This window comes from Haliotis cracherodii, unplaced genomic scaffold (assembly GCF_022045235.1).
Source record: "Haliotis cracherodii isolate W230 unplaced genomic scaffold, xgHalCrac1.p SCAF_6, whole genome shotgun sequence".
Classification (NCBI taxonomy): Eukaryota; Metazoa; Mollusca; class Gastropoda; order Lepetellida; family Haliotidae; genus Haliotis; species Haliotis cracherodii.
The window spans coordinates 12,369,098-12,490,246 of NW_027266319.1; the positions used below are offsets into that span (position 1 = coordinate 12,369,098).

The 121,149-nt window shown below is 41.0% G+C and overlaps 5 protein-coding genes across 7 annotated transcripts; 2 read left to right on the top strand and 3 right to left on the bottom strand.

The window, feature by feature from the left end:
* Positions 1–30,720: 30,720 nt before the first annotated feature.
* LOC139446004 (uncharacterized) lies at positions 30,721–32,417 on the bottom strand. Its single transcript, XM_071227273.1, has 3 exons — positions 31,511–32,417; positions 31,180–31,412; positions 30,721–30,831 (listed from the first exon to the last, which is right to left on the bottom strand). The coding sequence occupies exons 1-3, from the start codon at positions 31,978–31,980 to the stop codon at positions 30,821–30,823; spliced, it is 714 nt and encodes a 237-aa protein (XP_071083374.1). The 5' UTR covers positions 31,981–32,417; the 3' UTR covers positions 30,721–30,820.
* Positions 32,418–37,145: 4,728 nt separating this feature from the next.
* LOC139446253 (baculoviral IAP repeat-containing protein 7-like) lies at positions 37,146–37,607 on the top strand. The gene has a single exon (XM_071227605.1). The coding sequence runs from the start codon at positions 37,146–37,148 to the stop codon at positions 37,605–37,607; it is 462 nt and encodes a 153-aa protein (XP_071083706.1).
* A 7,589-nt stretch (positions 37,608–45,196) lies between these two features.
* On the bottom strand, positions 45,197–76,506 carry LOC139445562 (histone deacetylase 11-like). 3 transcript variants are annotated; one of them, XM_071226719.1, is made up of 12 exons: positions 76,423–76,506; positions 72,273–72,574; positions 67,763–67,863; positions 67,145–67,174; positions 61,866–61,982; positions 60,359–60,541; positions 60,062–60,158; positions 58,999–59,068; positions 56,565–56,673; positions 53,478–53,664; positions 51,319–51,390; positions 49,323–49,410 (listed from the first exon to the last, which is right to left on the bottom strand). In XM_071226719.1, the coding sequence occupies exons 1-11, from the start codon at positions 76,449–76,451 to the stop codon at positions 51,338–51,340; spliced, it is 1,278 nt and encodes a 425-aa protein (XP_071082820.1). In that variant the 5' UTR covers positions 76,452–76,506; the 3' UTR covers positions 49,323–49,410; positions 51,319–51,337. The 3 variants fall into 3 exon arrangements, with proteins under 3 accessions (XP_071082818.1, XP_071082819.1, XP_071082820.1); XM_071226717.1 differs by lacking the exon at positions 51,319–51,390 and having other exon boundaries at positions 45,197–49,410; XM_071226718.1 differs by lacking the exons at positions 51,319–51,390; positions 67,145–67,174 and having other exon boundaries at positions 45,197–49,410.
* A 102-nt stretch (positions 76,507–76,608) lies between these two features.
* On the top strand, positions 76,609–84,675 carry LOC139445572 (protein lin-37 homolog). The gene is made up of 8 exons (XM_071226730.1): positions 76,609–76,741; positions 77,756–77,825; positions 78,630–78,680; positions 79,171–79,271; positions 81,639–81,820; positions 82,553–82,678; positions 83,477–83,550; positions 84,042–84,675. The coding sequence occupies exons 1-8, from the start codon at positions 76,723–76,725 to the stop codon at positions 84,133–84,135; spliced, it is 717 nt and encodes a 238-aa protein (XP_071082831.1). The 5' UTR covers positions 76,609–76,722; the 3' UTR covers positions 84,136–84,675.
* Positions 84,676–88,189: 3,514 nt separating this feature from the next.
* LOC139445570 (pre-rRNA-processing protein TSR1 homolog) lies at positions 88,190–116,933 on the bottom strand. Its single transcript, XM_071226728.1, has 20 exons — positions 116,815–116,933; positions 114,455–114,525; positions 112,756–112,842; positions 111,121–111,233; positions 109,445–109,640; positions 108,679–108,749; positions 107,124–107,280; positions 105,038–105,208; positions 103,032–103,182; positions 101,689–101,780; positions 101,048–101,173; positions 100,323–100,390; positions 99,732–99,824; positions 97,791–97,935; positions 96,846–96,897; positions 95,177–95,382; positions 94,417–94,519; positions 92,566–92,706; positions 90,905–90,979; positions 88,190–89,165 (listed from the first exon to the last, which is right to left on the bottom strand). The coding sequence occupies exons 1-20, from the start codon at positions 116,924–116,926 to the stop codon at positions 88,960–88,962; spliced, it is 2,436 nt and encodes an 811-aa protein (XP_071082829.1). The 5' UTR covers positions 116,927–116,933; the 3' UTR covers positions 88,190–88,959.
* Between the last annotated feature and the right edge of the window lie 4,216 nt (positions 116,934–121,149).

Genomic DNA, 121,149 nt, shown 5'->3' on the forward strand with positions numbered 1-121,149 from the left:
ACTATGGGGCAGTTTTTAACTGCGATAGTTGGATAGTTTGATTTATCGTATACAACAGGGGGGGTAATAGCCAGTCCAGTTTTCCACCTCTTGCCAGGCTGATATGTATCGTCAATGCATTTTCAATGGACGATTGATATCAGCACGGGTGGTAAGAAATTAGAGTTACGTCCCTTAGTGTGTCGCCTGCTCATCTGCTCAGCTAGCTTTCCCATGACAATGACTTCCAAACAAGGTGAAAATTGTTTACATTCACTTGCAAATAGATACATTTTACAATGTGATGTTATGGTATGTGATAAAAAGATTACATCACAGTTTTTATATCAACCCTTGGGCTGGTATTGGGGTCTTGGGTTGATATGGGGTATGGTATGAAATCTGCTACATAAGAACTTCTTGATATTGTTACACACCTATTCACAGCATGTAGGCAAGATCAAAATCCAAGGCCCAAAAGATCGGGGGTAGAATAGGTCTTCAACAACCTGTGCTTGCCGTAAAAGGTGACTATGCTTGTCGTAAAAGGCGACTAACGGGATCAGGTGGTCAGGCTCGCTGACTTGGTTGATGATACATGTCATCGTATCCCAGTTGCATGAATCGATGCTCATGATGTCAATCACTGGGTTGTCTTGTCCAGACTCGATTATTTACAGATCGCCGTCATATAGCTGGATTATTGCTGATTGCAACAAATAAACAAACAAGGCCCCAGAAGGGGAATTTGGCCAATACCCCAAAACAAGCTTCTTAGAATGTATTTTGCATGGTGACACTTCTACAGCATGTAAGAATAGAAACCATTTTTTAACATATTATATATATGTAATTTTGAGTCATGAATTTAGCATATGATATTAAAAATACATCAATTATGGTAAGTGTTTATGAATCGTGAAGCTGTGGTAGTTTTTGCAATGGGTTTGTTTCCTAGTATGATCAAGTCATTATCATGCATCATTCAAACCTGTATATAGTGAACACCTCTGTGTCAACCTCTGTCATGGTGTGGTCTAGGAGACCGTAATAACTGACTAGTACATTTTGGTAACTTGATCCGTCCTCAGTCATCAAGACCCATTGTTTGCTTCTGAAATATACCGTGTGGATACAGAAAGATGACATTGTTTCCCTGGATTATGGTGAAATCATAAGTCAGTTGATTATGGTCTTGTAAGACACACATCATTACATAGTACATCCATTGTTTTTGAAAGATAATCATGACAGGTGAAATTCAATATTGTGAAAATCCTTATTGTGTACATCATTTCTTGAATTTCTATTATTACATACATATTAAAGCATTACATGAGAAAGACTACTATTTGTACTCACAGTTACCCATGAATTAAGCCATGTGGATCATTCATTGATGGGCATGTGTGTAGTCCCTACAGTTGACTTGGAAGAGTTGTGTCCCTTGTTTGTGCCAGGATCTGTTTGTCAATGGATCGAATCCCAGATCCCAGAATTTGACCCTTCATGTCATTCAGCAATCCCATGCTCATGGATTTTAGCATAGATATGATATCCATGACCTGTTACAGGGGCAGCCGAGGAGCCTTGTGGTTAAAGCGTTCGGTCATCACGATTTGATTCCCGACATGGGTATAATGTGTGAAGCCTTTTTCGGGTGTCACCTGTCGTGATATTGCTGGAATATTGCTAAAAGCGGTTTAAAACCATACTCATTCACTACCCTGTTAAACAGACACACTGTCATACAACTGAAATACTGTTCAAACTGGCGTTGACAACTAACTCACTCTCATAGTCATTGCCTTTTCTAACATATTTGAATCAAGGGCAAAAGAAAAGGATATGATACCCAGTTTTTTGGGGTTTTTTTGTGTGGTTTAACGCAGCACTCGGCAATATTCCAGCTAAATGCGTTTTTGACTAGACAATCCAGTGATTGTCATCATGAGCATCCATCTACGCAATTTCGATACAGTGACATCCATCAAACAAGTTGGTAAGCCTCCCATTAGTTGCCTCTTACGTCAGGCATGGGTTGCTGAAGATCCATGGAATCTACCTGGAATCTACACAGGATGCCAGGGCATTGGAAAGATAGCTTATTATAAAGATAAGTCACAATGTTTCTTGCAAAAGGAGAAGGCAAAAGGCCCATCTAATGATAGACTTGAATAGGAGTACTATAGACCAAGTTACTTCCTCTAGGAATGTTACAGGTATTTTTCATGATTTGTAAACAGCATTGTAATATGGTCACTAGGATGGAATTCATAACATGAATTATTTGGTGCTGGTTCCTAGCTCATAGTACTATAACTGGTATGTCTACTATATAGTTTATTACTGGTATGAATTTCTGTCATTTTTTCATGTATACATTTAAAGTTATACTACTCCACATTTGATAAGGATATTCTGAGTGGGACCTGAATGTGTGATTGGCTGCTTGGAGATGGTGTCATACAAATAGTATCTCATGTTGCCAGGCAACTGACGCATTATTGGCTTCATCTAAAGTTAATAAAAGTTCAAGTAAACCAGTTGCTGTCCTCTCAGAATAGTAGGAAATAGCACAGTATCCATCTCACCTGTTGAATAGTATACATCCCCCATAGATCATTTGCATATATATATACTGTGTTGTATGAGCTGTGCGATTAATACTTGTTTGCCATATACAATCATTTAGATGTTGGCTTTTGTTGGTGCATTGTCATTCTGAAAGTTTGCTTGAATTTCACTTAATCATTTGTTGTTTACATCAGTACAGATCATTAACCCATCATTTTTCTGATCATATCTGCATCAAATCGATCTGATTGATCTTCACAATTATTTCCTCGAAAACTGATCCATCACATTATCCAACAGGTATTTTGAAATGGTGACTAGGTGTTAAAGATGCTGTGTATTTGGAGATATTCTCTCGTTCTTAAGCTCCATAAGAGCATGTACTCTACTTCCTGTGGCAGCTAGCGTTTACCTTGACAGGGTCCTCTGTTTCTGTCTCAACAGGCTTGGTGTATAGTGGTAAAGCACCGCTATAATATAACCTTTTGATTCTTTAGGCTATAAAATGTGGAAAAATGTTTCTCCTCACTGCAGGTCATTAAACAAAAAATTTCTATCAATGTGAACAATTTGGGGTTTTGCTTTGTTAAATAATCTGGTTTCGATATTGGTTTGTGTACATTTTGAGGGAAGAGTTATGCTTCCTTGTCCTATGCAACTGTAGTTGCTGCGGAGAAAGAAAGGATTTAAAAATCTGGTCATTTTGGAAATTACCATCTGATGAGAAACATTTTTTCTTTAAGTAATCTGAGCATTGTTGTTTTACATATCTTCTTCGCCATTTGTCTAATACCATAGATTTTGAGAGAAGCATATTTTGGGGCACATATCAGATCATGAAAATCCAAGTGACTTGATTTTTTGTAAGAAATGCGTTTGATTGTGAATTCCTGTATCTCAATTATCTCGATACTTAATCGAAGTATCTCGATTTTGTAGGGCAACACTTGCTATGTATTTTCACAGATTTCCATTTTGATTCAAGTTTTGAAAGTGTAAGACTGGGATCATGTATAGCTGTTTTGCCTCAATCTAGGTTAACATTATATCCACACCCACTAGTTGTTAGAATGACAGAATGGTAGATGTGACAAAAGACATTACTGTTATGAAATGCATTGTTTTTATAATTGAACTTGTAACATTTTTAACACTCATTTCGTTGAAAGCCTATACCAAAGGAAAAGACTTAACATCCGGTGTCCAAGATTATTTTTTCCAATGTGATTTTAGCCTCACTAATTATAGAAATGTTCTGCTTCATGACGTTTTATTGTCTTAGAATCCATTTGCTTTGTGCTCAAATGAATTCAGTGGTATCTCTGCCTTTATTTGAATTTAAAAGTTTCCATGTTATGGCTTTTCTGAACTCAAAATGTTGGGATTGCTGCATTTTACTGTGTAATTTGAAAGTTGCAGAGAATGTACATGGCACTGATATTCTCGGTTGAGAGCATTTTTTAAAAAGCATGGATTAATTTGTATGCTTCCCACAATGAAATGACTTACTTTGTTGATTACTTGTAATATAACACCAAACCTGTACACATCTCATATTCATCATTAGTTTGTCATTGTCATGTCTTCAGAAGTAAAATATTGGAAAAGTCAAAGTTTTATTCTTCGTTTGTGATCCATGAAGATCTTGGGTAGAAATGGTTTCAAGCCACCCATGCTTGTTGTACAATCAACAGGATCAGGCTTGCTGACTTGGTTGATGCATGTCATTGTATACCCCAATTCCACAGATCAGTAATCAAGATGTCAATCCCTGTATTGTCTGGTCCAGACTCTACGTCATATAGCTTGAATATTTCTGAGTGACGGGTGGCCCAGTCGTCTAAGGCGCCGCGATTCACTGTGCAGAGTTGCGTCCCTTGGGCACGCCAGAAACCTATGATTGTGGGTTCGAGTCCCGGTTCGCCCGGATTATGTTTCTAGGTTCGTCAGCACCATACCCGTGCTCGTGGGTTTCACCGAAGTGGTAAACGTCTGAGACTTGCATCACTTCAGGCTTTCCTCCAACATTAAGCTGACACGCCGTGATATAACTGGAATACTGTTAAAAGCGGCGTTATACCCAACTCACTCACAAACACCGGGGTTGGTTCAGGACACAAAGAAACTGAGCTACCTGAGTGAGTGAGTTGGGTTTAATGCCGCTTTTAAAGAGTTCACACGAAAATAAACCTATTTTTCTTGTACTTTGTCATCATGAAAAGTATTTACTGAGTAGTTCAGAGGCAAAACAATAGAAATATCACAACTATCTAATTTATTTGATTTATTAAATCGGTTCATTTTTTTCACATTTACCTAGAGTTCTATTTCCTGAGAAGATCCGGGGAAGAATAGCTCTACAGCAACCCATGCTTGCCGTAAAAGGCGCATATGCTTGCCGTAAAAGGCGACTATGCTTGCCGTAAAAGGCGACTATGCTTGTCGTAAAAGGCCACTAAAGTGATCGGGTGGTCAGACTCGCTGACTTGCTTGTTGCATGTCATCGATCCCAACTGTGTGGATCGATGCTCATGATATTAATCACTGGATTGTCTGGTCCAGACTCGATTATTTATGGACCGCCGTCATATAGCTGGATTACCCCTGCTGAGTGCGGGGTAAAACAACAAACTAACCTTAATAAACACGCCATGGCTCATGCCCCTTGCAATATGACGTCATTGGTGCCAATTGATTAAAGAGTACGTCATAAGAATTTATTAAACCCCTTTCAGCCCCTCCATTTGTTCAATTTTGAATCCTCACCACCGGAGGATAATATGGTTGATATGCATCATCCAAGTCAGGGGGCCTTGAAAAACAAACAAAAATGTTTCAATGGCCTTAAATATCGACGTCACCCTATTGGGAGTCTGAAGTAGGCGTTGCCTCAAGTAACCTGTGCTTGTCGTAATAGGCGACTTACTTGGATTGGGTGGTCGGACTCGGTGACTTGGTTGATTGCGCGTCACAGAACCCCGAGTGTGTTAATATTTGCTCGTGTCGTGACTACTTGAAACAGGTGTACCCAAAACACCTTTTTAATTACAATGGATATATTATATGTGTTTATTCTTCTGTTATCAAATAAATCTCTTTGTTATTATGTACCCAAAGTTTGAGTTCTGTGTGTGCACTAAATGCAATGGTATGGTGTTATACGCTTCTCGGCGGAGGACTGTAGGAGTGGGCTTCATACGAAACATTAGCCATGCGGATATAAGGAATCGAACTAGGCCGTTTCGGCGTGACGTGCCAAAAATTGATTGAGACACTGGGGTACCTTACTGCTATAATGGATATATTTCCTTCACACATAATATATTACTGTGCACAGTGGAATCTGTAGAGACAGGACTTTGACTAATCAGCATTTGCAGATGTCAAAACAATGACGCAATGAAGTCCAAAGCAGATATTCCACTGTACTACATTGTACACATTGGATGTCAAAAGCCCCTTGCGTGAATGCGTAATACGGATGCGACGGGGTAATTCTATCAAATGTTGGAGGTATTTCAAAGCTTTGTACACATGTGTTGTGGTGTTCTCAGTATCCCAGTTAATCAGACGGGCTAGCGACGACACCAAATGCATGGCGACAAATGATGATTAATGATCAATAGTTGTTTGTTGTTTAACGTCGCACTCACCAGTATTCCACCTATACCAGACTTGCCGCCAATCTAAGTAACGCAACTATCCCCTGGGTTCACGCTGACAGGCACTTTCTTGTGACTCCCGGCACACATAGGATCCTTCCCCTACCCCTCTCCAACAGCCCCTTTTGACTAGGACTTCTTGAGTGTAACAAGTTGCAGAGAATATCCCCCTTAAATATAAATGCTGTACAGAATGATAAGTCTATGGATGTATAGCAATTCTATCCTTATTAGAGAGATTTTGTTTTTTCAATGATCCTTTGGAAGTGATACACAGATCGTTATAAGCCTCTTAAAAAGTTACTTGCCGGAACGGGCATTATTTTCATGTCGCATTAAATTCCTGTTTTACAGTATACACCACAGAGTGAAGTGTTTGCTTTTTGGTGCATCGTCGTTGTTGTTGTTATTGTTGTTGTTTAACGCCACACTCAGAAATATTCTACCTATACGACGGCGGTCGGTAAATAATAAAGTCTGACCAGACAACCAAGTGATTGACACCATGAACATCGATCCACGCAATTTGGATCGATGACATTCATCCCGTTAGTCGCCTCTTACGACAAGCATAGTGTGGACAGCACCCGCAACTCATTCTTACACTTCACCATGAATGCGGAAGGTTATACTTTCTCCACTACTCGGAACATTCGGACCAGCAAAATACACCCCTATATCTACTGACCACATTCTTCACAGAGAAAGTCCAGCATATCATGGCTTTCTCAGAATGGAGCCCACATGACCACGGACAGTTGCAATGTGTAACCCATGTCCAGGCACCTTGGTCGTCTAGGTATGACGTACAATTGTAGAAGGACATGCTTACATTCAGTCAAAGTCACCGTGACGACAGAAACCATATGGAGTTAAAATAGCACCCAAATTACACCATAATATTGACAAAAATTATTCTGTCAGGAAAAACAATCTGCTTCATCTAAGCGATGCGTCTCAACATGACATTAATCATAAAGAAAACAAGCTCGTACTAGTAGGAAGTGGCGCATCACAACTGGAGCTGAAACATATGAGAACAAGTCTATATATAAAGTGGCGTGTCACAACTGGAGCTGAAACATTACAGACCAACTCATAATATGAAGTGGTGCATCGCAACTGGAGCTAAAACAGATGAGACCAACTCATGATATGAAGTGGCGCGTCACAGCTGGAGCTGAAACATTAGAGACCAACTAATTAAATGAAGTGGTGCATCACAACCGGAGCTGAAACATATGAGACCAACTCATTATACCAGGAAGTGGCGCTTCTCAAATTCATCCAAAACATTGAAAGACCACCTCATTAAAACAGGATTTTGCACGTCTGAACTGGATCTAAAACATTAAAAGACTAAATCGTACCTCTTCATTTTAACCTGAAGCTTAGAGCTTTTTAATATCTATCAGTATATGTGCTCTAGAGATCAGACTTCCAGACGACCTCAGCTGACACTACAACTGCCTTTCTACGGTAACTGGGGTATCATTGGGTGTGGACAGCACCCGCAACTCATTCTTACACTTCACCATGAATGCGGAAGGTTATACTTTCTCCACTACTCGGAACATTCGGACCAGCAAAATACACCCCTATATCTACAGACCACATTCTTCACAGAGAAAGTCCAGCATAGCATGGCTTTCTCAGAATGGAGCCCACATGACCACGGACAGTTGCAATGTGTAACCCATGTCCAGGCACCTTGGTCGTCTAGGTATAACGTACAATTGTAGAAGGACATGCTTACATTCAGTCAAAGTCACCGTGACGACAGAAACTATATGGAGTTAAAATAGCACCCAAATTACACCATAATATTGACAAAAATTATTCTGTCAGGAAAAACAATCTGCTTCATCTAAGCGATGCGTCTCAACATGACATTAATCATAAAGAAAACAAGCTCGTACTAGTAGGAAGTGGCGCATCACAACTGGAGCTGAAACATATGAGAACAAGTCTATATATGAAATGGCGTGTCACAGCTGGAGCTGAAACATTCGAGACCAACTAATTAAATGAAGTGGCGCATCACAACTGGAGCTGAAACATATGAGAACAAGTCTATATATGAAGTGGCGTGTCACAACTGGAGCTGAAACATTAGAGACCAACTAATTATATGAAGTGGTGCATTACAACTGGAGCTGAAACAGATGAGACCAACTCATAATATGAAGTGGTGCATCGCAACTGGAGCTAAAACAGATGAGACCAACTGTTAATATGAAGTGGCGCGTCACAACTGGAGCTGAAATATTAGAGACCAACTAATTAAATGGAGTTGTGCATCACAACCGGAGCTGAAATATATGAGACCAACTCATTATACCAGGAAGTGGCGCTTCTCAAATTCATCCAAAACATTGAAAGACCACCTCATTAAAACAGGATTTTGCACGTCTGAACTGGATCTAAAACATTAAAAGACTAAATCGTACCTCTTCATTTTAACCTGAAGCTTAGAGCTTTTTAATATCTATCAGTATATGTGCTCTAGAGATCAGACTTCCAGACGACCTCAGCTGACACTACAACTGCCTTTCTACGGTAACTGGGGTATCATTGGGTGTGGACAGCACCCGCAACTCATTCTTACACTTCACCATGAATGCGGAAGGTTATACTTTCTCCACTACTCGGAACATTCGGACCAGCAAAATACACCCCTATATCTACTGACCACATTCTTCACAGAGAAAGTCCAGCATATCATGGCTTTCTCAGAATGGAGCCCACATGACCACGGACAGTTGCAATGTGTAACCCATGTCCAGGCACCTTGGTCGTCTAGGTATGACGTACAATTGTAGAAGGACATGCTTACATTCAGTCAAAGTCACCGTGACGACAGAAACCATATGGAGTTAAAATAGCACCCAAATTACACCATAATATTGACAAAAATTATTCTGTCAGGAAAAACAATCTGCTTCATCTAAGCGATGCGTCTCAACATGACATTAATCATAAAGAAAACAAGCTCGTACTAGTAGGAAGTGGCGCATCACAACTGGAGCTGAAACATATGAGAACAAGTCTATATATAAAGTGGCGTGTCACAACTGGAGCTGAAACATTACAGACCAACTCATAATATGAAGTGGTGCATCGCAACTGGAGCTAAAACAGATGAGACCAACTCATGATATGAAGTGGCGCGTCACAGCTGGAGCTGAAACATTAGAGACCAACTAATTAAATGAAGTGGTGCATCACAACCGGAGCTGAAACATATGAGACCAACTCATTATACCAGGAAGTGGCGCTTCTCAAATTCATCCAAAACATTGAAAGACCACCTCATTAAAACAGGATTTTGCACGTCTGAACTGGATCTAAAACATTAAAAGACTAAATCGTACCTCTTCATTTTAACCTGAAGCTTAGAGCTTTTTAATATCTATCAGTATATGTGCTCTAGAGATCAGACTTCCAGACGACCTCAGCTGACACTACAACTGCCTTTCTACGGTAACTGGGGTATCATTGGGTGTGGACAGCACCCGCAACTCATTCTTACACTTCACCATGAATGCGGAAGGTTATACTTTCTCCACTACTCGGAACATTCGGACCAGCAAAATACACCCCTATATCTACAGACCACATTCTTCACAGAGAAAGTCCAGCATAGCATGGCTTTCTCAGAATGGAGCCCACATGACCACGGACAGTTGCAATGTGTAACCCATGTCCAGGCACCTTGGTCGTCTAGGTATAACGTACAATTGTAGAAGGACATGCTTACATTCAGTCAAAGTCACCGTGACGACAGAAACTATATGGAGTTAAAATAGCACCCAAATTACACCATAATATTGACAAAAATTATTCTGTCAGGAAAAACAATCTGCTTCATCTAAGCGATGCGTCTCAACATGACATTAATCATAAAGAAAACAAGCTCGTACTAGTAGGAAGTGGCGCATCACAACTGGAGCTGAAACATATGAGAACAAGTCTATATATGAAATGGCGTGTCACAGCTGGAGCTGAAACATTCGAGACCAACTAATTAAATGAAGTGGCGCATCACAACTTGAGCTGAAACATATGAGAACAAGTCTATATATGAAGTGGCGTGTCACAACTGGAGCTGAAACATTAGAGACCAACTAATTATATGAAGTGGTGCATTACAACTGGAGCTGAAACAGATGAGACCAACTCATAATATGAAGTGGTGCATCGCAACTGGAGCTAAAACAGATGAGACCAACTGTTAATATGAAGTGGCGCGTCACAACTGGAGCTGAAATATTAGAGACCAACTAATTAAATAGAGTTGTGCATCACAACCGGAGCTGAAACATATGAGACCAACTCATTATACCAGGAAGTGGCGCTTCTCAAATTCATCCAAAACATTGAAAGACCACCTCATTAAAACAGGATTTTGCACGTCTGAACTGGATCTAAAACATTAAAAGACTAAATCGTACCTCTTCATTTTAACCTGAAGCTTAGAGCTTTTTAATATCTATCAGTATATGTGCTCTAGAGATCAGACTTCCAGACGACCTCAGCTGACACTACAACTGCCTTTCTACGGTAACTGGGGTATCATTGGGTGTGGACAGCACCCGCAACTCATTCTTACACTTCACCATGAATGCGGAAGGTTATACTTTCTCCACTACTCGGAACATTCGGACCAGCAAAATACACCCCTATATCTACTGACCACATTCTTCACAGAGAAAGTCCAGCATATCATGGCTTTCTCAGAATGGAGCCCACATGACCACGGACAGTTGCAATGTGTAACCCATGTCCAGGCACCTTGGTCGTCTAGGTATAACGTACAATTGTAGAAGGACATGCTTACATTCAGTCAAAGTCACCGTGACGACAGAAACTATATGGAGTTAAAATAGCACCCAAATTACACCATAATATTGACAAAAATTATTCTGTCAGGAAAAACAATCTGCTTCATCTAAGCGATGCGTCTCAACATGACATTAATCATAAAGAAAACAAGCTCGTACTAGTAGGAAGTGGCGCATCACAACTGGAGCTGAAACATATGAGAACAAGTCTATATATGAAATGGCGTGTCACAGCTGGAGCTGAAACATTCGAGACCAACTAATTAAATGAAGTGGCGCATCACAACTGGAGCTGAAACATATGAGAACAAGTCTATATATGAAGTGGCGTGTCACAACTGGAGCTGAAACATTAGAGACCAACTAATTATATGAAGTGGTGCATTACAACTGGAGCTGAAACAGATGAGACCAACTCATAATATGAAGTGGTGCATCGCAACTGGAGCTAAAACAGATGAGACCAACTCATAATATGAAGTGGCGCGTCACAACTGGAGCTGAAATATTAGAGACCAACTAATTAAATGGAGTTGTGCATCACAACCGGAGCTGAAACATATGAGACCAACTCATTATACCAGGAAGTGGCGCTTCTCAAATTCATCCAAAACATTGAAAGACCACCTCATTAAAACAGGATTTTGCACGTCTGAACTGGATCTAAAACATTAAAAGACTAAATCGTACCTCTTCATTTTAACCTGAAGCTTAGAGCTTTTTAATAACTATCAGTATATGTGCTCTAGAGATCAGACTTCCAGACGACCTCAGCTGACACTACAACTGCCTTTCTACGGTAACTGGGGTATCATTGGGTGTGGACAGCACCCGCAACTCATTCTTACACTTCACCATGAATGCGGAAGGTTATACTTTCTCCACTACTCGGAACATTCGGACCAGCAAAATACACCCCTATATCTACTGACCACATTCTTCACAGAGAAAGTCCAGCATATCATGGCTTTCTCAGAATGGAGCCCACATGACCACGGACAGTTGCAATGTGTAACCCATGTCCAGGCACCTTGGTCGTCTAGGTATGACGTACAATTGTAGAAGGACATGCTTACATTCAGTCAAAGTCACCGTGACGACAGAAACCATATGGAGTTAAAATAGCACCCAAATTACACAATAATATTGACAAAAATTATGCTGTCAGGAAAAACAATCTGCTTCATCTAAGTGATGCGTCTCAACATGACATTAATCATAAAGAAAACAAGCTCGTACTAGTAGGAAGTGGCGCATCACAACTGGAGCTGAAACATATGAGAACAAGTCTATATATGAAATGGCGTGTCACCGCTGGAGCTGAAACATTAGAGACCAACTAATTAAATGAAGTGGTGCATCACAACTGGAGCTGAAACATTACAGACCAACTCATGATATGAAGTGGTGCATCGCAACTGGAGCTAAAACAGATGAGACCAACTCATAATATAAAGTGGCGCGTCACAACTGGAGCTGAAACATTAGAGACAAACTAATTAAATGAAGTGGTGCATCACATCCGGAGCTGAAACATTAGAGACCAACCCATTATACCAGGAAGTGGCGCTTCTCAAATTGATCTGAAACATTGAAAGATCAACTCATTAAAAGGGGATTTTTGCACGTCTGAACTGGATCTAAAACATTAAAAGACCTAATCGTCGTAACTGAAGTTGGTACATTTCAATATAGACTATAGAGTCTTGATTTTGTTTTCACAATTATCCTTTGGTAGTGATACGCAAATCGTTATAAACCTCTACAGTGTTACTTGCCGGAACGGGTACACACCACAGAGGTCCATAACTCCAAATCTGTGCATGCACTGACTTTTGTGCTAAATCAATTGTCAAACGGAGACTGCCTATCTCTTCATTTAACCTGAAGCTTAGAGCTTTTTAATATCATTTCAATTTTCCCGCTATATGACGGGGGTCTGTAAATAATCGAGCCTGGACCAGACAATCCAGTGATTGACATCATGAGCATCCACACGTGGAGCATAGATCCATACAATTGGGATACGATGACATGCATCAATGGAGTCGGCGAGCCTTACATCCCAGTCCCGTCAGTCGCCTCTTACGACAAGCATAGTTCCCGTTTACGGCAAGCATGGGTTGCTGAAGACCTATTCTACCCCGGATCTTCACGGGCTCCAAAATGACTGCAATACATTTTTATTGCATTTGGGCTGCCCCCTTACGGATACGATGTGCTGTAAAGTTCGATTTCGACTTATTTTTTCTTTCATTGAACCTGTGATAATGGCTCTATGGTTGATTTTCCGTGAGTCCAAGTTGATTGATAATCAATTATGTATGTATATACATCATCAAATACACATTGTGGTTCTTTTTTTCACAATTTTAAATTGTGTCTGTTCCCTCCAAGCTGTAGTTTAGCTAGGCCAAAAGACAAAAAGGAAAGACATAATAACTAAAAACCATTAATAATAAAGATTGTGTATGTTATATTTTCGGAGTTCAATTCGAAGAATATATGGTAAATAATTCCATTACTTTCACTCACCAACGGTCATTATCTATGTCAAACTATGTGAAATGTGTTTTTGGTTTGGTTGGGTTGGGTTTGTTGTTTAACGCCGCACTCAGCAATTTACAACTATATGACGGCGGTCTGTAAGAGAGACCGGTAGAATATGGAGGCCATCCGTACCGCTGCAAAATAGAGTCTGTAAATTCTGTCACCATTCATGTGTCGATGACGAAATTAACTTCCTTTTAAAATGCCCCTTTTATTTTGATTTTAGAATCTTACCGCTTGAAAAAGCAAATATGGCCAACGCGATCGTACATGATGTAGATAAACTTAAGCTCTTGATGAATAACCCACATATACAACGTGTTTTAGCTACAACAATTCTAAAAATGTTTCGCAGGAGGACGCAGACTAAAGACGTGCTTGTCTGAGATGTAAAATCACTTTCCCTGAAAAGTTACGGTCTTCATATTATTTGATCAATAATTTCATTGGAAAAGAGTTTACAGAAGTAAAGGTTTGAGTTATCACTTGTTATATTTGCTCACATTATTTTCTAAATTGAGAATTTAAAGACTAATAAGGTTACATAATGGCAACAGTCTAAACTATGTCTGCTGAAAGCATAATTTGTTATGCTTAATAGAAGATACTCTCTAATATTAACAGCTTGCAATTATGTGCTCATCAAAGGGTTAAACAATGTCGGTGTTAACTTGCAGGTAAAGAAGTGTTTGTCTGTTACACTACTTGTTATATTGTATCACAAAATCTAGTCAACTGTCACCCCACATGAAATAGTTTGAAGAGGAATTTGGCGGAGTTATCACTTGTTATTCTTGCTTACAGTATTTTCTCAGATGAGAAATTAAAGACAAATGAGGTTACACATCGACAGCAGTCTAAAACTATGTCTTTCCTTGGCTGCTGGAATAAGAAAAGATGATGGTACAATGTAAGTAAAAAGCTCACAATGTTTTACTTGGATACTTTTTAACATGTTTTAATGTACATACGATGTCTCATAAGCCTGTAAATGTTGGGTGCAATACCGAGGATAATAGGTTTTTATGTATTTATGCAGTATGTATATGTTATTTGCACGTGACATCTTAATAAAAGGGGGCACGGGTGGCCCAGTCGTCTAAGGCGCTGCGATTCGCTGTGCAGAGTTGCGTCCCTTGGGCACGCCAGAAACTTATGATTGTGGGTTCGAATCCCGGTTTGCCCCAACTATGTTTCTAGGTTTGTCAGCGCCATACCCGTGCTCGTGGGTTTCACCGAAGTGGTAAACGTCTGAGACCTGCATCACTTCGGGCTTTCCTCCCACATCAAGCTGACACGCCGTGATATAACTGGAATACTGTTAAGAGCGGCGTTAAACCCAAATATTCTCTCTCTCTCTCTCTCTCTCTCTCTCTCTCTCTCTGTGTAAGTAATCGAGTCTGGACCAGACAATCCAGTGATCAACATCATAAGCATCGATCCACGCAATTGGGATACGATGGGGATGAAATGGAAATGGATATACATGCTGAGACGAGGATGTATGTTTCTAGTGGTAATTGATATTTACTGTTGCATCTACAGCTCCTAGCGACAACATACCCGTACTGAAAAGCTCCGCGATTTGTCCCCCTCGCGCGCCAAAAAACACCCTCGCTGTTTTCTTGCCTGCAGACTGCTGTCTAACTAACTTGTGAGCTAACGCTGCTTTCCTTTTTGGTGGCATTGCTAGATCTGGTACCGATCTACTACTAACTACCGGGCCTAATTGTTATGAAAATATAATCGCGTACCGTAGCAGTTACAAGATGGCCAAGTCAGTGTTTTTGAAATGACGTAATGTATATGACGTCACTTGAGAAACAAAACAAAGACCATAACAAGCAGAAGAATTTGTTTGACAACAAGGCCATGCGTTATTGTTGTGTTGTTGCGTATCATAAAGTGAAGGGTGTTTGTTATATTATTACAGAGTCACAGAGTGTTTGATTAATATTATGATTGTAACTATGTAAAGTTGAATGCGGGTGTGTGTATGAATGGATGAAAGTGAACACACGATGTACATAGGATACTTTGATATGCTTGGAATTAGAATTAAGATTATAAGTTAAGGTAGATTAGTCAGGCGGGCCAATAACATCATTTAGCTAAATATTGCTGAATTATATTATATGAAGTGTCTACCTTGTCACAGTGACTATATCGAAACTATATGGAACTAAAGTAGCGCCGAGATTAACCATACTATTGAAACATTCGAAACTTACTTATGTAGTGGTGCATCACAATCGGAGCTGAAACATTAGAGACCAAGTCATTATATGAAGCGGCATGTCACAACAGGAGCTACAACACTTAGAGACCAACTAATATTGAAGAAAATGATTCTGTCTGGAAAAATAATCTGCTTCGTCTTAGTGATGTGTCTCAACAGGTCATAATGGTTGGAGGTGGCGCGTCGTAACTGAAGCTCAAACATTAAATGACCAACACATAATGATAATGATAATGATAGGATTTGGCCCATCTCAACTGGATCTGAAACATTACCGGGCATAACATTAAACTAGGAAGTGGCGCTTCTCAACTGGAGATAAAACATTAGCCACTATCACGTTATACTATGAAGTGGCGCATCTCAACTGGAGCTCAGGTATTAGAGACCAGCCCATTATATGAACTAGTGCCACACACCTGGAGCTAAAGTATAAGAGACCAGCCCATTATATGAACTAGTGCCACATACCTGGAGCTAAAGTATTAGAGACCAGACCATTATATGAACCAGTGCCACACACCTGGAGCTAAAGTATTAGAGACCAGCCCATTATATGAACTAGTGCCACACACCTGGAGCTAAAGTATAAGAGACCAGCCCATTATATGAACTAGTGCCACACACATGGATCTAAAGTATTTGAGACCAGCCCATTATATGAACTAGTGCCACATACCTGGAGCTAAAGTATTAGAGACCAGACCATTATATGAACCAGTGCCACACACCTGGAGCTAAAGTATTAGAGACCAGCCCATTATATGAACTAGTGCCACACACCTGGAGCTAAAGTATAAGAGACCAGCCCATTATATGAACTAGTGTCACACACCTGGAGCTAAAGTATAAGAGACCAGCCCATTATATGAACTAGTGACACACACCTGGAGCTAAAGTATTAGAGACCAGCCCATTATATGAACTTGTGCCACACACCTTGATCTAAAGTATAAGAGACCAGCGCATTATATGAACTAGTGTCAGACACCTGGAGCTAAAGTATTTGAGACCAGCCCATTATATGAACTAGTGTCACACACCTGGAGCTAAAGTATAAGAGACCAGCCCATTATATGAACTAGTGCCACACACATGGATCTAAAGTATTTGAGACCAGCCCATTATATGAACTAGTGCCACACACCAGGAGCTCAGGTATTAGAGACCAGCGCATTATGACAGGAGACATCTTGAGCTAAAACATGAGAGAACATCACATAATAACAGATGTCTCAACTGGAGCTGAAATATCAAAGACCAACTCATTATAGGAAGTCACACCTGTGCACGTAGTTGAAACGTTAAGAGATGAACTCATTATATGAAGTGAGGCGTCACAACAGGAGCTGAAACATGAGAGACTAAATCATAATATGAATTGGCGAGCCACAACTGGGGCTGAAACATTAGAGATCACGGTCTAGATTTTCGAAGCGATCTTAGATACGATTAGTCTTAACAACTTACGTTCAAAGATAAGATTTATTCGAAAATATCTTAAATATGTCACAGATCTTATAAAGTCTCGATCCCTATCAGAGCACTCATTTGTGTTTGAGATTGAAAAAGCGGGGTGTTTTCCAGTGATGTCACGGGTATGTCCAAGCTGCTGACAATAACAACATGGAGAAGTGACAGGGAATTCATAATCACATTGTCAGGTCACACTGTTTAACACGCAACTTTTTGAGTGACAGTCCGTTCAATGCCACATATGTCAAATATGTAGACGTTTTGTTCTTATGATAAATGCTACCATGCTAATCGAATACAAATAGCATTCGTGTGCCATGCAAAGTTAGTGAGTAAATGAACATGGTTTTACGCCGCTTTTAGCAATATTCCAGCAATATCACAGAGGGGCCACCAGAAATGGGCTTCACACATTGTACCCATGTCGGGAATCGAACGCGTGTCTTCGGCGTGACGAGCGAACGTTGTGGTATGCAAAGGCATTTTTCAAACCTGATGAATATTATAAACAATAAGTGTAGTGTTACCACATTATAGTTGTTAGAATTGATCAGAGCATTATGTAAACACCTCGCGTGCTAAGTCAAGGACGAAAGCAATTAAGGGGCGTTATTCTAAATGACAATGACGAGACCTGTGATCGAACAGCTGGCGTTCAGCATTTAAGATGCGTGTTCAGGTCTGATGCAATACTGCTTGTTTTTTGTGTTTATGTCAAAAGTCAAGTTTATAGAGAAATCACTAACATTATACCTGGAAACACTCAAAACAATAACTGTTCAGGAAGCAGCGCACCCACTAGCGAGTTATAATGACAATGTAAGTTTCTTTGGTTATTTACATATCCAATATATTTCACGAATAAAAAAAGGACTCAAATACAATATCAAGCTATTTGTATCTGGATGATTTATTTTTTTAACCTATCTAGATCCATAATTCTTTTCAAAAATTTTCGTTCACAAAGGGAGATAATTTAGAAATTTCAAGTTATGTTGTCACATGGAACAGGCTACAAGTTAACGTGAACATACATATGATGTAGTCCTTTTCTATCCTTTCAAATGAAGTAGAGCTAATAAACGGATTTTTTTCTGATTTGATTTAAATCTGGCTGAGGAGCGAAATATCTACATTGTCAATGTGTAAAATCTATTCCAGAACGTAGTTCGATGACGCTTAGCTTATCTGACAGCTTTGCTGAGGGTCAATTAATAGTATTTGTCCGGTGACCCTATACTTTACAATGATATTATTGTTCATTTTGTTAATATAGTTGGTTGGTTGTTGTTTAACGCCGCAATAAGCAATAAAATAAAATCCCCGCAATTGGGATCGATGACATGCATCAACCAAGTCAGCGAGCCTGACCACCCGATTCCGTTAGTCGCCTTTTACGGCAAGTATGGGTTGCTGAAGACCTATTCTACCCCGGATCTTCACGGGTCTTGTTAATATAAAACGGGTAAATGTACACTTAAATTCTAAAAAGACCAACTTCAATGATTATTTTAAAATCGGTCCATTGAATGCAAAATTTGTGGTAAAAATGTCTATTTTATATTGATCAGTAAATTTCATTCAATAAACATGTTCTGCGAAAATATATTGGAAAGTAGATTTTGGATAATGTTCAAAATATGTTACTTCTTTACCACACTTTAAACCAAATGAGCATGGGAACCCATTTGTGCTTGATTTTTCAAATCGCCATTCTCGAAAATACGATACGAAATATGTGCTTAACATTTGCTCTCAAAATATCAGTGAATTGCTATAGTTAATGGAATCCATCCATGTCACCTGATTTTAAAGAATGCAATTATTCAATAGACAATATTTAATCACTTGTCAAATATTTGTCTTTCAGTAATATACATAACCTAGGTGTTGTTTTGAAAATGAAATTAAACACGATTCCTTTTGCTAGAAAAAACTTTAAATATACTCTTTATATACTATACGCATGTATTCCCTTGTTAAACAGCTGCCCCTGAGTTATCAATAATAAGGTCACGTTCATTACTATAGAGCCTGCCGACACCTTCCGTTTTAATCATTCCCAAATTATCGAAAAGGTATGTTGTTTCACTCTTCTTCAGCATGGACTCGGATAGAAATATATTGTAAGCTATAGACTCCATAGTTATGTGGATCGCTGTCGCGATTCAGAACATTTCTGACGTGAAATGTTCTATGCGTTTTTCGTGTATTTTTCCAAGTGTCAATTCGAATCAAACAGTTTAACAAAATGAAATGTCAATCTTTGAACGTAAAGCAAATTATTTGTTTGAAAGATATCTATGGCAAAGTATGCCGCCATTTTTGATGAAGATAACATAAACTTACGACAGGTATGGGGCTATCTTAGATTTATGACAATCTTACGATATCTTAGGGCTACGATAGTTTCGAAAGTAGGCAACGATAGCCTACGATTTCCTTACGATAACTTTACGATAATTTTAGGGCTACAAATCTAGCTCATTATTATTATGGACCCGTGAAGATCCGGGGTAGAATAGGTCTTCAGCAACCCACTCTTGCCGTAAACGGCGACTATGCTTGTCGAAAGAGGCCACTTACGCGATCGGGTGGCCAGACTCGCTGACTTGGTTGATGCATGTCATTGTATCCCAATTGCGTAGAACGATGCTCATGGTGTCAATCACTGGATTGTCTGGTCCAGACTCGATTATGTACATACCGCCATCATATAACTTCTTTGAGTGGCATTTAGAAGTGGGTGTGATGAAGAAAGACAAGTTCTATGGATGAACAACTTCATAGAACTTGTCTTTCGCCATCATATAGCTGGAATATTGCTGAGTGCGTCTTTAAACAACAAACAAACGAATCTAAATTCGTTAATCTAAATCTATTTTTTTAAATCTTTGTATGCATCTAGATGTCGGTCAATGTGTGCACGGGCTTAGCAAAGCCTCGCTTTGTGAAGATTTGTTGATAAAAATTCCGAAGGAAAAAGTGACACCGAACCTCACCCCTCCCTATTTAGACACTGGTACTAATGTTGCGGTTGCTTTCAGGACCAAACAACTACCCTGGTCGGAGTAAGACTGTTGAATCGACGGAGCTAAGCTCGTTTTTATTGATATTAAACAAACAGTTTGCAGTTTCACAAAGAAAACAGCATGTGTTGACGTTACTTCACCTTTCATAGCGGAGATAAAGCTGCAGTGAATGGTTAAAACGGTCATTTATGTTCTTGCACCTATGTCGTTGGTGTTTTCAACTTAACCAATAACACAATTATAATTATATTTCAACCGCATTACGACGGGAAGACCAAGGGTGGGTTTCACACATTTTACCCAATTTCGGTACAGGACCCTGATTTTCGCCACAGGAGCGAACGTTTTAACATGGTTTCTCCATACAACACCAGTCATGTAAGCAAAAGAAAACAGTTTCGTTGCCGTCATAACGGCTTCCTCAACACAATTAGGCAAAGTGTTAATATACCATTTCTAAACTCCAACCGTACGAACAAGTGATATATCATCTATCAGTTTTTGTAAGATAATGAATGAATGAATGAATGAGTATGGTTTTTACGCCGCTTTTAGCAATATTCCAGCAATATCACGGCGGGGGCCACAAGAAATGGGCTTCACACATTGTACCCATGTCGGGATTCGAACCTGCGCGTGCACACAATACGCACACCGAATTATTTTTTTCAATAAAATTTCACAATGAGAATTTTGTCCAACATATGCATACATACAGAGTATTTGGTGCGAAACAGAATTTAGAATCAATATTTATTATGTTTATGCTGTATTCTTACATTAAATAATATGCTTCATTCATTGACGACATGGGACAATTTCTCTCACACACACACAGAGTGACAGAGAAACGCTCTTATCGGCATGGTGCTCTAGTGCTGTTTTGTATGGAATATAATAACATCACATCATCCGCGAATCGTTACAGCCACAGCGATTTTTCGTTTACATAATTATATGTTCACCAACAGATTGTTTTACTACATGTTGCTGCACTTACCATGTCGTTTTGTTCAACGTCCTCTCCAGAGTGAAAACATACGGCAGGGCAGGAAATCACGTTGAAAAATGTTTCTTGTGAAAAGTCTTCATAATGCACATGACATACCAAAGTTTTAAACGCGCCGTTCAAAGTAGCGCGTGAATAATATAAACATGAGAAATAGGTGTCTAAGCCCATTGTAATCTCGATTTTAAATGAATTCTAAACAGCTTGTTGAAATTAATTTAACATGCACCGGTGCATTTGATAAAGTAAGCGTCGTCTGCTTCGATCCATTGAGTCTGGATTACGCGCAGGAAAAACTCGTGCAACGGAAGTGTTTCCCGATTGGCTAAACTCGTAACCATGACATCACGTGACTATTCTGGTGAACACCTGCATGAAATGAACAACACTTCTAACCTGATTTGACATTTGTTTATATAAATAATCTTAACCGACACATCCATTGGCGGTGGGGTTTGTTAAGCAAGGTTAAAGCGTCGACTCAGTCACACCAATTCACCACATGGGTACACCACGTAGAGCCGATTTTGACGCCCCTCTCCGTAATATGGCTTGGATTTTGTTCCAAATTTCACAAATGATTTTGTAATAATAAATAATTTTCACCGGTATTCATCATAATAGAATGGAGATGTAATACAGTGGATGGACGACCATGAGTTATCAAGCGCCGTAACATTATAATGCATTTTAATCATAATGATGATTATGAAAAAGAAATTATCAAAGAAATATGAACAATATGTATAAAGTACGACACGGGCAAAAACGTATTAACTGAGTGTCAAAGTAGAGTATCCCGTGTTTGTCTTTTCATGTAATGGAAATTTTTTGAAAGAATTGTTGTTAAATTTGATTATGTCTATTTAACCATCACTCATTCCTGCAACAGTTTCTGAAAAGTAATCTGTGGCTGGATAATTTTGTGTAAAAAATATATTGGTTCGTTGAAGGGTAGGAAATGAACTTGCAACCACATGACCCCTACATGACCCTCAACATGTTCGAAATGTTATTCATTTATGCCGAAAAAAAGCAAATTTGTTGATTTTCAAGATAAGATATCGAAGATACCCATCAAAGAAATTCATATAGTCGGTCCCTTAGAATGTACAAATTCAGTTTCAAGTATCCAATGTTTCAGAGAATAATGGGGTAGGAGGGGGTAGCTTTGTGGTGGTTAAAGCGTTTGGTCGTCGTCACGCCGAATGCCCGGGTTCGATTCCCCACATGGGTACAGTCGGTGAAAGGCGACTATGCTTGTCGTAAGAGGCGACAAACGGGATCAGGTGGTCAGGCTTGCTGACTTGGTTGATGCATGTCATCGTATCCTAATTGGGTGGACCCGTGAAGATCCGGGGTAGAATAGGTCTTCAGCAACCCATGTTTGCCGTAAAAGGCGACTGTGCTTGTCGTAAGAGGCGATAAACGCGATCGGTCGTTCAGGCTCGCTGACTTGGCTGATGCATGTCATCGTATCCCAATTGCGTAGATCGATGTTCATGATGTCATTCACTGGAGTGTCTGGTCCAGACTCCGATAATTTACAGACCGCCGTTATATTCCTGGAATATTCCAGACAAGACAATCCAGTGATCGATGTTGTGAGCACGCCGTCGGAGTACGATGACACGCAATGAACCAAGTATTCGAGTCGGACCACCCAATCCACTAAGTCGACTGTACGACCACCATAGGTACCTGGGGACCTATTCTAACCCGGAAGGAGGCGGTCGGGTAGCCTAGTGGTTAAAGCGTTCGCTCGTCACGCCGAAGACCCGGGTTCGATTCCCGACATGGGTACAATGTGTGAAGCCCATTTCTGGTGACCCCCGCCGTGATATTGCTGGAATATTGCTAAAAGCGGCATAAAATCAGACTCACTCACTCTAACCCGGAAGCCCACGGGGCGTTGAGAGTGGTAGGGTGAAAGGGGGCGAAACAGCTTCAGGTGTATGACGGTATATGTATGAATACTGTTGACGTCATTTGTATGTTTGGTGCCGGAGTAAAAGTCTTCACTGGAGGTTTTCGCAAAGAGTTCACGCAGACGCAACATCTGTGCATGGGGATTATTTTTAGGTAAGGGTGTATGGATAACAGGGTATGTTTGGTGACTGATTGCTGATGCAGATCACAAATTCACCATGGCTGTCATTACGACCATGTTTGAATCAGATTGGAATTCTCTTTGAGTTTGTTAGAGACAGGATATTTTTCTCAGAATGCTTCAAAACATAAAATGTCCTACTTTCAAAAGGATAACTAAACACTATACACGACAAATTTTATATAGGACATCCCTTAAAATATTTACTAATGGAGTTTTCCAAGGTTTTCTGGGGAAAATATTAGAATATTTTAAGGGGTCGGATTCATCAGTACACCAAGGAAGGCAGCTCGACAAAAGCCTAATATTGTTCCTCTACAAGACCCGACAACGACGTGGGACACGAGGGGCCCAGGCGTCTTAGGCGCCGCGACCCGAGAAGATCTGGAGTAGAATAGGTCTTCAGAAACCCATGCTTGCCGTAAGAGACAACTATATGCTTGTCGTAAAAGGCGACTAACGGGATCGGGTGGCCAGGCTCGCTGACTTGGTTGACGCATGTCATCGATCCCAACTGCGTGGATCGATGCTCATTATGTCAATCACTGGATTGTCTTGTCCAGACTCGATTATTTACAGACCGCGGTCATATGGCTGGAATATTGCTGAGTGCGGCGTTAAACAAAAAAACAAACAAACAAACAAACAAATCGTAGGCGCCGCAATTCGCTGTGCAGAGTTGCGTCCAATGGGCACGCCAGCTATGAGCACCTATGATAGTGGGTTCAAATCTGGGTTCGCCCTGATTATGTTTCTTGGTTTGTCAGATCCATACTCGAGGGTTTCACCAAAGCGAGTGAGTCCTGCAACGCTGGCGTGCCAAAGGGACGCTACTCTGTCCAGCGAATTGCGGCGTCTTTGACGACTGGGCTACGTGTGTACAGCCCTCTCATGAAATAGAAGAAGAAAATATATATGATGTGAATGATATACAATATATAGCAGCATATGGCAACAGTTTCTTCTATAAAGGCGTTACAAGATATTCTTGAAGACTTGTCCAAAATGCACGAGGTGGTGATATCTCCTCGACATCCAGCGCTCGCATTTCGGTACACATACTCCTACGCTCACCGACATACGATCTTTGAGGATGTAATATGTGTAAATAATATTGAAACTTTTCTCTTAAAAATAGCAATCTTGGCCACTTCTGGACACAGAGGTATATGTAATGATATAGTAAATCTTCTTTAAAGAAGCGAGAAATAAAGGAAATCAAATTATTTTCTAATTAATATTTCTTAAAAATGTTATGCCACTTCTGGATGGTTGGTTGGTTGTTTAAACGCCGCTCAATATTCCAGCACAATATTCCAGCTATATGACGGCGGTCTGTAAATAATCGAGTCTGGACCACACAATCCAGTGATTAATATCATGAGCATCGATCCAGGCAATTGGGATCGATGACATAGTTATATAGTGTATTAGTTCGTAAAGATTCGTATAGTGTATATAGGAGGAGTGTTCCATAAGTTTTCCAACTTCAGTATAAGACTAAGTCGCAGAATATCTTTTGTACTTGAATTTTTCAATATAATCTTCATTCACCTCAATACACTTATTCCATTTGCTTTTAATACCACTTTTATAGAAATCCGCAGATGGCCCTCTAAAACACGCCTCTGTGACAGCCTTTACGTCCTCGTCATCCTGGAAGCGTCTTCCACGTAGGACAGATTTCATTGGCCGGAACAGGAAATAGTCACTGGGGGCTTAGTCTGGGCTGTAGGGTGGGTGATTTAACCCAGTGAGGCCGAAAGTAAGCATGACGTGCCTTACACAGCTGATGACTGTTACCACCTGCTTTTACAATCACTAAGTCAGTGTGCATATTATTTTGACAAATTTTTCTTTAAAACATGTTTTATTTTTCAGGTCCCTCAATGATAATATGGAAGACAATATAAGCTACACAACCCTTTCCATATTCATAAGAAATCTCTGTCAAAAACATCGCTATCAAATAGTGATGATACCAGGTGTTTGAGAAAGGTTAGAGTATCCTGCCCCACCGGTGTCAGAAGAAATTCCTGGTTTTGAGATCCATTTTCATTGTGTGCAAATTGTGTTTATTCTCATGCAGAGCTACAAGACATAAAATATTAGTGTGTCTTGTGAGGTACAGTGCTTCAGACAACAAGAGAACTGTGCTTTTGAAATAGTCAACCAGTGCACTAACAAGTTGCCACAAAGCATTTCGCCAGTGCTTGTGCTGTTTTCTTCAGTCTTTTACCCTGGTCTTTGCCCCTTGCCCAAACCTCCCTCATCCAGCATCAGCCACCCTGTATTACAAAAAAAGAAACAGCAAAGGCCGATTGTTGTCAGAGACCATAAAACTAGATTTCAATGAAAAAAGTTTATTTTAGTGAGCACAGAGAAAAACAGTACATACATCAGATGGAAATCGCTAACGAATCACCTCGACAACACAAGATTGAATAACTCTGATTCTTCAACTATTTCTGCAAATCCCCAAAGTGAACCTCTTGTTTATGAGGTGTAGATAGATTCTAAAATGAAAAGGTGTCTTTTGTTAGTAGCACAGTACGAAATATTACAAAAATATCATACCATTCAAATATATATATTTGTCATACAATCTGGAGGGAAGGCTATAGAAGAAGCAACTTTATATTGATGATGTATGCATAATAGTTAAAACAGTTTATAGTTTTCTATCATGTTGACATGTGTTTATTACTATTGGTTTGAATACTTCTTGAAATATTGTGACATGTTTCAATATCACTGATGTAATTTAAAACACTTACAAGTTACATGTGTTTTCATAACTGTATCGTAAATAAACATTTATGGTACTTGAGATTTATTTAAATTGTCAGATTTGTTTGTTTTGCATGATAGATCTTCAGATGCATAATAAAACAAATTGATGAAAGCAAATTATATTTTCTCTAAACTTTATTTCGAGTGTTCATATAAAATAGGGTGGTGGGGTAGTCTTGTGGTTAAAGCGTTGGATCATCACACTGAAGACCCAATTTCGATTTCCCACATGGGTACAATGTGTGAAGCCCATTTCTGGTGTCCCTGCTCTGATATTGCTGGAATATTGCTAGAAGTGGCATAAAACCATACTCACTCTATCCATTTTGAACCTCAAATGCGAAACATACCTGACAGTCACTTGGAAGCAAAATCTGGCATTTCACTGGACGTCAGAGCCGGATGTTGTGCTCCCTCACTGATGTACGGTTCTGCCTCTAATGAGCCTCAATCCTGGAATTGTCTGAGCTGCAAATGTGGCAGTTTGGTATCGATTACATAGAGGCACCAACCGAATGTGGTTGTCTTGTCGCAAGATGTGGACGACCAGCCGTGGCAAGTCATAAGTGTTGCCTGCTATTAGATAACGTCTCCAACGAAACATGCACCAGTGTTATTGGATATTGCAACCTAACATTAATGTCAACATGCACCAAGTTCATGTCAAAACATTTCTACTTTTGATCTGACTAACCCGTTGTTGTCCACACAACGATCTTGAAGACTCTCAGTACCTCTAAGCTTTATTTACCACATTATATCACTAATCCCTGTTATGTGTAATTCATGACACAATTGATCACAGATCTGAGATCTTACTTATTTAGACTTGTTTACGCATGTTTCAACTTTGATATGATTCATGGGACAATCTCATTAAAATCAGACCTTAGTTCTCGCTACCGCTAAACAAATATCTGAAGACATCCCATTAGGGGTCACGTCAGAACGACCTTTCATCTGACCAATGAGAGCGTCGCTTACCAGATCATGAAAGTGACAGTCGGAATGTGATTTCTAATCATACAACCTCGAAAACTTTAACACGGGGTATTCCGAACGATAGTTACAGGTTTAACGACTGAATCCACACAACGATCTTGAAGACGCTCAGTACCTCTAAGCTTACCACATTATATCACTTATTCCTGTGTTATGTGTAATTCATGACACAATTGATCACAGATCTGAGGTCTTACTTATTTAGACTTGTTTACGCATGTTTCAACTTTGATATGATTCATGGGACAATCTCATTAAAATCACCGCCGTCATATAGCTTGAATATTGCTGAGTGTGGCATTAAACAAAAACCAAAATCATTAAAATCAGACCCTAGTTCTCGCTACCGCTAAACAAAGATCTGAGGACATCTCATTACGGGTTACGTCAGATCGACTACGATTCGAAACGTATTTTGACAAATTCTCGATTACAAATTTGAAACCTAAACAAAAAAACATTCTGGAATGGCTGATAAATGGTTAGATTGTATGGATTTAGTCCTTAAACCTGTTACTATCGTTCGGAATACCCTGTGTTAAAGTTTTCGAGGTTGTATGATTAGAAATCACATTCCGACTGTCACTTTCATGATCTGGTAAGCGACGCTCTCATTAGTAGTTAAGTACTGTGGTATGGAACACCTCAGGATTATGGAACCGCTCAGGATTATGGAACCGGAAGTGACGTCACATCCTCTGTGACGTCACTTCCGGTCACGTGACCTGCGCAGTGCATGATGGGACTCTGCGCGTGCGCCTCCAAGATGGCGTCGCTTCCGTTTCCGGTGGCGTGCGCCTCCAAGAGGGCGTGGCTTCCGTGTCCGGTGGCGTGCGCCTCCAAGAGGGGCGTCGCTTCCGTGTCCGGAGGCGCGCGCCTCCAAGAGGGGCGTCGCTTCCGTGTCCGGAGGTGCGCGCCTCCAAGAGGGGTGGCGCTTCCGTGTCCGGTGGCGCGCGCCTCCAGGGGGTGGCGGTGGTGGAGGGAGGGAGGGAGGGAGGGAGGGAGGGTGGTGGTGATGAAGGGAGGGAGGAAGGAAGGAAGGAAAGGAGGAGGAGGAGACGGGTTCATGGTGTGGGTGGGTGGGTGGGTGGGTGGGAGGGTCGTCAAAGCAAAGGAGGAAAGTTGTCTTTCGGGAGAGATGGGTGGCCCTGAAAAGGGCCGTTGGAAAACAAACTGGAAACTGGAAACTGGAAACGACAGGAAACGTCAGGAACACTGGAACACTGGAACACTGGAAAAACTGCAAACGATGGGACACTGGTAAAAAACAGTGGGGTAGCATGGCCCCATGCGTTAGTCACTTTGTTCAGATGATCTCTCTTCTTCACCCTCTACTTCCATCTCATCCTCGGACTGAAGGTGTCGTCGGCGCTTTGAAGCGTGCTTTCTTGAGAGGCTTCTGACCCGTTTTCTTTTCTCTACAAGAGGTGTGATGTCCGCCCGGAGTTGTGCGAGGTATTCTTTTAGGTCGAGGACATCGACGTGCACGTCTTCGATGAGATGAACCACTTGTGTCACGGGTGTCACGGGTGTCACGGGTGCCACGGGTGTCGACGTGGACGGTGTTGCTGGCGTTTTCTTTCGACTGGGTTCTGGGCAATCTGCAGCGAAATGACCCAGGGCTTGACAGTTGTAACAGCGGTCCAGGCGATGGGGAGTCTTCTTTCGACTGGGTTCTGGGCAATCTGCAGCGAAATGACCCAGGGCTTCACAGTTGTAACAGCGGTCCAGGTTCCGATTCTCCTGCTTCTCTTGACTGTTCATCTTCGGACAGACATAGTGACGGTGACCTTGAGTGCCACACTCGAGGCATGTCACTTCAGGGCAGTACAGGTAACTGTGACTGTCGGTCTGGCACTTCATACAATTGTATCGAGCTGACATGATGGGTTTCATAGAATGCAGTGTGTGTGTGTGAGTGGCTTCGCTCTTGTTTTGTTTTTTTTATAGGAGAGGCACTGACACCCACCCTCCTGATTGGTTCCCCAGGCCGCGCCCCGATTGGTTCGTTTCGGGGCCTGGCCTACACCTCGGTTTTCCAAAACGGACCGACCCCTGTGTTTCTTTTCCATAGGAAATGGATTTTACCATGGGAGAGAAAGCACAACCCCGGTTCGACCATTCAGAGTCCCGCATGACCCGAGCACGGTCTCTGATTGGTCGACAACCCAGGCTTCGGATTGGTCCGATTTCGATCCGGTTTTTTTTTTTTATCGGGGTGTGCATTTCGATCCTGTTTTGTTTTTCTTCATCCTACAGACCACAGAACACGACTATGAGTTTTTAAAAAAATTTAATCCCCTCGCTCACATGAACCAACACCACAAAACAAAAAGTCACAGGATGAGGGGACCGTCCCTGTGACTTTTGTGAACACTGGGGGGTATGAACGTCTGTACACTTTGAAAAAAGAAACGTTGTCACTTGGGGTGAACAAGACACTCGACTCTTCTCTTCCGTGCTTCTTGGGACACCAAACGTCTGTATTTTTCGTTCACTTCTCCATCAGGACAAAACACACACAAGTATTCGCAGGGCACTTTGGCGTGCTTCAGATGTTCTTTCCAGGGTTGGTCTGTGGCTTCCCATTGGCGGAGTGCCACACCGCAGCAATAACAGGTCACACAGTCACCTTGTCCTGGATAGAAATAGCCAGCCATGGCCATGTCATACGGGGTCTGGGTCATCTGTTGAGGCCACGTTTTAAAAGATCTCAGACGTTCTTGAAATGAATCATAGTGAGGATGAGAAGGATGACACAGGGTGTAAGAAGGAAAAGGTCCCTCCAGAATGTCACTGAGTCGCCACGTGTCGTCCCTAAAGAGGGAACGTTTTCTCGCTTCTTGTTCTCTCGCCTTTTCAGACACCCACTCGGAATCGGTGACGACATCTCGGGAGGATGACATGGCATTCATAGAACGTCTTTGCTCCATGATGACGGTAACTTCACTGAAAGAAGGTCTGAGGGTTCGCCTGCTTTTATGAAACTCTCCACCCTACTCCCTTCCACCTCCTCCTTCACCTCCTCCACCTCATCACGTGACGTCATCCTGTGTTTGGGTTGACGGACACACGGCATGATCCATGACACGATCCATGACATGACATGGTACACGGGGAGGGGGTGTGGGGATCGATGCGTACTGGAATGACCGACACCAGGCAGCTGATCTTTCAAGCATGGCCTTTCTCTTTTATCTATATTTTATTTTAATTTTACACTTGGGTGTGCACTGACATGACAGATGCACAGACAGACGGACAGACAACGTCAACGACATCTCAACTCAACCTCTACCCTCTATTGGAGTTGAGATCAATCAAGACACAAAGAGTCAGTTCAATCAATCACTGTTTAATCATGAAAAAACCAATCACAACCAGATACAACGGAAATACGAAAAGTCAATGGAGGAGGGAGTGCTTTGCATGTCCCTACAACAACAACAACAATAACGCGACAACGTTTTCCTCTTCCATCTTCAAGCCCATAAGAGGTGGTCCTCCCTCAACCCTGTGAGAGGTCCATCCGTTCAACACGTACAGTCTATGGTCTCCCTGAAACAGACATGACACATCACTTGATCACGGTTGCAGCTTACGTGTTGACAAGTTCTTCGAGTGAAGAGGAGGATCACCATAAGATGTGATCCTCAGCAGATGTGATAGGCATGTCATCATGTGTCATTATGCGGTCATAGGTCAACATACTACAAGTACAGTCTATGAGCTCCAGACCACAGGTATGACACATCACTTGCCCGCTGTTGCAACTGATGTATCTTAACATGTTGTTGTGTCGGCAAATACGACATCCGCGTTGTAGGGGAGTGAGTTGAGCTTCTCCATAAGGATCCAGGCCAACGTCGTTGTCATCTTCATTATCATCGCAAACCAGGGGCGTACCTGAGGAGTAGACATGAACATCTTCCGGGGATGTTGGTGACCAAGAAGCCTCAAGCAGGGGGAGCGTGTCCAGATCCATGGAAGGGAGAGTGGCCAGCTTGAGCGCTTCATGATCCTCACGGTCACCCGTCGCCATCGTCACAGCAGGGGCATTCGGTGAATAGGTGGGCTCCCGAGGGGTTTGTTCCCACCACTGTTCTAGCACGCCCTGGACTGAACTGACATCAGGGGTCCTGTCAATCATAGGACAGAGTCCATTGATCATAGGAATAGGTCATGAATATGAATCACATCAAGAATGACTGAGACAAAGAAGAGCAAGGGTACTTACAGCTGTTCTTGAGGAGAGATCTTCAGAGATAATTTCTTCCGTGATCGTCTTTTTGCAGGCGTTGCAGGTTTCAAAAAGGATGTCCCCATCGTTTCGATGTCTGTGGTCGCTGCAGCCGTTGTTGCTGTTGCTGCTGTGGTGGTGGTGATGGTGGTGGGTGTTGCTGCTGCTGTGGGGATCACAACGACTGTGGGCTTGCTTGTCTTTTTCTTCTGGATCTTCTTTATCGTCTTCTTCGATGTGCCTTTCTCGGGTTCAGTCAGCTTCCTCATCTTTGAACGTATCTGTTCGCACATCAGGTTGTCGCCCTTCGCACGTAACTTGGCGTACGCGTCGTCGGTCTTCATCTTTAAACACAGCAAGTCGTACACTTCACCCCACAGTTCAGCAGTCATGTCACCGTTCCCATCTCCACTGCTTCCTTGGCCACTCATGTCGCTTCGTGTCTTGTCATTCAATCGTTTCGACATGATGTTGTCCGGATGTTCTGTTCGTTGTTGTTTCTTTTCAAGTCTTCACGGAGGTGCGTCAACACTTGATGGTACTCTCTCCAAACACGTGTTTCTTCCAGATAAAACGCCAACAACCAACACAACGTGAGGAACATCAATCAGAGGGGGGCGATGTGGTTGCTTGGTCCGTTCAGTGAAAAGTGATGACCGGAGAGCATCGGTCGTATTAAAAGCCACGGAGGTCCTGCTTTCTGATTGGTCCGTTCCGGTGTCTGGTCTGAGTCTCCATTTTTCCAAACTGGACCGACCCTTGTGTTTCTTTTCCATAGGGTTAGGCTTGTAGCGTGAGAGAGAAAGCACAACCTCGGTTCGACCAATCAGAGCCCACCATGGCTCGAGCACGGTCTCTGATTGGTCGACAACCCAGGCTTCGGATTGGTCCGATTTCGATCCGTTTTTTTTTTTTTCTGTAAGGGGTTCATGTCGATTCAGTTTCGATCCCCTTGTCATGCAAAAAAAAAGTTATAGAAAGTCGTCTCTGTACCCAAAGGGGAGCGTGTCTACAGGTAGGCCTGTGGTGTCGTCGTAGACCACACGTCGCTTGTCGTACACGGTACGATAGTCTTTTCGGGTGGGGCGGGTCACGAGTGCGTTTTCGTGCCGAGGTCCTTTTCGAATGATCTGATGAGGGTAATCCAAACTGATTTTCTCTTCCTCCTCTTTCCCAGACCGTTGTCCCAGTATCAGTCCTTTCATGGTGTCAAAGTTGAGATGGCGTTGGTTTCGGTAATTCAAAGTGAACCCTCGCACTTTGCAGGTCGTGCGCGTTCCATCGGGTCTGGGGTTCATTAACTCATAGCCATAGTTTTTGGGACCTCCTGACACAAACGTCTTGATGGTGTTTCCGTCCAGTTCATCCGTAAACTCACCCAACGAATGACCCAGCTCTGGATTCGCGTCGTGGGGTCGATGAATGTAAATGACGCTGTCCGTGTCAAAGTACAAGACCCTGCGGCCCACCAGGGCAAGGGTCTCGTACAGCTTGAGACGTGCTTGGGCGGTGACCCAAGCAGCGATGGCGACATTGAAATGAGAATGAGGGGTTTGGAATTCTTTCCGCTGGGTATAGGTCACTTCCACCATGTGTTCGTTGACAACGGTCACATCCTCGATGGTATTGCGGTCATCCCTCCACAAGGCAAAGTACTGTGCAGGATCGTTCATATAGACGTTCTGACTGTAGTCTACCCGTTGCCCAAACTTGCCCCAGAGCGAATTCAGTTGCATCTTGGCAATCGTGCGGCGTCCTGGATTTTTTTCGATGCGGTCCTTGTCCAACCGAATGCCTTCTTTGTCGTAGATCTCCTGGATGTAAGCGTCGTGATCCGTACATCCTTCGGGGTATCCGCTGGCTTCGAGCTTCTCCTTGAAATGTCGATCGATGTAAGTGTCAAAGAGTCCCACTTGCTGGGTGTCGGGGTCATGCTGTGCAAAGGTGTCAAAATGCCAAACGTCGTAGATCTGAAGCACCCGGTAGTCATACTTCTTCACGGCTTCCTGGAGTTCTACGGTGGCGTACGTCCCCACCCATGACCTCTCTTCGTCCGTGTGCTCGCAGGGGGAGTCTGACCGGGTATCGGCACACGTACGGCACAAAGGACAGAGCAGTTTGCCGCCCGATCTGTAAGGCAGTAGCGGATGGTAGAGTCGTTTCGGGGGTAGGACACGGCATTGGATCAGGCCTTTCAGTTCAAACAACGTGTCCACAGGGGGTTGATGGAGAAGGGTCGGGTGTCCCGTGGGAAACGCTCCGGTCTTACAAATGTAGGGATAAAGGGAACAAATATCGATGTACTTGATGGTTTCACCTTCTTGGGCTTCGTAGCATAATCGCGTGGCATTGGTGCGTCCTCCATAGAAGGCGTCGCGAGGGTTGAGCGGTCCGGGGACGTGACGACAGTGGGGTCCCTGCAAGAAAGCACGTAGAGCGGAGTCCTCCCGTTGCATTTTCGTAAATTCGTGCTCCCACAGGGCGACGACCCGTTTCACCTCAGGGTGTTGACTCAAGAGACTCAAGCGGTAGTGGGTGTCGGTGTAACGGGCTCCCAACGACGTGCCCAGGACGGGATGCGGTTCTCCACGACGGGTCTTGTGACAGGTGTTGCACCCATGCCAGAAACAGCCCAGGAATTCGTAGACGGTGCCTGTCGCTGGATCGTACCCATCCACGCTGTACCGATGTTGACCCTCTCCACAGGTGAACTCTTTTTCACCGCCATTCCTGGCGTGCTGGAGGTGCAGATGGGGGTCCCTTTCCATCAGAGAGTGGAGCCAGTGCATACAGGCCTGGGAATAGTTTCTCTTGGGTTGGTAGCCTTGAGGTGGAAGAATGGCGATGGTATTGGGTTTCAGGTCGTGTTTTCGGAAGGATTTCATGGTGAACGCAGCAGCTGTCATCACTTCCACAAAGGGATCCATGCCCACCGAGTGGATGGCGTTCTGTCGGAAGTCAGCGCATCCCCGTCTCAAAATGTCCACATCGCTCTGGCAGTAAGCTAAAAGTTCTTCTTGTAAGTCGAACAAGGCTCCTTCTTGCACTTTTTGGGTATGCCACTGGAGGAAGGCTGAGCGTTCCGCGGGAGACATGCCATCGGGATCGTACGTGACGGCTGGTGGATAGGGACCTCTGTAGGTCTGGTTGACTCTCGTATTGAAAAAGTGTGGAAAGTACCCTTTCTTCATTTCTTTCAACCCAAAGCTCTTGGGAAAGGCTTTCAGGGGGTAAGGGATGAAATTTAAGCTGTCTTCGAAACACAGCCGTCCCAGGGTCATCTGTAAAATTTGTTGGCCATGTCGAATCTTGGTGGGGAGCGTCACCAGGAGGGGGGACAGGCCCTTCAGGATTAAGTGTAAATCATAGGATCGTGCATTGTGGGCCATCACATAAATGCGATCCTCCTTCGGGACTGTATGGCAGGAGGTGTTCTTGTTCTTTGGCTTCTTTGTTTTCTCCACTTCCATGACCTCTTCCACCTCCTCCACCTCTTCCGTCTCCTCCGCCTCCTGCTGGGGTGATGCATGCCGTTGACGTTTGGTAGCGTCCTTTCTTGAGGGGGTGCCATCCCGTTTTCTTTTTTTCCCCAGGGGGGCTGTTGTGCCCTTGCGTGTGCTGTCCTCCTCTTCCTCCGGGTTGGGCTTCTTCTTCTTGGGTATTTCACACAACGTGGTCAACCACACACACACATCATGTCGCGTGGTGGGCCCTCGAAACACGATCTCACGGCTGGGACCATACCCTTCTTCTCTCCATGGGCAGTGTTCGCACAAGTTCTTGCTCACTTCACTGATGCATCGTCCACATCCTAGTTGCACCACGCACAAATTTGGAATGTGTTCCCCCGTGTCTTGCATGCATTCAAAATCGTAGAAGACGTATTGGACGTCGTCTCGTACGTGATGTTGTTCCTCTTCCCCCTCCTTCTCCGTTTCCTCTCCCCCCTCCCCCTCCTCCCCCTCCCCCTCCTCCCCCTCCTCGTTTTCTTCACGGAGAGGCGTCATGTAACAGCGATGGTCTGGGGTCATGGGTTCTCGGCACACCAAGCAGGGATGTTCTTCGTCGAAGCACTCGTGGTGAACCATGGGGGTCTCCAAGACGCGGACCAGCTGAAAACAGTTCGGGCACCTGTGAATCGATTGACAGGCGCTGGGTTTTCCCTCTGACGGTGACTGGAGATGTCGGGTGTAACACGTTGGATTGGGGAACCAACCTTGACATGTCAAGCAAGGGATCCCGAGCTCTTCCTGGGGTCCGCAATAGCTAGAGTAGAAGCAGCGGTGACAGCGGTATTCCTTGGTGCAGGGATGTTTTTCGGGATGGTCGTAACGTTTGTCGCAACGTTCGCAGTAATGGTCAGACCCGTAAAAAGCGGACATGGAAGTGATGACATCGTAGTGCTGATCATGATGGTATAGATGCAGCACCGTGGCGTGAGGTGGAGCCTCATCACACTTGTACAACAGTCTCTGACCCACCTCTTGACTGTAGACTTTCAGTTGATAATGCAGGAGGGTCAAGGCCCGTCCCACGCGTGCGAGGTCGTCCAGCCCCCGACAGGGACCTTCAGGCAGGCCAAGGCGTCGAAACAAGGCCCGTGCCCGTAGGCCTTGAACGTCGACGCGATTCGTTCTCATCAGTCTCACTAACTGGGCTTTCCATGCTGGGGTCAAAGGATGGGGTTTGTGGGCATAATGCTGTGCCACCACCAGGGCCCGTGCCAAACAGGATTGATCTTCGTTCTTGATCCGTACGATGCACCTTTTGCGTGTTAAAAAAGCTTCGAGTCCAATCACGTTTTTCACCCGGGGAGCACCACTGCCCGATCCTAGCCTGTCGGGATCTGCGACGTGTACTAAAGTCACATCCATGGTGTCATCGATGTTCAGGTCTTTGTTGGACTGTTGGACTTTTTCCACGGCCTGCAAAATATCTGGCCCATGGAGATCTTCAAAACGTCGAAAGGGAATCCGTATGGGGGTGTTCAAAGCGGGATGATCGATACCTAGACCAATACGATCTCCCTTCTGACCTGACATCTGTTCATAAAAGTCATCGATCACCCTGTCAAATAAAGCTGGCAGTTCCAGGGGGACGCGTTCCGGTGGTACGGTGTCCAAGTAGTCTGGGTTGAAAGTCAAACGATAGGTATGATTAGCAGTTCTTAACCGTCTGGAGCGGGTGGTATCTTTCCTCTCCAAACGATAGGGCGTACTTTGGTTGCTCGTCATGATAACGATGTGTGTCTGATGAACGCCTGTACTCTAAGAGGGTCTGAACGTCTGATGGATGAACAACCCTTCCCCAAAACAGGATCGAAATCGGACCAATCCGAAGCCTGGATTGTCGACCAATCAGAAGACAGCCTCGACCAATCAGAAGGCAGCACCCGACCCGAGTTGTGCTTTCTCTCCCATGGTAAAATCCATTTCCTATGGAAAAGAAACACAGGGGTCGGGTCGTTTTGGAAAACCGAGGTGCAGGCCAGGCCCCGAAACGAACCAATCGGTGCGTTGCGTTTTGGACCAACCAGGAAGCACCCCATTTCGATCCGGTTCTTCCCCCATAAAACAAGAGTGGATTCGAATGGGTCAGTGTCACTTGTAAAATTGATGTGATAAAATCAAGAATGGCTGAAACAAAGAAGAGTGGTACGACGACGACGACGACGCGTGGCGAAGATGTGGGAATGGAGGGTACAGATACTCGTGCATGTTGGAGTAAGAGTCATGCCGAGGAGGCGGTGTCACTGCTCAGTCAAACACCATCGCACTATTATCTGCGCTTTGAAAGAAGGCTCGCTTCGTTTGAGACGTGGCCCACGCAAATGTATCAGACTGCTGAGGAGATGGCTCATGCGGGCTTTGTCTACACTCAGGGTGCCGATGGTGTGTGCTGTTTCCAATGTGGTGTGCGGCTGAGACAATGGGCACCCCACGACAATCCTTGGGCAGCACATCACAAGTGGTCCCCAGACTGCGATTACCTCAAGCTAACCGGGCTGGTGAAACACCAGAAGCAACTACAACTACACTATCTCTGCGAAGAGAAACAGAGGTACACGAATGACGTAGCAGAGCCGGCTGCCTAGGAGGACGACGTTTCCCGTGTCCTGCGTTCCCGTTCAAGTTCCCGTTCCAGTTCCCCGTTCAAGTTCCCGTTCCAGTTCCCGTTCAAGTTCCCGTTTGTCTACAGTTGTTGTTGTGAATGGTTCAATCTGTTTCCGCTTCCTGTTTCCAACAAACTTTTCTTTGTTGGACCCACAAGTGGTGTCACGGTGGTCACCCCGATGACATACCCAGATGGCAGCAAGTACCCCTTCGACGATCCTTGTCTTGTCAATAAGCTTGGACATGATCATTCTTCTTGGACAGCAGCAGAAAAGTTTTCTTCTTTCCCAAAACGGCCCTTTTCAGGGCCACCCATCTCACCCAAAAGACAACTTTCTACCTTTGCTTTGCCAAACAATGACAATCCAAAACAAAGAACCCACACCCTCCCCTAGGCCTCTTGGAGGCACACGTCTAAAAAATAAAATAAATAGATATAAATATAAATAGATCAATAGAGACACGTGGTACACCACGTGTGCATGGAGACACGAGTCAAACATCACGTGTGCATGAAAACACGTGTGGCAGTACGTCTGTCGACTTACACGGGTGTCAACACCTCGGTATCCTTAAATAATCATAATAATAATAATTTGAAGACACACACACACAGGACACTACGTGTACATGACGTTCACATCGCGACACCACGTTTTGCCTGACCACACGCTATTCTATGCATCAACGTCAACGTCTGTTTGAAGACATACACACACACACACATGCACACATGACATTCCGATTGGCATGGGAGTGACACACACGTACATCACGTAGACATTCCCACGTTCATGTCTACCGATGAAGGTCCACCTTCCTTTAGCATTCAGACGACCGTCTACCTCAAAAAAATACCAAGGCTACCCAAGAAGAAAAAAACCGGATCGAAAACGGACCAATCCGAAGCCTGGGTTGTCGACCAATCAGAAGCGGCGCTCGGACCAGGTGGGGCTCTGATTGGCCGAACCGGGGTTGTGCTTTCTCTCCCATGGTAAAATCCATTTCCTATGGAAAAGAAACACAGGGGTCGGTCCGTTTTGGAAAACCGAGGTGCTGACCAGGCCCCGGAACGAACCAATCGGAGCTGCGGCCTGGCGAACCAACCAGGAGGGAGGATGTCAGTACCTCTCCTATAAAACAACAGTGGATTCGAGTGGATCAGTGTCACTTGTAAAATTGATTCGAAAAATCAAGAATGTCTGAAAACTGGGATCTGGAGCTAGCCTCAGTGGTGCACCCTTTGCCACTGTGCAAAGGGTGTCGGTCGGAGTTGGAGAAGAAAGAAGCAGTACCCGCCATTGCCATTGCCTCCACCATGGCAATGCGGTACATGCCAAGGGGGTCTGCCTGTGTACGCCCTTGGCACAAGGGCACGGGATGGAACATTTCAATGTGTGTACTGTAAGACCATCCTCAAGGACACCTACGCGCGTCGGTTAACGCACACCAGTAGGTGTCCTGTCAGACGTCAAATGAAAGTCCATCCGTGCCTTTGCACCATGGCGTGCACATGCATGTAAATATCAAAACGGCCCTTTTCAGGGCCACCCATCTCTCCCGAAAGACAACTTTCCTCCTTTGCTTTGACGACCCTCCCACCCACCCACCCACCCACCCACACCATGAACCCGTCTCCTCCTCCTCCTTTCCTTCCTTCCTTCCTCCCTCCCTTCATCACCACCACCCTCCCTCCCTCCCTCCCTCCCTCCCTCCACCACCGCCACCCCCTGGAGGCGCGCGCCACCGGACACGGAAGCGCCACCCCTCTTGGAGGCGCGCACCTCCGGACACGGAAGCGACGCCCCTCTTGGAGGCGCGCGCCTCCGGACACGGAAGCGACGCCCCTCTTGGAGGCGCACGCCACCGGACACGGAAGCCACGCCCTCTTGGAGGCGCACGCCACCGGAAACGGAAGCGACGCCATCTTGGAGGCGCACGCGCAGAGTCCCATCATGCACTGCGCAGGTCACGTGACCGGAAGTGACGTCACAGAGGATGTGACGTCACTTCCGGTTCCATAATCCTGAGCGGTTCCATAATCCTGAGGTGTTCCATACCACAGTACTTAACTACTCTCATTGGTCAGATGAAAGGTCGTTCTGACGTGACCCCTAATGGGATGTCTTCAGATATTTGTTTAGCGGTAGCGAGAACTAAGGTCTGATTTTAAGGAGATTGTTCATGGGACCCCAGAGCAACCTGGTTGTGTCAGGTGCAACAAGCTTTTCAAGTCAACATGCACTTTGTTCAAGTTATATCAGGTTCCTTAACTTGAGGCCTCTCTTAAAACAAAGTGTGTTGGCGTTGGCGTTGACATTGGTGTTGACATTGGCGTTGGCGTTGGCATTTAAATTCATAAACCCTCATTTACATGGGTCTGCATAATGAGTGAGTGAGTGAGTTGGGGTTAACGCCGCTTTTAACAGTATTCCAGTGATATTGCGGTGTGTCAGCTTAATGTGGGAGGAAAGCCCGAAGTGATGCAGGTCTCAGACGTTTACCACTTGGGTAAAAACCCACGAGCACGGGTATGGTGCTGACAAACCTAGAAACATAATTGGGGCAAACCGGGATTCGAACTCACAATCATAGGTTTCTGGCGTGCCCAAGGGACGCAACTCTGCACAGGGAATCGCGGCGCCTTAGACGACTGGGCCACCCGTCTGCATAATGAGGGTACAATTGGTTTCCAGAGCAGAACTCATAAACGATTCAATATGTCTTCAGGATACTGCCATTTGACATTCAGGAATTGATTATATTTATTTTATCTCTCTTTTCCTGTAATCCTTTTGGCCAGTAAAACTATTCGTATTCTGTTGCTGCTTTTGGCTGCAGTATGCCAAATCTGTGAACTGAAAAATATAACAAAGTGTCCCCTTTGTGGAATATAAACCAGTCGACAAAGGTGTACATGGCATTTATTCATAACACACAGCTCTTACTACATGTTAACAAAAGTTGCATAGATGTCTTAGGAACACAGACAACCAAAAAATAACACGACAAAATAACAATGAAAATCATGTGACAAAGATTTTCTGAAGTGCAGTAACTGCAGTGAAAAAGCACATCACATTCCACCTTTACAAAAATCACATTATATGCAATTCAAACAGTACAATCTGTCAAAACTATTGCAACCAGCCTCTGACGTGATGATGATAAGATGTGCTCCATAATCTTCTTAATGCAGATTCTTAATAAAAACAAACAAAACATTACGCTGACATTTTGTACTCACCACACCTGATTTCATAATTTACACTTAATTGCAATTACCGTATTCGATGTAATAAGCGCCCCTCTAATAAGCACCCACGGCGATATTTTTTAATATATTGCCTAGTGAACAATCCCAATTAGCACCCCTTCCGATTGATCAATGTACACAGGACTTATTTATTCGTGTATAATACGTATGTTATATGCATTCTTAATTTTTGGAAATTAAATTCTGGAAAACATATATCTGTCGTATATAAACATTTCAGGCTGTGATAATAAACCAAGAAATTTACGATATTTCAACTCTGGCGTTTTTCACCAAAATAATATTCTAACAAGCGCCCCCTATTTCTAACTTTGAGAGCGCCCCGGGCGCTTATTATGTCGAATACAGTATTGACCAATGTTTAAAGCTGTTTTGAAAAACAGCTGACTTGACAATTCTGAATGCATTTGCTTCACAAGTCACAATATGCTGAGGACCATAATCACAAGCAACATCAATGACTTCACTTGCTAACACAATATATTTAACATTTTGTATTTTAATTTATTTGTACAAGTGAAGCTGTGAAAAATTACTTTATAACAAATTTTCTCAATTTTTTATAATGTCGTATCATAAGTTTTCTGGCATCCTATGTTTTCGGACAACCATGGTTATTGCGATTATCCATGCTATAAAGGGGAGTGTAGCATCACACAGACATTGTAAATATTCAGATGATGGCTTGTTTTTAAGAGAAATTTGTCTTTAATAAGTGAATGAGATGTTTTATAGTTGTTCATGGGATAAGAGACAGAACTATGATAGTTTCTTAAGCATCCGAAAACCCATAACATGGTGATACTTTTTGTGAACCAATGATAATAGCAAAACACACCAAAAAAAAATATTAAATAACTTTTACATAACAGTTAGGAATCTTAACAATAATTTGGCAATTATACACAGAATATATAAAAATGAAAGATAATAACAATGTTCATGTCCAACACAAGGAATAGACTGATAAAATACTGCTGTATACGTGTTTGTCAATTCAAAGCAGCTAATGGAATGAATATTTTTAAGTAGGGCATATGGTTTGAAAATAAAAATAAGAAAGTCTTGTTATAAATATTTACTACATGTAACTGCATTTTGCAGCATAAAAAATATATCTATTTTCATAAAAAATATTAGACATCGGATTATATGAAAAAGCATTTCTTGTATTACAAAAGGGTTAATTTACTCTAAATGTTGACATACAGTAGAACACTGATATAACGAACACAGATATAGCAAACAAAGGGATACAATGAACTGTTACAAAATCCCTGATTTATCTCTGATGTACATAACAAACTCTCTACAGTGAACTAACGTACGTAGCAAACTGATAACGGATCCCCCGACAAGCCCAAATACCACTTATTAGTGATGTATACTAGTATATAGCGGGCTGAGAAATCTCAGTGGCAAGTGGCACTGACAGTTGACTATATGCAATCAGCGGCGAATCAACACCATCACTGGTGAGGATTCAACCTTGTTGAACTTGCATCATGTTAATCTTACGTGTTCATGTAATTGGACTAATCTTGTCTATATAACAAACATTAAACATATATTTTTCACAAGATTGTGTCAGAGTGTCAGTTCACTTGAACATGGTATCATGACAATTGAATACTATGAAAAGATCACTGCTAATACAAGTCAATGCTGCAATTACATGTAATGTGTTTTGTTTTATCCAAGATGGCGGACATTTCAGCGCGAAATCGTATATAACAAACAACGTATATATAACAGACTGATTTCTCCGGTCTCTTGTAGTTCGTTATATCCATGTTCTACAGTACTTTACAGACCTTTGTCATCAATGAAATAATTAAGAATAGAAAAATCACTTCTCTCATGAAAGAGTGAGTGAGTATTGTTTTACGCCGCTTTTAGCAATATTCTAGCAATATCACTCTGGGGGACACCAGAAATGGGCTTCACACATTGTACCCATGTCGGGGATCGAACCCGGGTCTTCGGTGTGACGAGTGAACGCTTTAACCACTCGGCTACCCAACCGCCCCCCCCCCTCATGAAAGAAGATAAACTGCCCGTTGATTGCATCTGTTACCCAATTTAATTACACGCTCTAATAAGCGCCTACGGTGACATTTGCTGATATATTGGCTGGTGAACAATCCCAATTAGCACCCCTTCCGATTGACCAATGTACCCAAGACTAATTTATTCGCGTATAATACGCACTCGTGTGCTATATGCCCCCTTAATTATGGGCAATAAAATTCTGGAAAGATATATCTGTCGTACATAAACATTTCAGGCTGTCAGCATGACCACGAAATTTATCTTTCAACTCTCTTTTTTTTACCAAAATAATATTCTAATAAGAGCCCCCTATTTCTAATTTTGAGAGCGCCCTGGGCGCTTATTACGTCGAATACGGTAGTTCAAACCAAGTGTTGTTTTTTAGAAATTTTAGTCCATGTTTTGATATTTTTGGTCAGCACTTCTGGAAATCAAATTATTAAAAAAGCACCGTCCATGATACACAAACAGTAAAACACTAAAAACAACTGTTACAGAAACCAACTAGACTGATCTCACTGAACGCATTGTAAAACACCATACCAACATATATATAGATGGTTGGTAGTGGCTGGATGAGCAGTTTGAGAAATTAACATGTTTCATTTATATAATAGCTAGTATCAGAAACATTAGTAGCCATTAGGCGGCAACACATTAATTATTAGAATTTCATCCTGTTGTTTTTTTAAATATCTAAGCAAGAGGCATTATATTTTTGTTCTTAAACTGTTACAGACCATACTTTAACTGTCGACAGATATAATGGAAGCTGGGGTATTTGGTAGGACCATGTATACTACTCAAAAGAAGTTACAGACAATCGATTCTTTCATATCACTATAGTTAATTTGATGAGTGGGCGAGTTTGGTTTTATGCCTCTTTTAGCAATATTCCAGCAATATCATGGCAGGGGACACCAGAAATGGGCTTCACACATTGTACCCACGTCGGGAATCGAACCCGGGTCTTTGGCATGACGAGCCAATGCTTTAACCACTAGGCTACCCGACCGCCCCTGTAGCACATTGTAACAAACAATAGCAATGTCATAGGGAACACCACTAACAAAAACAGGCTACATTCTACCACAGTAGGATTCAAACCCAGACCTCATTGACTATGGCAAATGCATGGACCACAGGCCTACTACACTAGGCTAACCCACTGCCTCTCATCTGATGAAGTAAAGATAAACTACAGTAATATGAAAGAATCGGGTGTTCTGTAACTTATTTTATATATTACCGCGATTTCCTTCATCTGTAGGCACTTGGGGACAATCTCATGACTTGCAGCAGCCCTCAAGCATGGTGTTTGGTAGTGATGGGTTGGAGGGATGATATCTAATAATGAATGTATAGTGGCCTTATGATCATGATCGCACTACGCTAACCCTCACATTATTGTTTACTGGCCAATGGGAAGGCGAGTCAGCTACTCTTGTTTGTGATAAGTACTGAATAATACTGAGTGTGGGATTAACAAATAAGCACATTTCATAACCGAATTGACACATATTTTCCTTTGGGACTAAACTAGCTAGGAGGGCTAGTGACCTCTACCTTGCACTATCCTTGTGAAACACCACATGCCAGATGCAACTAGTCCACAGTTCAAAATTGGACTAGTCATTAACAGAACATGACTTCCATCAGTATCAGAACTAGCGGCTGTGTCTAATCCTGCCGACTCATTTAAAAGGAACTAGTCATGTTTTTGTAGACGACCTGAATTTCTCTGTCCTGCCCAGAATAAACACCCTGACTGTTCATCCCTAAAATGACTCCATAATATAATATGAATAACGAATGTCAACTCTCATTATTGCCTACATTGGAGGTTGAGTATCTACATGTGAAATGTCACACACTACAATGGAGAGATGAGTGGTCTCTGTTACAGAAACCATTTCACTCGATCAGACCAACAGGATTGACCCTAATGACAATACTATGGCTGCAATGATACTTGTAGACATAGGACATAATGAGTGAGTGAGTGAGTGAGTGAGTTGGGTTTAACGCCGCTTTTGACAGTATTCCAGTTATATCACGGCGGGTCAGCTTAATGTGGGAGGAAAGCACGAAGTGATGCATGTCTCCGACGTTTACCACTTCGGTGAAACCCACGAGCACGGGTATGGTGCTGACAAACCTAGAAACATAATCAGGGCAAACCGGGATTCAAACCCACAAGGGATTTTTTCATGCAACCCCCCCCCCCCTTAATAACCAGTCCCTAAATAATGTTCAAAATGTATAACATTATATATTTGAGGTGAGGTGAGGTGAGGTGAGGTGAGGTGAGGTGAGGTGAGGTGAGGTGAGGTGAAAAATGACCAAGGTCCAAGATTATATAGCGACGTGCATGCACATGTATGTGGGTGCTTGTACTAGTCCGGAAAAAAGCCAAGTTTATAGTGAGATACCATGCTGCAGTTTAACATGAACACCCCATTCAATAAACAGACTCCAGCCTTGGACTGGGACGAGTCCAAATCAACTACCCGGGTACCCACATCCCTATTACCCGACCCTATCCGGGTACCCGCTGTTGGTGTCAAGAGATAGGTACAAAATATCCGATTTGGAAAAGTTTGACAATAGCCCTGGTAAAATGTATTTAGAGGCACGTAAACAACGATTTGGCCATGCATACACTGAAGTTGACTGAAGATCTAGCTTTGTTCAAACATACATAAGTCAGAAGGAACGTGTTCATAGTCATGAAGAAATGCGAACCTTAGAGACTTAAAATTGTCATGTAACCATGAAGTTATAGTGAGTTTTTGTTATGAAAGAATATATCACGTGACTAACCACAGGTCCGGGTAGTCCTGTGGGTACCCGGGTCCTACTCAGTACCCACCCGACTCAAGTACCTGAGTTGTCCTTCCCAGCCCTACTCCAAGCCGACCAGTCCATTTTTTAGCCCCGTCTAGCGCCGGGCGCCAGACAGGGTAATAACAGGTACCATCTTTTAATGTCTTTTGGTGATCAAACCCTGGACCTTCCGCTCTCCAGGCGGACGCTCTACCACTTGACTACGGAGGCAGTCTTATATATTTGAAGAAAAAGAACTGTGCCCCTTCTCTATAGTAAATGACCAGTCCCTAAGATTGCCATCAATACATGAACACTTGACACTTTTTATTAAGTAGCTACATTCAATAATTAGGGGACTGACTTGTAACACATTTAGGCATCACTTTTTAGATTATTTGGTTTACGATATTCTGTACTACCAAACCGTAAGCTATGTTTTTATGTTTTCATGTTTTTCAGGGATTTTTAAAAATAATTGCTTGGGGGAAATACATTAAAAAAACGAATAAATTGTTTTTAAAATGACAAATCAAACAGTTACTGGTACAATGCTTCCAATATTGACTTTTCTGGACATTTCATTTCTCTTCATAAATTATTTCGCACACTCAGCACAAATTAAGCAGCTTCTACACTTATCCCACATTGGAGAAAGTTTGGCTCGTAAACACAATGTGTCCTGATGAAGCAGAACTTTGATGAGACATTACAACCCAAACAATACTAATGGCACTCTCTGTGCCTGTGTTTCACATCTCTCAAGTAATTTACTATTCAAGGCTTAAGTAGTCCTCCTCATCACACGACATGTCACAGCTCTAGCCAGTGTCAGCGTCCATCACAGTCTCAGCTTAATACTGCACACGCCATGAAATATGTACATAAAAAATCGGCTTTCAGAAACCTCGATATCACAATTGACCGTGTGCCATTTTCGAAGTACAAGATCATTTCTAATGGGATTGGGACTAAGGACAACTCCCATATCTTAACATACCGTAATCATCGTATTAAGCCCCCTGCCCAAATAAGTGCCCATGACCATCTGCTAGAACAATCTGTAATCTATAAACAACCCTTATTTAAAATGAAAATTACATGATATATTTTCTTGTGTATATCAAAGTTGTTTTAATATACAGAAAACAGCAGTGTAGAAGGGGTATAGAATAGCTTGGTAACTATTATCGGAAAAGGTCCAGTTTCATCGACGTTTCAAATAAGTTTGTTCGCTGCTTCTCAATCTCTGACAACAAATTGATTTTAATAAGCAGACCCATTTGTAAGTGCCTGGGGTCCTTATTACAGTGAATACGGTACTTACAATAGACTATTGTAAGTATACACTGCTGTTTTCTGTATATTAAAACAATTCTAATATACACAAGGAATTATGTCATGTAATTTTCATTTTAAATAAGGGTTGTTTATAGATTACTTACAGATCTTGTCAATCTTTTAAGTGCCTGGGGCACTTATTACAGTGAATATGGTACGTAGCACAAAGATGGCTTTGTATGGAATGAGTCTCTAGCTTGTTGCTCCTAACCTCACCAATACACATTCTACATACATGACACAATTCTGTTTTTTTTTAAAAATTATGAAAGGATATATAAAGGTTTACAATTTCTTGGAATTTCTGTGAAAATATGTGTGACCTTTTGTGGTTAGAAAACTGTGTTACATGTTAGCCACAAGTCTTCATAACATCATCCAGATGTAGGCCCATAAGGATGCTGATCATGGTTAAATCTGGTGGAGTTTCATCATCACATTATATGCAAATCAGATACAGACATGTTATCTTGAGCAAAGTGTAGCACATTGTAGGGAGTGAGTGAGTGAGTATGGTTTTACGCCGCTTTTAGCAATATGCCAGCAATATCACGGCAGGGGACACCAGAAATGGGCTTCACACATCGTACCCATGTCAGGAATCAAATCTGGGTCTTCGGTGTGACGATCCGATGCTTTAACCACTAGGCTACCCGGCCGCCCCTGTAGCACATTGTAACAAACAATAGCAATGTCATAGGGAACACCACTAACAAAAACAGGCTACATTCTACCACAGTAGGATTCAAACCCAGACCTCATTGACTATGGCAAATGCATGGACCACAGGCCTACTACATATCATTTAGAGAAAATACTCCCTTTTAAGATACAGCAAAGGTCGAATAAAACTGGAAACAGAAATTTAACATCACTTACATCCGGTAAGTTGATACTAACATCTGTCAAGGGATCATTACAATTAATTTTCATTCTGGAACAAAGTCCATGCTGAAGCAAATAAAAATTGTTTCAAACTTTTATCAAAACAAACGGTTGCAATCTATTGTGGCATCAAATCAGAATAATAAATTCTTTCTTTGGTAAAAAATGGGTAGCTAATATACCGGTATTAATTTTTCTGAAAATTTTTTCCCATTTCTGGTGTCCCTGCCGTGATATTGCAGGAATATTGCTAAAACCGGCATAATACCACACTCACTCACTCACTCTGAAAAAATGTACCTAGGTGTGAGGATGTTTAATGTCTTTCTCAAATAGAAAAACAATGCTGTAAACTAATTTCTACCTCGGAACCTTGAGCATTAAATTATTGTACCATCTGAAACACAACACTAAAGAGCAGGTGTGTCAGCATCTACTGATGCATCCATACATCCCACATCTACACGGATGACAACATACGCGAATTCTGTATCAACCTTCAAAAGGCAATATTTAAGCTTTGCAATAACCCGGCTTGATAACTAACATGAACTAATTGGGCTACCGCTATCTTAACCCTTCATAAAACAAAAGGCTAAATTTGACTGCATTATTCTAAAGCAACAAGCCTACATTTACCATTCATGAAAGTTCATCATAAACAAATTGAAAACAACAACCTCTTGTTAGCTGGGCCACATGGAATATGAATTTCACCCCAAACAACAGAAACATGTTACCGTAATCGACATAATAAGCGCCCCGCTCTAATAAGTTCCCATGGCCATATTTGCTAATATATTGGCTAGTGAACAATTCCAATTAGCACACCTTCCAATTGGTCAATTTACAAAAGACTTATTTATTCGCGTATAATACGCACTTGTGTGATATATGCACCCGTAATTATGGGCAATTAAATTCTGGAAAAATATATGTCATATAAACATTTCAGGCTGTCAGCATAAACCACAAAATTTATCTTTCAACTCTGGTTTTTTCTCACCAAAATAATATTCTAATAAGAGACCCCTATTTCTAATTTTGAGAGCACCCTGGGCGCTTATTACGTTGAATACGGTGTATCAAGTCATTCTGGATTATTGTGACATCCTGTAAAAGAGCAAAAGAATCTCACGTAAAGTCGGCTTTATTTACACAAATGTACGAGTTCACTCAGTTCTTTCATTCCATGAAACGTATGTACAGATGTCAAAACATCCACTCCCAGATTTACTCGGCCATTGTCTGTATTCATCTCTTGTCACTCTGTCCATCTTCTCTCCCTACTTGATCAAACTCCTGTGTTGATGACCGAGATATGAAGGACACGCAAGCATTCTTACATCTGGAGAACAAGCTCCCTTCGCTCTGACTGCGTGACATCAATCCGTCCAACAGCTCTAAAAGTAGGAAAACAAGGTGACATATTTTCTTTGTTTACAGCAAAGAAAAACAACAAATATCATAATTAACAGGATAATATATTTGCAGTAGATATTATGAATTATCCTTCAGAAGTTATACAATCTTGTTCCCTAACAGCATGTTTTCTCAATGTACTTTCAACTTGGCTATATTCATACTTTATTGCAATGATAACTGACCTTTTTCGAAAAAATGTAATCCCTAAAAAATAAACTTCCAAAAATCATGATATACAAGCAGGTTAAGGGTTAACAGTTCAGGAAGTTTTCCATCCCCAAAAAATAAACTTTTGGGGGGTTTAGAGCTCAGGGAAATAAAAAACAGCTCTTAATCATAATATGTTTATGTATGTTTATTCTGAAAATTAACAGCATCCCCATTGCAGGAAAAACACGACAAGATATGAGAACATATGTGCCAGTTTAATTCCCTTCTTTTTGTGTTGCCCCACAACGCCTGTTGTGATAAATCTTGACACCATTTATGCATTGGTCTATGATGGGTGAGTTTTTCTTCCTGAAAATCTCTTTGATGATGTCAACATTTTCACTATTTAGTTCCAGGTGTATATGCAGGTATGTTTCCAACGTCAAATCTGTGAGCTGCCAATCTCCTTAAAATCAGATCTTAGTTCTCGCTATCCCATTACGAGTCACGTCAGAAAGACCTTTCATCCAATCAATCAGAGCGCCGCTTACCAGATCATGAAACTGACAGTTACGGGTTTTATGATTATATCCATACAATCTATAAGCCATTCCAGAATGTTCTTCTTATCAGTTTTAAATTTTTTAATCAAGAATACGTCAAAATATGTTTCGAAGTGTAGTTGCCAGTTTGAAACTAGTGTTGTAAAGCTCGAGAAAGCTACCTTCTGATTGGCTAATGTTGATTTCTTGTCAGTCATTTCATTGGTCGGTCAAATTTCGCGAAAGGTCATTCTGACGTGACCCTAATGAATGTCCTCAGATCTTTGTTTAGCGGTGGCAAAAACTAAGATCTGATTTTAATGAGATTGGTGAGCTGCTCACTTAACTCACCCACATAGGGATTCCTGGTTGGAATCTGTCGTCAATGGTGATGTGGGTGAAATTCTGTTTCATGACAAGAGCGTGAGTTTGTGTTAAGCCGCTGTGAACAGTATTTCAGTTATATCACGACCTGTCAGTTTGATGTGGGAGGAAAGCCCAAAGTGATGCAGATCTTACACGTTACAACTTCCATAATGCACACGAGCACGGTTCTGACAAACCTAGAAAAATAATCAGTGGATCCAGGATTCAAACTCACAATCATAGGTTTTTGTTTGTTTTTTGTGTAACGCCGCACTCAGCAATATTCCAGCTATATGACGGTGGTCTGTAAATAATCGAGCCTGTACCAGTCAATCCAGTGATTGACATCATGAGCATCGGTCCACGCAACTGGGATCGATGACATGCATCAACCAAGTCAGCGAGCCTGACCACCCGATCCCCTTTGTGGCCTCTTACGACAAGCATAGTCGCCTGTTATGGCAAGTATGGGTTGCTGAAGACGTATTCTACCCGGGATCTTCATGGGGCATCTCAGACGATATTAATATTATCTACCATGTACAACTGAACGATCATGTTAATATTTCCAAATACTTCCATCCTGAAAAAAACTTTATTTAATAACAGGGAGAAAAGAAGGCCAACTGAAACCCTTAACCACCATGCACCCTTATCCCCAATGTACAGTACACTCAAATCACCCATGGGAATAGAACCTGTTAGCAAGCAGGACAAGCAGACACTGTCCACTCCACCTACCCATCACCAAAACTTAGAGAGGAAAAGTGGGATGCTTTAGATAAGTGCAAGCAGATATGTGTAAGCAGATAACATGTCAAAGATCACCTTATGTGCCGGCTCTACCCTACAACTGTGCTGAGTTGGGCTGAAGAGGGGAATCTGGTTTTGTTTGACAACCTGGCCAACATAAAAGAAAGGTTACCATGCATCAAAACCTTTGTCTCCTAATTACGTTGTTCATGGATCCTCAGACACAAAATTTCTCTAATATGGAATAAAACTACAATGGGTAGTCTTTTTCTCTTTTCCATCAAGTTTGTTAAGAATTTTCAGATATGAAAATATATTCAAATTGGTCAATATCATAAGTGAATTTACCTGTCCATACAAAAACAAAACAAATCTTTTAGTTTCCCTTTTTTCATTTACCCACCTGAAAAAACACCAAAGTCTTGGAATCATTTTTCAAAGAAGGCTAATTGCTCGAAACTTTCGATGTACCAACCTTCTGTTCCTGTAATTTTTCCACACATGACAATTTACCGTTTCGACTTACAACAAAATTTCACCCCTTGTTTTGTGGTCTCAGCGAAATCATTGTGATGACCATAAAGATGTGTCGTTTCAACGTATGGGACACAGAATTCAAACTGTTCTTTAAACTGATGTCATAAAAAACAAACATTCAACTTCCAAATGGCTACCTCTTCCTTATACAAAGAACAAAACTTCATTGTACGCCAAACAAAACTGAACTGAACTAAAACAAGAAACAAAAGATTTCCCCCATACCTACACCTTAACTTAAACACAACTTACCATGAATGTAAAATCTATAACTTCCCACAACATTCACATCCCTACCCAGGGTTATCAATAAAAGTACTACAATAACACAATGTATGAACAAGGATGAACATGAATAGTTTATTCATCATACATTCAATCTGATAACAACGTGACAGACAAGTTGAGGATGAGCGATGGTACTTAATCATCCCTGTTCTCACAGCGGATCTCATCACCCTGATAATGTACTGTCACATGTCCTCTATCTGTCTTAGAGCAGAGGTTGGAGTCATACAAATAGTGTCACACATGCATAAACTGAACAGTTCATGCAAATGTCACTTTTCACCTTCCACTCAAGACCATAAATGTACAGAAGATGCCGCCCCTGTATCTGCACTGCCTTGTTTAAAGCAAATGCAAGTGATATGAGAGGTGGAATCTGATTGGTCCAAAGAAGAGTGAGTGAGTGAGTGAGTGAGTTGGGTTTAACGCCGCTTTTAAACAGTATTCCAGTTATATCACGGCGGGTCAGCTGAATGTGGGAGGAAAGCCCGAAGTGATACAGGTCTCAGACGTTTACCACTTCAGTGAAACCCACGAGCATGGGTAAGGTGCTGACAAACCTAGAAACATAATCGGGGCGAACCGGGATTCGAACCCACAATCATAGGTTTCTGGCGTGTCCAGGGGACACAACTCTGCACAGCGAATCATGGCGCCTTAGACGACTGGGCCACCCGTGCCTCCTGGTCCAAAGAAGAAGCATAGAAGGGACATAACTCTGATAGCCACAGGCAGCGCTTTGATCGAGCCCAGGAATTCCAGCAAAGCTCGGCAAGGGTGGAAACAGGACTTTTAAAGTCAGTGAACTCTCTGGCCTCGGGAAGATGGTTTTAGACGTGAGCCAAATAACACATTCACATTGGACCGTTAGCTGTGCTCAAACACCTGGGCAGTTGGGTTGTCATGGAAACTAATGGCATCATCCTCTATTCTAACAACTGGGTAGTTGGGTTGTCATGGAAACATGACATGCTTATCTATTCTAACTACTGGATTGTTGGGTTGTCATGGAAACATGAAATGCTCATCTATTCTAACAACTGGGTTGTTGGGTTGTCATGGAAACATGACATGCTCATCTATCCAAACAACTGGGTAGTTGGGTTGTCATGGAAACATGGCATCATCATCATCTATTCTAACAAATGGGTCATTGGGTTGTCATGGAAATATGGCATCATCACATATTCTCTAAAGCTTCTCCTGCATTCCAAAGCGACATAATTTCTGCATGTTCAGAATACACATGGATAGAATACTACTGAAACTGACTGATAACGTTTCGTAATTTCATATCAATAGGCATAGATTTCATATTGACAGTGGTCATTGAATTTGATGACCGCAAATGTGATCATTGGAAACCTATTTTATCTGTACATGATATCCCTTGTTGTCTTCATGCGTACCTGTTTCAGTGAGCACGGGCGACTCTGCCTCTTCACCCGAGATGAGTTTCTTTTGTCGCAGATTTAGGATGGAGTCGGCAATGATTCGGGCAGTGCCCCTCGTATATCCCCCACTTGTCAACATGAAGATGGGGATTTTCATCTCTCTGGCTTTTTTAAACACCATCTCATCTCTCTTGATGATGCCCTGAACAAAGAACGGGTATTCTCGGGTTCAAATATTGTAAAAGTTTGACCATCCTACAAAGGGACAGAAATAAACCTACAAAGTTTACAAGTCACAATAGTTATAATGTAAGGAAGGATTATATCCTACCTAAATATTATCCCGGTGGAAGTTTTACTCTAATGTATAGTATAGGATAGGATTAAACACACTGGTAGGGGTTCAAATTCACTTGGGAGAATCATCCTGACACAAGAGAATTTCATCCCCAGGATAAAATATAAGATAGGATAATATTCACTCTTACAATAACACACAGGGACATCCCCAAGAACAATTCCCGAAATACTTGAGTAGAGAAAGTTCAAGAGCCTAAAACAGCTCACTAAACTTTGCTATTCTTCGGAAAATTCCAGAAGTTTGTAAGTTTTATATTATCAATTACCAGATTATATTTTGTAATATTCACTTATCCCTCTTATCATAATTCCACCTCAAACCAAGTCCTCTATCCAAAAAATATTTAACTTGTACACAATCCTTGTGACATACGTCATGAAATATGTCACACGGAGCAGACGTCTACTAAAGCTGGCAGCAGAAACCTTTAGCTCTCAGCATTTCCTCTTCGTCAGAAAACAGTAAACGTAAGTACACACCCATAGCTGATCTATGAGTGTATTACTAGTAGGAAACATTCGATTGATGTACAGTCGTGCCTCGTTTATACGGACACTTGCGTCATTTCACAATTCGTCCGTATAAACGAATTTCCGTATAACTGCAACCAGCTTCTTACTGGAAGAGTTACTTCCCTTCAATTATGCAACTCATGACAGATGACAGAACAAACAGATACATCCACTCAATCTTTATTCATACACGTTTCAAAAAGTCTGTCATGGAAGTTTGAACTTTACCACATTTTGAGGTTTGAATTTTAAACAATAATGTGTCACTTGGTTAATTGACTTCTCACGAATCAAAGGATTACCACCAGCGGAAGGATTACCACCAGCGGAAGTGTATTGTCCGGATAAGTGAGAAAATTTTGTGTGCATTTCAGTGTTTTGTGTATGAAAATGACCGTCCGGTTCCGGAAACTGAATTACCGTATATCCGGGTAAATTTATATAGTAATTATTTTGTTTTGAATGAAAATCGTCTGGGAACCGAGGTTTCCGGATATCTGAAGTCCGTATGAAACATTCAATTGATGTACAGTCGTGCCTCGTTTATACGGACACTTGCGTCATTTCACAATTCGTCTGTATAAACGAATTTCCGTATAACTGAAACCAGCTTCTTACTGGAAGAGTTACTTCCCTTCAATTATGCAACTCATGACAGATGACAGAACAAACAGATACATCCACTCAATCTTTATTCATACACGTTTCAAAAAGTCTGTCATGGAAGTTTGAACTTTACCACATTTTGAGGTTTGAATTTTAAACAATAATGTGTCACTTGGTTAATTGACTTCTCACGAATCAAAGGATTACCACCAGCGGAAGGATTACCACCAGCGGAAGTGTATTGTCCGGATAAGTGAGAAAATTTTGTGTGCATTTCAGTGTTTTGTGTATGAAAATGACCGTCCGGTTCCGGAAACTGAATTACCGTATATCCGGGTAAATTTATATAGTAATTATTTCGTTTTGAATGAAAATCGTCCGGGAACCGAGGTTTCCGGATATCTGAAGTCCGTATAAGCGGGGCACGACTGTGTTTGTCTTTGCTCATGTTGTTGTCAGTGTTATAGAGATGAAAATAGCCTCCATATATCCGCCATGCCTGTGTTCAATGGCCGACCAAAGTATATTGGTTTGTAGTGGCAAATTGCGCAATAAATAATGAATTATGTCAAATCCTGAATTCATTTATAGTTGGTTGGTTTGTTTGTTGTTTAACGCCGCACTCAGTAATATTCCAGCTACCATATTCGCCCCAATAAGCGCCAAGGGCGCTTAAAATAAAGACAGAAGGCTTGGGCGCCTATTGGGACCAATTCAGAGTCAATTCATCGTAAATTCATCAGTAAGCCTTACCGTATTTTCTTGAGTATAGTGCGCACTTTTTTTTTCCAAAAAACACAGCTGTGTAGAGGGGGTGCGCATTATACACGAATTAATGAGTTTTGATGTTTTTTCCCCCATGGAAAGACATCACTGTGAGCATGTAACACCGGAAATACCATGTCAACAAATCCATACTGAAGTTCGCAAATTATTCAAGTTATTACACTGTCTGGCTTTAAAAAGTGTTCTTTGTATATCTGGACTTATGTTTGTAACTTATTTCATTCAAAATTTCTTTTAATATTGTTTTATTTAATTTCGGCGAAATTGTGTGTGAAGCGATCGGAAGATCGCACAACTCACCATTATTAACAGCAACCACGGTCAGATTACCGCTATTGACGCCTTGAAACGAACTTTAGTTGACAGAGAATGGATACATATATCATAAATGCCGTACTTTGATTTGTAAAAGTCGCATAACTGCCGCAACATATTTACTAATGAAATCTAAATTCAGACTGAGTATATTAAAATTAATATTATTTTATTACAAATACTGACTGCTACACCTCTAGTTGTAACAAATATAACAAATCTACCAATTTTCAAGTTCTACCAAGTAACTTTAATAAAATAGAAACTTTAACGTTCCACTCTCTATTTATAGAACGAGTGAGTGAGTGAGTGAGTGAGTGAGTGAGTGAGTGAGTGAGTGAATATTTAATGTCACATCTGCAATATTTCAGCCATATCGTGACGATTATAGAACGAGTAGCTGGCTTGATGACACATCAGCGTGGAAGTTCTATGGGCAATGTTTTGCATGTAGCAGACCTCAATCTGCACTCCAAGATGAAAAAGTCAGCAGAAAACAAATTAACAAACTTCATCACTTACCTTGGCAGTGACAGAGAGGTTTCCGAGTGGGTCCCCTTCCAATATGTCTGTCCCGGCATTGTACACAATAATATCTGGCCTGAAGTCCTCAAGTGAAGCATCCAAATTGCTGTGAAGTAAATATTTCAAAGACTAAACAAACATTCAAGTCTTTAAGACCTCTGAAAAGTGTTCTGTGTTTTTGTTTAATGCTGAACTCGGTAATATTCAGCTATAGGATGGCAGAATGTAAATAATATGTCTGGACCAGACAATCAAGTGATTGATATTACGAGTGATGTCTGACTCCATCGGGGTACAATGACGTCAATGAGTCGAGTCACATGACTGCTCAATCCATATTTTCGCCTCTTACAACAAGGGTAGGTTGCTATTAACCTGGAATCCCCACGAGGCCAAACCATAGCCGACTTTCATGTAACATGGTTCATACAAAACTTGATCCTTGTTTCAAGGCATTTTTAAGGCCTTCTTAAGACAAAGATCACACTATCCAAGTCTTAAAATAAGATCTAAGTATGTTTTGAAACCCACTTTTAAGGACATTCTTACTTTCATATTGCCAGAATCAGATGGTTCAATTGGCACATCCAAATACATGGATGTCCATCAACCAGTGTGAGTGATTGAGTCAGATTTTACGCCGCTTTTAGCAATATTCCAGCAATATCATGGTGGGGGTCACCAGAAATAGGCTTCACACATTAAACCCATGTCGGGAATCGAACCCGGGTCTTCGGCGTGACGAGCGAATGCTTTAACAACTAGGCTACCCGACCACCCCTCAACCAGTGTGTCCAAGCTATCTAGTGATAAAGTTATGGACAAATCTAAGTATAATGACACCATCACACATTATGAGAGAACAAATAACATTATATACTGGTACATTGTACATATACTACTCAAAATAAGTTAAGGACCACCCCATTCTTTCATATTACTTATTTACTATAGTAATATGAAAGAATGGGGTGGTCCTTAACTTATTTTGAGTAGTATATATGTAACAGAAGAGTTCTCCATGGTAGCCAAGTTCAATACCTAAAGGCATTTCACCATATTTTAAGGCCTTTTCAAGGGAATTTAATTCAAAGGCCTTTCAAAGGCCAGACTTCCAAATTTAAGACATTAAGAAGTCCTTGTGAACCTTGTGTAAGTGATTGAATCTGGGTGCCGTTGTACAAAACAACCTTAGCGCTACGATGATCGTAAGTCAATGTTAAGGTATAGGAGTTACGATCACTACAGTGATAAGATCCCTTTGTACTACGAACCATGGACTGGGCAAACCAGTGCTTGATTAACCATAGCACTGAGGTTTGACATCACAAAGCAATCTTGTTGCTGTGACAATTGTACTCCCATACTTCAGCCACCTTCCCGAGGCAAGAGAGTTGACTGACTATAAAAATCCAGTTTCCACCTTGCCGAACTAGGCTGGAATTACTGGGCTCGATCGTAGCGCTACCAGTGTCTATTACCAGTTATGTCTCTTCTAAGCCTCTCCTATGGACCAATCAGATTTCACCTCTTGTATCACTTGCGTTTGCTTCACACAAAATGGTGGCGCACGGTCAAGACGATCTGATCGATTATCAAGATCCATATTGTGATAAAACGGGTTTTACATCGCGAAATGCATCAAATCACGCGAGCACCTTGATTAAAAACATGAAAAGATTTGGAAAATATTTGCTGACAACGAGTTGGCAGTGCACATGCTTTGCAAATCCGGCAATAGACCGAAATCTGCACGAAAGTTTACGAACCGGATTTCGATTTCGGTGCGCGATTTTGATTGGACTATGCATAGACTCGTTAGTCCAGCCAAAATGTAACTCCATAATACCAGCCTAGTTCGGCAAGGGTGGAAACTGGAATTTTATAGTCAGTAAACTCCCTTGCCTCGGGAAGATGTACTTTAGCATCCACTCGTGACATCATTGCGCTGTAATAGCAGTGAGGAATGGGTCTCAGGTGAACAAAATGTTACTGGAGAAATAAAAATACAAGGTGACATGTGAGGATTCTAGTGGCTTGTCAGGGACTTTGGAGTCGACCATTGAGTGAGTGAGTGAGTTGGGTTTAACACCGCTCTTAACAGTATTCCAGTTATATCACGGCGTGCCAGCTTAATGTGGGAGGAAAGCCTGAAGTGATGCAGGTCTCAGACGTTTACAACTTCGGTGAAACCCACGAGCACGGGTATGGTGCTGACAAACTTAGAAACATAATCGGGGCAAACCGGGATTTGAACCCACAATCATAGGTTTCTGGCGTGACCAAGGGACGCAACTCTGCAACAGCAAATTGAGGCGCCTTAGACGACTGGGCCCTCCGTGCCCCCTGTTGACTATTGAATACACTCTACCAAACATGACTAAAATGTAGCCTGACAGCAGGATGGAATCCTCTAAGTGTTCCCACTTACGATTTAACAGCATGTAGGTAGTCAACATCATCAGTCAGGTGATTCAGCTCCACCTTGCGCTTGATTGCCCCTGAAAATACCAGATTCCATATAAAACCTCGGCATAAGCCTTGTTTGCTGCTTGACACAGAGCTCCAGATAAGCTGCGTATCTGCGTAAAATACGCCTCAGAAATACAGAAATATGCAGTAAAATAAAATCCACGCGTATCAAATATGCAACGAACATTACAGATACGCTACAAAAATAAAACTTGTGCGTATCATCAAAATATTGTGAATTAACCCTGCGTATTCGATTAGCAAATCAGCAACTTATTTTGAAATTATAAACGGGCATTCCGTCAACCTTGCCAAACTCCACAATGATAGTTACATCATGATCATTTGCCATCACACTTTCTTGTGGAAGTATCGTGGTATTTTTTAGTCTTATAAAGCTCTCGAACCACACGAAACCAGTTTGCAGGGACTAGATAAATAGTGTTTTTAGATATTTAACTTAATTACCCACATGTGTAAAAACTAGTGGGTAACAGAAATTTGAATACCCAGATAGAATTACTGATACCCAATGATTTTAAAATGCATGGGTAAAATACCCACAACACCAAAAGCTTATCTGGAGCTCTGTTGACAGCATATTTCTTTCAGAACAATCTATATTTTCCCTAGCTATATACAACAAACTATTTATTGACTGAGCACATCCAACAATCTATTCATTTTCACAACTTTACATAAAATTGTCGACGTTTGGGTATTTTCCACAAAACAAACTATTAACGTTTTTCATCGCTGCCCACAAACTATTAATTTTGGGCATATTTCTGAACAAACTATTCATTTAACAAAACTAGTGTTTTTTTATGTAATGCCAAATGTAATGCCAACATTTCGACAATTTGAGCAGGGAATATGAGAAATGTACCTTAGATGTTAGTTAATAGTAAGGTACATTGATAAATAATACATTGGGCGTCAGCCCCAAAAAATCTGATAAGATTTAGGTATCCAACAAACAACAGATACGTATGATAAATGTCAATAGTCTGACTACATACTCTTGGCAAATCCATCATGTGGGTATATTCCTCGGTTATACACATCCATTATGTACACCCGATCGTCATCCATGAAGTCTCGCTCGTGACCGTTGCCCTGCAATTAGAACAGGAACTGTAGAGGGCAACAAGCCATACATCCTCAAAACCGATGTTCTCTATTATATTATTTCATTGTTGACAGAAAGCAATTTCAAAATTTCATTGAATATAGCCATCTCCAAAATGTCCCAAAATAACCAAAACAAAACATTTTGATATCGATTAAACTATTTCCTGAAATGAATTTTCACAAACCTGATGAGCATCAAGGTCAACAATCATGACCTTTGACACGGCCTCCACCTTCTCAAACAGGAACTTAATGGACAAGGTGATGTCGGCATACGCACAGAAGCCGCCCCCACGCTCTGCAGAACAATGGTGGAATCCTCCGCCAATATTGATGGCCCAGCCACGATCCATGGCCAGCTTGCCTGCCTGAAATACAAGCGATGTTGGCAACACCAAAGTGGTAAACGTGGCTTCCCTACCACATTAAGCTGACACAAATACTGTTAAAAATGGAGTATAATCACACTCACTCATGCAGCAGAGGTCCAGTGCCATGTTCCACTAAGCGATCCTGGCGCTACTGCTGGTGTAAGTCTATGTTAAAGTATGGGAGTTACGATTACCTAAGCGCTATGGTCGCGGAATGGACCCCTGGATTACAAAGATAATAACTAATAACAATAACAATAACTAATGACAGAATTTGACTATGCTGTGTGATAGTAGAACTTGAAATTAACACAAGAGATGTTATTTGGATAAAATCATCATGTGAGTGAGTGAGTGAGTGAGTGAGTGAGTGAGTGCGTATGGTTTTAGCAATACTCCAGCAATATCACGGCGGGGGACACCAGAAATGGGCTTCACACAGTGTACCCATGTCTGGAATCAAACCCAGGTCTTCAGCGCAACGAGCAAACGCTTTAACCACTAGGCTACCCGACCACCCTCAAAATCATCATGTGGAGGTACAAGGAGTCTGCGGAATGTGAGTTTAACCCGTTTAGCAACCCCAAAGCAGCAATCGTTGCCCTGCAACAACCGTTGCCAAGCAGCCAATGTTTCTAACCAATGCAGCGACCACTACCCTCCCACTGCCAAGCAACCCATGTTGCTATGCAACTTGCACAGCCCGGCAAATACAATTGCCAAATATTGAGTGAGGGCAACAATAGTTGCCAAGCTGACCATCCACTATAATGGAGACACTTACCATATTCGACGTAATAAGTGCCCCTCTCTAATAAGCGCCCACGGTCACATTTGCTGATATATTGTCTGGTGAACAATCCCAATTAGCACCCCTTCCGATTGATCAATGTACCCAAGGTTAATTTATTCGCGTATAATACGCACTCGTGTGCTATATGCATTCTTAATTATGGGCAATAAAATTCTTGAAAAATATATCTGTCGTACATAAACATTTTAGGCTGTCAGCATAACCATGAAATTTATCTTTCAACTCTGTATTTTTCACCAAAATAATATTCTATTAAGAGCCCCCTGTTTCTAATTTTGAGAGCGCCCTGGGCGCTTATTACGTCGAATACGGTATCCAGCCTATCCTGTATAATTTAGTTTGGGATGTATCCCATAATGGAATATAATTTGTAATATAGTCCACCAGTGACCCATCACCAGCACCAAGGAGTGACATTATCACTTTTTTTCCCCTTGGCAGAGATAGGGCACTTATTTCTTGGACAGATTTGACCATCTCCCTGCCAATAATATGAGTCTATCTTACCAATATGGATCCCCCAGTCTGATGTCGAAATGGACGGAGCACCTTCCTCTGGACGATGAAATTAGGCAACAAGGCTACAGGAGGCACTTCAGTAATTCCAGCCACATTCATGCTCCACTGAAACACGTACACTCCAAGTCAGCACATAGAACACGGTACCATCATCCTGGAGGAGACCACTCATTCAATCTGGTGACAACTCACGTTACTTGTCAAAGTTAGTACGTAAAGTAGCAATGGTCAGTCAAATTTAATGATGAAAAAGAACCTATGCAGTAGTTGATTAACATTAATTTTAGAAAAATAGACAATCCAAGGTACAGCAGCTCACCTTCACCTTTTTGAATGAGTGAGTGAGTGTATTTGGTGTTATGCCACTTTTAGCAATATTTCAGCAATAACACAGCATATCAGTGCATTCTATCCTAAGATATATTCTACCCTTACAGTGCATTCTATCCTAAGATACATTCTACCCTTACAGTGCATTCTATCCTAAGATACATTCTACCCTTACAGTGCATTCTATCCTAAGATACATTCTACCCTTACAGTGCATTCTATCCTAAGATACATTCTACCCTTAAAGTACATTCTATCCTAATATACATTCTACCCTTAAAGTGCATTCTATCCTAATATACACTCTACCCTTAAAGTGCATTCAATCCTAAGATACAAGCAGCTGCATCACATGACATACCATGAAACTGAAATAGCATTCAAAGTGGCATTACACCAAACCCACTCACTCACTCACTCTACAGATCATGAATGTTAGTTATGGGAATGGCTTGGAATGAATAATTGGTAACTGTGTGAATAATTATTACCTTGCATAGATATTCAGGGATATATATCACGCATATGTGATGAGTAACCATGGTAATATGAAAATATAATGGCAATATACATTCTGAGGATAACAGTAACCATGGTAACAACTATTCCTTAACTTATTCCTGAAATAAGAGGATTACAAACCAAAGTTAGTGATTTTGCAGCCTTGGGTGTCATCATTAGTACTCATAATAAGCTCGTGTTTCATCATTGATTTTGAATGGCAACTTGTCTACCTTAATTATAACTGGTTACCAATGCTTTTTATATTTGCAAGAAATTACATGTGAAAGAACACATTTTAAACAATATTCGAACATTTTGTGCCATAATTGAAAATGCCTAGGTTAATGATGAGTTTTTTATTAGCAGTTGAACGTTTAAAAGACATATTTAATATCTAATAACAATTTTCCTGACAAATGATTATGAATAATTCCAATCAGCTATTACATACTTTGAAACCGATCAATCAATGATTATAATTGATGAATTGAAAACCTGTACTCCTTGGTGACTTCTATTGTTTCAAGTTACTTTTCCTTTGTGGAATATTCCCAAAATTTACATATAGTTTACAATAGTGCCATTTTACTGTAGCTCACCTAGACATGTAGTCAACAGTTTTGAGTAGACCAAATGATTTGAACAAAATATAAAATCATCAAGGAGAAATATACATGACAAAGTTCTGCTTCCCATCTGGCAATTCCAGAGAAGAAGACGTTTATGGAACCAAAAAAGCATTTTGATTTTTAAACACATGGTCAAAGCAATGTCAAAATCTAAAAATCTAAAAAAAGTGTACATATATGTGTGGCCCCACTACCAAATACACACATAACAAATTTCATTACATTTAAAAAGAAATTGCTGAGTTATAGATATGAATACGTGTTTCAATATTGCTGTGTGGTCGACAGATAACTTGTTATGAGGTTAACTCACATAGCGTTTCAGACCAGGTGAGCTAATAATTTAACTGACTATGCAATTAAGTTTTCTCTGTTGGAGAAAGTAACCTGTAAATGTCAAACCTGCCAAAGATTCTAGTGAGTTACAATTTAACGTCGCACCGGCATTATTTCAGCCCAAACTTCTACGGTTGATCACACCAACAGATGTCATACTTTCATATCCTCGTAAACTAGACATGTACAATTTACAACAATGAAAGTTACGAATTTTAACATATCTGAAAAAAATGTGCCAAGGGAAATTGACATGCTCAAATGCCAAGTTTATTCACAAAGAACAAATACATGATGATGGACAATATGATGACCACATCATTTACATTTCGTATGACCCAAATCCTTCTTGAATTACCACATCATACGTCAAAGATAGAAATTCATTTTTTTTCAACTGTGCCACGGCACTTCTAAAGATGGTTAGATGGCCGTTTGTAATAATAGTGTGCCAACAAGTAGAAACATTTTTATCCCTAATTGAAATCTGTGAATGCCATTTCACTAAGGCTAGATTATAATCAGTGGTAATTTGGAGTGAGTGAGTGAGTGAGTGAGTATGGTTTTACGCCACTTTTAGCAATATTCCAGCAATAGCACGGTGGGGGACACCAGGAATGGGCTTCACACATTGTGCCCATGTCGGGAATCAAACCCGGGTCTTCGGCGTGATGAACTAACGCTTTAACCCCTAGGCTACCCGACCGCCCCATGTGGTAATTTGGAAAGTTTGTCCACTTCCTTTTCAATGAGATTGATAACACCCTTTTTAATTTCTGATACCCAATTTTCTGGGTGAGTCACACTGTGTTTTAAACATGCTTGAATTATCACCCCTATCCATAAAAGGTCTTACCGGTGTGTCTACATGACAAAAAAAGAGTTTGAGGAAGATCAAAAATCATTTGCGTCCATCACATACTTATTCACTATGAAAATAAACATGGCCGGTTCTGGTGCAGGGAATAAGCACAATTCAACAGGTTTGGGACGAGCTGGGACTACACTGTCGTACACCTACGGCATGCACTGTCTATCAACATCATAAACACAATATCTTCAACATATTTCCATACTTCAATTCAGAGTAGTCATATAGCAATTTCAGAGTTGTTTACTAACATGAATCAAAGACTTGGAACCCATATGACAGGTTTCAAACTGCCATACTGAAAATGTTCCTAACCGTTGACAATATAACAATGTTTTTACAGAAATGATAAAAAATGTCACTCTTTAACAGCATACTGCGTTTGTTGTAAATTTGAAAATCATCAGTTCTAAAGTGAATTATTCAACACTTGTTAAATTAAACTTATAAAGTCTTTTACATTGTTAAAATCTAATAATGACCAACATTTAAATATGGAAATATCCTGTAAATAAACAAACAGTATAAGGCAATTCTGTACTTGCTCTGGGCTTTAAGTTTTAAATTAATATTATAAATAAATAAATTGTTTTGCAATATTACATTTTGACATGGAATATGAATAATAATATATAAGTTAAGGACATGTAGGGTTAATAAAATGTTACAGTAAAACAAAAGCTGAACACATGCATATATATCTGACATATTCTATATTTAAGATATCTATGTAAAGTCATGCCAGATTAAACATTGATTAACCGAATCATTCTAAATATTGGAAAAATTAAAGCTGTAGTGTCAAACAAAAAAATTCTTCAAGCAGTGAGTGAGTGAGTATGGTTTTACGCCGCTTTTAGCAATATTCCAGCAATATCACGGCGGGGGACACCAGAAATGGGCTTCACACATTGTACCCATGTCAGGAATCGAACCCGGGTCTTCGGCGTGACGAGCCAATGCTTTAACCACTTGGTACTTCAAGCAGAAAAGATAAGTCACATAACAGGTGTCAATGAAGTTAATGATTTTAAATTAAATATGGTCTACTAAAAGTCATAATAATTGTACTACTGACAAAAATAAGGGAACTAATGATTTGAATGTAGCTATCATTGAGGTGTACATTTACAATACTGTGGCATTGCATCTGGACGCAACATCTAATTACCGCATTCCACATAAAAGTGTCCCGCTCTAATTATCGCCCATGGTAATATTTGTTAATATATTGGCTAGTGAACAATCCCAATTAGCACCCCTTCGGACTGATCAAAGTACACAAGACCTATTTATTCGTGTATAACACGCACTCGTGTGTTATATGAACCCTTAATTAAATTCTGGAAAATATAGCTGTCCTGTATAAAACGCACAGACTTTTCTTTTGTATCATTTCAGGCTGTCAGCATAAACCGTGTAATTTACGATCTTTCAACTCACTAAAATTATATTCCAATAAGAGCCCCCTATTTCTAATTTTGAGAGCTCCCTTGGCGCTTATTACGTCGAATACGGTACATTGAAATTTCATATCATGCATGATTAGCATGTGATGTATTGTCACCTAGAAGTCAAAGTGTGTGCGCCTACAGGGAAACTCACAATCACTAATGTAATTGAGCTAAGCACACGCTTTAAAATGCCTCCTAGGCAGTATCTCAATGAACAGACATGAATGGTGATGATATGGGTGTGATAGCTGTGCGACAATGGCGTTACACCAGTTTACAGACCTATTCTATCCCGGAATCTTCATGGGTCTCTAGGGCAACAAAACTTGACCACAATCGGTAAGAGGGAGGGGGGGGGGGGGGGATGTCATTGGACTGGCCCACTAGGTCCCCTGACTTGTCCCCAAAAGACTCTCGGGCGGAGAGAGTACGCGAGAGTCCCAGCACCCGTCAATGTGGCCCAGCATGGGGTAGTTCTTCAGGTGGAATGGCATGCAATACCCTAGGGCAGCCAAACGCAAGCTAATAAACTATGCCATCAAGGTGGCACGCTGACTTGGTTGATGCATGTCACTGATCCTAATTGCGTGGATCGATGCTCGTGATGTCAATCACAGGATTGTCTGGTCCAGACTCGATTATTTTACAGACCACCATCATATAGCTGGAATATTGCTGAGTGCGGCGTTAAACAACAAACAAACAAACAAACAAAGCATGCATAGCCCAACATGGACACACCAGATATTATCTACATGCCCAAATTAATTTTACAGACATTAATCGTTATCACACATAGGTATCACACATTTCATCAGTTCCCATATTTTTTGTTGGTAGCATACTTCGGTTGACACCGTGAGTTCCAGAACTATGAAAAATATCAAAACAAAAATAAACTAAACATGAACAATAACTGCACATGACAAACTAATATTTCACGCTAAAAGATAACTACACAAAAAGCAATACAAAGCATATCAGGTATGTCTACACTACTGAAACACAACAAACTTCTATGAAATTGACATGAACGATAAGATGTAGCCCTGTATTAGAACAAGTACATGACTGCCTGTCAAGTGCATATTGACAAGATATTGTTATCGACAAGATTGAATGAGTGATATCTGGTATATATACCTCGTTGATTCCTTCCACAATGTCTGTCAACTGGAGCCAGAAGAATTATGCAAGCCATGTATAAAGGACAGATCCCGTAACCAACCAATCAATTCACAGAGCAAGAAGCACCAGTTAGATAGCAAGATTCAGTGGAATAACAAAAGTAAAAACGGAATGGTCCGGTATATAATGAATATTCATACCATGTCATTCTTAATCATGATAATAATATGAATGAGAAAAGCAAATTTCAAATGTTACAATTGATAAAAATTAGAAATGTGAGTTAAAATAAAAACTAAACAAAACATACTGTTTTACTTATAATAAAGAAAACTATAATTAAATGTATCACATTTCTCGTCTACAACGCTTGAATCAAAGCTTAATATTATCATCATGATCATATTGTTCAATTATCCTTACAAATCATTCAGTTCAAGGCAGACCCAAACACAAATCTCTTTCACCTTATCACAAAACTACCACCCACATGCAAATATATAATTTATACTAATTACTGATGAATTTTCCATCTGCAAAATTACCACAAGTGTGGAATAATATGGATGAAGTTTATTAAAACGGGCCGAGAACTATCAATACAAAATACGATGTTCTATTTCTAAATCTCACCTTCAATGAATTTATGTAATTTCTAGAGTGTACAAGGAGTAAGTCATCTTCCGTTGCCTCTAGTGGTTTTACAATAGTCTCTTCTCTTACCATCTTTGATTCTGAAATACACATACATTTAATCATTATCACCAGGCAGTCACACTCAGACCTCTGAAACGATACAGAGTTGCATCCCTTCGGCATCCCAAGAAACCAATGAACTGATGAATGTGGACAGAGCTACAGATAAGCAGCGTATTTGCGTAAAATACCCCTCTAAAATATTCAAAACCCAATTAATTTCAATTAACTTGTGTACATAAATGCATGCATTAAATGAAAATATATAAAAACAGCATGCGTAAATACCCAATGGAGCTTTTTCGGTATGCGTACAAAGGAGCTAATTTCCGAAACACAATTACGAGCGAATTTACTTTCTGGGTCAAGCCTATTTATTTAGAACAGTTATATACATCTAAAACATTATTTCATTTTTTTTAATTCTTAAAATGTTCACTAATTTTGGGAAAAATCCAATAGAGTGATGAATAGATGAAAAAATATTTGTTACCCAATGAAAAATGTAATAACCCAATTAAAACAGAAACCCTAGAGTAAAAACTCAATTGCTCAAAAAGTTATCTGGAGCTCTGATGGGTTCAATTTATGTCTCTAGGTTTGTAAAAAGTACAGCTACCAGCTTCAGTGGCAGAGATATCAGTGATGTCATTTGATTGTGATGTCATCGTAACTAATGATCATGGTCAAGAAAGGATTGTGTAATTTCATTTCTCACCTAAGCGATATCACTGTGGAAGTCAGATTTGAATGATAAATGTTAGTGCATATAGTGTTTCATTCAAACTGGACACCAAATGAAGCTATGGTGGGAAACGATTCCAAAGTATTTACTACCGTATATGTCCACAGATAAGCCGAATTTTGACGACTTTTTAAATATAATTACATCGTTTTTCATCTTATATTATTGAATATCTGCGAGTACCAGCACATGTCTTGCAGTCCGACTTCGCAGTGTTTTTTGCCTTTCACTTCCTGTTTCAGCTTATCTACGGGTCATATCATTTTCTTTCGTAATTCAATGGTCAAGTTAATACCTTGGCTTATCTACAGGGTCGGCTTATCTGCGGTCATATACGATAATAAACATAAGAAAATGGTGTTATAATACACAAGAGGATAGCTTGGATCAAGAGACTTTTCCTGGACACATGTCATCATCAGATTTGTCTGTAGAAACAAGGGGCGGTCGGGTAGCCTAGTGGTTAAAGCGTTCGCTCGTCACGCCGAAGACCCGGGTTCGATTCGCGACATGGGTATAATGTGAGAAGCCCATTTCTGGTGTCCCCCGCCGTGATATTGCTGGAATATTGCTAAAAGCGGCGTAAAACCATACTCACTCATTCACTGACTCTGTAGAAACCACCAATACTCACTGAGCTATCCAATTCTGACTGGAATCACCATGGTTACCAGTTATTGCACAAAATCAATTGAGGACTATAAGACAGGGGGGTTTAACCTCAACTTACAAAACTAGGGGTCCAGACGACCCCTAAGCACTAATTTAGTGATTGTGAGTTTCCCTGTAATTTCAAGGGTCCTTACTTGGAATATAAGGGTCCTGTAAGGAAATGACATGGTGTAGTATACTGTACTGTAAATTTTGATACTTTAATTACAGGAACTCTATTTCTCTTGCCAAGAATTTGGTACAATGAGTTTTATTGCGCATCCCTTGGGAGGCAATATATATTTTTTCTGTGTCCATTCTATACATTTGTGCATATTGGAAGCACGTTTCCAAGTCAGGTAAAACCCTAACTCACTAACTGACACTGATGTAACAAATAATTTCACATGTTCATGAATTACCGTATTCGACGTAATAAGCGCCTGGGGCACTTTCAAAATTAGAAATAGGGGGCTCTTATTAGAATATAATTTTGGTGAGAAAAAAAAGAGTTGAAAGATTGTAAATTTTGTGGTTTATGCTGACGGCCTGAATGATATAAAAGAAGAATCTGTGTGTATTATACACGATAGATATATTTCCGAGAATTTAATTGCCCATAATTAAGGGTGCATATAACACACGAGTGCGTATTATACACGAATAAATAAGTCTTGTGTACATTGATCAATTGGAAAGGGTGCTAAATGGGATTGTTCACTAACCAATATATTAGCAAATATCGCCATTGGCACTTATTAGAGAGGGGCGCTTATTACGACGAATACGGTAACCAACATGGAATGTGCAAAGACTATCAACATCTGTTGCAGGTCAGACAAATGAGAGTCCTACTTACTTACTTAAATTGGGAATTTAACACACGCTTTCCGACATATGCGTATTTCACGCACGGGCCCGCCAGGCCATTTAATGTTTGATTGAAAAGGGTATGTCCGAGAAGGTGGGGCAACCTAGGTGGGGCTTTTAGGGTTGTTTACTTAATTTGGAGAGCAAATTTGGATTTTAGAAATATGCCATGCAAAAGAGGGTCCTTTTGACTGGCTCATAATGGACCTCGTCAGTCAGGTTCATTGATATTCTATCAAAGAGAACTAGGTTTGTTTCATGGGCACATGTAACAATAGTGGTCACACTTTGGGTTGATCCACACTACTTCAAAAGCTCTGCTAAAATATTTGATGCATTTCAACTCATAACACCCACCCACATACCCAATCTCGGTCACACCTCACTCCAAATACTGAAATCACTACGGGTGTCACGATAAATCAAAATATCGATATATTGCTATTGGTAAGCACTTAAAGTCAATAAATCGATTGTTAAATCATTTTCCAATCAATAGTATGGATTTCAGTTAGGAATATCGATAGTTTCGATTGTACTTACCATATCAATAAAATACATGCAATGCTGTTCAAATTTGTTTTTCTTTTGATCATGGTAAAATGTGGAAGTTTCTTTTTCTCAAATCATTAGGGTAAAGAAAAAACAAAACAGTCACATCCCAAACTTTACTTTTTATTTGTTGTTATGGTTATCACATTCAAAGGAAATTTCAGTTCCAAGGTTTAATTCAACTCAAAAATCCATCTAAAATGATACAAATTTGGTATCGATATTTCTCGCAATAGTTGCTTGCAGTATCAATAGTTATCGCAATAGTTTCTTTCAATATAAATAGTTATCGCAATAGTTTCTTTCAATATCAATAGTTATCGCAAAAGTGATTTCCAGACCAATAGTCACCCTACAAATCACACCCTAATTTATATGCACACCCTGTAACTGTGGTAAGATAACGATATCAATAAATGGCAGATGGCAGATGGCAACTGGGCTTGCTAGGGTCATTATTTGGGCTGCATCACACATAAGCCTACATGTATGGCTAACATAGGATACAATAGCTGCTAATGGAATTGACAGTTAGAACAGGTGTTACACATCCTACACTGAGTCAAACAATAGAGTCCTTGGGCAAGATGGGGCAGGTTTCATGGAGCTTTATTTGGATATAATGGTATGCTGATATTATTGTCATATTTTATTTGTATTTTTCTTCTTGTTCCATAAAAGTGAAAATGAAAGGAAATATCAGGATTTGTATATGATTTTGGGTCAGCAAAACAGTGAAAACAAACAAAAGTTTAGCTATATCAAGATAACATTGGTTTATTTATATGTCTGGGGCATAATTTGTTTGTTTTTGATAGGAAAAATATAATTTTACAACCATTTTCAAAGATGCTTATTTTTTCATTCAATTTTTGCATATTTTTGGCATTTTCTACCCCTGAAAATAAACACACACTGTTACAGTCATTACCGGTGAGTGAGTGAGTGAGTGAGTGAGTATGGTTTTACACCGCTTTTAGCAATATTCCAGCAATATCACAGCGGTGGACACCCGAAATGGGCTTCACACATTGTACCCATGTTGAAAATCAAACCTGGGTCATCGGCGTGACGAGCAAACACTTTAACCACTGGGCTACCCGACCGCCCCTATTACCAGTCAGGAGTTGTGTTCTCAGATCCCTACTATATATTAGAATACAGTCAAACATCGTTGCGTCAAAGTTGAAGGGACCTACGTAAATACTTCGAGTTATCTGAGCTTCAACACAACCCAAAGTGATAAATAAAAAAGGAATATGCAGGGACCGAGCTTTTACTTCAAGACAACTTCATGTTTGACACATCAAGGTAGGACACATCGGTGTTTGACTGTAGGTTGTAGGCATACAGAAAAATGAGGAAACAAACACCTTCAATAAGCTGCTTTTATGCCTGTGGCTAATTGAGTATTTCAACAGCTCAATGTGAAACCCACAAACACAGGTTTTGTGATGACAAAACACGGTTCCTTATCAGAATAAATCTCGCATCAGAACCCATAATCAGTGGCTCCTTGCATGACCAAGGGATGCAACTCTGCACAGTGCACTCTGGTGTGCTTTCGAGGAAACAAATAGTGATCAGAAATTTGTAAAGTTTCATTGCATAAAATATGGTTTAACTTACCTTTCAAGAATTCAAAGATTCTTCCCCATTTCCCAGCATCAAAAGGGTGTAATTTTTCCAGCCCAAGGAAACTAATATTGTATTCCGCTGCATATACTATTGGCCATTGTTTGTCATCAGTTTGTATGTACAGCTGGGATTTCTGAATTTTTGCTCGTCTTTCCTTTTCTTCAGGTGACAGTTCTTTTGTTATGGGTTTACTTTCAATTGATGGGCTGTCATTGCTTATCTGGTTATCACAACTAGTTTCTGAATCATTTCCATTGTATCCATTGTCATTATTTTCATCCTGTTTTTCAGTTCTGAAAAAAAGAAAACACTTTTATACTATACAGTACACTACATTTATAACAAACAACTTATAAAGAACTGACGGGTATAACAAATATATTGTTTGGTCCTGACCATTTGTTATATACCGTATTCAACATAATAAGCGCCCAGGGCGCTCTCAAAATTAGAAATAGGGGGCTCTTATTAGAATATTATTTTGGTGAAAAACAACAGAGTTGAAAGATTGTAAATTTTGTGGTTATGCTGACAGCCTGAAATGTTTATAAACGACAGATATATTTTTCCAGAATTTAATTTCCCGTAATAAAGAATGCATATAACACACGTATTATACACAAATAGATAAGTCTTGTGTACATTGATCAATCGGAAGGGGTGCTAATTGGGATTGTTCACTAGACAATATATTAGCAAATATCGCCATGGGCGCTTATTAGAGCAGGGCGCTTATTACTTCGAATACGGTATATGCTGTACATATCCTTATAATGAACTACGGTTATAACAACTAAAATTAGTGGTCCCTTTGAGTTCATTATAACCGTAGTTTACTGTATGTGACTATTTTCTTATAATTCTGTAGACACAAAAATATGCTAGATGACATAATCATGATAATGTACAAGTTGGAGAAAGAAAATGGATTAAAAGCTGAGACAGTGATTAGATCTGGACAGTAAGTTATCAGTGAGTGAGTATTGCTTTACGCCGCTTTTAGCAATATTCCAGCAATATCAAGGCGGGGGACACCAGAAATGGGCTTCACACATTCTACCCATGTCGGGAATTGAACCCGGGTCTTCGGCGTGACGAGCAAACGCTTTAACTACTAGGCTACCCGACCGCCCCAGTTATTTATCAGACAATGACACACAAAAACATGGCCAAGACATTTTTTGTGGCCTTGTCCTCAAATATTATTGCAAATGTGTTTACCCTGTTCAGATTTTAATCATATAATCATGATAACACAGATAATGAAAGTGTTCTAAGTAGTAGGGGTGGGACGTGTAACCCGGGTACTCGGGTCGGGTGGGTACTGAGTAGGACCCGGGTACCCACAGGACTACCCAGACCCGTGGTTAGTCACATGATATATTGTTAAATGACAAAAAACTCACTATAGCTCAATGGTTACACTACATGTCGCTAATGTTCCCATTTCTTACTGACGATGCACTCATTCTTTTTGTACTTGTATATGTTTGAGTAAGAATAAAGCTTCAGTCAATTTCAGTGTATGCATGATCTGATCATTTGATGCATGTATCTAAATAGTTTTGGCCAGGGCTGCGGTAAAACAATTCCCAATCAGACATTTTGTTCCCAGCTCTTGAGACCTGCAGTGGTTACCCGGGTAGGGTCGGGTTACTGGGGGCCGAGTACCCGGGTAGTAAATTTGGACTCGTCCCAGCCCTACTAAGTAGGGTCTCAAAAGGATGATGAACTGTCCTGATAAGCATGACAAGGACTTACATACAATCGCTCAAACTAAAGAGGGTTAGTAAGTTGAGTTTTACACCACTTTTAGCAATATTCCTGCAATGTCAGGGTTGTGGACACCTGAAACGAGCTCCACACATTGTACCCATGTGGGAATCAAACCCAGAACTTTGGTGTGACGAGCATACTCTTTTACCACTAGCTAGGCTACTCCACCAAAGTGAAGACAGGTATTATAAGATTCCGTGCTAACAAGAGTATGACCGAAAAGAAACCTGTCCTCATGGAATCTTGACTGTACATGGGTCAGTGTGTGAAATCAGGTCTGGACGCATCACCAGATTTTAAGGCGTACACAAATTTCAATGCTACACTCAGATTACTTGGTAAGAGGTTTATTTGAGGTGAAGTGAAAAGAACAGTAACTCTTCCTCAAAGGGACGTAATTCTTTATTTGTACCTTTGCCTTGAGATTTCAGTGATGCCTCAAATTACAAGGTACACTCAAATCACCATCTACCATGTAATCACATGGCAAGGGAGGTAACCATGGTTTATTTTAGAAACGAAGGTAATATTTCGAGCGTTAGGAAATTTTCAGACACATTTTCTCTGTCAAATGCAATACCTTTAAAATGTGCAAAAATGGAAAGTGTTCTATATTCATCTCTAATGTTATTTTCTTGTATTGAAACTTCTCTAATTAAAAATGGTATGTACTTCAAAGTTTGAATACGGTAGCCGGTGACTGGATTCATGAGTGAGGTAATGATTTGATTGATTTATCTGGACTCTCTGATGTCATATTGCAATGAATTGCAAACTAAATGTGCTGTAAACAAAACTCTGTGTGTGGTATTTTGTAGATATACACAGTGTTACATGATAATTGTGTTCCAAGCCTATGCAAATTATAATGATACAAGAGAGTAGTGGTCGGTATGACAAAGGCTCAGTAATTTAAGTGTGGCACTGAAATTTATAAACGCCTTGAAATCCGGATCTGGTAATGCAGATCTGGTAATGCAAACACATGCTTGCCGGAAGAGGCGACTAATGGGATCGGGTGGTCAGACTCGCTGACTTGGTTGATGTATGTCATCGATCCCAATTGTAAGGATCAATGCTCATGATATCAATCACTGGATTGTCTGGTCCAGAATCGATTTATTACAGACCGCTGTCATATAGCTGGAATATTGCTGAGTGCAGCGTTAAACAACAAACCAACCAACCAATGGTAATGCAACAACAGTATAGAAACTCGAGATAAGAGTTTCATTAAGCATGATTCCACTGACATCCAAGAGAAGTGAGTGAGTGAGTGAGTATGGTTTTACGCCGCTTTTAGCAATATTCCAGCAATATCACGACGGGGGACACCAGAAATGGGCTTCACACATTGTACCCATGTCGGGAATCGAACCCGGGTCTTCGGCATGACGAGCGAACGCTTTAACCACTAGGCTACCCCACCGCACAACATCCAAGAGAAAACATAGGACAATTTTCCTAATGTGCATGACAACTAGGGCTGGGACGAGTCCAAATTTACTACCCGGGTACCCACCCCATTATTACCCGACCCTACCTGGGTACCCGATGTAGGTCTCAAGAGATAGGTACAAGCTGTCCGATTGGGAAAAGTTTGGCCTCGCAAAATGTATTTAGATACATGTATAAAACGATCAGGTCATCCATACACTTAAGTTTCCGGCATGAAGTTTTATCTTTCTTCAAACATATACAAGTCAGAAGGAATGGGTTCAGAGTAAGAAAGAAATGGGAACATGACTTGTAGTGTGACCATAGAGTTTGAGATAATTTTTGTCATTAAACAATATATCATGTGACTAACCACAGGTCCGGGTAGTCTTGTGGGTACATGGGTTCTACTCAGTACCCACCTTACCCGAGTGTACAATTTACCCGTCCCAGCCCTAATGACAACAGTGTGGAAACTAACATTTTGATGATCCTGACAGGGTTAATAATGTCACTTTTGGGTCAAGCATAAATCACCACTTTTATGGGAACAGTTGTGTTCTTAAAACATACTACTTTCGGTATCAGATAAATGTCTATAACATTTGGTATAAACGTTGCCCATGTAATCATACATTTCTTATCCCGATCGTCATATTCTTTCAGTTAAAATGATTTGATGATGATTGGAAGCATGTAGCATGACCATGACCATGACCATGACGCATGTAGGTTCACCGTGACAAAACATGCACGCACATCAGGAGTTGACTCATTGACAGTGACACTGCCACTCCATCTGAAATGAACGTCATTACCAGCCGCCTTGTGAATGTGACCTTAAAACTGAATATCCTCCAGACAACCTGTTAAATCTGAAACGAAATATTCCCCTGTATTTTTCGAATATAAATACATAGCATGTTACCTGTCTGTGGTATCTTTTGACACCTCCATGTTGTTCCATTAGAAGCAAATAGTGATCACCAAATGCATTATTATGGAAGAGTTCCGCGTTTTCATCCAATCATAATGTGTCTATCTAACGGGAACCTGTTCTGTTATTTAACCAATCAGAAACGTCGTTAACGTGTACGGCAATGTCAATGGCGGCTTTTGCAAAATAAGGCCGAGGTGGAGACTTGTGTTAAATAAGACGACCGATCCTTTCGTGCGTAGAATTTGATAACCATAGCTGTCGTTGATATTTCAAGAAGAAATACAAGAGATGTCAAGAAACAAACATGGTATGTAACTATTTGGATGTAGTTCTTCACTTTTCAGTGAGTCTAGAATGGTCTGAAATGGACGAAATGTCCTCTGAAATTAATATGATCCGGATGACGCTTGACTGTTGGGGACTGTTGCAGCATCGTCGAAATCCCCAGAGGTCTTGAGATTTGGGGCTATTTAGTCACATCTCTCAACGTGTGTAGACTGCAGTTTACAAGGCACACTCTAATTGCTCTACTGATATCCCTTGCGCCTACGATTTCAGCACTGGATTCGTCAATTCCCCCATTGGAACTTTTACTGTTTTATTCAAGGATGCAGTTTTTGCAGATTTCTTTTCTAACCTTACTGTTGGTTATATTTTGCGGGTTCCATATCAGTTAAGTGCAAACACAGCACAAACTATAATTTCTCCACCTTTTAAATTGTCCCCTTCAATATGTTCAAGCATGTATTTTCTTTGATGTACAATACATATTTATAGCCATGTAGGCCTAGATATAATATCTTCCACAGGTTGTATTTTCTTCATCGTCAAAGACATTTTCAAATTGACTGTACCATCATGTCCATATTATATAAAACATTTATTTGGAGTATTCTGACATCAATAGCTGGAACGGAAACCTGTCTTTATGCGACAGAAACAAACTCTTCAAAATCTCTCTTCAGGACATCGACACTATTTATGAGCAGCAAATGGTTAATAATGCAAATAAAATGTCAAGGGATATCTCACATGTTTTACATTTGGAGTCTCAACTTCTTCCTTCTGGCCGCCGACTATGATTGACGATTTTGAGAATAAACAGGGCCCGGAATTCATTCATACTAGCTAGTATCAGGTTTTATGATAAGTTTTGTGATAAATAGTTGTTGAGCTCTTATTTACTAGTGCCATATTTAATGTTCATTATGTTAGCATTCTTACTCATGTTACTCTTTATAAATGTTTTATAGATTAACATGATTTATGAGTCTCAATTATTCTCAAGGAAAACCGATTGTAATGTGTTCATCTTTTGTAGCTGAGGTGGCATCCTTTAGATCCAAACTTGGAGCGACCCTGCAATATCTGGTTGACAAAAAGGATGAGAGGTAACATTGACAAATCAATTTCATTTAATTTCACTGTTATATTTTACCAGGATATATGTGCTCAGTTGCACTTTTTATATCTCACTTGCTTGATAACAGTGTTAGAATCTACTCTGAAATGTTGCTGTTTGTAATAAAGATGTTTATCATCCAAAACTGGCTCCCACAGGAGATATCGCTTGGATGAGATCAAGCGATATCTACACTGTAGATATCGCTGCAATGAAATTACATCACAATGCTTTGCAGACCATTGTGACGTCACTGGCTACCATGACGTCAGAATCAAATGACATCGCTAATGGCTCTGCTACTGAAGCTGTTTGCAGTACTTTTTACACTGAAGACTCTGCTAATTACTGTCTACAAATTGAAAAAGTTGAAAGAATGATTTTGGATGATAAATAAAATCTCATTATCGTGTCTTTTTATATCAAATATATCAACACTTGTTGATAAAAGTGGCAAAAATCCTCGGCAAGCCTCAGAATTTTTCCACTTTTGTCAACTCGTGTTGATATATTTGATATCAAAAGACACTTGGATGAGATTCTCTATTTATCATCCATGCTATGTCATTTTCAGATGGTTTTAAACTGTTTGATTCTTACATTGTCCCTACACATGGCACACAGAGGCCAACAGTTCAATTCTAATCATAATTGTTTGGTTTTATGTAGCGCTATAAGCATGTACCAGTGCATGGAATTGGCACATTAGAAATGTACATTTATGATCTATTATAAGGTTCCTATCCAAGATTCCACCAGGACATTGTCTTGAACTGGTTGTGTGTATTTTCAGCCCTTTGAGCGAAGGAGAAGGGTCAAGCAATCAGCCTGAGGTTCTTGTCCGGTATGTAAATAAAGATAACTGTGCTAACTTAGAAAATAATTTTATTTTTAATTTACTATTAATATCATGATTAATAACTACTAGGATACCAACACTAACAGCCCTGTGAAGATCCGGGTTTGAATAGGTCTTCAGCATCCCATGCTTGCCATAAAAGACAACTATGCTTGTCGTATGAGGCGACTAACGGGATCAAGTTAGGCTTGCTGACTTGGTTGATGCATGTCATTGTATCCCAATTGCTTGGATTGATGCTAATGATGTTGATCACTGGGCTGTCTGGTCCAGACTCGATTATTTACAGACTGGAATATTGCACAGTGCCGTGTTAAACAACAAACAAACAAATCAACACTAACACCTGAACTAGGCTGACATAGGACAGCATCACAGGATATTGGTGCAATTGTATTTTATTGTGAAACCTAAATCTTTCGTGTGATGAAAATAGAGTGACTATTTAAGTTGTGAGTTTCGTCCCTTTGTTCAGCCCAGTCTCTCCAGTTGGATCCCCAAGGAAGCTCGGGGCTCGGGCACGGAAGAGAAAGAGGAAGGATGATGAAGACGGAGGAGACGGAGATCCATCACATCGTGAGTTATGCTAGATGATCAGACTAGAAGTTAGATACTGTTGTAGTACAGGGTCAGATGGCATTTGGCAGGAGGTGTTTAAGATGCTGACCATACTGTCAGTTAGGGCTGGGACATCTTTCCGAGGCAAGGGCATTCACTGACTATAAAAGTCCTGTTTCAACCATTGTCGAACTAGGCTGGTATTCCGGAGCTACATTTTGGCTGGACTAATGAAATAGTCCAATCAAAATCGCATAACAAACGAACTAGACATCCGGTTCGTAAACAACATGGATTTCAACAAGCAGATTTCGATCGACTGCAGGATTTGCAAAGCATGGGTACCGTCAACTGGGTGTCGACAGATATTTTGCAAATCTTTTCATATTTTCAATCAAGGTGCTCAAGCTTTTTGATGCACTTCATGGGGTAAGACCCATTTTTTACAATATAGATCTTGATTATCGATCAGATTGTTTTAACTGGCTGCCACCATTTTGTCACTCAATTTGTGTGAAGCACTCACTGAGTGATGGAATCTGATTAGTCATTAGAAGGATATAGAAGGGACACAACTCGTAATGGCCACTGGTGGCACTACAACCGATCCCAGAAATTCCAGCCTAGTTCGGCGAGGGTGGAAACTGGACTTTTATAGTCATTTAACTCCCTTGCCTCAGAAAGATGGGACTGGGATGATATCCTACGATTTCAGACTCAACCAAATAACTAAGGGTGAAATGAAAAACACTGATGCACTGGGATACTTTTGGTATGATATGCGATACATACAGACCTGTATCACGATACAAAGTATATTTATAAATTTCTTAAAGAAAGAATAACCCCAACTATGTAGTGATAAATGTGAGCTTGAAAGTCTGTCCACAGTCAAATCAGCAGTTTGGGTAAATTATGTTACTTTTGTGATGGAATCAGAAGAGTTAACAAGGAAGAGACATTTTGTTCACTCTTCCGAAATTCACAAGTATTTCAGTTCATGGACTTTATGTTGTATTGAGCTACGTATCATATCGTGGTCTTCCGTGTCATTAACTCAACAATAACAGGGTAGGAAACACTACAAAGTTTGATGTCTGATGTTGACTCCTGACATGCTTAATTCATAGGGGGAATAGGCCTGACCTGTTTGGCAGGCATGATACAAAGTTTGATTTAAGTTGCACTCTGCATTTTTCAACTGCAAATTCTAAGGATATCATGAAAATCAATCTAGCAGTTGATAGTTACCCTAAATACACAGACACAATGTCTCAGTTTCACACAAGGTACACAATACAGTGTCTAGACCAGATTGATCATTACCTCCCTTTACTATCCATATCCGACACAGTAATCAGCGTACTCCGTGGTCATCTGCCAGTGAGTACACAGCCCCGTGTTTTGATGCGAGACGAGTCGGCGAGTAGCGGCATATTTCAACGGCTGCAGGGATAAACTTGCTTAACAATAAACAATTACTGTTTTAAATAAACAAAACAGGATTAATCACATGCCTAGATTACCTCAATCTCATTTAAATCGGACACAAGTTCTCGCTACCGCTGAGGACATCCCATTACAGGTCACGTCAGAATGACCTTTCGCAAACTTTGACCGACCAATGAAATTACTAACAGGAAGTTGACATTAGCCACTAAGAAAGCAGCTTTCTTAAGCAATTGCAACTTCCATTCCAGACTTTGCTTTAAAATCAGTCAATTTTGAATCAGTCGTACAGTTCTTAACAGAAGTTTTGTGTTAAACTTTAGAGGTTGCATGATTAGAAAACATATTCCGCTGACAATGTAACACAACAACATGAACATTTCATTTTTCATTTTCCTACGTGTTCGTATCATTATCTATCGTGTAGTTGTCCAATTTTCGATCACGAACGTTTATACTACCTAATTTCGTTTATCCGACATACTCGCTAATCAGACATAATCACAATGTCGGATTAACGGGACTTGACTGTACATGGATTGAAAAATTGAGCTAGCATGGTTGGCCAACTTCTTATTTTTTAAATAAAATACGAAGGGAAGTGGTAATGGTCGGGCTAGAAATATTAATGAAATGATGAACAGTGTTATCCGTATCTCAACAGAGAAAACAGGTGTAGAGTTTGCGTACAACAAATTAAAAAACAAAACAATTTGAGATTGTAAAAATTTGTTTCCATCTGGGACCTGTTCCACAAAGTGATCTCAGCACTACGACTATCATAAGCGTATGTTCAAGTATGAGAGTATGGAACGGGGCCCTGGATGAATATATGTTAAGGCTCACTGTGGTATTATGAAGATTATGTGAGCCAGTTATCAGGTCCGAGGTGTCACTGTCTCCACATTCAAGAATGACAATACCTCTGTATTTCAGAGAGCTTCATCATGAAGCTGTTTGACCGGAGTGTGGACCTGGCCCAGTTCGAGGAGGCAACACCGCTGTATCCTGTGTGTCGAGCCTGGATGAAGAACCAGCCAAACAATCGGAACCTGGGTCCTCGACCGCGGACACCCACCCCTGAACCAGACGCAGACCAGCAGTCCCAGGACGATGATGTGAGCATGCCTTCTTATGAACTGAGTGAACTCTGTAGGGTCACATTGATTATACTACTCAAAAGAAGTTTAGGACCACCTGATTCTTTCATATTACTATAGTTAATGCCATTACTATAGTTTTACTATATTAATTATAGCGATATGAAAGGATCGGTCGGTTCTTTGCCTCTTTTGAGTAGTATAGTAGCTGTCTCATTTTTTCTTAAAAAATATTGATTTTGTGATCAAGAACAGTTTTGAATAGGTTGGTATATTTTGTTATTTATTTACTTATTCTGCCAAAGAATGGCTTGCCGGAATGGATGGCGGTTGCTTTAAGACTAAAAGACTGAGAATAAAATCGCTGATATGTTATATTTGAAATTTAGTCAGATTAAACAGATTTTGATGTCTGCTGAAAGAAAATATGTAAACCTGTTGATGTTGTAAAATAAAAACTTACTTCTCCATAACCCCACTCTGGCAAGATTTATTTAGATCACCATTGTTTAAAGTGAATATCAGTGGTGAAAACATATTAAAAGCGTTGAAACATATGGTGAAGCCAAGTTTTCATTTTCAATTTTTTACAATCTGAATAAGCAGATATGAAAACGTTTGTCATGAATTTAAATCAAGAAAACCTATGAGGCATATATTGTCTGTCTTGTACCTTGATATATGCTCTGATTCATGTGTGAATGGTGTTTAGTCATGAATACTATCATGACATTGATGTATATTTACCAGCCCGACAGATTCCCGGACATCTTCTTACTACCAGTTCCAGTTAAACAGGAAATCACTGATGAATTTAAAGATCCTAGAATTCCCCTTCATCTGATGGTGGAGGAAGCTCCACTGGACATACACGCAGTAAGTGTAGCAGACGGTTCAAACATCACTCCCCTGGTCATTGATTCCTGAGGGGCCACGGGTGGCCCAGTCGTCTAAGGCGCCGCAATTTGCTGTGCAGAGTTGCATCCCATGGGCACGCCAGAAACCTATGATTGTGGGTTGAATCCCAGTTTGCCTGATTATGCTTCTAGGTTTGTCAGCACCATACCCATGCTCATGGGTTTCGCCAAATTGGTAAATGTCTCAGACCTGTGTCACTTCAGGCTTTCTTCCCACATTAAGCCGACATGCCGAGATATAACTGGAGTACTGTTAAAAGCAGTGTTTAACCCAACTCACTCACTCATTGACTCCTGAAAACAGAAATTTCACTATGTTTCTGAGCCATATTAGTCCCTGCGTTATATTTCTAAAACCTGCCACATCATGTTCCCAGGTAATATTCCCAGACTCAGAGTTGTTCAAACATAATACCTGGGTGCCGTTGTACAAAACGATCTTAGCGCTAAGGTGATCATAACTCCCATACCTTAACATAGACTTACGACAGTCGTAGCGCTATGGCTGTTTTGTACAACGGCACCTAGACCAGAATGTAAAGAGGAATTATGTTATTGCTGTAAACAGTGCATTAAAGCAACAAACCTCTCTGTCAAACTGTTCGCTCATCACACTGAAGACCCAGGTTCGATCCCTAACATGGGTACAATGGGTGAAGCCCATTTTTGGTGTCCCCCATCGTGATATTGCTGGAACATTGCTAAAAACGGAGTAAAAAGCATACTCACTCACTCACTCACTGTCAAACTGTTTCAGGACCCTGACCAGGCTCCACCCCCTGAGCACTTGCTGCTGAATCACATGTCACGATGGAAGGGCATCAGGATGAGGTATGTTGGGGAATATTTTCCCAATAAGCCTTATAAGCATTAGCATCCTTGTTTGTTTGTTTGTTTGTTTGTTTGTTTGTTTGTTTGTTTGTTGTTTAACACCGCCCTCAGAAATATTCCAGCTATATGATGGCGGTCTGTAAATAATCGAGTCTGGACCAGACAATCCAGTGATTGACATCATGATCATCAATCCACGCAATTGGGATCAATGACATGCATCAACCAAGTCAGCGAGCCTGACCACCCAATCCTGTTAGTCACCTCTAAATAACGACAAGCATAGTCACCTTTTAGGGCAAGCATGGGTTGCTGAAGACCTATTCTACCCCAGATCTTCACGGGTCATCAGCAACTAGGACTAGTTGATATGATGAAATATAACAGAGTTGGGTAAACAAACAAACCTAATTGCTGATAATATTCATGTTAAGTATTTTTGATAATACATGTAATATTAATTATAATAATCATGAAATTGTTTTTTTCAGGTGGAAGGAACAAGCATTCAAGAATGAATTGCGCTTCAACGACAGTCTGACAATTCTTAAGGAGATGTTCGAAAGGCAGTGCAAAGAAGGATGAAATTGATATATGAAATTGCAATTAGTAGATTAAGTTTTCAAAACTCAGATGTCATACAACTTACTTTATTCTGTCTGAATTTAGTCATAGATACAGTCGTGCCCCGCTTATACGGACTTCAGATATCCGGAAACCTTGGTTCCCGGACGATTTTCATTCAAAACGAAATAATTACTATATAAATTTACCCGTATGTACGGAAATTCAGTTTCCGGAACCGGACGTTCATTTTCATACACAAAACACTGAAATACACTCAAAATTGTCTCACTTATCCGGACAATACACTTCCGCTGGTGGTAATCCTTTTATTCGTGAGAAGTCAATTAACCAAGTGACACTGAGTTATGTTTGAGACGAGCTTGTTTATTGTACATGTAATCCCCTTCGATAAATATGGCGTCTGTGGAGGTCAGAGGTCAAAGTTGTGTAAGTATGGCCTATCAACCAGCGAAACGTAAGCGACACGCAGTTACAGCACGCGAAAAAAGAGAAATTTGTCTGTTTAAGGAAAAACAACCATCAGCAAGTTTAGAAACCATCTGTGGCGCTGAATTTGGACATACCATAGGAAAATCGACATTCTGTCATCTGTCATGAGTTGCATAATTGAAGGGAAGTAACTCTTCCAGTAAGAAGCTGGTTTCAGTTATACGGAAATTTGTTTATACGGACGAATTGTGAAATGACGAAAGTGTCCGTATAAACGAGGCACTACTGTATCACATACAACTTGTGGAGAGATCTGTCTGAAGATTTTAATGTTGTCAAATATTGTACATTTACTTTGAGGGTTGATTACCAAGATAGCTACAATATGATATTGCTGTACATTATCATGTTTATGTAACAACCCTGGTCAGAGAGATATCCTCACAAAATATGAAGATGTTACAAGATGTTGGTTGCTTTCATTCAATATTCAGAACTTCCTGAGCAGGCCTGGCAGTGCTGAAATGTTATTTGTTTAAGAATGCTGTTTGTAAATATTGCTTCAGAAAAACACTTGTTTGTTTTCCTTTTTTATTTACTCTGCCGGAAAGACCTGAAGGGATTAGTCGTCACACGTTGTTTTGTCCGGCAACTGGGTTGGCATACTCGGTTTCTTTTCGAGACCTGTTTGGTGAATTGAGCTGGTGTCAATGTTGCTGTATTGAGTGAGTGAGTCAGTTTAAATGTCTTTCAGCAATATTCCAGCAAAATCACGGTGGGGGACACCAGAAATAGGCTTCACACATTGTACCCATGTGGGGAATCGAACCTGGGTCTTTGGCATGACAAGCGAAAGCTTTAACCACTTGGCTACCCTACCGTCCCCCTGTATTGAGGGCAGTCTTTGACAAAAACACCAAAGGTCAAGAATTGGATTTGGTTGTCGGCCCAACAATACACTTGAGCTGACCATCTTTTGAGTTTATCACACTAAGATTTAAGTCACGGTTATGCACGAGTGGCATGTTCATTTAAGAATTGACTTTCACTTTATGTGAGTTCATTGGAGTATGAACTTCATAAAGTTTGGCCCGCACTCTATGAAGGTTCCAACTCCAAAGAACTCACACAAAGTGAAAGTCAATTCTTATAATTTTTTTATCACAATTTCTTACCTCAAAGGATGTAGGGCAAGATCTAAACACAATTGTATTTAGTACGTGTGACTTCATGTTTACACTGACAGCCATACAACAACCAGCTTTATCGCGGAGTAAAATAGTTCCCCAAAAAGAGAGGAGACATGGGCGTATGGATGCACAACTTGCTCTTCAGAAACATCTTACGCAGGACATGTGTTCAAATCATATCCTCATTAGATGAGAAAGGTCTGTAAAGAACTACCTCAGTACGGTCACAATGACAGTGCATCGTAATACATTTACACGTCTAAATGGCCGACGCGATAAACGTTACCTGTGGCGGTAACGTGTTAGTCGTCATTGATCAACTGGCCGATGATTGAAAGGTGAATAAAGATGCATCAAACAGGCACTAAGGTAAATTCATAGATTGTTGCAGACGGTCAATGTCAGCCTAGACACAGATTGAGTCGATACTACGACAGTTTAGAATAGCATTTCTTCATTTCTTCATTAGGATAGGCCGTAGCGAGGATATTCGTGAACAATCATGCAGTCACGATTTCTGGCATTTCTCACTGTATACTGAAAAGCTGAGACCAAGAATAAAGGTTCTAAATGATCAGAAAGAATGCTTATGTATGTTTTTGTGCTAAGGAATTCCCAGGGGTTTCCCCAGGAATGTGGAAGTAGTCCGTCAGTGTTTATGTCATTTCAAGAACACGGTCTCGTGAAAAATGTATGAACGTCAAATTGTGTCGTTCATACACTTAAGAACATCAGTTTTGCGGTCATGTGACCGTCCTCTCATCCAATGGAAAAGCTGTATATCGTGTAAACTTCAAATGAAAAAATCATATACCATTGTAACTATTTCCCGCCCCTCAGCAGGGTTTCAGATCGGTTTATTTTTTGGACATTGAATGTCATCCAAAAGATCTTGTTCAAACATGGTATTGATATGGAGGAATGGACTATCACAAGTTGATAAAATCCTGGAAATGTCCAAATGCCATTTGTCTCCACAAAAATCACATCACAGGGATTCCGTATTCCTACACAATCTGAGGGCAGTCTTCTTCACCAGTGTCTTATGGTGATTTAACTGCAGAAAATATCCCAATTTCACAAAGCTTGAAGTGTTAGCAGTTGGGATTTGGTAAGCAAAGTAACTTGGTCAAAACACACTAAACAATGCCTTATAAAAATCAGCAACTTGTAGTATGGTTTTAAGCCTCTTGTAGCATTATGATGGTTGGGCACACCTGACATGGGGGTGGCCCAGTCATCTGAGGCGCCGCAATTTGTTGTGGGTTCGAATCCTGATTCGACCCATGATGTTTCTAGGTTTGTCAGCACCATACCCGTGCTCGTGGATTTCACCGAAGTGGTAAACGTCCAAGACCTGCATCACTTCAGGCTCTCCTCCCACATTAAGCCGTGATGTAGCATCAATACTGTTAAAAGCGGCGTTAAACACAACACACTCACTCACTCACACCTGAAATGCAAAACTTGTATTGTTTTACTGAGTTAATGTTGTTTTATTACAGCAACGTCAAGAGGAAGTGGTTTCACTGAAACATTTAACGCAACAATCCCAAGAACCAGGTACTAGGACACACTAAATCACAGCCAAGGTTTGCTAATGCCTGTTGGTAGACCACCATTCATACTCAGAAGCCATTTTGACCATCTTATCTCCATTCCTCACGTTTACACTTCTTACGGTTACATTTCTGTGGGTCATCTTGACAACTTCTTAGGAAGAAAGTCCAAAGTGACACAGATGGAATACATTTACCACGGTGAAACCCACAAGCAAGGTTCTGCTGGACTGAGGATCATAGCTTGTATCTAGGATTTGAACCCATGACCATCTGATCCTGATGAGCTGCAGACCACTGTGTCTGATAATGCAAGGGGGTCCCCCATGGAGGTGAGGTGAAATGTGGTTTAACGTCGCGTCCAAGATTATTGCACTTATATAGCGACGTGCATGCATGCACGTGTGTGTGTGTGTGTGTGGCTGCTTGTACTAGAACTTTAACCCCTTAATGCCGAGCGCCAGACAGGGTAACAACAAGTACCATCTTTTAACGTCTTTTGATATGACGCGGCCGGGGATCGAACCCCGGACCTTCCGCTCTCCGGGCGGATGCTCTACCACTAGACCATGGAGGTGGTCTCAAATACAAACGAAAACGTATTCTCAGCCATCAATTTCGTCGATATATATATACTGAGGCGGTCGTCCCCCAAGGAGTGCCATTTGTTTGGTAATGAAAAACCCATTCATATAACACTCACCCTGAATAGGAGACACTGAACAACATACAAAATACGAAAGTTTTATTTAGTATTCACATTCTGTACAATTTCAGTTATGTACACAACAAATACTTATTAAATACACACTGGTAATTTCGTTCTTATAAACAACCTTCATGATACATCCCACATCACTGACGTGAGCGTGACGAGTGAACACTTTAACCACTAGACTACCCGACCGCCCCACATTAAACACTGAAATAATCTGTTGGCAGGTAAGATCTTAGATGGACTTTCTCTGCACTCCTGTTATTATCCTTTGACAGGTACATCAATTATGGAGGCCTAATAAAATAAAGAGACTGTCATTTTTCCCTGCCTTGTCCTAAACATTGTTAAAGAGTTTTTGTGGGAAGTATGTTTGATACAATGTCTTTAATAGACAGTTTGTGGTTCAGAAAACAAAAACATCATCAAATTCAGAATATTTCAAAATGACATCCAATGACCATACCAGGGGTCCGGAAACGGTCATATGCGCCGGATTGGGAATCTCGAATGTCTGGTTCATCATAGTATGAATACGTAACAACTTGTTATGTGTGTGAAAAGTGGTTCTAAAATACGTTATTTGATAGGGGCGTGGCCTAAATGCAAATGTCCGATTGGGATTCTAAATTTTCCGGACCCCTTTTTTCTGAAATCTACAAGATGGCTTGTCCAAATATAACAAAATAAAATTCCCGGTCCTGCAGGAAAATGTAACAAGAACTCCATAGTGATTTTCTGGTCCGCAATTCACAAAGTCATGTGAAAACTAAGATTGTCATATGTCTAGTTTCGATCGTCTTCACAGTAGGATCGATTTGTGAAACAGGGCCCTGTATGATGGTCACGAAGCAATGGTCACGAAGCAATGGTCACGGAGCAATGGTCACGGAGGATAAGAGTGAGAGGAGAGCCACATCCCTTCACATCACTCAAACATCTGGTAAGCTGCTCCCTCCCCCGCCTTGTCATCACTCTCCATGCCGCCAGCGCCATATTCCTTCACCACCACCGGCATCGTCACGTGGGGGTTGTACGTCCACTTGGGGTACATGCGCTTGTACAAGTTCATGAGAATTGTGTCCTGAGACTTCATCTTGCCATCAAACACACACTTCATATGACCATGGGTGCCTGCAAGCAAAGTATAGTAAGATATATCATAGTATTAGTATAGTATAGTACAGTATAGTATAGTATATAAGTACAGTACAGTACAGTATAAGATAGTATAGTATAAGATAGTGAGGTGAGGTGAAATGGGGTTTAACGTCGCGTCCAAGATTATTGCACTTATATAGCGACGTGCATGTACGTGTTTGTGTGGCTGTTTGTACTAGTCCGGACTGATGCCGATTTATAGTGCTAGCCCACTGAGATACCATGCCGCAGTTTAACATGAATACCCAACTCAGACACAGTATACTGGTATGACACGGTCGGGGATCGAACCCCGGACCTTCCGCTCTCCGGGCGGACGCTCTACCACTAGACCACGGAGGCAGTCTAGTATAAGATAGTACAGTATAAGATAGTACAGTATAAGATGGTATAGTACAGTATAAGATAGTATAGTATAAGATAGTACAGTATAAGATAGTACAGTACAGTATAAGATAGTACAGTATAGTATAAGAGTATAGTACAGTATAAGATAGTATAGTACAGTATAAGATCGTACAGTTTAAGATAGTATGGTACTGTATAAGATAGTACAGTATAAGATAGTACAGTACAGTATAAGATAGTACAGTATAGTATGGTATAAGATAGTACAGTATAGTACAGTATAAGATTATACAGTACAGTATAAGATAGTACAGTACAGTATAAGATAGTATAGTACAGTATGGTATAAGATAGTATAGTATAAGATAGTATAGTACAGCACAGTACAGTATAGATAGTACAGTATAAGATAGTACAGTACAGTATGGTATAAGATAGTACAGTATAAGATAGTACAGTACAGTATGGTATAAGATAGTATAGTATAAGATAGTATAGTACAGCACAGTACAGTATAGATAGTACATTTTAAGATAGTATAGTGCAGTATGGTATAACATAGTATAGTATAAGATAGTATAGTACAGTATAAGATATAGCATAAGATAGAGGTAGAGGAGTATCCCATATAAGAAATACATGATGAGTGGGAGTTGTTTATCATACAGTAAAACACAGCAGGGAGATTAAACCATGGCATGGCATGGTAGCAGACGAGAGAGGACAGTTGAGTAGAAAGCTTGGCGAAAGAGATAGGTCTTGATTGATGTTCTAAAAGCAGTGTAGGTAAGACATTCGTGGCGATCAGGGGGTAGTTTGATCAATTCGATAGCAACATCAAAGAAGAAAGCTCTGTCCATAACTGGAGAGTTTTACTCTAGGCACGTAGAACAGATGATATAGGGATCCTGTAAGTATTCTCCTTATTATGTGTGAGTGCGTTGGGTTTTAACGCAGCTTTTAACAGTATTACAGTTATATCGCGGCGTGTCAGCTTAATGTGGGAGGAAAGCCCGAAGTAATGCAGGTCTGAGACGTTTACCACTTCGGTGAAACCCACGAGCACGGGTATGGTGCTGACAAACCAAGAAACATAATCGGTAACCAGGATTCGAACCCACAATCATAGGTTTCTGGCGCGCCCAAGGGACGCAACTCTGCACAACTAATCGCGGTGCCTTAGACAGCTGGGCCACCCGTGCCCCCTTCTCCTTATTAAGTGAATGAGTTGGGACTTTACGCAACGTTGAACAGTATTCCAGTTACATCACATAATAATGATACCTTTCACCTTAAATCACCTTCAGTCAAGCCAACACCATCAGAACATGTCCTGTTCAGCAATGAAGTGACCGACGACTCACCCAATGGCTCCTTTATGTGGCCCCTCCGTCCCCACTTGGTTCTCAGCTCTACAGGCTTAAACCACAGAATGTCCTCTGAAATAGAAACCACAGTTTTATGTGAGTTAAAATGTAACAATATATCAGCCATATGGCAATTAATTTAGAAATATGTTCCGTTATTCGTGTATTAGCATTTTACTGACTGCCTACATCTCTCCTCTTACTTAAACTCTCCCCTAATTAAATACGGCTTACCCTTCTAATTGTAGGGAAGTGACAGAAATCTTAATCACATAACAATGTTGGACAAACCCAAAACAGGAAAACAATATTTTAAAGTCGGAACAATGGTCTAATGAGTGAGTGAGTGAGTATGGTTTTACGCCGCTTTTAGCAATATTCCAGCAACATCATGGCGGGGGACACCACAAATGGGCTTCACACATTGTACCCATGTCGGGAATCGAACCTGGGTCTTCGGCGTGACGATCAAACGCTTTAACCACTAGGCCACACGACCACCCCGACTAATGGTCTGAGCTATCTGGGTAGAAATGCTGTGAAGATCCAGGGTAGAATAACTCTTCAGCAACACATGCTTGACATAGATGGCAACTATGCTTGTAAGGGGCGACTAACAAAATCGATTGATCAGACTCGCTGACTTGATGCATGTCATCGTATCCCAATTTCGGGAATCGATGCTCATGATGTCAATAAATGGATTGTCTGGTCCCCGACAGGATTATTTACAGACCAACATCAAATGACTGGAATATTGGTGAGTGCAGCGTTAAATAACAAACAAAGAAATGTGCACCAGTGCAGGTGCAATCAAGATATCAAGGTTTAAACATGAGGGAGTGAAATTTTGTTCAGCACCGCTTTGAACAGAAATCCAGTTATATCGCGGTATGGCAGCGTGATGTGGGACCAAAGCCCAAAGTGATGTAGTTCTGGTGCTGACAGACGTAGAACCATAATCGGGCCGAACTGGGATTGGAACCCACGATCTGAAGTGCCAATGGGACGCAACTCTGTACAGCAGTTTGTGGTGCCTTGGCCGACTGGGCCACCCATGCCCCTAGAATATGATGACTTGAAAGATGTGGTGGAATGGGGTTTAACATCGCGTCCAAGATTATTGCACTTATATAGCGACGTGCATATACGTGTGTGTGTTTGTGTGGCTGCTTGTACTAGTCCGGACTGATGCCGATTTATAGTGCTAGCCCACTGAGATACCATGCCACAGTTTAACATGAATACCCCACTCAGACACAGTATACCGACTCCGAGCCGACCAGTCCTTGTTTTAGCCCCTTAATGCCGAGCGCAAGACAGGGTAACAACAAGTACCATCTTTTAACGTCTTTTGGTATGACGCGGCCGGGGATTGAACCCCGTACCTTCCGCTCTCCGGGCGGACGCTCTACCTCTAGACCACGGAGGCGGTCTGACTTGAAAGAAGCAAAAAGTCTATTTTGTGCAAAAGCTTGTTCTACTCTCTTCACACAGAAATTCAGCAAACAGGGATAAACAGAGTCCCAAGACCAATCTTTCCATAACAAATGACCAGTCCCTAACATAACAAGCTGTACCCTATTTTGAAAATTTAAAGTCAATACATGCTTTTACACACCTAATGAAAACCAAACAATGGTCCTGCATGGACTCACCTCTGTTGAAGAACATGTATCTGATGACCGCTGACCGCTTGTTGATCTTGAATGGGTAACCACTGAGTACGGCCCTCTTGGCTATGATCCGGTCGGGGTTGACGGACAGCAGGGTGCCGGTGGCCACGAGGCTCTGTTCTCCTGTAGGACATGGACGTTTGCTATGTTAAACAGTGTGTGTGCCCATTTCAGGACATGGATGTATGCTACGTTAAACAGTGCGTGTGCCCATTTCAGGACATGGGCGTATGCTATGTTAAACAGTGTGTGTGCCCATTTCAGGACATGGACGTATGCTATGTTAAACAGTGTGTGTGCCCATTTCAGGACATGGACGTATGCTACGTTAAACAGTGTGTGTGCCCATTTCAGGACATGGACGTATGCTACGTTAAACAGTGTGTGTACCCATTTCAGGACATGGACGTATGCTATGTTAAACAGTGTGTGTGCCCATTTCAATACATGGACGTATGCTATGTTAAACTGTGTGTGCCCATTTCAATACATGGACGTATGCTATGTTAAACAGTGTGTGTGCCCATTTCAGGACATGGACGTATGCTATGTTAAACAGTGTGTGTGCCCATTTCAATACATGGACGTATGCTATGTTAAACAGTGTGTGTGCCCATTTCAATACATGGACATATGCTACGTTAAACAGTGTGTGTGCCCATTTCAGGACATGGACGTATGCTATGTTAAACAGTGTGTGTGCCCATTTCAATACATGGACGTATGCTACGTTAAACAGTGTGTGTGCCCATTTCAGGACATGGACGTATGCTATGTTAAACAGTGTGTGTGCCCATTTCAGTACATGGACGTATGCTATGTTAAACAGTGTGTGTGCCCATTTCAGTACATGATACAAGCTTTCACAAAAGCTTGATTACCGGTATCTACTCAAAGAAAAAATAAAAATTGATAGTAAGTATGATGATATGGACAACATGACTACAGACAAAACCAGTTGTCGGTCAGATCAGGGTAGTTTGATGCAGTTTATGTGTTTATTGCTGTGTAAAAAGAGAAGGTTTCACCTCAAGTTAGCTTCTTTAAAACTATTGTAAATGGGTTATGTTTGTTTGTTTGTTGTTGTTTAACGCCGTATTAAGCAATATTCCATCTATATGACGGCAGTCTGTAGATAATCGAGTCGGGACCAGACAATCCAGTGATTGATATCATGAGCATCTATCCACGCAATTGGGATACGATGGCATGCATCAACCAAGTCAGCGAGCCTAACAACCAGATCCCGTTAGTCACCTCTTTCGACAAGCATAGTCACCTTTTACGGCAAGTATGGGTTCCTGAAGACCTTTTCTACCCCGGAATCTTCACGGGTCCACAGGATAATAAATAACATGGTCAGTTACTTTAGCCTTTGAGTATAAATCCCACATTCTATTTTCCCTGCAACATTTTTTATGTGAAATTTGTTCGGCCCACAAATTCTGGTCCATAGGTAAAAAAAATATATATATAGCAATTCCTATTTCAAATACCGTGGGTACTGTTTTTGATATCTTTAAAATGCTAAGTAGGTAGAAATTATAAAATAAAAAAATACAGTGGAGGCGAACTTCTTTAGATAAATTTTAAAGGTTTTAATTAAAGCATTTTTGAATAATTCATTTATATTGATAGCGACTGTAAATGAGCTGTTTTTATAACACTTTACTTATTTCTGGTCGGCTTTTTCCTCTTTCTTTCACATTCAAATTTTTGAGAGTTTGAATTTTTTTTTAAAAAAGCCTGGCCAAACAGACTATCTTCTATGGCCAATTTCTATACCCAGTGTTGCTGCCTGAACACCTTGACGACAAAGCACATTCAGCTTACCATAGGCCACTTCCTGAAACACCAGTACAGGAGACGGCGGGAACAGGATCGGGGCATACACTGTAGCCACCACCGCCGTGCCCGTCGGCATGAACCTCTCAAACTGAAACACAAACAACAACCAACCTTGGCTACTCCGGCTGTTCATCTCAACATTGAATACATGGGCTACCAAAAGCTCAGCAGGTAGAGAACATACCCGATCACTTTGTTGTATGGTAGATATCTCATCAAAATCAGACCTTAGTTCTCGCTACCGCTAAACAAAGATCTGAGGACATCCCATTATGGGTCACTCAGACCGACCTTGCGCGAACTTTGACCGACCAATGGAATGACCAATCAGAAGGCAGCTTTCTCGTGCTTTACGGCACTGATTTGGTGGACCAGCATAGGTTGCTGGGGGTCTAATCTAACTCGGTATCCCCACAGGGTGGACCAGCACAGTTGCTGGGGATCTATTCTAGCCTAGAATCCCCAGAGGGTGGACCAGCATATGTTGCTGATGATCTATTCTAACCCAGTATCCCCACCGAGTGTCTCTGTGGGGGCATGAATATGACTGATTTCTTTGAGATTTGTACACATAGTAATTGTTATCTCATGGAAGTGAGTGAGTTAAAAATTAACATCGCATCAGCATTATTTCAGCAATATAGTGATCATGGAACAAGATGTTTCCATTAGTTCTTGTCTCAGTGTTTAATGACAGTATGTCGCGGCTCGGTATCCCTAGAAAAAAATGAGTAGTATTTGTTACCTTGTGTTTTGAGCCAAGTGTGTGCTGAGAGAAGATGGGGTTAGCTGAGAACCTTCGGTATCCCACGTGAAAGATGAGCCTGTCCTTCGACCTGATTGGCTGGTCCACTTCAGCACACTTCTTCACAACAAAATGGACGACGGATACTTTATGTTCATGTGGCAGCAGCCCAAACAGCACAACAGGCGACCCTGGCTGATACCCCTCTGAAACAACACAACCCTGGTTGATACCCCTCTGAAACAACACAACCCTGGTTGATACCCCTCTGAAACAACACAACCCTGGCTGATACCCCTCTGAAACAACACAACCCTGGTTGATACCCCTCTGAAACAACACAACCCTGGCTGATACCCTTCTGAAACAACACAACCCTGGCTGATACCCCTCTGAAACAACACAACCCTGGTTGATACCCCTCTGAAACAACACAACCCTGGTTGATACCCCGCTGAAACAACACAACCCTGGCTGATACCCTTCTGAAACAACACAACCCTGGCTGATACCCCTCTGAAACAACACAACCCTGGTTGATACCCCTCTGAAACAACACAACCCTGGCTGATACCCCTCTGAAACAACACAACCCTGGTTGATACCCTTCTGAAAGAAACACAACCCTGGTTGATACCCCTCTGAAACAACACAACCCTGGCTGATACCCCTCTGAAACAACACAACCCTGGCTGATACCCCTCTGAAACAACACAACCCTGGTTGATACCCTTCTGAAAGAAACACAACCCTGGTTGATACCCCTCTGAAACAACACAACCCTGGCTGATACCCCTCTGAAACAACACAACCCTGGCTGATACCCCTCTGAAACAACACAACCCTGGTTGATACCCCTCCGAAACAACACAACCCTGGCTGATACCCCTCTGAAACAACACAACCCTGGCTGATACCCCTCTGAAACAACACAACCTTTGTTGATACCCTTCTGAAAGAAACACAACCCTGGTTGATACCCCTCTGAAACAACACAACCCTGGCTGATACCCCTCTGAAACAACACAACCCTGGCTGATACCCCTCTGAAACAACACAACCCTGGTTGATACCCCTCTGAAACAACACAACCCTGGCTGATACCCCTCTGAAACAACACAACCCTGGTTGATACCCCTCTGAAACAACACAACCCTGGCTGATACCCCTCTGAAACAACACAACCCTGGCTGATACCCCTCTGAAACAACACAACCCTGGTTGATACCCCTCTGAAACAACACAACCCTGGTTGATACCCCGCTGAAACATCACAACACTGGCTGATACCCCTCTGAAACAACACAACCCTGGCTGATACCCCTCTGAAACAACACAACCCTGGCAGATAACCTTCTGAAACAACACAACCCTGGCTGATACCCCTCTGAAACAACACAACCCTGGTTGATACCCCTCTGAAACAACACAACCCTGGCTGATACCCCTCTGAAACACGCTACACAGTGCTGTAGGTGTAGCGTCAGTTTAGGTAAAACATAAGCATTTCTGATTAAATTAAATGTTTTAATACCTACCTGATGCAACACCTATAGCACTGTGGAGCCTCAGGTAAGGTAAAACCTCCCATTCACTCTTACAATGACGTGTAACACACAGCAGAATATTCTGTGTTCATCCACAGATGTAGGAAGGAGGCTGAACTTACCTATGAAGGCCTTTGGTACATTAGCAACATGAACCGTGATGTACCACCCAGGCTGAAACAAATAGCGTTGTTTGTACACAAACTAGTTGAAGTGTTCAGGCATAATCAGCAAGAGTGAGTGAGTGAGTGAGTGAGTGAGTGAGTGAGTGAGTGAGTGAGTGAGTGAGTGAGTGAGTGATGGTTTTACCCTACTTTTAGCAATATTCCAGCCATACCATGGCACCACCCAGACATGGGCTTCACACATTGGTAACATGGCTGCCATCAATGTGGGAGCGGCCATTACAACAATCCTGAAAAAATCCTGCGTAACGAGCAAACGCTTTAACCACTGCCCCGGTTCCCGCAAGAGGTGAAATGGGTTTAACGTTGCGTTCAAGATTGTTTCACTTACATAGCATCTTGTACAAGTCCAGCCATACACCGGTTTTATAATGCGAGCACCTGAGATACCTTGCTGCAGTTTAACATAAATACCCCTCTCAGACACAGTATACTATTGTTTGTTGCTTTTTCAGCAATATTCCAGGCATTTCACGCTGACCCGTAAAAAGAATCAAACTTGGCCCAGACAGTAAGCCAAGATTGATGTCATGTAGTCCTGGCAAAATAATTGGTTTTGGTTGGTTTCTTGTTTAACGCCGCACTCAGCAATATTCCAGCTATATGACGGCGGTCTGTAAATAATCGAGTCTGGACCAGACAATCCAGTGATTGACATCATGAGCATCGATCCACGCAATTGGGATTGGTGACATGCATTAACCAAGTCAGCGAGCCTGACCACCCGATCCCATTAGTCGCCTTTTACGACAAGCATAGTCACCTTTTACAGCAAGCATGGGTTGCTGAAGACCTATTCTACCCCGGAATCTTCACGGGTCTCCGGGCACAATGACATGGTATCAACAAAGTCCACTGAGATACACCAAGCCTCCATCTTACCATGGCTCCTTCATCCAAGTCCTCCTCAATACACCGCTTCTTGGTCCTCTTGAAGTTCTCAAACTGGAATATTCGTGCGAAGTCCGATGGCAAGTTTTCTTTAGGATCCCAGGGAGAAGTTCTAAAGCTCTTCAATCCCCGGAACCTGAGACAATAATAGATCACTACAGCAATAAGCTTACAATGCCTCGTCAACCGTATAAATGCCTGAAATAATCACATTTTAGAGACTTTTTTCTTGCAAAAAATAATCCTAATGTCATGGCTAACACAAATCAGAAGTACAGACAGTACTACTTCCAAATACGCAATAGCCATAATACTCTAGCACTGGTGAACGACCAATCACAACCATGAGGTTTAGACTGGAGATACGCAATGCATTTTTAAGTAATTGAGTAATTGGATCTGTATGTCAAAATCAGCAATACTTATGGCAACATTCAGTATCATGTACAAGTTCTCATCAGACAAATCAGTATCTGGCAATACGCTGATCTGTCACCAGGTTATGACGATGAAGTTAGGACCAGGGTGCACAAAGTGACTTTAGTACCATGACTGTCTTAGGGTTACACAAGCTGCAGTACTGTAATTGCTTTGTTCTACTTATCAGCCAACACTAGTGAGTGAGTGAGTGAGTGAGTGAGTGAGTGAGTGAGTGAGTGAGTGAGTGAGTGAGTGAGTGAGTGGGTGGGTGGGTGAGTGAGTGGGTGGGTGGGTGAGTGAGTGAGTGAGTGAGTGAGTGAGTGAGTGAGTGAGTGAGTGAGTGAGGTTGTACCCCACTTTTAGCAATACTCCTGCAATACCATGGCACCACCCAGACATGGGCTTCACACATTGGTAACATGGCTGCCATCAGTGTGGGCGCGGCCATTACAACAATCCTGAAATTTGCCCTCTAACCCCAAATGTACTAACGTTTATACTTTTGTTTATGTCTTTGGGAATGCCATCATAGTGAATTTTTTAAAAGTTTACAACTGACCAGATTTCCCAGATGAATTTACCTTTTTTTGTTTATTTGATCAGATTGGTATGAGATTGCAGATGAACGGAAAATCAACCAACTTCCCCCTTACATTGTTACTATACCAATCACATGACAGTTGAAATGAAATAGAAATTCAAATGGACACAGAAAGAAAATAATTTAGCTGGGGTAAGGGAATTCGGCGTCACGACTGTCATCATTTGTTTGTAAACATAACTGTCAGTCGGTTGCGACTTAAACTCCAAGAATGGTTGTAGCCACCTATCACAGTGGGATCTTTGACAGGTGGCAGCGATAGTATAGAGAGCTCCATGAATGGGCTATTGCAGTGAGGGCCTTGACTAAATCTGAACTTATTTAAAAGTGCCATGGTGCATCATAATTTTATATATATAGCAAAACTTTAAATGGTTAAGGTTCTTGGTTGGTTGGTTTGTTGTTTTATGCCGCACTCAGCAATATTCCAGCTATATCACAGCAGTCTGTAAATAATTGAGTCTGGACCAGACAATCCAGTGATTGACATCATGAGCATCGATCCACGCAATTGGGATCGATGACATGCATCAACCAAGTCAGCGAGCCTGACCACCCGATCCTGTTAGTCGCCTTTTACGACAAGCATTGTCGCCTTTTACGGCAAGCATGGTTTGCTGAAGACCTATTCTACCCTACGTCTTCACGGGTCTAAATGGTTAAGGATTATGCCACACACCATATGACTTATGCATGGTATTTTTACTATCATGTACTATCCACAATCAGTTCCATGACCAGTTCCGGCCTTACTTGACCTACCCCTTTCATCACGTACAGTTGGGAGTGATTAGAAGCAAAGTACTCACAGGTACACACAAATTTACCTTAACCATCCTTAGGCTAAATATGTTAAGAAAACATGTTCTAATCAAACAACTATGAACAATTATATCGTTGGTAGTTCTCACCTTGCAAATCTTGTTCTGGCTGTGACGTTAGCTGGTGTGTCGACTTCGTCAGGGAACATCACATGCTGTTTCTCTTCCTTCAACTTCGCTAGCCTGAAAAAAACAGATTGTGATACATACAACTCAAAAGACTACTTAATCTTTCATGCCAAATGAAAGAATTGGGTGTTCTTTAACTTTGTTGGTTGTATGGTTATTAGATGTATAAAGAACATAACTTAAATTATGTGAATTTCTGTCATCAGTGCTTAACTTTACCCAACTAATAGCATGACTTAGTTCAGCTGAAAAATAAATGTGTTTCATTACAAGCCAGGTGAGTGAGTGAGTGGATGAGTGAGACGTTTACCACTTCGGTGAAACCCACGAGCACGGCTATGGTGCTGACAAACCTAGAAACATAATCGGGGCGAACACGGGATTTGAACCCACAATCAAAGGTTTCTGGCGTGCCCGAGGGACGCAACTCTGCACAGCGAATCGCGGCGCCTTAGACGACTGGGCCACCCATGCCCCCCATTACAAGCCGGGAAAGACACGGCCACTAGTCTGTTAGTTTATACATATGATCAGATCAAGAAGTATTGTTACATTTGCATGTCTTCGTCTAGGTCCATAGCGGCATCATACTTTGAGGCGTCGTCTTCTGCTATAGTCACCTGGGTAGAAAACAGTCACATAGTTATGTATTTTATGCCTCAGTAGAATTTGGGTAGGGCAGGTAACTCAGATATCTGGAAACTTGTTTATCCAGACAATACTTGAGAAAACATAGGTGTCCAGATAAGTGAGGTTCGGCTGTAATGACTTTTTTTAACATATTTCCCTTTTATACACACTTCTTTGATGTTGATTGCCAAATACAACAATATACTGGATACGTCCTACACAGTCAGGATACAATGTGTGAGTGAGTGAGTTGGGTTTAGCGCCACTTTTAACAGTATTCCAGTTATATCACGGCGTGTCAGCTTAATGTGGAAGGAAATCCCGAAGTGTTGCAGGTCTCAGATGTTTACCACTTCGGCGAAACCCACGAGCACGGGTATGGTGCTGACAAACCTAGTAACATAATCGGGGCGAACCAGGATTCAAACCCACAATCATAGGTTTCTGGCGTGCCCAAGGGACGTAACTCTGCACAGCGAATCGTGGCGCCTTAGACGACTGGGCCACCCGTGCCTCCCAGGATACAATGAGTACCGGTAGGCATTAACCAAGACACTGAGACTGACCACCTAGTCGCCTCTTATGACTAGCGAGGTAACCTATTCTAACCAGCGATCCTGCACGTGTAAACCATTTCTAAAACTTACTGTCTCATATTCAGTTTTGTCGTCATCATCATTCAGATCTTCTTCCTCACTAGAATCATTTTCCTCCTGAGCCTCCATGTCAGCATCCATTTCTTCGTCCGATTCTTCGTCACTGTCGTCACCTTCCTGAACATAAAATTACATTCAAAACACAATGTCAGGATATTGTAAAACATCAACTATCATGTAAAAACCATTGCCCCATTTCACAAAATGATCTTGGTTTTATGAAGATCATAACTCCCATACCTTAAAATTAACATCAGATGGTTCCCGCCAGGTGACCTCATTTGCATATTTATCATATGGTGTTACGAAATATAAAGGATTGGTTTCTGGCAACTTATTCACTGTATGATAAGGTAAAACATCAGATGCTCCCATGAAAGCATTTAATGAAATACACTTCTTTTAAAATTATTAAATGCATTTCACTTTTTAAAGTTTGCCTTGTGGTTGCTTGTTAAATTTAAGAACTCATTCACACTCAGGGAGTGTGTCAGTTGGGTTTAACAGTGTTTTCGAACCCATGATCAACAGATCCTGGCTGGCCTAAGGGAAGCAACTGTACAGCCAACTGCTGCACCTAAGCTGACTTGGCCACAGGTGCCTGCATTCGCACACAAGGGGAGATAACCCACCTCTTCATCACTATCGATGATCCAGGCAGCTTGGTAGTCCGATGTCCCTTTTGGTACTCTCTTCACTATTTTTCTCTTTGACTCAGATTCAGCTGTTACAAAATACAGGATTAAAACTGACATTTCAAAGCGATCATAGAAACCCAATAAGTATGCAAGTGGTCAATGTGTAAAAGATCTCTGTAGCAAAACATGAACTTGGTCAACTCTCAGTCTAACAAAGTACAAACGAGAGGGATCTTAGTTTTTGTAGGAACAGTCCAGCCATGTCCCAGCAGGGTCACAAAGAATGGGCTCACACACTGTACCCATGATAAGGAACAGACCATTTGATATTAAGGGGTGGGGGCTGGGATATTATCCCCCCAAGAATAATTGTCCACCAAAATTCTTGACCAAAAATTGTGCTTCAGAGCGTTGAAAAAAGAAAGAAAATGCCTGCCATAAAAAAAACATTATTGCATCTGGTTTCATAGCTGTAGCTTAAAAAATATCTAATCTCGACACCCCAACCCCAACACCCCCATCCCCCCCCTGAATATCAAATGGTCTGTCACTAACTACCATTGTTAAAGGATGAAAACTGATGTATGAAAGGTGTTATAAGGTAATATCGCTGAAATATGTCAATAATCACGATAACTATGACTTGAAAATTTCCTGAACTGGAAGCACCGATTAAGTGAAAGATCAAACCCACTTAACAGGGCTATTCTGCAGCTGTCCATGTAAAACAAACAATTATCATTTGATATACCCGTATATGATTTGTACTTGTTGTCATATGCTCAAGACAGGAGAAAATACAGAAACCATACAGTTTGTGTTGTATATCATCACCACGTTCTAAGCCTGACAAAACACATTGCTCAAACTAGCCAGAATTGGTAGTTTGACTGCGGTTGTGATAAAGCAGTTCCTTCATACATCTCAAAACCTACTGCCCGTTCCTCTGGCCATTTGTGTCATGATCACGACATTATGAGCTACACTGCTGCACAAACAGTCAACCATGTGTTTCCTTGAACCAGTGTTCATTACCCCTGTAACGTTTCAACAACCCATGCTCGTTATAAGAGGCGACTAATGGGATCGGGTGGTCCGGTTCACTCACTTGGTTGATAGATATCACCATATCCCAATTAGGTATCTCGATGTTCATGACGTCAATCACTTGATTGTCTGGTCTAGACTTGATTATTTACAGGCCACAATCGTATGGCTGAACTGCTGAATTTGGCGTAAGACACCAAACAAACAAAGAGAGTTGATGATGTATAGGTGGCTGCGGCAGAGATACAGCTGACTGCAGCAACAAGCAACATCCATACACATCCTCATACCTTCTGCCAGCTCCTCCTCCGTGGGCCATGTTTGTTCCCCCATCATGGGGTCGGGCAGCACCTCACTGTCCAGACTCTCCTGCTTCCCCGGCTCGCACTGCTCCAGCACATTCACCTCACACCGGGGATCTTCCGACTCCATCTCCACATCCTGCAGCATCGCAACATTAATAGAGTGAGTGAGTGAGTGAGTGAGTGAGTGAGTGAGTGAGTGAGTATGGTTTACGCCGCTTTTAGCAATATTCCAGCAATATCACGGCGGGGGACACCAGAAATGGGCTTCACACATTGTGCCCATGTCGGGAATCGAAACCGGGTCTCTGGCGTGACGAGCAAACACTTTAACCACTAGGCTACCCGACCACTCCACAACATTAATAGAGACACAGCTGTCATGCAGAGGTAGCCCTTGCAGCACGGCATTAATCGAACAAGTATACAACTAACAGGGACTAGCCTGCACTTGCAAGCACTAGCCAGCACTAGCCCACACTAGCCTGCATGCTTGAGTCATGCCCAAGTCAGTTTATCTAATGTTTCAGTATCATAATGAGAAAATGAGAAAAGGATATCAGGATTTTTGTTGCACATGTCATAACTTTTCAGGCTAGTCAATGTTTGAGATAAAGTTGGATCGCTAAACTAATATTGTATCTTACTGCTACTCCTAGTGATAACAGAGTGATGTTCATTTCTATTAACTAGGCTACTCAACTTTGAGAGGGGAAAAGTTCTGCTTTTACTTGACATACAGAAATGTCCCTATCAAAAATTGAGTAGTATACTTCCCAAAAATTCCTACCATTTAATCTGCCTGGGAATTACATCTACCTAAAGTAATGGAATGAATGGGGTTTTACACAGGAACAAGTAAATAAGCAACATATCGTTTCAGGTGTCCACAGTTAACGGCCCACTGATCTCTTTTTACCACTGGGGATTCAAGGGACAAGTGAGAGGTCACAACACTGTGAACAGGCTGTATGTCACAGCCCCCAATCTCATTAAAATCAGACCTTAGTTCTCGCTATCACTAAACAAAGATCTGAGGACATCCCATTAAGGGTTACGTCAGAACGACCTTTCATCCAACCAATCAGAGCATCGCTTACCAAATCATGATAGTGACAGTCGGAGTTTTCTAATCATGCAACCACAAAATATTTAACACGGGGTATTCCGAACGACAGTTACAGGTTTTATGATTATATCCATACAATCTAAGCCATCTATAAGCCATTCCAGAATGTCGAGAATACGTCAAAGTATGTTTCGAAGCATAGTCGCCAGTTTGAAACTAGTGTCGTTAAGCTCGAGAAAGCTGCCTTCTGATTGGCTAATGTCGTTTTCTTATCAGTCATTTCATTGGTCGGTCAAAATTCTCGAAAGTTCGTTCTGACATGACCGGTAATGGGATGTCCTCAGATCTTTGTTAAGCGGTAGCGAAAACTAAGATCTGATTTTAAAGAGAATGTCACAGCCGCTTGATTGGGGTCATTGTACCAACTAGCCTGTGTGTTCCAGGCTACAACTAAATGCCTGTGATACTGCGGACTGCAGATTAACACCATTCTCCCACCTACTCCACATTTTAGTCACGTATGACAAACCTCATGCTGACTGCAGCTTAAACTATGACTCATTCTTTCACCACACCCTTTATAGTTGACCCGTGAAGATCTGGGGTAGAATAGGTCTTCAGCAACCCATGCTGGTCGCAAAAGGCAACTATGCCTGTCGTAAGAAGTGAATAACGGGATTGGGTATCAGGCTTGCTGACTTGCTTTATGCATGTCATCGTATCCCAATGACCCGTGAAGATTCCGGGTAGAATAGGTCTTCAGCAACCCATGCTGGTCGCAAAAGGCGACTATGCTTGTCGTAAGAGGCGACTAACGGGAAAGGATGGTCAGCCTCGCTGACTTGGTTGATGCATGTCATCGATCGAACCAATCTGTCCAGTGTTAAAATCACCTGAGACAAACGCAGAGACAGGACATACACACCTGATTCTTCCTGTTCTGTTTCCCAGGGTGCAGATTGAGGGGGTAGGGGTCATCCGGTGCGTCTATCTGCAGCATCTGAAAGTCCCCCCATCCCGGGATGTGCACCAGTCTGTTCACGGAGAGCGTCTTCCCCCGCAGGTACCCCGTCACCTTCAGAGTCCCGGTGTCACTCTGACAACATCAACAACCAACAGGTTACCTAGGTAACCAGCATTCCTGTGACCTTGACCACTCACAAACTGGCAAACATTAACAGATTTAACATCCTCATTCAACAGCTCTTCCGAATTAGTGTACAAGGCATGCTGTTGTAAGGCTGTTCGTATGAGAAAGTTTTACTGTAACACAGATCCATGGTATTATTCTTAAAATTATCACAACATAAAGACCTAATTAGTTGGTTGGTTTGTTGGTTTGTTGTTTAACGCCGCACTCAGCAATATTCCAGCTATATGACGGTGGTCTGTAAATAATCGAGTCTGGACCAGACAATCCAGTGGCTGATATCATGAGCATCAATCCACACAATTGGGACCGATGACATGCATCAACCAAGTCAGCGAGCCTGACCACCCGATCCCGTTAGTCGCCTTTTACGACAAGCATAGTCGCCTTTAACGGCAAGCATGGGTTGCTGAAGACCTATTCTACCCCGGAATCTTCGGGGGTCTCCTAATTAGCATAACATTGGACAGTGTTCAAAAATTAATTTGCACTTTCACTAGTCTTCAAAAACATGTTCAGAATGCCATGACGAATATTTAATATCACTAGATTTGTGATCCTTCAGGTAAAACTGGGGGAAAAAATACATAAAAATCTGACATATAGTCAGATCCAGGCATGCCAAAATGATCATGTGTGAATAGCCAAAAAGGCATTTGAAATAGAGCTGCCATTGGGTTCATATTGAAAGTAAGATGGGAATAATTTGAGAAAGTCAAAGTGATTTTGGGTGGGATAATCCATGCATATTTCCAAATTTTACCATTTCAAATTTTGATTTACCTTTTCAATTCATGCACCAAAATATCTTTTGCTTTGAAATTTCTCATCATGAAAATAAGGCTAAAAAAAAGAAGTCTTGGTTAGGGTTTTACCTTGACTTCAAGGGGACCCTCATAATTAATGCTAAGGGTCTTTTCAGATAATATGAGGGTCCTGTAAAGTAATGAAATGGTTTAGTGTACTGTACGTTTGGATAATAACTTAAGGTCCTGGAATGAATTAATGATCATGTGGACAGTGGTTCTGACTGATGGATGAAAATGTCAGACGTGCATAACTTCTCTTGATGCGCTGAAGGAACAATGAATATTATTGTGCGTCCCTTGGGACTCAGCAAATTCTTTTCTGCATCCGATCTCAACATTTGTGTGTACTGGACACACACTAGTGTGTCTCGTAAAACACTGCTTGGTTCTCAGGCACTGCCGCATCATCACAAAGTCTGCCGAACATTTCATTTTTATATCCATTTTCAAAAAGAAATCTTCCGTGTCTTGAACACACGTTTGTGTGCTTGTTTTGCCTTTTGCATATTTTGTCAATGAAAACATGAAATTTCCGGTAAAACATAACTGGACCTGAGTGATTTAAAAATTCAACGGTATTTGTGTACTGTATGCGGGAGAATGTTTCATACACAGAGGTTAAGATTACATGTGTATTTGCCTCATAACATAAGCCGGAAATAGCAATCAGTTGTTGACACATTTTCTCCCTAACTATGGGTGATTTAGTTTAAAAAGAACCTTATAAGACCAATATCATAACTGAAAAGAAATTTCAATAGGAAGACCGAAGACATTGTATCTCTAATGATTCATGTTTCCTTCAAGGCAAATTCATAGTGAGTTGATCAGTTCATACAATTTAGCCGAAATTAATGTACCGGTAAACAAAATTGAATGAAATCATGGATAAAAAGGCTGCCTGTCCGTGCGAAGGATTTCTTCAAAAGTCACTGCCTGAGAACCATTTCTCTTTTATTCCAATTCTGACCGTTTTAAGAAAAGAAAAAAAGTTATTATAAAGCAAATCAACAGAACTTTGCCTACATTTAGCAGGTACTTGTCTTTCTCACCTCAGTATTATCAAGTTCAAAACTGATCTCTTCTCCAATGAGATGTGGCCTGACATCCCGATATTGGATGTTCCGCAACTTTTGATTGGTTATTTGCCTGACCACCAGCAGAGCATCCTGACTTGTGTCCAAAGAATGAAACTTCTCTGCTGGAAATCTAGAGAATGAAATTATCAACATCATTATGCCCAGAAACAGCAATAACATAATAATTCTGGTGAGGTGAAATAGAGCTTAAGGTTGTATCCAAGATGATTGCACTTACATAGCGAGGTGCATGCACGTGTGTGTGTTTGTGTGGCTGCTTGTACTAGTCAGGACTGATGCCGATTTATAGTGCTAGCACACTGAGATACCATGCCACAGTTTAACATGAATACCCCACTCAGACACAGTATACTGACTCCGAGCCAACCAAGTCCTTGTTTTGGACCCTTAATGCTGAGCGCAAGACAGGGTAACAACAAGCACCATCTTTTTACGTCTTTTGGTATGCCGCAGTCAGGGATTGAACCCTGACCATCCGCTCTCCAGGTGGCACTCTACCACTAGACCAACAACATTCTGAATATTGTGATTTTGGTCTAGGGGAGATAAGTCTTAAGGGCGTATTTCTTGCAATTATTATAAACTCTGTTAGGAATATTTCTTCACTGCACTGAAGTACATGGTGCTAGATATTGTAGATCAATACAGTCAATGTGAATATGTTATAGAGTTGGAATCTGGAATATATCTTTTGTTTATTCCTACTTTTATTTTGTGAGTATGCAGTGTTCCTGTTTACCGGTAATTACCAGTTTTTTACCGGTGAAATTGGGCTTGTACCGTTAATTCATGTGACTGCCAGTCCCTGTGGACCGGCAAATAAAGTACTTATAAATCTTTGTTGTTGAACAAAACATCGGTGATATTCATAAAAGTACATTTTTCAAACAAAGTCAGCTTGTCTGTTACCATCAGGGTTTCCCCTTGTCTATTTCTAGGTTAAAAATCCAGTTGTTGCGACTTCGTCTCGAAATATTAAAAAAGAAAGAGAAAATTGTGACTGAGTTTGTGTGAATAATGTATAGAGCTAACTAAGTTACTTCAGAGATGACATCTTTGCTCTGAACATGAAGTTGAAAGAATTAAAACGAAATAATTTTCATACGTTTTTTTATTTGTTGAAAGTTGGGACTGGCAAAAATAAGGGGGGACTGGTAAGTTTTAGTTTCAAAATTTTTAGTTTCAAAAGCCAGCAGGAACACTGGTATGTATTTACCGTAGTTTTCATTAGGCTTAACACATTGTGCCCACATGGGGAATCGAACGTAGATCTTCGACATGATGAGCGAATTCTTTCACCAGTGGGCCACCTCAATGTACTGACATTCACAAACACGACAAAGATAACATGGCATTCTGTACCACAAGAACAGTCGGATTGTTTACAATAAACTGTAAAAATCTATATCATTCTACACTAATAGAAAGCAAAGAGTCATCCAATTCACATGAATCAAGAGATAAAAGTTGTTTTGTACATAATTCATCTGTCATGTCATTAACTCACCTTTTCTCAATTTTCCGTTGCATCAATTTTCTTGTTTCAGCTTGTTTCTTCATGGGCAGACTTTTAAAACCCTGTCACACGAAACACCAGTGAAAGAATATGACACCCTAGCTGATATATGCGTTGTCTAAAGCCACATTCAGAAATATTCCAGCTATAAGACAACGGTCTGTAATAAATCGAGTCTGGACCACAGTTGATCATCTGGACAAGCCTGGGTTGCTGAAGACCAATTGTGACGGAGGTCACCCTAGCTGAGCTGTGAGCCCATCCATCCATCCAATTCATCCATCCATCCATCCATCCAATTCATCCATCCATCCATCTATCCCTCTAGGCAAAGCTTGCTCGATATACACATTGAAACTGTGATCACTTATCAGTGGAACTGGATTCAAAACGAAGCTCTAGTCGTGAATGGGTTCAGAGTATTTATAGTAATGGAGGTATCACGGGTAATTGTTTTGTTTGTTTGTTGTTTAACACCACACTCAGCAATATTCCAGCTATATGACAGCAGTCTGTAATATAATCGAGTCTGGACCAGACAATCCAGTGATTCACATCATGAGCATCGATCCACGCAATTGGGATCGATGACATGCATCAACCAAGTCAGCGAGCCTGACCACCCGATCCCGTAAGTCGCCTCTTACGACAAGCATAGTAGCCTTTTACGGCAAGTATGGGTTGCTGAAGACCTATTTAACCCCGGAATCTTCACGGGTCCATGGGTAATTGAGGACTGAAACACATTAATACTTACATTACAGACAAAGACAGCTGCTGGCATGCCCTGGCCATAGAGACAGCTAAGGCAGTCTTCTCCATATTTGTCGATGACGTTGTCCGTAGACACTGCACATAACAAGGTATCTGCTATCTTTGCTGCATCCAACAGTGCATACAAGTTTCCATACTCGGGTGTGAAGATTGACACTCTCTGCTTGAAGCGAGGGATGCTGGAACAGAAGTTCAATACACTTAACAATCAACAGCCTATCCTGTTTAAGGGGCCTGGGTGGCCCAGTCATCTAAGGTGCCACGATTCGCTGTGCAGAGTTGCGTCCCAGTTCGCCCCGATTATGTTTCTGGGTTTGTCAGCACGATACCCATGCTCGTGGGTTTCACCGAAGGTTAAAGGTCTGAGACCTACATCACTTTGGGCTTTCCACCCACATCAAGCTGACACGCTGTGATTTAACTTGAATAATGTTAAATGCGGCGTGAAACCCAACTCACTCACTCACTCACAATCCTGTTTAAGTTATAGTGAGAGATTTGGGTTCTATGCTGCTTTTAACTTTATTTCATGGCATGTCAGCTTGATGTGCAGATCTTTACCGGTAATCAGAACTAACGCAGGTTTTAGACGATAGCACCTTGTTGAAACACACAAGCAAATGTATGGTGGTAACAAACCCACAAACATAATCAGGTGATTCTGCGGTTCGAACCCACAATCATGGGTTTCTGGCACACCTAGAGGACACAACTCTGAACAGCCAATTGTGGCACCTTAGATGACTTGGCCACCTGTGGCCCTCATTTTCTGTTTACAAGTCTAGCTGGACAGACTCAGATGCCTTTTCTCTCCAAAGCCACCTGGTTCCAAGTGTTATTTTCCTGGTAGAAAAAAGCAATTGCTTGGGAACCAACACAAATTAACAGGGAGTCAAGATCAGGTTTCACTCATCTGCATACGACCAAAGTAACATTATCATCTAGATCCAAGCATGTTATTGTATACAAAATAGTCCCCAAAGTGAAGAAACTTTGATCTCAAATATTGTAGCCATCAAGGGCTTTTAACATCATGTTGTTTCTTGGCACTATGATAGTTCATGGGAGTCAGTGAGTGAGTGAGTGAGTATGGTTTTACGCCGCTTTTAGCAATATTCCAGCAATATCATGGCGGGCCACACCAGAAATGGGCTTCACATATTGTACCAATGTCAGGAATCGAACCTGGGTCTTTGGCGTGACGAGTGAACGCTTTGACCACTAGGCTACCCGACCGCCCCGATAGTTCATGGAGCCAAATGTAGAATTTGGTCACATTTGTGGAGAAACAGACATTGAATGAGGTGAGATCAAAGAAACTTTTAATTTATTACACAATAGATTGTGTCAAACATCCCAGAGTATGAGACACTGTTTTAAATATCACAGTTGTGGAATGTAAACGAGTTGAATGAATGCAAAAATACTGATATGTACTGTTTCATCACGAACAGTGACTGAGTTCTACTCATTTCAGGACTGAGTAATATGACACTTTAACTCTTCGTTTACCTCTCTGGACTCACTAAAGGTACGGGTGGCCCAGTCGTCTGAGGCGCCGCGATTCACTGTGCAGAGTTGCATCCCTTGGGCACGCCGGGAATCTTTGTTTACCTCTCTTGACTCAATAAAGGTGCAGTTATTCACATGTTCACCTACCTCAGATGCAATATTCCTTGTTCATTCTGCTTGACTACTGCAGAATCATCAGCTATCTTCAGCAGATCCAGAAGTACCTTGGTGTCTATGTTCCGATCCAGAGATACAACAACCTAATTTGGAGAATGGATATTAGAGCTGTATTTAGTTTAAAATCATATGAGGACCAACCACGTCTACTCAAACATTTTCTGGTTGCAATGCCAATCCATCTTAACATGTTCACAGGAAAAAATCATGCTAAGTCTAAATATTTTTCTTGGCAAACTGACTTAAGGGGGGCACAGGTGGCCCAGTCGTCTAAGGCGCTGTGATTCGCAGTGCAGAGTTGCATCCCTTGGGCAGGCCAGAAACCTATGATTGTGGGTTCAAATCCCGGTTCGCCCCGATTATGTTTCTAGGTTTGTCAGCACCATAGCCTGGTTTCACCAAAGTGGTAAACGTCTGAGACCTGCATCACTTCGGGCTTTTCTCCCACATTAAGCTGACATGCCGTGATATGACTGGAATACTGTTAAAAGCGGCGTTAAACCCAACTCACTCTCTCACACTTTATGTTATGATAATTTTAAGAATAATGCCATGGATCTGTGCTACAGTAAAACTTTCACATACAAACAGCCTTACAACAGCATGCCTTGTACACTAATTCGGAAGAGCTGTTGAATGAGGATGTTGAATCTGTTCATGTTTGCCAGTTTATTAACTGGAATAATGTTAAAAGTGGCATTAAACCCAACTCACTCATTTAAGGGTGAGTTAGTATAGTGTGGTATACAATTATTTTACCATTATTCCATCCCTATGAAAGATAACAAGAGTTTGCCACTAACGTAGCTATATCCCCCGCCCCTGTTGCAGAATTTATGACATAGTTAAATCTAAACAAACCCTAACCTTTTTTAACCGAGGTGGAACTTGTCATAGAAATTGTAAAAAAAAGATGAGTTTGGAACCTAAGTCCATCTTGTTGCCATGGAAACGTAAAAAATAAAAATTTCTAAAATTTCTCAATAGTAAAAGCCACCAGTTCAGCATGTGCCTGGCAGACCTGCAAAGTTTGATGAAAAAATATTGAACGGTTTATGAGTTATGTTCCGGAAACGAAACGTGGCGGTCGTACGGACGGAGCCCGTTTCTATATCCACCGCCAACTTCGTTGGGTGGGGGATAATAAGAATGGGCTTCACACATACCCATGAACATGGCTACCCCTACTCTCCTTGTTTTATATCTCATAATGTAGACCATTTCAAGTACTCTTGTAACATAGGTGTATCATAAAGTGCCATCTTTCAAGGATTGGTTTAAAAGAGAAATTCAGTTATCTGTTTTTAGCTGTTTTGACAGAACTGTCAGTCAGGACTAGGGATGCCATTTCCACATCACAATGGTATGCACAACCCAACTTGCTGTTGATCTTTTGTACATAAAATAGTGGTCTATAATGTGAACATTGCTCCACGTCCCTATGGTACACCTTGACGTAAAACTGGTATGTTGGTCATTTTTTGGCTCGGGTAGAACCTCTCTTACTGACCTCATTACCACTGTGCTGCAACATTACATTACCCAGGGAAAAACTCAGATCCACACATATGCCCATTCCTGAACTGATTATCAATACCATCTTACCACAAAGTGTGGCGGCGTATTGGTTCCACCTCTGTTTCTCTTCTTTTCCAAAACTTCATCCCTCTTCTGTTTTCTCATTTGCAGTGCCTTCAAGCAGAAACAAGCATTAAATAATACTTAACACTCCTTTCAAAGGTTTCACAACAGCTCACACTGTATAGCTGCTTAAATGCTCATGTGTAATTACAGATTTCAGAAAATAGATTTGATGTAGCATGTAGTATTATTCACATGTGATCCACTGAACCCAGTTTTGCTATTTTAATGTACAGCGTTAGAAATTGGCACTAGTCCTGTAGTCCGTGCTAAACTGCCCAATAGTTAAGGTATCATAAGGACCAGTAGAAATGTGCCATGTTTAAGGGTTTTACTATATGTTATCATTATAAGGACTAGTGGACTAAATATGTTAGTTTATACCCCTGATGTATATACCATAATGCCTATTTTTTATAATATAATTTGCAATAAATCTCCAGTAATGTTTTTTTCTGTTATCAACTTTGGACATGTTACGTCCAGACTTCAGAAAATCAAGGACCAGAAAAGAATCTGTCAAAATGATCTGATAATGCAAAGATTTCAACATTGCTGTAGCATTAATTTTCTCTTATCCTGGTGATATAATGGGTAGTTCCATGGTATCAGAAAAGAAAGGGCAATATCAGCTCAATATTTATCTTATACTGCATGCCTATCATTTTGAACTGTATTTTACAAAACTACAACAGAGACCCACGAAGTTTTTAGTTTCAATCTCCAACATACAGTTGGGAGTACTTAAAATTAATTATGCAAGCAGAGTAAGCATGGTAGGTACATTATACTGAAAGGGTGATAGTATTAATATTCTTGACCTGGCAGAACAGTGGATACGCATGATCATGATAACAATGTCAGATATATGTATTAGTACATCCTCAGAGTCCCATGATGACACTTCATTGTCTTATATTTTGGGACGGTTTTTTGTAAACTTTATATTGCTGAATTTTGAAGGAATGTAAAAAGGTATGGTAAGAAATTCCCCACAAACACCAGGTTGATTGATGTTTGATTCACTTTCATACAACCAGTAGAAACTTGTAGGCACTACCAACTGCTCATCTGCTTTCACTATACTGTTACCGTGGCTCACACTCCAGTGGCTCTTGCTTTACAATCCAACACCTCTTTTCAGTCTTAGGGAAACTGACACGCCTTTACGATCCAACACCCTTTTTTATCCTTAGGGTTATTAGCCTTCTCAGGACAAGGGTTAACCATAAATTCTCACCTTTACAAAGCATTAATCCTGGTAATCCGATTAGAGTAATCACGAGAGTGATCGCATCGATCGTGATGTGAAACACATGTCATGCACGATAGCGTTGCTCGATTAGTTTGTCATGTTGATACTAACAAGGCGGATGTGACTACAAGAAAAGATGAATGGGAGGGCGAAGCATGACGTCACACACATGCGCAATTCATTGTTTACTTAATTGCACATATACGTTAACAGGGTGCTAATGACCCGTTGAACGAGCACTGATTACATATGATAGTGCTCGTGATCCAGTGGTAGAGCGTCAGCTAATTAACGCATTAATTAGCTAAGCGCATTCGAGCACCGACAGCTTTAATTGGATCTGAAAAAGTGTACCCGGTAAAGTGCACTACTCCCAAAAAGTTACCACAAACATGACAAATAATGTACCTGATTTCTTCTTTCTGCTTTCTTCATTGACTGACGGCTCCGTTTAGAAAGAACTTTGACATTTACTCGACCTAAAACGTAGAATATGTCATAATTAATGAGATGTCATTTCTCTAATTATACTTGTATCCAAACAATCAAGACATCATTAATTAAATTACATCATTTAATTACAATAGCATACCATTAAAGGGGCACTGATCTAACGCAATTCCCAGGACTGGTTGTTGCCTTTGTTATTGTTTTTTTCCCCGTAAGTACCCGGATGATACGCAACGCAACTGAGCGTGACCAGAGACTGGACTACCGTCTGCAAGGACAGCTAAATACACTTGGAGGCCGAGGCAATATTTGTTTTACGAATTTTTGCATTAACACTGATTGGTTAACTGTGATCTATAAAGATTTCGACAAAGGGCGCATGTAAATTAATTTCTTCAGCCTAAACAAACAGACAAAAAGAAAGGCGGAGCTCATCGGATTTGGAAATACCCCAGATGGTTAGAGTTTAATACTAAAAAAAAGTATCTTTGCAGTGAAAGCATTTTCGGATTTCGGATTGCGTCGATAATACGACTACTACTCCCTTGTTGTCATCCACTTTTTCTGGTATAACCCTACACTTGTGTATTTGTCGTCATTCACTTGATGCTCAGTTAATGAATTTATTACAGGTACAATTAGTGGTAGCACCACTTAGATTACCTAACAAAGGTTCCCATTTGGCATTTATTGTGTCTGGGGTAATTATTCAATCTAAATCCAGGTTTGAAGTGAGGTGAAATGTGTGTTATGCAATATGCACGTGGCAGACCAGCAAGAGGTGAATGATCAATTGATTTACTTTTTTTTGTAAATCAACGGATCGTTCCAAGTCATCAAAGGATTAAGAAAATACGTTGATTGATTAATTACTGTTATGTTGCACAGTGGATATGTCAAAAGTGAGTGTTTACATGTCTAGGTTTACTAAAACAAAGGGAATACACTCATATCATGGCGGGAAGTGCCGATGTAAAAACAACATACTTTGTTCAAAGGGTTAACTGATAATACGTTGATTGATTGATCATTGTTATCTATCACTCAATGGATTTTTTAGGAACCGTGGACGTTATGAAAATAGTTGTCACGTGGGCTTTCTCAGCCGACCCTTGAGACTTGACACCTATGTGAACGCCTGAAACAATCCAAGTGATCAGTTGAGAAACGAACACGGGTTCTATTATCCCGAAACGATATATATCTTTTAAGATATTTGATTGTTACAGAGACACGTGACATCGAATAAGTTTCTTTGTACAGCTGCAGACGAGTGGGATATTGTTCCTGTGTGTGGATATTCACGGATACATTCCTCGAACAAGGAAGCTCCTAAATTTTATACACTTAAATTTGGTAGGTTGCAATTATGGTATTTGCATTTTGTTTTCCTTCACTTGAACCGATTCGTTCTTGTTTCTCAACGTCTTGGTTGGGAAATTCTACAATGCACGATAGACGTTGTTTTCACAGGTCTTTTCCTTTTTAAGCGTGTATATATTACCGTCAATTTGTAAAATGTGATTCTCTCAGGCAATTTATAAAATGTGTAAATATTTCAGTCATTTGGACTAAAACATCTGTCCAGATTGATTAAGATGATCAAAAGGGCCTACAAACATCACAACAGACTATTATGTAGGATTAGAAGCCAAACAACATAGAAATGTACTTTTCAACTCAACATTTTCAGTCTCTTGGTGGTGACATTAAACATCAAAATGTTTGGAATTCGTTAACATAATAATACAAATGGAAATGTTTTTTAGTCACTTTTAATAAATTTGAAAATGTTACACATTTTGACAGTAAAAATTATACACACTATAAAAAAACAATGCTCAGGTGAAATATTTACTTTGTGTTGCTAGTCAAAATAGTGTAAACGAAAATCGCAAAATTACCAAGCAAGTGACTTATCAAAACTTCGTCACCATTACCGATGCTACCAACAAATATACCTACATTTCCTTATTATCTCGAAAACTGTATTTCATTTTGTTGATCAATGTGACCATACGCCCTTATTACTACTACCCATAAAAGTGACTGATGCGCTTACGAATTGCGCAGCAGAGGTCGCGAACTAGTCTAGATTTCTGCTATACATCCGGGTACTCACTTGGAAAAAACAATAACAAAGGCAACAACCAGTCCCGGGGAATTGTGTTAGATCAGTGCCCCTTTAATGTAACGATAACACTTGTCGAACATACAACAATATTGGTATCAACACTGATACGTGAAATCTCGGGTAGAACAAAGTTTTTCAATGAATCTTTGATTCAAATACTATTAAGAACAACGTAGGATATAACCTTTAGTTTCTCTTTCCAGCTGCCCTTTGCTTTTATGTTTTCCATGTTTGTGTGCTTTGTTTTGCTGTTTTAAAGGCCCAGGCCTGTGTGACTTCTGTGGTTCGACCGCCATGTTGCAATACCACGTGCAATGGCCGAGAAACCGGTTTTAGAATACAATGCCGAAACAGGACGAAACTCATTCGAGAATGTACTATAAAAACATGTCTTTTTTCACAGGAGAATATTCAAGAACGGTAACTCCCAATTACAAAAGTTACGTCGTTGATAAGCTGTTCTTGTGTTCTTCCCAGCAAAGTATTCACTAAATGTTGTAAGATTTTAGTTCATAATTTATTCTATGGCTGCAGATGCAGTCAAAGGTTTTCTATGACATATTATTCATTCTTATTAATGTCTTTTTATATTATCCTATATTATTATAATAAGGACACAGGTGAAACACAGGTGAAACTGTTATGAGTCGACCCTCCATTTGACACACGCCGTAATTATGCTCGACTTCAACATGTCACAATTTTACATGTATTATTTCTTTCTCTACTTTGAATTTTACCACAAACATCTTAGTCATGGGACCCGTGAAGATCCGGGGTAGAATAGGTCTTCAGCAACCCATGCTTGCCGTAAAAGGCGACTATACTTGCGTGGATCGATGCTCATGATGTCAATCACTGGATTGTCTGGTCCAGACTCGATTATTTACAGACCGCCGTTATATAGCTGGAATATTGCCGAGTGCGGCGTAAAACAACAAACAAACAAACAAAACAAACTTAGTCATGGCTTAATGTTCTTTTTAAGTGTTGTAGATTAATGGCAGGACCCCATTCTACTGAGAGGAGAGTCAAGTTCTTCCCCACAGTCATCTTGTGCACACCATCAGTTGCTGCGAGTCACTGATCATTAGGGGTGTCACGATAAATCGAAATATCGATATATTGCCAGTGATTTTGACACAAAAAGCTGTATACTGGTCAATGACTTGGACCCAAGAAATGTAATAAGTCAGTAGCAAAAGTCAATAAGTCACTTAAACAAAGATGCCGGATGCAGTAAAATTTTGAAGTTAAATCAGTACTTTTAAAAAATCGGGCATAGCTTCCGCACACCCGGCTACCTGCCGGATCTGGGAGCAATACTGCCATCAACTTCACCCCCCATCCCCCAGACACAAGGACAACTGAGTCTCGATTGGCACTATACTTTATGAGAGCATTAAAATCGATGGCTCCAAATTGATACCCTAAGTGGAATAATCCTTACTATTTACTATTTAATCATGAAATTATGACACGTGTGATGCCTTGCTTAGCATTTCTATCGGTCAAAAGTCCGACAACTTAAACAAACCATCGGTCAAATAGAAAGTTTATGGGTCTATGACCGGTGACCGAGGGCCATCTGAAACCCTGATTGCTATTGGTAAGCACTTAAAATCAATAAATCCATTGTTAAGTCAGTTTCCGATCAATAGTACTGTAAATCTTGAAAGTAACGCGAGTGTGAAATTAGTGCAAAAAATGTGAGTGGTCTTTGCTCGCATTTTTAAACATTGCACTTATATCAACAATAAGACATTTTGGATAGCAAACATTCCAACTTAGACATACGCTGAAAACAAACATCTGCATATTTCACATCACTTTTTATTGAGCAGCACTTGTAACAAGTACTGTAAAACGTGAAATTAAGGATATAGCCAGTGAATTCATGTAGGACCAGAGACATGTGAACTTTTGTGAATGGTGGTGCCATATTTTACCCTTGTGCAGTGACATTTTGCACTCAGCAATATTCCAGCTATATGCCGGCGGTCTGTAAATAATCAAGTGTGGACCAGACAATCCAGTGATTGACATCATGAGCATCGATCCACGCATCGATCCATCGATCCACGCAATTGGGATACAATGACAAAATACCGATTTTGTTTGTCGCCCCTTACAAGCATAGTTGCCATCTATGTCAAGCATGTGTTGCAAAAGACCTATTCTTCCCCGGATCTTCAGGGGTCTGTAGCGCTATGATCGCTGTGCGAACGGGGGCTCAGGTGTCTGTGTTTCAAGGCTATAAGCAGATTCACCATTTAAAAAGAATAGTGGTGTATGTAATTTCTTTTCAAGCTATATGGGGTTTTTTATAATTAAAACAAGAACACAATTATATAGAATACACTTTATTATTTAGTATCCGTTGCCCAGACACTATAGTACCAGACTTTTTACACTCAGTGAACCATCTGGGGCCATGCATGAACGTCTGTTTTTTAATATTACTTATGAAATATACTCAACAACAAAAGTTCCTGTGACATCAATATTTTAGTGTATTTTTCAAACAAGTAAAGTTTGGTTTTCAATATTGTAGTAAATGTATGGAATCCAGTCACAAAAACGCAACTGCTACATAAAAGCATGCATTCCATGCAAGCCCCATGCATTTCACTACCCAAGAATGGGTATAAAAACATGTGCGTTAATGGGATTCCATATGCATTGTTTAGCATCATGCTGACAACAACCACTCAGAAAAACAACAAAACTACGCAATTATTCAACATTAAGCCTGTCCGAAAATGAGAGTCTGCGATCCAATGGTATGCTTGAAGCAGGATCGAGTCAACGTAATGTTGCAAGACAATTTAACGTCCACAGAAACACCATTTGGTGTTTATGGCAACGTTGGCAACAGACGAATGCAGTCAGAGACAAATAGTCGACAAGACAACTGGATTCGAACAACACACCTACGAAATCGATTCCAGCCAGCAACAGTGACTGCAAGAAGCATCCCTGGCCTTCGACGAATATCTTCACAAACCGTACATCTTCGCCTCAGATGTGCAGGGATTGTCGCCAGAAGACCCGCCAGACGTCCCATTTTGACAGGAAACCATCGTCAAGCATGTCCACAGTGGTGCAGACAGCTTCTACGCTGGACGGCCATGCAGTGGGGACAAGTTCTATTCACTGACGAGTCTCGTTTTCACCTCAGCCACAGCGATGGACGGATTCGAGTGTACCGTCGTCGAGGTGAACGTTACATAATTGTGTCATGGAAGAAGATCGGTTCGGGGGCGGCAGAGTTATGGTATGGGGTGGGATTACAGCAAGACAGAGGATCCATTTGATAGTGGTAGAGGGAAATCTCAATGGACAGTGCTACCGCGACGAGATCATCGGCCCTGTTGTTCTACCGTTTATGCGTCGTCATGGCCCAGGCATTACCTTTCAACATGACAACGCCCGGGCTCATATTGCTCGACTTGTTCAGGATTCTCTTCAACAAAAACAACGTGAATGTCATCCCCTGGTCGGCTCGCTCCCCTGATCTCTCACCAATCAAGCACAAGTGGGATGAGATGGATCGGCGCCTTCGACGTCAACCACGTGTTCCACAGACACTCCAGGAACTTCGAATCATGCTCCAGCAGAAATGGACAGGTATCCCACAGGACTTTGTGCGACGCCTGGTACATTCCATGAGACGAAGATGTGTTGCTTGCATCACACACAGGCTATTGATTTGTATATAGACATTTTGGCAAGTTCATGATTTTTTTTATGAAATCATGCATTTTCTGAAGTCAGTATGGCAAATTAAACCATTTGAACACTTACAGGAGTCTTTTATCTGTTGCAAACCTAAATTGTTTCAGATTTGGTAAAAAACATAACTTTGCATTAAATCTTATTCAATGTCACAGGAACTTTTGTTGTTCAGTATAGTATACAGAATATGCCACTATAAATGTACATTATTTTTGTTCCATAAGCAAATTTACATTGTATCCTTCAAAGACTAAGCTTCCCTTTGGCACGCCAGAAACCTATGATTGTGGGTTCGAATCCCGGTCCGCCCCAATTATGTTTCTAGGTTTCTGGGTTTCACCGAAGTGGTAAACGTTTGAGACCTGCATCACTTCGGGCTTTCCTCCCAGATTAAGCTGAGACGCCGCGATATAACTGGAATACTGTTAAAAGCGGCGTTAAACCCAACTCACTCACTCCTGCAGGTTCCATAGACAAAATGCAGCAGTTTTGTTGTTGGTCGTCCACGGGACGTTTAAAAATTCGGTGCAGTCAATAAAACATGTCTTTCGCAGTTTGGTAAGATCGTGAGAATATCAACTGGCGTACGTGTTTGCCACAAGCAGCGGCCAGAAACTTCCGGTTACTGGTACTTCCATTTTCTGGCCGCTGCACGTGGCAAACACGTACGCCAGCTGATATTCTCACGATCTTACCAAACTGCGAAAGTCATGTTTTATTGACTGCACTGTATTTTTAACTCCCGGACGTCTGATGAAACCTCCCGGACGTTTCCGGACGT

What these genes read in the sequence shown, in the direction of transcription:
- LOC139446004 (XM_071227273.1), bottom strand. Translation starts at nt 31,980, where the DNA reads ATGTCGAAACGATTGAATGACAAGACACGAAGCGACATGAGTGGCCAA. An exon ending in ATCTCTCCTCAAGAACAGCT is followed by an intron (nt 31,413 to 31,510) that starts GTAAGTACCCTT and finishes TATGATTGACAG; the next exon opens with GACCCCTGATGTCAGTTCAG.
- LOC139446253 (XM_071227605.1), top strand. Translation starts at nt 37,146, where the DNA reads ATGGCTGAAACAAAGAAGAGTGGTACGACGACGACGACGACGCGTGGC.
- LOC139445562 (XM_071226717.1), bottom strand. Translation starts at nt 76,451, where the DNA reads ATGGAGGTGTCAAAAGATACCACAGACAG. An exon ending in TTGTGGAAGGAATCAACGAG is followed by an intron (nt 61,983 to 67,144) that starts GTATATATACCA and finishes TACGTGTTTCAG; the next exon opens with TGGAGCATGAATGTGGCTGG. An exon ending in TACCTACATGCTGTTAAATC is followed by an intron (nt 56,674 to 58,998) that starts GTAAGTGGGAAC and finishes TTTACTTCACAG; the next exon opens with CAATTTGGATGCTTCACTTG.
- LOC139445572 (XM_071226730.1), top strand. An exon ending in AGACGGAGATCCATCACATC is followed by an intron (nt 79,272 to 81,638) that starts GTGAGTTATGCT and finishes TCTGTATTTCAG; the next exon opens with AGAGCTTCATCATGAAGCTG. An exon ending in CTCCACTGGACATACACGCA is followed by an intron (nt 82,679 to 83,476) that starts GTAAGTGTAGCA and finishes AAACTGTTTCAG; the next exon opens with GACCCTGACCAGGCTCCACC.
- LOC139445570 (XM_071226728.1), bottom strand. Translation starts at nt 116,926, where the DNA reads ATGGCGGTCGAACCACAGAAGTCACACAGGCCTGGGCCTTTAAAACAG. An exon ending in AAGCAGAAAGAAGAAATCAG is followed by an intron (nt 112,843 to 114,454) that starts GTACATTATTTG and finishes TTCTGCTTGAAG; the next exon opens with GCACTGCAAATGAGAAAACA. An exon ending in TGTACCAAAGGCCTTCATAG is followed by an intron (nt 95,383 to 96,845) that starts GTAAGTTCAGCC and finishes GTGTTGTTTCAG; the next exon opens with AGGGGTATCAGCCAGGGTCG.